Source organism: Electrophorus electricus, chromosome 7, assembly GCF_041902795.1.
Source record: "Electrophorus electricus isolate QZ-2024a chromosome 7, ASM4190279v1, whole genome shotgun sequence".
Taxonomy (NCBI): domain Eukaryota; kingdom Metazoa; phylum Chordata; class Actinopteri; order Gymnotiformes; family Gymnotidae; genus Electrophorus; species Electrophorus electricus.
This window is the reverse complement of record NC_137503.1, coordinates 15,144,585-15,288,763: the sequence shown is the minus strand read 5'-3', so window position 1 is coordinate 15,288,763 and position 144,179 is coordinate 15,144,585. Positions and strand designations below refer to the sequence as shown.

The window sequence follows — 144,179 nt, the reverse complement described above, 5'->3', positions numbered from 1 at the left end:
GCTGCATCACAGTTTTCTTTTAAGTATTAATGGTAATGGTATACTAGTGAGTACATTTAAAACAGTGTGTTCAGCATTCAAGTATTTTACCCAACCCTACGGTTCACTAGAGTCCTGCTGTGGTTTAATCTTTACATGGCCAACCAGGACTCAAGGTAGCATTTGTCACCTCACTCCATACTGGTAGTTCATTAGAGTCTTCTAGCACAATTTTGGAGCAGTAAAGTGAAAGAAGTCCCATTCACTGGAATGCTTTATCCCACTTCTCAGGGATAAATTTGAACTTCAGGAACATATGAGGAGGGCAGTTCAATGTCCGCTTCCATCTGAGACTTCTCACTGGGTTTGTGAGAGGGTGTCTATTGGGATGACAGTTAAGATGAACCTGTGCCTGGATCAGTTCACAACCCTGCCCATCCAGCATATCTGACTATTCTTTCTAATCTCCATATGAAGATTAACAGAGAAAATGTCACTGCAACCTTTACTGTAAAGGTTTTACTTTTGCAAACAAGTACAGAAGCAATGTACACACAAAAAGCCTCTAGTGCTGAATTGACCTGCACAGGCTATAAGTAAACATAAATAAACACTGTGCACAAGTACTGTGTGAAACATTAAATGTTCATTTTATTTTTGGCCATTTTCTTAATTAGAGGGTTTTCTTAATGGTTGTATTAATGCAATACATTCTGCAGTGCCGAAAATAAACAGGATATAAATGTATAATCTTTATGTATATTTTGCAGCAGCTGTAGATATGCTTTTAGCTAAAATGAGTTTGTAAATATCGCTGCCATAACTGTCTAACATCAGCACTTCTTAAAATATCTTTTTTTTTAAATACACATCACAATTTAATTATTTATTTATTAGATGCTATGCAACCTTGTTTTAAGGGTGTATATTCTAAAAATGTGCCTTTTTTTGTAGTGTGAATAAGGAAAATATAGCTTTTAGAAAACATTGATGTAAGGTTGTCATGTGACCGCCACAAAAATGGCATAACCTATTGTCAGGCTGTTTATAGCTGTTTACCTGCTCAACATTGAAATCTGTCAAGACAAAGAAACAGTCTGTTATTTTCCTCATGATTCCTCCACATGTTAGCTGCTACGTTTCATGTAACTTCACCATGTAAACAAAGCACCATGGCAGAATGACACAGGAGCCACAGGTCTGACATTCACGCATTCTCACCATTCACTTTTTCCACTGTTGTTTGTTTTATTATAGACCAGAAATTTCTGGAAAACATAAAATGACTTAAAATGCTAGTGTAGCCAAAGCACAAAAACTACTGCAAATCTATTTTACCATAATGAAAAGTTTAAGCTGGGTTTCTCTGCAGAGATATTTAGACTCTTTCTATTGAAAGTGGAAAATCATCTGTGAATTTTCTGTGTTTATGTTATTTTCTATTATGTGTCTATGAAATGACAACAAAGCATGGACTTTGTGAATTTGTGAAACTAGAATGAGAATGTTATTACTTTTAGTGATGCTGCATTACTTTCCAGGAGTTTAGACCTCACTTCATTGCTAAACAAGTGGAACATGCCATCCTCTTCATTGCTACTATTCTTCTATGAGCATGATAGCATAAATGTCTTTAGCAACTATGGATTCTTTATCTGAATGTTGTCATATTTATTCAGTTTATTTCCATTAGATTCTGGAATCTTTAACCTGTTCCTGCTTTGTAATTACACAACCCATCGAGGCAAAATATTACTCAAATTCCTTCTCGCAAAGCCTGCTTTCTTGGTAATGAATCCTCGTAGAATGCTAATACATGCCCAAAAAGTAAACATTCTATTTATTTATTTAGCTTTTTGCCCAAAATACTAGAGACTTGGCTCTGTTTCCAGCTCAGTGGAGTCTATTAAACAGAAGAGCCAAAGTGGATTAGGCACCAGAGTAGTTTGCTGAAAAAGGTTTTGACTGTTGAATTTTTTTAGTGTTAGTTTCAGTATTAATGAAAAGCTTTCCTTGATTTTGTGAACATCTTGAATCTTGGACCACCATGGTAATGTTCAGGGTGCATCCAGCAAAAGCACATCTCGTCCTGTTATATGCCAATGACTGATAAAATGTTAACACACATGTAATTGCCCATACATACAACTTTGAAATTAGAGATGCATTTCGGTATGCAACTGATAGCGTAACAGAAGCAGGTATGCCTTTCCGTACTGCAAATCCCCAACTGTAAAGCTGCAAGCTACATTCATAATATATGAATTAAATACCAGTGTTTGTCAGTGATGTTGATGCTAATTGAGCAATATCGTCTGGGAATTATATAGGGCCATTCTCTCTCATATGTGGTCATGTTCCCAGGCATAATTAAACTGGTGGAACTGTGAAATGAAAAGTAGGAGAGGTGCTTTAAGAGCTTGAATGAACAAGAATGGTACAGACACAGAGCCAAAGAGTGTGACATATGTTAATATGTTCTTTGGCTACACTGTAATGCTGCCTTACACACATTCATAAGATCTGTGATGAATTATACGTGTGCATTTGCAACAAACCAAAGGAACAAATCATTTAGCATTCGACTGGTGGCTGCTGAGTTACAGCAGAATAGTCAACTGCAGAATTTCAAGCACACAGCAAAAAAAAAGAGGCAGGGTTTTATGGGAATGATCCTTAAAGGTTGAGTTCAGAATGCCATCCAGGCATAAAGACACGTTTATTAGGCTCAGATACAGGACATCTTCAAAATGCAAAAGTCTTAAAATCCTCCCTGACATGGCATAAAGGCAGAACCTGTTTTTATGATTAGGAAAAGATCATTGTGCATGCAAAATCCTTACACTGTGAGTATTAATAAAAAACAGATTCCCCATTGCGCAAATGATGGGTATACTGTCCACCCTGTTTGTGGTTTTATTAGTGTTTCCATTTTACCAGCGATGTTGTATTTGTATGGATGTGTCCTAGGCCACAGTTTAGAGGCTCATACAGATCTGCTTTTCTCAGTCTACCCAGGACCTCAGGAGAAGAACTAAGACCTAACCTAAACCAGGTTTGGAAAGAAGAATGGCAGCATTTAATTTTTATCTAAAATATAATACCTGATTGTTTTGTTTATTACAATTACAGAAATTATATAATCATATATTGCAATTTCACTACAAATTACAGGTAAAATGCAGCATCTGCTTTTAATAAGGTCTCTCTGTCAAAATTCCTAAACAATATCTGTCAACATGTTTCGAGAAGCCAGTGCACCCGGTGAACTTCTTAAGTGGCACTGTTGCCCTGGATGCAGGGCGACACTGCGGGACTGAGTAGTGACCATAATCCAAGCGCGACTTTTCAGTACAGCCTAATTAATCTACTCCAGGCTTCTGCGTATGCTGATGCTGTTAACGAGGAAAGCGCACGGCCGTTCGCATTCACTTCACACGACACCCCCGCCTCACCCTCACCCATTCTGCATGGCTCGCAGGAGCGTTACTTTGGCAAGTAGTGAGAGCATAATTGCAGAAAATCTAGGTGGCTACACATGGCAAGGTCTTCAAGAAAATGTGTCTTTTATAGCAGAAGACAGCTACACTCTGCGTAAAGGGAAGCAGGTAACATGACATGACGTCACAGTGGACAGGGTCCAACTCACCTTTTAATGTCTTGAAGTCTCATCTCATTGTGTATTTGGTGGGAATAAAATAATTGAGTGCTAATTACAGTGCCAGATTTAGTGTCAGAATCATCTTTGTGAGAATGTCATGGTCTGAAATGTTCTTCTTTATCTCAGTGTCGTCCAGAAGGATCGTACATGCAGTGCAAAATCCCCTGCCCTCTTACTCTGTTCATTTGTGTCCAACTGGACGTGTTAATTTAACGCTGAAGGTTTCACTGTGCTGTATGATGTGGACAAGCTACCACTTATGACCAAGCAAAGGTCTGGTCTGTAAATGTAGAGGCTAGTTTAAAGCATAGGAATAATTTTCAGTTTTGCCGGTGGGAACACGCAGACAAAAGCTCTTCATCTCATGCACTGTAAGCAACACTGGGCCACGTGCTTGTGGACATGGAACCTGGAAATATAAATTAAGCGAAGTTTGACATTTGGCAGTCCTTTTTTCTCGTTACCGGCAGCGATGGCTGACCAACCACCATTTTCTCATTGTGATAAAAGCATGAATGTTCTAGAACAGAGCGGCAACAAGCAGGGGCAAATTACAAAGCCCCCTGGACAAAAGCGTCTTTGGAGAGCACCCCATACACACACACACACACACACACACACACACACACACACACACACACACACACACACACACACACACACACACGCAAGGACACCCTATGCACAGAGCCGAAAAGCAGCCCCAAACAAGGCTAATATCCTGATCACACCCTGTCCACAATATCCTTTTGGAATATCAACAACAGTATTCTACGAAGATAGAAAAAAAAATTGTGATGCAATAATTTCATCATTAAACATCTCGATTTAATGTACTATTTACTATATATCTGCCCTGTCTAGACATTTTTCTAATATTTAACATCAAGGCAGAATAAGAACAAAATAAACTATATTTTTTCTGCTTTACAGAGGCTTTACAAAGGCTCCACAATTGCTGAGCCATATACAGTATAGAGGTAAACTGAGCATGAGAAGATGGTGAATTTGTGAAAATCTGTATTCAGAACACAGGACTGGAGGATCCCAAGATATGTGCTCCTTAGTAACTGCCACTATTTAATATGCCTATAAGTATGTTTTCATGGTATAAAATAACATGTTTATTACAAGTACAACTATTCAAGACAGTCAGCCATAATAGCCTATATAAAGATACTATTAGATATTTATTTGAATCTTGCCTTCAATAGGTCATGTCCCAAAAGCTCTACATATGTACATTGAAAAAAGCCTACAGAGGCATAAACTGCACATAAATAATTTCAATCATTTGAATGGTCTCTTGAAAAAGAATCTACTAACATAAATCAATAAAGCAATCACTGCATACCTGCTGATGTACCTTTGATGCATGAGAGCTCAACTTTAAGTCCCTAATCTATGAATACAACCCCCTTATTTTCTAATCTAACACATAGATTAGAAGATATCAGTTTTATTAGATCCATGTTGAGAAGTGCCACCCTGGGGTTCTGAGGACAAGAGCCCACCTTGTTCTGGCAATGACACAGTTTATTTATTTATTTTTTATTGCAGTGGAGAAATCAAGTAAAATGTGATATTTAAAATGTGATATAAATGAAATATTCATATGAAACTTCATTGTGTCCTACACCCCTGCCTTCTCAAGTGGAATAAAAATGGTGCTTGACTTGCAATTGTTTCACTGACTGTGCTGAAAAAAAAGTGAATACATAATTGGACAACATCAGGTGTTGGCAGACAGATTAAACAGAGACTAACACTGATCTCCAGTGTCGCGAACATCCTAAGGTCAAACTAGAGGAGACCTCAGAGCACACATCAGGAGAAAGTGTGAGGACACCACTGTGGGAGCAAATGTGAGCATGACCAATTCCGACTGTAAAGTCTTAATCAGTATTGTTTTTTTATTTTTACATTTTTAAATTTATTTTATTATTAAATGAATACATTTTTTTAATTTTTACTTATTCATTTAATATGTATTTATGCCTATTTGTTTAATAGAGGGCCTAAAAGCTGTGTATGATCTGACACTGTTGTTTATACTTGAGGAATAATTCTGTGACTATGACAGTCCAGACCATTTTGAAATCGGGTCTTTAGTGTATAAGAGCATACAGATTATATTAAATGTGGATTATATGGCTCTCACATCTCAATCAACACCCAGACAGAAACATGCACGCACACAAATACATACACACTCACACCAACCACAGGCCCTCATTCACTCAGCACTTCACCTGAGTACTGATCACACACACCTGTTGCGAATCTCACCAGGGCTTCAAGCTTTCCCCCACAGTTCTTTGCAGTCAGATTAAAGCTATGCCTGCCTCCATCCTCGTCTAGCTGCTTACCTCAGCTGTGGCTGTTCACATTTAGCTCTTTGGACTCCTTTTTCTTTCCTTTTTCTGCTTTTATTTTTCTTGTTGTTTTGGATTATAAATAAATCCAAAGTGGCTCAGTTGCTTGCATCTCGCTCTGCTGCCTCACACGATGTCGCAATGGCTGTAATAAACAATTTGTGCGTCTCACGGTGCAGACTGATTTCTTTGTCATTCTTTTTGCTCTCTCTCACAGATTATAGGACTTAGCAGGAGGGAGATACGATGGCAGAAGGTCCCAGGTGTTGCAGCTGTAGCAGCGGGTGGATTTGTTTTGCTGAGGAAAATCCTTTAGGAGACTTCTCACATCAGACCCAACAGGGACCCTAATGTGTGCCAGGAAAACATTCCCCACACAGCACTTCTACCACCAGCATGGTGCAGAGGGAACCTGGAGTTATCTGACCACAAACACTCCAGGCAACTCTTTATCACTCAGCCACTCACTCACTCCCCAAGCGGGTCTGTTGACCAACCACTGTTCTTCACTCTTGACACAAACGCTTACAAATGCACACATGAACAGCGCTCTGTTCAGCTGTAAGCTTCCTCTAGTCCAGAGCAGCATCACACACTCAAGCACCCAGGTGGCCTTTGCCATCTCCCTAGCAACAATAAAACCATGGACAGCAGTGTATATGAGTGTTGTGGGTAAATGAAGTTGCTGCCGTTAGCCAGCTCGCTAACAGTTAGCTAACGTAGCTGGCATTAAATTCTTCTAGGCAGGTAATTAACCTTTAGGTACAGATATGGTTTATAGTTTAAGGCTTAATATGTAAATAATAAATAGCTTTAAAAGGACTGTTGAGGAAATAGCTATGAAATCATGCTGTGAGCAAACAATATGAATGTGCTGGAGTTTAAAAAAGGATGAGTTAGTGGGACCTAGCTTAAATGAAGTGCTTTCCCCTATGTTTAGCTCATTTTAAGTATTTGGCAGGCACTCCTATCCAGAGCAACTAGCATATTTATCAGTATGACAGTATGTGTGCTTCCTGAGATCTGAAGAACACACAAGCACCCAGGTGGCCTGCAGCATCCATCTATGAACAACGAAGCCTGCAATCAGCAGTGAGCAAGATGTTGTAGGTACATCAACATTGAAATCAACAGTACTGAGCAGCAAATTTTCTGTGAAATCCATCGACTAATATCAGTTGGTTAGAGGTTGGCAAACGCATAGGCACTTGTTGTACTTAAAAGTCAGCTAACTGATTGTACCAGAGTCTTATAACCTGAGAAAAACTAACAATTGGAGGTCAGACCTTGGGTTGCCCTCCCCTAACCAATGAAAACTAAGAAAGTAAACTAAAACAACTAAGTGAAAGAAAAAAGGGGGAAAAAATGATGGCAGTCTACCATAAGAACACAAACACATCCACAACGATGTAAAATAAAAGCCCAAAGGCAAACCAGACAGTTTCTCCCTTGAGACAGTAACAAGGAGAGAGCCAGAGCAGGAGCATGGGGAAGATATTCTACTCCAGTGGATGCAGAAACAACTCGCTCACCCTAGACCCACTGGAGCAGCTGAGACTCTGATCTTAACTGGCCTTTTTTGATCTGAACTGGCTACATACACTAAATATAGTCAGTATTGTTAGCATGAGCTGTTTTGTAAGCTGGGCCGCCCAAGGAGATGGGTTCCCTCTTGAGATTTGGCCCTCCCAAGGTTTCTTCCTTAATCCGCCAAGGGAGTTTTTGCTTGGCACTGTCGCCACCAGCTTGTTCTTTAGGGATCTGGATCCAAACATTTGTAAAGCTGCTTTGTGACAACACATGTTGTAAAAAAGAAATGCTATATAAATAAATTTGTCTTTGACTTTGAATATGCCACAGTGGGTTAAGAGAGATCAACACTCTCATAACGGGTTCCTCCAGGTGTAGCCTGTGTTAACAGTAATCACACTGGTACTGACTAAAGTGTGGCTTGTGTGGCTTTGTGAACCCCTCAACCCCACAGTCTTACACTGTCTCAGCGATTGCTGCGACATTGGGATAAAAGTGCAAAAACTAAGGAATCTAAGATCCAGTCTACAGCAGGTTTTACACAGTCCTGTCGGCGGTAAAAACGTATGTGCCTGTTTGTTTGTTTTTTGTTTTTTGCAATGTAGAAATATTAGGGCACAGCAGTAGTAATGAATAATGCACAGCAGTAGTAATGAGATGATGAATGTCTACTAGTTAGTTTAACTGGTCATAACTGGCCAACAGCAATGGCGTTTACCTCTACCTGTACTGTCTCATCTTAATTGGTGGCTTGATTTTGCCTAAAATGAATCTGTGCTTGTGTGAACCTTGTATTGTGTATAGCATTTTTTCATCTTTTAGGGCTAAATTACATGTAAATTTACACCTGCATACTCAGTCTGTGTAGATGAATAAATCTATTCAGTTGTGAATTGGAGATAATCCTAGATAAATGTGCTCAGATTAAAGGAATTACCAGTGTTTCTACTGCTACTGATCCACTATGAGGTGTGAAAAAAAATTACATAAACATGAGAATGTAAAGAGCATGAAAAAGAGTCAAATTTAAGATCTGTTTGGGGATTTCAAATGCTCAGTGCCTTGTGCATGTGTGTGTGCATACATACTGTATGTGTGCACAGTATATATACATATAGTCTATAGCTGCACAAAACAGACTCATAGATTTAACAGTTGATTGTAAATTGCAAACTATCACTGGTGGTGCTGCTCTTGCACTCTGACTGAGAGTACTGGAGTCCCATGCAATTGTGTAGAGAACAAGACATTTTGCGTCTGAGTACATAGAATTGACTGAAAGAGATTGGTGGAGTATTGGCACAGATGCAGATTAGGAATTCCTAATGATTTGATCACTCAGTGCACGTATGTTTTTCTCAGTAGAGAACTGAGCTTGGAACCTCCAAGATCATGGGTTCAATTCCCAGCAAGCACATGTACTGTCATACTGATATATATGCAAGTTGCTCTAGATAAAAGTGTCTGCCAAATGAGCTGATGAAACTCTTACTTGGGGGGGAAAGCACTTCATTTAATCTAGGTCCCACCTTAGCCTTTTATATCCTCAAGCACATTCGTGTTGTTTGCTTACAGTATGATTTAGTAGCTTTTTCCCCATGAGTCCTTTACAATTTTTTTAAATTTACAAATTATGCCTTAAACTTCCAACCATATCTGTACCTAAAGGTTAATTTACTGTCTAGCCGGCTAAGGCTAATAACATTATCAAACACTGCACAAAATATTCTTCTGGAATATCAACAACAGTATTCTAAAAGTATGATACAAATGATACAAAACTTTTATGATGCAATAACTCAATATCCCAATTAAATGCACATCTTACTACATGTCCACCCTGTCCAGACAATGCACTATGATTCAGTATTGAAGCAGAGGCAAAAAGAATACAAAATATATATTTCAGCCCACATCGAGGTTTCTTTCTCACCTTATTGATATAGTGGTTTGTATATAGTCCAGGGATCTTATTCTAACACCAGCAATGGTTCTTCCACAGTCTTTGGGCTTTGGGCCCTGCTTTGGGCCCTGTGTCCAGGCTCCTGGGCCTGACCTCAATGGACTGGTCAGTAATCCATCCCTAGAAACAATTCATGCATGATTCATGATTAAAGCACCATTAAAGCAGGAATATAAGGGCCAGACTGTATGGACATGCAGAGTGTATGGACAAGCCAAGTAGGTTGAAACTAACAGTGAAAACAGGAGCATCAACAATAAAATGTGTGGATTATACTTGTAAGAATTAAGAGTTAAGTATATGTGACACTGCAGAACATAAAATACCTGAAGCGTTTGTAAAACTTTTGGTTTAAACCATATGTATGTTATGGCAAAAAAAATGTAAATGGCCATAAGGAGGGACAACATTTCTAAGTTTCAGGGTGGAGGGTGAAGGTTGTAAGTTGATGGGATCTTGCAAACTTAGTCACCTGCAAAAATCTAAGTGAGACCATTAACCACTCAACGCTTTTGACTTAAACAAAAGCAAAGTTATGAATGTGGTCATGTTAAAGATAGTTCTAGCTTGAAACTTAAAGGAGCAGAAAAATCAGTGGGTTTCTGTGTGAAGAAGAAATGGAAGAAAGTAGTGCAGTACCAGAGACAAGTGCTCTCTGTATGAAATGAAGTGCTGTCAGGTGGGTCAGCACCCGTACCCTCTGAGTGTTAAGATTTGGCGCTACTAGTTGAAAATGTCAAGAAGCAGCAAAATCAATGGTTTTCCATGGAGGGCATGAAGGATGAAAGCAAGGTTACATAAATAGGTGCAATCAATGTGAAATGCAGTTACACAGTACAGGCCAAAGAGTTATCAAAAGATACTCGAGGAGTATCAGAATCATTGGGTTTCTGTGTGGACTACAAGGAAATGATAGCAGGAGTGAACAAATGCTTTCAGGGTGAAATGTAGTTAGGGGCTTTTGGCCAATGGTTGAATGTTTATAAGAAGTGTCATGGCTTTATTTTAAAAATAAAAGCTGCATCAAAATCAGTTTCTATTGTAGGGTGGTAGGGTGAAAAAAAAAAGGTTTAAAGAGGAGTGGGGGAAAAAATAATAATATATATATATATAATTTTACTTCTACCACTGATAATAATAATAATAATAATAATAATAATAATAATAATAATAATAATAATAATAATAATTGTATTGCATTAATTATTATTGCATTGAATCTAAAATAATTACAAAATATAACAATAATGTAAATTCTTATGTAAATAGCGTTTATTTGAGCTCCGTTTACCCCATGCTGAGTTCACTTTCGTCCGTTAAACTGGACATAAATGAATACCAGAATTTATTAAACTCTCACAACTTTGCTATCTTACAGCAGTGGGGGAGCTAATTTCCCCACTTCCTGTCCAGTCATCCTCTCGTATTGACATCATCTCTTCACTTTAGAGACCTAAGCATCTTCATCGCTGCATCATCTTTCTTTTTTATTTCCGGAGCAGGAGCACAGTAGCAAGCTAGTGCTCTGGGGATTCGCTGCAGCTCTTTGGCTTTCGTGCCATCTCCGTGCGCTGTGTCTGGGCCTCGCTTCTCCCCGACAGGCTCGTGCCAGTGGACTCATCCTTGGTGACAGGTGTTTGATTGTGGGCTATGATGAGAGACGGTTTTCGCTCGGCAGTGGTACTGCTCCCAAAAGCTGACAATCTGAATTAGGCAGGTTCAGCCCCTGAGCCGTGAGCGGCCGCCGGACGTACACGCTCACCCGCGTGCACGCACGTACGCTCGAACGCATACTTCAGAGTCACTTCCTAAGCTCTCCAACTCCTGTCACATCTAACCGCCAGACTCACTGATGCAACGGTAGGGCCAGGGACCTTATCGCTGCGCGGTGGTGCCTCTGACGCAGACGCAGACACGCGCACACACACACACACACACACACACACACACACACTGGAGTAATAGAAGAATGTGATAAGTTCCATAGCTGGCATTGCTGCGTCCTCACGCCATTGCAAGCTGAAAGCTTATAAATATTCATCACATCATGGCCAGTTTAGGAAGGATTTACACTGAAAAATGGGAACGTGATTAGTTTAAGCAGTTTAATGATTAATTATGTCACAGAAATTGTACAGGGAAACATGATAAATTTGAGGTCTTTACTTCATTACTTAAGAGTACAATGCAAATGACAAAAACACATTCAACTGTATACGCACGCAATTACTGCATTAAATGTAAAAATATTCAATATTTACCCAAAAAATGAATCTAAACATTAAACCACGAAAGTAATAGCGTAGCATGCAACATCACCCTCCACAAGAATTCTCAAAGAGCCTTGATTTGTTCTGGAGCTCACTGGTAAGTTTTATCATTTGTGTTTTTGTTTTTTGTTTCGTGTAATCGAGTCGCAGGTAGGCAGTGTTTGGCTTCAGCCAGACAGTGTTATAGCACCACCTCCTTCTCCGAACCAGATGGCCGGGCCTCCTGTGGGAGACGTTGTTTTATCAAATACTGAACATCGTGCCGACTATTTGAAGGCGAACGTGGGCCTGCCATCTACGTCACGGCGGCAGCCAACCTGGACCTTTCAGTCACACGAGCAGTATTCACTCTGCCACCCAATTTTATTGTCAGCTTAAGTCTTACCAAAAAGATACAGTTCAAGCTTTGATGTGACATTTGATATAACTTTGATATAATCTTTCAGTCATATCGAACAGTTTTTTGTTCAGTAATTTTGGGCAAAGCAAAAATGACTAGAATACATTCACAGAATCAGCAGTTTTAGCCACTGCTTTTTTACACTCACAGGAAACTTACTTGTGCATGATCATTAGACAGAGTGTACCAGAGTCATGTACACTGTGTAAGTTGTGTAAGCCTGTTGGCCTTTTTCGAGACAGATGTTTTTGTCATGGTTTTCAACAAAGAGCTGGTGGTAGCAGAATGCTTTTTAAAATATACATTTATAAATGCATACTGTTCAAGCAGACACGTGCAAAGCTAGTTAAATCATAAACTGAATAAGCCTTTATTCAATAAGTTTTCCATTAAAAAATGGCTTAGTTATTATTACCCAGGTCAAAGTTTTGAATGTGGGTAGCCTCAAGCTTAACTGTTGAGTGTATGATCAAGGGAGATTCAACGGAAAACACTCTTTTCTTTTTCATTATTATTATTATTATTATTTGTTGACAGAGATTTATTTTCCTGTGCCTCCAGCTAACTCATTACATATAGCGCCAAGCATATTCCAATGCAATGCCTCCAGGACTTCAGCCTCATATGTATATTAGTCAATATGTACTTATACATATATACATGTGCATGTAGGTATGTTGTACACAAAACATAAGATGACTTTATGATGAGTTTATTGGCTTGCTAGTGTACTACAAGGTCCTTGGCTGTTATGAGCTAACAAGCAGTTCTCAGTCATAGGTTCCTCACACTCCTATGTGCAGATATTTGGCACCTGCCACACCTGATGGGAAGGCCATTTTTTAGGGTCCCTTTTCCAGAATACAGTTTTAATACTGTACAAATCAACTAACCTAAGAGGTTTGAGACCAGTATAAAAACCAGTATACAGTGTACAAAATATATGTACCTGTGATATTTAAATTTTGTCATATTTTGTCATCAGAAATCACGTCACTGACAGAGACTTTTTATTATTCTTGTGGACAATATGAATAGCTACCTTTAGTATTTACTTATTTTCTATAATAATCCTACTCATAAAAAGTCATTTTTATACTTTAGCACTCAAATATTCATTGAACATTAATACAGTACACAGCATAAGTAGCAGACTGTTGCCTGTCAGATTATTTTCAAATACTGAGTAGTTAATCCTAGAAGAACTTCCTTTTGAATACTGCGTGTTTTACTTTTCTTGTTTAGTTTCTTCAGAAATGCAGTCATGCCTTAATACCGCCAGTACAGCCTGACACCTCTGCAATTAAATGTATTGCTGCCAAAGCTATGAATGGCGCACAAATCTCTATCATGCCATAAGCCATATGAGTTAATATTTCCATATTTGTAGTACTGCGCCATTAATTAATATAGTAATGTCATTTGAGTAGCTTCGATTACCCTGCTATTAGTGAACAATTAGTTCCAAGAATGTTTCCAAACATTAAGCCTACAGGCAGTTGCACTCAATTAATATTTGAGATACAATATGAGAATGTCCTGCTTTTCTGTTTTGGGGAAAATTATGTAACCTCATTCTTTTTTTATTTACACTTATAAGTATGAAAGGATAGGCATTGCGTAATAATCAAACATAGTTCTTCTGAAACTTTTTAAATCATTGCAAGCGTGTGGGCAGCTAGAACGTAGCTGTACATTTGCTGCTGCTGGTTCATTATCTCGAGCAGGTGGCAGCAGCCTTGCAGGCAGAGTGGTGAAATCATCTTGCGAACAAATAGCAGCCGTCACCTGGTGTTACAGCCTGGGACTCACTTGATTATCCTGCTGTAACAGATCAAAGCCTGCGCCGTTTTAAGGCAAACCGCTGCTGCTGTCGCCGGTGTCCACGTAATCCAGCTCCCACGTGACATGCCCTGTAAAGAGCTACGGAACAGGAAGCACCAAAACCGAACATCTCACTCTTCCTCTCACGCCTCACTAAGAAGGCGATTTGGATGAATATCTGTACAAGCATCCCCGCACCTGCACACACACAGACACACACGCACACACACACACGCACGCACGCACGCACGCACGCATGCTAGTGTCAGTGAAGGGCCTGTGGCGGCTTTCAACAGAGGGTCGCACAAGACAAGGAAAGGAAAAACCTCACCAAAGCAGGCCTGATATAGAGCCTGTGTACTGCATTGCCACTGGACTTCATCAGGCTGAAGGGCTGTAGCTGAATCAGGTGAGGGGGAGGCAACACTGGCTGTCTAAGATAAAGGCAGAAAAACACCAGCCTGTGACATCCCTGAACTGCTCCCAAAGCTCAGTGAAAAATCCGACATGAAGAGAGAATACAACCCAGCAAAGGATTTAAAAAAAACAAGGAGTGAAAACAGAGAGGGGGTGATAGCGAGAGAGAGAGAAAGAGAGAGAGAGATGACCATCTGGCCAGCTAGAATGCACATCTTGTCAGATGCCACACAGTCAGATATGTCTTAATGTTATTAGGTAGGAAACAAAGGCTCCATTATTGACATGCTGCTGAGTTTATCCCCTTGCTGTGCTGATAAAGGCGAGAGCTTGTTCACCCCTTCATCACATTCAGTGGGAGTCACAGAGGCAGTGACAACCTGTTACTGAATGCCAGTGGTGGGCTCACAACATCTAGCGATGTCTCTAATTCTGTGCCATCTGTAGTTGCTCAGCACGTCTCAGTTCTTTTAAAAAAGTGATAATTAACAAAGGCAATTTAGCCAATATAAGATCATTACACAACGAAAGAATAAAAGAGAATAAGAAGCCACCTAGGAAGTGGATCACAGTAGTGAGTAAGTACCAACTGATCACATTTGATTACACATCAGTTGAATAACATACAGTGTTGCCATTGCAAACCACAGTAATAGGCTGTGATGTATATATGTATACCTTACTCTCTGACAAAAATTGCCTCAATACATCATAAGCTAAATACTGGGCTAAACTATGCCATCTCCTACAGCTTTTTCGCTTTTCAAAGTACTTCAGCACTTGCATACTTAAGAAAAGACAAATTTCCACATCGTGGACAATAAAAGCAATCAGTGAAGCAATCTAATGCCTCTATATGTCTGTCTGTCTTTCTGTCTGTCTTGTGTTTGAACTGACACATTATCTCATCTGTCAGGATTATTAAGTAAGTGCTATGTGTTTCAGCCATAAATGCCAGGGCTGGAAGACATTCTAACCTCTCCCCCTTCACTTTGCTCCCCATCTGGTGCTTAGCCTTCAAAAATTATAGACAACTTCCCAAATACAGGTTTTAATCTCATCAAGACTTCTTCTGATCTGCGTCAAGGTAACACCATTAAACACCGAAGCTGGGAGTAAGGCATTGGAGTCATTTTGTAGGCTGTTGTTGACTTTATTTTCTTAAACAGGAGTGTTGGGCAAAGAGACTGCAGCACTGGTACTCTCAGCTGATTAAGTGTCTACTGCTATTAATTCCAATCATGCACCATAACATCTGATTTCACTAATTAGGTTCCTGTCTTTGTTGAGGTGAGCTCTTTGACTAAATCGGGAGATGTTGTACAGCTTTGAAATGTGCATAGGGGTAGACATGAAACACCCTGATGATTTAAAATTTGTCTTTCTTGTTTCAAACCTCATGGAAATTGGACGGCAGTCCCCTCCACCACCAAAATGTGGAATATTATTGGTCATTGACATCATGGCCATTTGCCTACAGACTAACTTAGCAATGCCAATCTAATGCTGCATTAATGCTGACAAGCCACTTTTCAATAGCCAGTATCCTGAGTCATCAAGGTTGAGCGGGAGATCAAATCATGTCGGCTTGTTTGTTAACAATCACCTCAAAAGTTGTTTTTGTTTTGCTTCTTGCCTGACAAGAGAAACATCAGGGAATTGGTTTGATGTTGTTGGGACTGTAATGTTGTTGAAGGCCAGTGAAGCAAAAGAACTGTCAGGATCTTCACTGTGTTTGGGAGTTGTATGTCAATCCTAGCCGACAAGGAGAAGTTTAAAAATAAAATAAAAAACCTTTTAAGTGGGTGTATAGTATACTCTTTTCTTGTCAAAGCATATTTCTGTGGATGTTTAAATGAAATCCTGGGGACATCCGGTGTCCCAAAATGGTGTTTGGATTTTCATCTCAATTCTGCTTCTGGGTTCCCACCTGAGGCACCTGACAATTGCACCAACCAATCAGTGCATTAGCACAGTGCATGTAGCACCTCTTTACCTGCTTGGTCAGCACAAATATATTTAGTAGGCCTGCTCTGAATTCCAAAATGTGTCAAGCAGAGCACTCTGCTAACAAAACGTCTGAACCAGGATTTTGTGCGAGGTTATTAAATATTTATGAATGTCTATGTCTACAAAATAGGGAGTAATTTGAGGATGTGTCAAGATTGTTTCAGTGTATGTTCTACAACGTACCTGCTTGCTGAGCAAGTCAAAATAAACATGGGCAGTTTATGATGTTGCACTGACCATAACCTGCCCTTGGTCAACTTGTTTCTGATTATTGAACTGTGCCAAAGTACTGGATTGCACAAATAATTTATATAGAAACTATATAGGTTTTTGCTTCTAATATGTAAATTGTAAGAAGACATGCAAAAGGTTATAATATACATCTTTGGTATATTTAGAGTTTTCATATATATATATATATATATTGCTCACCTATTATTCTTTAGAGGAAAAAATGACAAAATGGTATTATTAGTAGTTTAATTTTCAGCCCAAATCCCCAACTGGACTTTTAAAAATATTTTTGGTTTGTAGTCACTAGGGTCAAGGTGACAAGGAAAGCAGCACCCACAGAAGGCACGAACAACGTGTTTACCGGCCTCGGGCATGCGTGTGTCTCGGCTTTGGCTCCACACAACCTCTCTCCCGCTGCACAAGCAGCTGTCACTAACCTATGCCGACATCAGTCACGTCACGCATGGCGTCGCGTGTGCCAAGGCCAACAGCTCCTGCCGAGCCAGCGAGTCCTGATGTTTCGGTTTTTAGTCGAACAACTCAAATCAACACTGTGCTCTACTTTTTTTTAAAAAGCAGGAGATGATTTGCATTCTTTTGAACAAAATGCGGCAGCAAATATCCATTCGGTTCTCAGAAATTCCCTCAAAGCTCTGCAATCCTGCAACACTATACGAGCCACAAAAAGCTGATTTCTGGGGATTGCTCGATGAGACAAGACTAAATCTTAAATTATGTATGGTATACGCATGCTCTCTATCACATCAGAGGCCTGCAAGGAGATACCCTCTCCTTTAGTTGTACATGCGATGGGGTACATCACAAACCTTTAATAATGGTTTTTTACTTTCAGTAACAAACAAGATAAATGCAAAAAACGATGATAAAAAGACTATATGTGAGCACAGTCATCTGTTTTCTCCATGGCTTCTTTGGGACAGAGGTATTCTTTCTCTTGTCTAAAGCAGAATGGAGAGCACCTGCTTGTGAGGTGGTATCAATGTACATGTTTTGTTCTGAATGGAGATGAGAAATATCTGTCTGCCTGTATCCACTGCTTCTGAGAGCTGTGTAGCATGAGCTGACACAATGGGGCTACAGCACTGTCATTCCACTCACAGATCTTTAATTAAAACAGAAATGCTGGCAGTGTCTCTCATTCTCTCTCTCTCTCTCTCTCTCTCTCTTGCTCTCTCTTTCTCCCTCTCTCTCACTCTCTCTTTCACTTAAACAAGAGAGAAGCTAATTTTTTCCTGAGAAAAAAAGATCCAAAAGAAAAGAGTTTGGCACAGTTTGACTTTCTGATTGAAGGATGTTTCTTGTAAAGTTTCTTAGGAAACAATCTTTTTTCTTAGAAGGGAAAAAAACTGTAGAGGCAATGTTTTCTTTAGAAAGGAAAAGGGTTGAAAACAATGCATGACATTATTTTGTCATTCTGTGGAAGATTCAGACCAACACAGTATTGTTGCAGGGCTGCTAAATGTACTCACAAAGAACAGGACTTATAAAGCATTGTGGCAATTTTGTGGTTTTTAGTGAGTTTTGTAAAGGCAAGGTAAATGTATTCATATACCACATTTATATTTCATACACAAAACAATTCAGCATGCCTTATAAATAAAACATAAGTATCAAAGGCAATTGATTTAAATAGAAAAGAAGAAATAAGAAAGTAGCCCAAATCTTCGAAAGATCTTACATGTTTAGCTAACATACACTCTTTTGTGTATGTTAGCTATATAGCAGCAACCAAATGAGTCGATTACTCATGCACAAATGTGTCCAGACCACTCCTGATTTAAATGTTATAAAGGACAACAGAGGAAGACAGGTCTACCAAAACTAATCTCTAGCCACTTTATTCCAACAGGACAGAAAGGAGGGGGAGATTACGACTGTCCCATGACGATTTGTCACATTTAAGCACCAAGCCACATTTTTGACCCAGGGTCAAATGCAGCTCTGGCTTGTGAGCAACTTGACCGTTGCCATGGACGTCTGAGAGATTTGGCCCCGGCCTCTTACCAGAGATTATCATTTAAATCTGATGTCCTTTTGCTCGAAAGACTGATTCAATTAAATCGTCTAATGGACAGGAAATGAGACCAAAAAGGGAGCATCCCAAGAAAAATAGCATACAGAGGAAGAGTACTTTCTCAAGTGACCTTATCTAACAGGCCCAAGTTTGCCTCTTCTTGGCTGGCTTTGTCCCAGGTCTGGTTGGAGGGTGGATTTAGGAGAAGACCCGTCCTGGTGCGGTTCAGCTCTCAGGCGTCCAGAGCAGAGACCAGGGCTGTTTGCTTTTGCCTCTGCCAAGTAGAACCGCTCCCCCAAGAACCTCCCCCAAGACCTGACCAAAGACGCGGCCCTGCCCATACGCCAAAGATGGTCAGCAGCACTCTTGCAGCACAGAGCCTTTTGGCACATGCGCACACTCATGCACACACTAACATGCATGCAGTTTCCACATTTCATGGCCAGCTTGTAACGGGATTGAGTCTGTAGATCTGGCGTTTTTTGGGCAAATTCTAGGCCCTATTGTGAGGGATTTGTTTTGTGGTCAGGCATTTCTTTTTAGAGTGTAAATCAATTAATTGTGCAATGGGGCTGCACAATTTCATCCTCCCATTTAAAACAATTTAACATGAATGTACTCTGCTGGAAATAAACATGCCCAACACATCACCAAAACATATGTTCATTACTATAATGCAAACCCCCTTCTTTTGTAGTGAGCACTTTGACAGCAGACTTGTCATAATTTAATCCATCTCCCATAAACAAAGGGATGTTTTCTGATGCGACGCACTCATCCTGATGCCGGCATCCCAAATTTCAAAAGCAGGAGAAGGGATCTCAGGGGCTGGAGCCTTTTTCTGACGCAGTGTACGCAGCTCATCACAAATGGTGAGCTCCGACTGCTTTAAGGCTGGCCCTTTGAATTCCATCAGCAAGAAGCACACATTCAAACCAAAACAGCATGAAATGCATGCAAAGCTGTTTCTTTCCTCATCTACACCCCGCCCTCGCGCCCCAGGCATCTGTGGCAAGGTGTGGCTAGTGAAATTAGACAGCAGATTATGCGCTGAATGGACAAAGAAACAGACCTCAAAGAAGCAGAATTGGGGGGGGGGTATATATATACATTTGTAAGGGTAGCAAAGTGTCAATTAGAAAATATCCATGACCAAAATCTAGCCCCTTTATATGCACAATAATCAAAGATAAAAGAGATGTGTTATTATTTTGATATGTTACAGTATTTCGGCAGAATTTTCTCGAAGAGCCCCCTCAAGACAAAAACTGGTTGTGTATTCCATGTGATAGTTGATCATTCTGCTCTGAAGTGTTGCTTAAGCAGTTTAAGAGTAATCCTGTTTTTTAATGAAACATCACATTTATCTATCTGCAGAGCTATATGAGAAACCAGGTAAAACCACACCTTGTATATCACTTATCCATCCTGCCAGCATTACAAACTATAATTGATTATGTAGCATTTAAGACAAATATTGCTATGGTTCATTTTGATGAAAAACAAGGAAAGCACCAGCAACAACAGACCTCACTGATATCTCAGTATTGTCCACTTTTGAGGATTTCTTTGCATAATGTGGGTGTTTCCTGAAGAAACAGTAGCAAAGCTGGAAACATAAACAATCTTAAATGCTTTTACTTGAAACTGATCATTAGCACTGCCATTAGCTCATGGGCGGATCCCCACCTCCATAATGATCACATGCTGCACACTTGTTCCTCATCTGCTCTCTTTAACCCCACGTTTAACTGCCTAGGGCATCAAAGCTAATCCGATGTTCCTAGTTTCCAGTAGCTGTTCAGTTATCATTTGTGTGTGTTTTGCTCCTTGGGTTTTTTGGTTGTTGTCGTTGTTGTTGTTGTTGTTGTTGTTGTTGTTAATCAAAGCCATTGGTACTCGCATCTGTATATTTCGCTTCCGCCTGCTTCATTTTGACACCTGGTGATTGGACGAGGCCGTAATTGCTGAAAGCTATTCGGTTTGATTAGTCAGTGAGCAGCTCGTTAATTCACGCCTAATTAAGGAAGTGAAATGAGAGACAGGGTTTGCTAATTAATTGAGTGTGGGTGGGGAGGTGGGGGAGGTTGTGGTGGGGTGAGGTGGGGAAAGGGGCTGTGTCTCCAATGCAGATAAAATCAATGATATCGTTGGCGTTCTGAGGAACAAATGGAGAATATTTATGTGCCCTATCATAGATCTTCCAAGATATTGGCTGTCCAGAGAAAGGGTTGACTGTTAAGGAGACAAATAATGACATTATTTGTGTGTTTCCTGCCAATTTTGGGTTGCAGCACTTTTTATCAAATTGATCTTCTGATCTCTTTAATCCTTTAGAACAATTAAGGTCCACTGTAGCCATCAAATTACAGGGAGTAACCTAAACTTGGAAGCTGCAACATTTAAGACTTTAAGACTTTTAAACAAATGATTTTTGTATATGCATGTTGGTAAGGTATGGACGCACCTTCCGTACTTGTTCGGTCAATTTGAATTACACATAATTGCTCTCTAGTGGTGGTTGCATAGAAATCCTGTTGGATAACCTGATATGTCTAATGGGTATCTTGATATGGTTCATGCACACACACAGACAAGTCATTTCACGTGTTTTGTATCTGGATGCTATGTCGTGTCTTACTATGGCAGGCATTTTCTAAATATTAGTGTTGGGCTGGATTTTCAGCTTGACTGCTTCCATTCATTCTTGTTGAAATGCAACAAGCTTTTGAGGAAGCACCAGAGCTTGTCTGAAGCCACAAAGCCCTTTTTTGGCTTATCAGGAAAATATAATGTCCTTTCTTAAACACAGTCACCCTGACGATGTTAAAAAGAATGTACTATATAAATTCATCTGGTGAAAAGTGGAGGTGACAGACCAGTACATGACCCTAAAAAACAAGCACGTTAAAGGTTTGGGCCCACTCATGTTTTTTGGCTGATGTTTCAGTACCAAAGATTGTTTTTTTTTATGGCAAAGAGGGTTCTATAAGAAGGCTCTCTCACTGCAGGGTTGGTGTCAAGAACTTGCCCTAGCAGATGTGCTTTCAGCCATCGCTGTTTCAACCTTTCCTCTCCTGCAGTCATCTCGTCTCACATACATCAGTGTTCTTTTTTTTCCTCATGAAAAATTAGTGAACAGATGTCCGGTGGAAAAAAAAAGGAAACGTGTGAGAGAGAGTGAGAGAGGTGGTTGGTGGTGGTGGTGGGGGGGGGGGGGGTTAAATAAGGAAAGGTGGGAACAAAGGCCTGAAGTGCACAGTCACACATGCCTGTTATTTTTATCCCCTCAAAAAGAGTCAAGCTAGGAGAGTCAAGGCTGGGGTGGCAAGAGAGAAGGGAGAACAGGGGATGGGAGACAGAAAAAGAGAAAGAGGGTGAGAGAATGAAAGAAAGAGGGAGAGAGCGAGTGGAAAAGAGAAAAAGAGAGAGGGCTATCAGGAGAGCGAACGTGAGCTAGAGAAAGAGGGAAAGAGAGGTCAAGAGAGAAAAAGAAAGAACATTGGGAGGGAGAGGACGACAGGCATTTTTTGCAGTTCTTTCATGTCACTGGAAACAAGTGGTGATGTGTGCTAGCCTTGCATCTCCCCCTCAGGCCTGCGGGCTTGTCCAAGTTAACGTGTTTATGGGATGTGAACTGAGAAGGCAGTAGGCCCAGAGGATGAATTCACTGACCCAGCACCAGAGCTACTCTCCCTCGTGTTACACTGCTCCCTGCTGCTCCCCGCTGCTTTGTCTGAGTGGCTGCAGCGTTAGATGGTGAGTGCAGCGTCCGCTTATCAAGCATGCAGTGCTGGTTTGTTATCAGCCTTTGTATCCTGGGTCTTGTGCTCTCCCTAATGAAATAAACAGAAACGGCACTGAAGAACTTTTTCTAGCAGATTGTGTGACTGGAGACTGACTGCGATTTGAATCACATTAATAGTTGAAATAAACTTCACAGGCCTTTAGTGCTTGCTGACGATGGTGAAACAAGCACAAGTGAATATGGCCGAATTGGACACGAAAAGGGAGTGCAGAGGAGCAGCAGTAATTCACACTCACTCTGGGACCTTCAGATGTCATCCGGCTGGCCCACAGACATGCCGCCATCTGACCTTTGTTGCCTTGTGAACTTGCCCCGCCCTACCCGCACTTTTACCAGCTCCCGTGTAGCATATGTGTTTATTTCCGCACATTTTTTGGCTGGCATTTAGATGTGAATCACTACGATATGTGGCCCTGACATTTTGGCAAAAAGGGTGGGAGTCCTCATGGCTATTCCCACACGCACACATGCACATGCCTGCATAAATCTCCTGGCCTCTCTGGTTAGAGGCGCGTGGATGAATCTACTTAGTAACAGCCTTGCCTGCTTTGCGTTTCAGGGCACACTGGCAGAAGTGTGGGGGGTGCTCCCTCTGCTACAGGCCTCTCGAGATGAGATGGCATCTGTGCACTTGTGTGCGTGTGTGTGTGTGTGTGTGTGTGTGTACTCTTGATGAGGAGCAAATCTTTCTACAGTTATAGCAAAATATAAAAAACGTGGTCTTTTTTGGGGGTGGTTGAGGGGGGGTGTTGCAGGAGTTGTGCCTTGTGCAAAAAAACATGTTTATTTCCACAAAAATTGCCCTCACTTGACAAATAAAGGAACTAAAACAGTTGCTTTTACTTAATGACCTTAAGATTAGGACTATTTAGCTACAGTAAGAAAAATGCCCAGAGATACTAATACAAGAGTATTAATACAAGAGTGCATGGGTCTGTGTTTGCGGGCGCACATGTATGTCCATGCATGGCTGTCCACGCACATCTGTGCAGGGGCGTTGCTGATGCCTGAGTAGTTGGCCCAAACCCACAAACTCACATGTTGTTTGCTTTAAGGGCCTTAGCTTTGACAAGCTGTGTCAAATCATGTCAGGTCTAATGAGGCACCAAGCAGCCTCTTACAGACTTGCAGCCCCTCCTGCAGCAGGGTTTAGCTGCCATCCCACCAGCCTCCACCACCCCCAACCAATCCTTGTCTGTGGGGGTGAATCTGCTGGCTGTCACAGTTCACAGTGGGAGGATGGATGGACACGCCAATTACTTCTAATTGATTTGATGCATCCTCAAATAGTGCATGCGGCCTGGCTGCCCCTGCACTTTTGCTCACAAGTGTGCCGTAATTGACTCCGGTCCTGTTCGCGTAGAACAGTATACTCTTTGCTTTAAACCGCGTCTGTAATCAGCAGCACCAGACCTGATCCTCTATCGAGTCTGTTATGTCATAAGCTGCAAACTGAAAGAGATCGCAGGGCATTAGCATAATAGTTTCCGATTCTGCCCATTATTATGCTTGTACGCTCGTCTTACTAACCCACCCCACTACATTTCACTCATGTGTGCACACACACACAAATACACCCACTCGCACCCCCGACACACACACACACACACACACACACATATATACACACACACACACACACGGTGATAGCTGAGCACAGAAAAAAGAGCCATGCCCTACCTCTCTAACACTTTTTGCTCCAGAAATTTGACCCCAGCCCTCTCCATGTAAACAAAGCTTGACCAGATCATGCGCTTGTTCCGGCCGAGCATCCGGCCCTGATTCCCTAGCATTTCCAGCAGCGCTACTTAAGCAGCGTCGGTCCGTCTCAAGCACGTCCGAGAGGCTCCCCGTTAACGAGGAGGAAGCCAGCTCGAGAAGCTGCCGCGCTCAATGAACGCAGTGCTCAATTGTGCTTTACTACATTACAAATGAATTTCAGACATGCGGTAAGCAGCTGTATGAGAAGCGAATGCTGGCCTTGGGGGAAATGGTTTGATCGATTGCATTAAGGTCAGAAACGAACAGCCGGTGCTCGCGGTGTTTTATGCTGTTACAGTATATGCCTCCCCCTCCCTTCCTTGTGCAGTATCAGTATTATGTCGCATCTTAGAGTATCTCGGTCAATATGTTCCACGATGTTCATCATTTTAAATTTCCTTCTATCCATATGTTCGTTGTAGCACTGAAACCAGCAACCCGAGTAGGTTAACGTTACTTCAGATGGCATGTCCTTAAAAGCATTCTCCCCGAGACTTTGTTGACGTAGCCTGCACGTCTCAGCCCATCTGGACACAGACACAGGCCCCAGGGACGCTCTGCCTCCTCTCCTCCACCCTCCCCAGCAGGGCCCAATGCTCCACTCCCTCCGGCGCCAGCCTCAGATGGCCTCGCCTCTTCTTGACTTTACGGCCCTGATGGTTGCTTTGCTTGGCCCATGGTGAGCCCCGCAAAACAAGCCTTCTCCCATAGCCCCACTCCCTCTGCTGTGTTGAGTCTTTTTTTGTTCTTGAGTTGCACTTTTTAAAAAAGTTATCCCCTTCATGTCATCTAGATGCCTGAGCTGTCGTTGCCCGGTGTTTGTTAAAGCGAACGCTGCATGTCGCGTATTCCAATCGTATATTCACCAAGGAAAAGCCGCGAACGTGCTGAAGTGGAGCGGAAGCCCTGGAGCTGTTCTGGTGTGATCAATATTGTGTTGGTCTCTTTATCCTTTATTACCTGCAGGCACTGCCTGCCTACAATCTACACATCAAACACCATCAAATGGTATTGTGGCTGCGTTAAGATAAGCTATTCATTAGTAGGACCTCCACCTTGTAATTACAATACGAGAGCGAGAGAGAGAGGAGGAGAGGAAAAAAACAGAGAGAAAATGTAGCATGCGGGAAGCTGTCTTTGGAAATGATGCTCTAGCTGCACCATCTAAGCACTGCCTCTGACAGTTCTGCGAGTGTCTTGACAGGAGCAGATTAATATGAATTGATCGAAGCCACACTACCTTTGGTGTGGGGATTCATGTTATGATGTTTATAGCTGGAGCAGGAGAAGGTGGAAAGGCTATGCATCTTCTTTCCAGACGTTCTCCTCTCACTTTACTGTCGCAGGGAAAACAAAGTTCACTTGAGTTCCATAAACCTTCTGATCGCCGGTGTTTTTCTGCAGTATGGGAGCAATAAAATATAGCTGTTTCTGTGTATATTCACAGTTAGACAGATATTCATTTTCCTATTGCTCATATCCCATTGACGTATCTTCCCATTTCTTGGTACCATGACATTTGAACGTTGGGCACGTGGGAGTGCACGAACAGTACAGAGCATTTCAGATGGTTTGGGTTTCCAGCTGAGGTCATGTGACCAAAGTTTTGCCACACAGAGGCACATTCATAAAAGAGCCAAAAGTTATAGATTTGTAGCTATCTGCAGTGAGATTAAGTCAGTGCAGAGAGTTCAGCCCAGCACCATACTGTTGATGATAGAAATTAACGACAGAAAATTATTGTTCATATAATGCAAAGCACGCCTGAAAAAACGCTGACAAGGCATATCAATCCCCTTGATGTATGATCGTACGTCTGTGTTTGTAACAGCATCTGCCATCACCCCTTTTTATGAGTTATGAATTATACCTCTGGCTCACAATCTATCCAGAACACACATAACTGTTCTGCCGCACTTGACTGTTATATTTCGGCACATGGTGGAACTCACACTGCCCCACCTAATGTTACAGAAGTGTTTCCAATTAGACTGCAAATGGCACCGAAACAGCGGTTCCTTCTGTGCTTTATGAATAGGACCACTCCCAGGCCAATAGATATTATATCTCATTACCAGCGCAGCTTTCCACCTGGGGATTACGTTCAGGCTAGACGAGCACTCAGGCAATTGGCTCCTCATACACTACCCCACCCCCCACCCCCCACCCCCCACCCCACCCCGGCCCCTTTGAGGAGTTGATTGAGTTTATTCTCCCACAACACCCACTTAATGTCAAACTCAAAAATGGTCTGACCTCAATTTTCATAAAAAAATGCCCATTTGACGTGCGAGCGCTGCTGCTTCCTTGTTAAATTGGGCCGAACACACCACTTGTCGATTACACATTCCAAATAATTATGGGAGGAGTTTGGATTACATCAGAAGTAAAAAAAAACAAAAAAAGTATCCCTAACCCTTGCTTGATTAAACCTACTGAGAAGTTGATTTAATATTACCAGAACAAATAGTCAACTGCCACAATTCCAAAAACATAATAACATACAGTTTGCATTACTATTCATTCAGTAATTGTGTACATAGTATATACTATAGGACAGAGGAGAATAAGATGTAATGATGGGGGCCGTAAATTGAGAACCAGTGCTACTGATATTATTAGCCTGGTCTTTTCTTGCTAAGGACCCCTTCTTCTGAATCAAGACCACTACAGACGTACAAGCATACAAGCATTATAATAGCATGGGCAAATAATTGTTACACTCGCCATACAAGTATCACTTCACTATTAGCACTGGGCTGGTTTAGGGTTAATGTGATATTTTTTTTTAATCAGCATTTTTATTCTTTTACATTACTTTTAATATTTAATAGTCCTTTACAGGAACTTGTTACCTGTAAATTAAATAAACATAGCTCATTTTACATGGCATTAGTGTAATTTATATCCAAAACCTTAAGTGAAAACTAAATCATTGTAGAAGTTTTAAGATTTGCAATAAATAGTATGCTAAGCAGCATTCAGAACTGCAAGTATTAATAAAATGTGCCGTATCTCTTACCGTCAGGCCTTTATTATCTAGAGTTTGATTCCTTAGGAAAATAATTCACTTCCAACATTGTTCTTAGGATTTCTTGTTCATCAGTATTGTTCAGTGACTGAGTCTATGAAGCACCCTCTACAGGAGTGGCAGATACAACAATCAGATGCAATGCTTTCCAATTTTATTTAGCCTTGCAGGCAGGTACAAGACCTTGTGGACAAGAGGCTTCATTGTATAAGACTCATACTCAAAATTTAAATATAAATTGCCAAGAGGCCACACACTATTAGCAAAAACAAAAGCATCTTTTTAATGAAGTGAAAGTGCTGCAGTGCAATGTGAAAGTCTGAGTCACAGACAACCTTCTGCAGTGCATGAACTCCATCCCAAACAAAGAGATTATGTTCTGTTCATATGTCATATGACTGCTTCCAGATAAAAGTACAGAGGAAACATTTTCTAATCAAATCAGACTATCATAAAATAAATTAGAAATATTTCTATTTTTTTCTATATTTCTATATTTCCTATACTCAATTATACATTAATTATTCATTCATTTTCTTAATTTTATATATATATATATATATATATATATATATATATATATATATATATATATATATATATATATATATATATATATATGAGAGAGAGAGAGAGAGAGATATTCCAGAGAAGCACTCTTCTTGTATAGCTGATGAAGGACCTCTGTCTAAAATGTTCTGTTTTTCTGGAAACTCTGTGAACTTCAACTGTCCATCAACAGGTATCAGAAAACCCAGGGTATGCCAAGAAAACATTCCACACCCCCAATACTCCATCTACACCAGCCTGAACTGTGGACACCGGACAGGAAGCGCTCATCAATTAATGCAGCTTGGACCAAATTCTGACACACCGCCCCCATCAGCATGGGGCAAAGGAAATCAGGATTCATCTGACTAGGCCATGTTTTTCGACTGTTCAGTGATCCAAGTTTTGCACTCTTTTTCCCACTGGAGTCTTGTCTTTCTTTTTCCTTTAGACAGCAACAGCATTCAAACTGGTCGTCTGCTGTTAGAGCCCATCTGTGTTAAGAAACGATGTTAAGACCAACGTTGTATTCGGCTGCAGTTTGCTTGACTGTGCACCGCTTGTTCATCAGAACGATTCTTGACATCCTCCTCTGACCCTTTCATCAATGAGTTGTTTATGTCCAGTGGATTCCCTTTTGCTGGATGTTTTTCCTTCATCACTCCATTCTCTGTATACTCTCAACAACATTGCATGAGAAAATCCCCAGAGGTTGACAGTTTTGAAATACTGGCCCCAGCTAGTCCAGCACTGATGATAATACCTCGTTCGCAGTCACTCAGATCGATCAGTTTTCTCATTCTAATATGGATTAATTCTTAAACTGATGGCTGGATATATGGCAGACCGCTCTCAACCCTACAGTAACACTAAGGTGTCAAGATTCCAACACCCGAACACTACTGTGCCATTTAATGTTACAGTGTTTTTATATTTGGATAGGAACTGATTGCTCAAATAAACAGCTAATACTTTATTATGTGCTGTAAGACTTTGCATAGTATTGGGCAAATTATATCATCATAATGTATAAAGTATACATTATAGCTAACAAATAATCTTGTCCCTTATTTGAACTGTATAATAATCTGCTATCTTTTTATTTTTACTCTTCCTATGACCAGTAATTATAACATTAAGAAGTTAGCACTAATAAGATAAGCACACCTTTTATACAGGCACTGTCCTTTTAGCCCCACTTAAAATGAGTTGTAACAGATTGCAAAAGTGCAATCTGTGAAAAGTAAAGAAGATTTGGGCTTTGTTGTCACATGCTTGCAAGGTAATGAAATAAGAGCATATGGTTGCTGTATCTCTCTCATCGCTTTATTTATATAAACATTTTGAATATGCAGTTACCACGGTTTGAATTTGGCATCACAGTTTTTAACTTTGTTAATGCCCTGATGTATGTATGTATGTATGTATGTGTATGTATGTGTGTGTGTGTGTGTGTGTGTGTGTGTGTGTGTGTGTGTGTGTGTGTGTGTGTGTGTGTGTGTGTGTGTGTGTGCGTATGTGTGTGTGTGCGCATGTGCGTGTGTGTGTCACTGGTTTCCCAAAGATCTCCCAAGAATGCCATAACAATCAGAGTTGGTAGTGGTTTTGTTAAACTGATTTCACTGATAGAGATTTGCACATAACACAAGGCTGCTTGGTCCAGCCTTCTTATTCTCACCTATTTAAAACAAATGCAACAGATACATGCCATGTAAATAATTAAATAATTAAATTGTCTAATATAGTCTATTGCTTCAAACAATGCTTTTTCTTTCAACTGGAAAAATCAAGTACAGAATCCTTCTTGTTCAAATTTGGCAGCACATCTGTGCATAATTATCCTATGGAGATAGACCCTGACCAGGTTTATGCAAATTTTCCTCCCAATTTTGCCCTATGAGGGTGCTGATTATGCTGTCTCATCTGCATACTAGCAGCTCACAGGACATCAGACAAGGCTGTTCAGAGACACGCCTACCCCTGCTGAGCCCCAACAGCTGCTCAGCCTAGCAGCGATGGGTGGCTCTTTTCCACTGATGCCTAGCTCTCCACAGTCTGCGAGCAAATAGTGGATTCCCTTTGATGTTCCTGTTTTTGTAGTTCCTGCTGCTGCTGTAAAAATAAATAAATTTTAAAAAATGTAAAAAAATTTTAAAGAGAGAACGATAGATAGATAGATAGATAGATAGATAGATAGATAGATAGATAGATAGATAGATAGATAGATAGATAGATAGATAGATAGATAGATAGATAGATAGATAGATAGATAGATAGATAGATAGATATTTCCTGTCAACTCCAGCAACTGTTCACCAGTGTCAGTTCACTTTTATTCATCTATCTCATAAATCATGGACTCTTACTGGACTTTTCAATTTTGTTTAAACACTTGACCCATCACAAAATATTGTCAGAAGTCATCGATTTAAAGATCGCTTTTAGGCTTGCAAAGGTCTGTCGCAAGTGAATCAGCAGCGATGCCCTGCAATGCAATGTACTTTGGTAATTTGGTAAGAACCCCCAAGAAGCACAGTTAAGCCTGAAGCTGACTTCACCAAATGAGGTTGCAACCAGTGAGTTGCAGCTCTGTGGCATCAGCTACCAGACAACAGGTAAGCTCGTCAATTTGCAATGGAAATTGACAAAACTGCCATCCGAACTTGCCGACCAAATTGAGATTGGGAAATGAGGTGCACTAAATGAGTTGATTTAGTTCATTCCAAAACACAAGCTCATCAGCAGGGCAGAATACTGAGTGCCAAATTGATTCTGCAGACACAGAACATTAAATGTTGCATATTAACATTAATGGGTCTGGTAGGTGACATTAGAGCCCGAGTACCAGTAGAGGCTGTGATAAACGGTCACATGGCTGTTTCTGCTACAGCTGCAGAACTGGCAAGGAGCCTACAGCAGTTCCATAGATTTGACGTTAACAGTTGCACCTGATTTCAAATATGCTTTCTTCTCTGTCTGAAGAAGGTGCGATATTCTTTCTTCAGATGTTCTGGTTTTCTGAAAAACTTCATGAAAATATTTACGTGCAGCACCGCATACAATGTAAAAAAGATTCTTTGGACTATTTTTGTCTTTAAGGAAAAATTAAAAAGCAAGAAATGCATTTATGTGAAATATGGGTACAAGGTTAATTTTGCACATCAGTCGAAACTGAAATCACAATCATTATGAGGCTGTGAAGCAGTTTTCTAATTTATCAGAGTGAAAGTGCTAAAATATTGCTGTGTGGAAAAGAGCAGTAGTGAGTGTGTGTGTGTGTGTGTGTGTGTGTGTGTGTGTGTGTGTGTGTGTGTGTAAATGATATCAAACTTGTGACCTTAAACAGATGTTTTGCTTTTTGTGTTCTCTGTGTGAGTGTTACAGCTGTTTTTCGTTCTAACACAAACAAAACATCAACAGCCCACGTCGAGTGCCATTTCTGTGGAGTTTTTCACATCTGAATTTTAGAAACTCTTTCACAAAGCCAAGCAACAGCATGGAAATATATATGGATAACTCACAAGGATTGATTCAGTATCTTAAATAGTTTCAAATGGCATGTCAGAGATCTTGTGACTTGTGATCTTGTGATTTGTGCCAGCAATACAAATTCCAGTGCATGGATGCTTACTCTTCGAGGCCTTGTCAATCTTGATTTACCAGTTTGTCTATGCCTACAGCACTAACACTATAAAATATCTGTAGGTCAAGCACACTACATCTGACATTATATGGAAAAGCAATTTCAATGCCACATGGGCCCTGTTTGCCAAAAGCATCACAGTATTAAGAGGATCTCAGCTGCTAGATACAGCATTCAAAGCATGCATGTTCTATGCTTCTGAGAGTCTGGGAACGAGGCTAGTATATTCATGTTTAAGACAAATCCTGTGTTAAATAATTGATGCGTGTTACTGCATTTCCCTATGCGACCAGGCGTTTGGTGTTTGCTAAAGACAGGCTGTGTGAGTTGCTGCTGTCATCTTGCCTGCATATATCGGCTATGAATATTCCTAGCGACATCACAACCTAGCTGTATCATCTACTGGGGTGAATGGGGCCATGCTAAACAAATGAGATCCCCCGCTCTAGCTTACATTATACCGAGCTTCTCAGTTCCTTCTTAATTTCCATGGGTCTATAGATGCCTATCTAAAGCAACAACTGTCTCCTGTCACTGCTGCTCTCTAATCCAAATTCATTAAAGGTAAATGTCATTTGATGTGGGTACTGCACTCCTAGCTGTGAATCCATGATACCAGTGTGAGCAGCAAGTGGACCATGATGGACCGAAACCAGACTTCTATCAGGACCTCATCACAGAGATCGCGATGCACGGGCGCAAAGTCCATGTGCCTCGACAGATGGAGCACTCTTACCTCACACGCCATCTGGAGAGGGAACACGGAAAAGGACGTAGTGTTTGAAGGCCTCTGAGGCAGGATTCTCAGGAGGAAGTGGGAAGTACGCTCACATCAGAGGCGTGGTTCGTCTCGTTGATTAGACGAAGCCCCGCCCACCAGGCCTGGGTGCCGAAGTGTGCTTGCTGACCCTGCAAGGGCATACACTTCATAACTCGTGACTCTGAGCAGGACATCGTAATGTGCGAAGTTCAACTGTGGTGCCTGAGATTGACGGATGGCCGACCCAGAATAACAGATGATGGGAGGAAATATGGCTCCACCTGCACAACGTCACACTGGGGATGCCAAGAGGTCACAGGTTGATGATGGTATGTAGAGAAGGAGTGATGGATGTTTGCTGATTTGAAAAGGGCAGTGGTAGCTCACTGGTTAGGGTAGCTGACTAGTAATCATAAGGTTGCCACTGTTGGGTCCCTGAGCATGACTCTTAACCCTCAGTTGCTCAAGTTGTAATCAGTCATAAATGTAAAAAAGTGTTAGCTAATTGCTGTAAATGTAAGTAACACTGATGCCAAGCAAAAGGAGCATGTCGGTGTGGACGTCTGTGAAAGGAGAATCATCTTTCCTTCAATGAGCCATAATCAATCAAGTTAATTAATCAAAAAACATTATGAATTAAAAAATACTTGTCCTTGCATTAGAAATATTTTTTTCGAAGTTCAAACAACAAAGCCAGCCTTACATGGATGTTTTCCTTACCACATGCAGATGTGGATTATTTAAGCATGAAGTATCCACATGTGATCGTGCATCTTTGCGTACTAATGAGGAGTGATGTAGCTAAAACTGATCGTGCCCTCACATCAGATTAGCTTTCATTCCATCTGCTACCTCTCTCTTGGGGTATTTACCCCATCTATCCCCTCTTCCACAATATGAGGAGGTTTATTCTAAATCTGGTAATTAAAATATTATAAAGTTCCACTAATCAGACCCCATCTGATTCAGTGATGATCAGAAAGTGAATTACTTCGCATCTATGCATTTTATTTCCTCATTACATTTTCTGTATCTCTTCCTCTTTTTCCCTCTCTCATTCGCTTTCTCTCGACACTTTTTAAATTAAAGCAAGCACTGAATGCATCAAGGCTGGGGGTTTAATCAAGTGGAAACCACCAAAGCCCTCCTGACTCGTCGGTAGGCAATCAGTTCGACGCTCTCAACCTATCACCAGGAGCGTGGCCTTCATCAGAGCAGCGCGCCACCCGATCCTCGGCAGAGGCTGCGAGCAGCGACACCTCTGTGACAAAAAGGACCCCTGCTGAGACTAATGCGCCGAGCGAAAGACAAACCCCCAGCTGGGATTTCAGCAAGGAAACGGAGTGGTGGGAGTGGCCAGCAAACGAGCCCCTGTCTGCACCTCCTTGACAACCACCAGGACCAGAATGACGAACAGGGTAAGGTCTCGTCCGATAATTTGGCGGTCACTGAGACATCACGATGGTCATCACCTTCAAACAAGGCAGAAACTCGTTTGGGTTTTGACGGCATCTTCAAGCCTAGAGCGGGGAAGGAGTGGCCAGAATGGAACATATGCTGCAGGCGAAGGTTGCCACTACTGCACTTGACAAGCTGGGGCGGGGAGGGGGAGAAGAATAGTCGTGGTGAGGTTGTGGTGATCGCTGCAGTAGGTAGTCATGCTGGACAAAGTCTGCCCATACTCCAAATCCCCTGTATATTGAAAGCGTGCGTGTGTGTGTGTGTGTGTGTGTGTGTGTGTGAGAGACAGAGAGAGAGAGAGAAACAAAGGGACAAAGAGATTCAATACTCACAGTGGGGAGGTCTGTCAGCTGCAAAGCCACTTACAGAGACTGTACTTCTATGAACCAGTAACACAGTCCTGGATCTGCACAGGAATTGTCTCGAGTTTGACCTTGACATCATTAAAAATGCTCTTGTGTGTAGCACATGCTGTTTTTCCATATGTTCAGATATAAAATGCGCACATGCACACATCGGGGAGGTTGGAATGGATCCGCTTAACTGAGGTATTTTCACAAGTACATATTAGTAAAAACATGTAATCGTCAGCAGCCATATTATATATATATAGCCATATGTATATAGTGACGTACACAGCATATCCAGAGAAACACGAGATTTTTGATTAAGGCCTTTCATCTGCAATTCAAGCAAAGTACTACTGGTGTTCTAGGAGAAGGAGCCAGTTTATATATGAAAAAGTACATGCTTAAATTATATATATTCATTCCATGGGGCTCTAAAGTTCTGAGAGTATAGATCAGTTCTTTTTCTTTGAGCTTCAAAATGTCTTGTTTTTCTCGAATCCTTGTGTGTGTATGTGTGTGTGTATATATATATATATATATATATATATATATATATATATATATATATATATATATATATATATATATATATATATATATAAACTGTGTATTATAGCACAAGGGTTTTAAGTATTGCCATTCTTGTATATGGAGAGAATGATAATGGAGGGACTGACCTTTCAACCAATCAGACTTTGCAAGTCTTGCAGCGATGAAGAAAAAAAAAAAAAACACATACGTTGACGTCGTTACTTAAATGTCATCGTGGCTTACGTAGCCCCAACACCTCAAGATTAAACAAACAGCAACAACGCAATGACGCAGAGTAAAACCAAATGGTTGTGACACCGAAACATTATGCGTGTGATTCATTTGACAGCATGGCTAGATATAAGTGAAGAGAGAAAGTACCATGGCAATATCGTCTGGAACTATTCGCTGATTATAGAGAAGTGACTTTACACAGCAGGTTTGTGAGCCAGCACCACAGTAGACTGGCAAGCAGTCAGAAGCAGCATTGGCTCGTGTGATCAGAGCAGCATCTTTGCCTGGGGTGTCATACTTACTTGTTACTACCGCTGACCGTGGAAATACTGCAGAGATTTGTCCTGTCAGGGGTTGGATAGCAAGATGAGAAAGAATGTTTGTTTGTCCGTCTGTTAGTTTTTGTTTGTTTTTCAGAATTGACTTACTTTGTTTATTTTGATATGTGGATTTGGAAGTGGCACAAAACATAGAGTGTTTGGTGTATGTGAACCATGAAAGTTAAATAAGAAAGGCTCATTGCTATTATTTCTATGAGATTAATAATAGTATTCTGCTAATTTCTGTACAAATGACAAAAAAATGAGTTAATATTTTATTAAGCATATGCTTCTTCATCTTTGTTAGTGCCAAGAATTATTTTTGTCCAAGTAACATAATGGGTTTTTTCTTCTTCTTCTTCTTCTTCTCTGCCCTTCGCATGGAAATACTGACATAGGTCAGCCTCAGTCAGTCCACAGAGACATACCAGATGAAGGAGCTAAGAGCTGTAGAACAAGGCTTTTGCACCATGCTGTTACCTTGGACACACTCCACCAGGTGTATGTGTTGGGGTACAAAAAGTTATGAGGACAGGATTGCACATGGCTCCCTGCACCAATTCAACCCATTTCTCCATGCCTTGCCGATAATCTTTGGACCAAACGTGAGGGAGGCATCAAGTGAAGATTCCAAACTGTATATATGTATATCTCATCTGCCAGAATGCAATTTCCTCCACTGCAATCAGATTTCTTGTGGAAAGGGGAAAAAAACCCTTGAGCCACTTCACTTCCCGAGCAATGGTCTGCCAGTCACCGATAGAGCCACGCATTAGGAAGTTTCCCATAGAGCGGTGGAGAAGGCACCTGAGTGTCAGTTCCTCACAATTCACAATGAGAGGCAGCATGATTGTATGGTTATAATGACACCATGGATCGTGAGATGATAGAGATGCCCTCAAGAAAAGGAACAGGTGCAGAAGAAGAATATTGAGACAAAGTGGCATCTCAATGGCTAAATATGAAGTCTTGCTTTTAAAACCAAAGAAATAGGAAGAATTTTACAAAGAATTGCTGGAACAGCACTCATTCTTAAGCTCTAGTACAAATGGGTTTTTTGTACTATATTCTTAAGATTTAATTTGATGGATTCAAACAGCAGTGCAAAAATCTAAAGAGAAATAACATACATTAAAATCACATTTCATCTTGGCTTCATTGAGACAAATTTGTTCAAAGGATTCTTTCCCCCTTACCTTGTCATGCACTTTAGTATTTGTTTTTAATAGCTGTTTCAGTATTTTTTTTTATTTTTCAACATTTTTGGGTATGTGGCAGGTTGCCTTGGTTAAATTCCCCTGAGAAAAGCTCACTTCTTCTCAGTAAAGGACAGGAGTTTAGGTATTTTCGCCCCACTGACTTTACCGGTCTGTGTTTTATACCTTTATAATCTGAAGAAGGTGTCAAAAGTTGCACCTTTGATTGATATATAGAGACCCCTGGACCAAACATGAGTAAGTTCTTGAAACTTCTGGCTGATAGATATTGGAAGAATCCAGTGCTGTGGATCTTAAATACCTTTCTGTGGAACAGACTGCATTTCACAATGTGTGGTTTTAGAGACATGTTTTTTTAGAGGGCAGATGAGCCTCTAGATAGAGGTGAGGAAAAACCTGACTCTTACAGGTTTCTTTACCTGACCTGTCAATAACAAGCCCCCGAGTGTAGGGATTTTATCCACAGCGGCCGGCTCGACAGCGTTGTAATGTTTCAGAAAACTTTCACACTTTTCTTCTGTCTTACTCAGAGCAGCTGAGGTATAGCAGATTTTACATCATCTTCCATAACATTTTCAAATCTGAAATCCAGCTTTAATATAGATTAATAATCTATCAGCATTGACAATGACATTTTCTATGGAGTGATTTATCTAAATTGATGTTACAAAATCCTAGCACTGAGGTTATTCTGAATAAAATAATAGTGCAAATTATGATCATATGATTTATCTTTATCAAAAATCAATTTTCTTAAGGCCCATAATGTATTGTGCCATTATGAATTGAGAGTACAGACTATTATTTATTACAGTTGAGGTATTTTTACTGGATTTTTGCTGAAATTTGCAAGAAATTAATCTGATTAGAATTCCTTCCAGAATTTCTCTTTAGCTATAAAAAGCTTTAGCACTGAGCAAAAATGGGTGTTTACAAGAATGAAAGCTTGTGGGAGCTGGTTATCGAGAATTTGTCAGTGCAATCCTAAATGGCTGCTACTGGCTTCCATTCACTGATAGCAACAATAGCATTTTTGGTTGAAGTTCTTTAAGCATCCATTAACTATCTTTGGCAAGATACCAGGACAATACCCCCATGAGTGACATGACACCAATAAACGATGGTCACAACCATTTGAAAGTCACAACCATTTGAAAGCCACGGAGTAAAATTAAAAAGCCATGCTAACATTTGAAAGCAGATTATAAAATAATCAATTGCTCAGTTTAAGTTACACATATGAATATATACACAAATATTTATGTTTAGCATACAAACATATGGATCTAAAATTATCCACAGAATGTAGCAGAAAGGTACTGCACTCCATCTATTTTTGGAAACATTAATTTCACACAGCACCATTCAGGATTAGCCTGCCATAGAGATTCCAATGCTTTAAACTCTACGTAACACGTGAACAATCTCTTCTGTATTCTGTAGCATACTGTTCAAATAGGGTCAGCTCAGACCCACGTGCGAACCTGCCCCCACCCGTCCCCCTGCTCTGGGCATGACCCGACGAGCTCCGGGCCAACCGGCAAAGCAGGTAGAAGGTTAATCCAAGCACCCTCTTTGCCGACACAGACCCAGTTCAAATATCACCTCCGCAGCCCCAGTGCTCAGTGACCCTGAAGCCAGGGCTGAAATGGAATTTCACCTCACCTGTCTTGAAGATTTTGTCTAAAAGGGCTGCATTTTGTCCCCTGCCCATAAGTGCAAGGTAATGAGCTCTGTCCTGAACAATCTGGCCCTAGCTATGAAACTTTTTCTCCATCCTCAATTTTGAAAAAGACAGCCTTATTGACTAAAGAGCCAGGCTGACATTTTTTCTTTCTCTACCTCTTCTCCTTCTTTGAAAAATTGAGAAATTTCCACTAAAATGTACTTGATTACATGCATGTCTTTTTGATTTCTTTCTCCCATTCAACCCCTCCCTCTGCCCCTTACTGAAAATGACTTTTGACAATTCAACCCTTTGCTGGACTTTAAACCAAAGAGCAAATCTTTTCAGAGGTTCACCTACAGCTATTACCCTTTCATGGGAAGAATTTAAATTAATATTTACCAGCTTGGCTGAAGAAGAAATATTTAGTTGGCTGTTTCATTTTTGCCCCATAAGGAAATAACGTAGGACAGTGTTTGTTCCAGACATTAAAGTATCCATCAAGGTTAATTTGATATGACAAACACATACTGCATTAGCTAATCCCTTCTCTGTGTACCCTACAGTGTCACAAAGACATTCAAATCTAGATAATCTGTCACATATCGTTATCTGCAATGCCACACTTGAGCCTTCGTCTAGCTTTTTAACACAAACTGCCTCCTATTTTGACCACTAGCCATAACCTGCACAGAGGAAGAAAGCTTTAGCCGCACGCCTGTGAATAAAGTACTTAAGCAGTGGCCTGTTGAACAAGCCCTTTGACTCTAAAACAACATTCATTAAGTGACAGGTCAGTGAGTGGGCTGTATATTATAGTGCTAAAAGAAGCCAAAGGGAAATCTCATCCCAAGGACTGACGCATGATCCTAATTTGACAACCCGCTCACAGTCTGTGTGAGGCAGCACGTGAACGCGATGTGAATGCGCGCTAGATTCAACACAGCGTTCTCTCGTTGCCCCCTAGTGGTTAACACAGAAGCATTATCCAACAATCGGGACGTGCAGGTCGGTTACGGTCGTGCAGGAGCAGTCGCGTATTCCGTTTTACTTTTTGAAATGCTGGTCTCAGAAGTGTTTTAGACAGGAGGCAGAACCAAATATGCTAGTCTCGGCTAATTCAGTCACTCAACCCATATTTGCATTTTCTAACCACAGTGCTATCTTAAATCATCCGGTAATGGAAGTGACAAGGTACAGCTTGTTTTACGTGTGGAGCCTGAAACGAATGAAGAATTCATCTCTATTTATCATTCGCAACCTGTTTATAACTGTTAAAGAGTGTCGGCTATTATTCAGGGGTGGCGAGTGAAGGTTCCAGAAATCGATTCTGGAATGTTCCCCTGTCATGTCGAATTTATTTAGGCTATTTATCGCTTTTTACAACGCAGTTTAAAAATGTATTGGTTCAGATCCCCAATGAGGATGCCAGTGTCGACAGTGGCAAGGAAAAACTCCCTGGACAGAATTAAGGAAGAAACCTTGGGAGGACCAAGACTCGAGGGAATCTATTATCATTGGGTATCCCAGCTAGTAACCAGTTAATGTTTTATAACATTATGTTTAGTCCAAGTTGCCACTTCAGTATAGACAAGTCCTAAGCAGTTGGAATGCTGGGATACAGACTGGGGAAAAGAGGTGATCTGTTTGTGGCATCGTCCTGAAGTGCCGACTGTGTTGAGCTATCCAGTTGAGATCGATAGAATGAAAAAAAGTTAAAAGGAGTTGAAGTAACCTCCCACCATAAGGGGGCGACATGAAGTTGCAAGTTTACATCTTGCTGCAGTGCTATTGTGGGTACTGGCCCGTGACCTTCTTTATTTTAAAGCCAATGAGATTTAGATTTATTAAAGATGAGAGGACTGCTTTCTATGTTCTGGGTTTGTTTGTTTTAATTTTGTCTCCAAATTAGACCAGTCCAAATTATCCCCAATGTTTATGCCAAAGAAGCAGAAAATAAATTTTCTGAAGCTGGCCACACAACAGAGAGTTTAAGGAGGTGCAGTCAGCTTAACCATATCCTCTACACTTCTAAACATAGCAGAAATTATTTAAAACTTTGATTACATATGCCATTTGATTTAATCATTGTGGTTTTACACACGCACACACACATACACACACAGAGTATAACAGCCACCTCATAAATCCGGCTGAGGTCAAACATTTAGATGTCCTTGCCAAGAAAAGAAAATCTGCTTAAGCATTCAATTGACCAACCCGGTGATTAAAATATTCAGTCTTTCCAATCAAGACTTTTCTACCAAACTAAACATGTCCGCCTATTTGACGCATTGACTATTGAATTACATTTATAACCAACATACACACAGCAAAGAGTCAGATGAAATCATCTCTGCTTTTTTGTACTTCTTTTTAAAAGGGAGTCAGACTCTAAATTCAGAGAGTGATTATTCTTTTTGGCTTTTAAAATGTCAGGGGTGTCACTGGATTCACTGAGTGTGTAAATACTTTCCCTCTCAGTTGTTGCCCACACATGCACATATACATACACACACACGCACACACACACACCATCCTTCGTTGCTAGCTGGGTTCAACAGGTGTTGCACTGTTGACCTGGAATCCATTATCTCCCATTACTGCTCTACCTATGTCTCTCTGTCTGTCTGTCTCTGTGTGTGTGTGTGTGTGTGTGTGTGTGTGTGTGTGTGTGTGTGTGTGTGTGTGTGTGTGCGCATGCATGCGTGAAGGTATGTGGGTGGGTACAATTTTATGTGCATGTGTGTGCTCACTCATCATGTTTAATACACTTTGTTTTTTCAATGAAAATTAAGAACAAGATCAAGTCCCTTATTTGGAATAGTGAATTCTCACAGAATAATGCAATAACCTACTTTCTCTGTAAACTCTACACACTCAGAACTTGTCCTCTTAAAGTGCTGTCACAGAAAAACCTGAACTGCATTTTCACATCTCCTAGCATAATTTGGCAGTGTAAATATTGTTTCTGTCATAATTTCCATGCCAGGGCTATTTTAGTTTTTTGGCTGCTAAAACCTCAATCCTGTGATGTCACTTGACAGCGTAGATAAGAGGAATCCTGGGTTTTTCACATTTTTTCATTTAGTGAAGCTTCAGTATTTGACTAACCATACTAGCCTCCAAAATGAAGCCCTATCTACATAAATGTAGTTGTTCTTGTTCACTTAAGACAATCATATGATGTTCCAGTAATATATCCAGGAGTACATCCAGGGTGACCCATAACTCCTGGATTTTGAAAGGCTAAATGCTTTCTCATATCCAGCAATGCATTGCCACTAAATAGCTTATACCAGCCTCAGCAAAAGTTGAAGACCCAGTGCTACCGGTGGCATAGAAATGAAAGCATTGGCAAATGAGTCAACTGGTGCTAATTAGAAGCCTGATGTTCAGTAAGCTGGAAAGAAATATGCCCTCTTTTCTCACTCACTGCCAAAATGGATGCTCCACTGAGATATATTATGCAAAGGAGTGTGTGTGTAGCAGAGCAGTGTTTCAGTAGTATGAATTCAGCATAAATTATAAAATGACAATTTTGCAATGAAGACAATTGGTTGGTTACAATTACAGTGATAATGTGCTTTATTCCAACCCTTTGTTTTCACCCATCTCATCTGGACTTTACTGACTTTGCTGGGGGGGTTTTTTACATAAGCTTTGGGACCTGCTATCCCAGCGCAGACAGATTGATCTGGATAAAGTTTAAAACACATTCATGAAGGTACCTTATTCTTAGTCTGACCTGTTAAAAAACATGTACAGCCCTGAAACTGCTTTGCCAGAACTCAGAACTGCAAGCTTTTGCTACGCGAAATACAGTGAGGATGATGAGACACACTCCAGTCCTGTGGCACCAGTGGAACATGGCTGAGCATGGGAGGGCCTACCTGCTTCAACAGAGGTACTGGGCCTATCACACTTCAGCAGAGGTGTTGGGCTTACCACACATCAGCAGAGGTGTTGGGTTCATCACACCTCATCAGTGGTGTTGGGCCTATCACGCTTCAGAAATAGTGTTGGGCCTGTCACATTTCAGCAGAGGTGTTGGGCCTATCACACATAATGCTAAAATGCACACAGTTTAAGGAAGTGGATGGCAAATGCTAACCTATGAACCTATAGCGGCAGACTTATACAGTACGTGGAAAGTGAAGCACTTTTTAAAGATCAGTCCAGTGCACCTGGCCTCTGTCAAGCGAATCCAAGCACAAAAGCCCATGTGCTGTCTCCTCTGAGTGGGCCACATTGTCAGATATCCTTTCAGTTTTGGGGTTCCTCTTGTTCCTTGGAAGGGCATGCCGGCACAATTGAGGAGACTCTAGTCGAGTACGAAAGCCCTGGAACATTTGGGCTCTAAGTGTTTATTCATGGTAATCGCAGCGTGAAGAGAAGTGGATGGGTTGGGGTGGAGGGGGGTTATCTGATGGTAGTCAGGGCCAGCTCTCCAGTTCTTTAGCAAGGCAGGCAGCTGGAGCAGGGCACAGGTTTTCTCATCTGTGGAGCTGCAGGCCTAGGTGGAGACCAACTGGTGGTGTGATTGCAGCAAACAGAATGGGGGTGTGCTGAGAGAGGAGCATTTTCACTCACTGGTTCAGTTAAGCGGGAACAAGTGCCTCCAACCTGCACAGCAAGATTATCAGGCCCCTCTCCATTTGAGACCAAGCACTCCTTACCATGGCTACCTGTCTGAGTTACCTGACAGTGGATCTCTTACTGTGGCTGCTGTCTAAAAGTAAAGAAGTTTCATGTAGTACCAAGTACTGTTGGTACCACTTGCAAATGGCATACCAAATGGAGTTGTGCATGGATACAAATAAAAACAAGCATCTGCATATGTGGACCTTGCATGGATTTCTAGATGATGCATGGCTATATGTAGGGAAAAAGTGGTAGGCATCAGCTGCAGACCTAATGGAAGATGACACTAGCTCCAAGCCCCAAGCAGACATTTTTAAAAAATGAAGGAACATTCATTCTCCATTCTCTCCTCTCAGCAATCATTTGTACACAGGGTGCCAGGGAGATCCAGCAGAGAGCGCTAGAAGGCCACATGTTTGTTGGTGGGTGTTTGGGTGTGCATCGACTACCAGTTGCTTGTTTTTTGGGGTTTTTTTTTACTCTTTCTTCTTGTTTTGACCAGTCACCATTTTAGATTAGATTACAGCCTCATTTCACTAATAAAAGTATATCATTAGCTTCAGAAAGTCATAAATGTCCTCACATTCAGTCCCCAATGTGCTATTAATATCATAAGAGATATCTGATCCTCTTATTGAAAACCATCCATGTACATAAAGGGAAATTATATGTGGATGGTATATAAATCAATTGCATTTGCTTTTGGGATTTTACAAATTGTCTGACGTCTTTCTATGTAAACAGCATGTAATGCCAAACAAATGCAATGTCTGTGGTTAACCATTTACCATGTGCTTTGTTTTATATGTTGTTCTGTAATATTCAGCATATAAGTTATATCATTATAGGCCAGGCCCTGCAGTCGTCTGGTAGTGAGTAAGACTCGAAACATATATTTATGCACTGGAAGCTTTCTCACACGTCTGCTCAGACTTGTACCCATTTCCTTCCCAGATGCAAATCTGTGCATTTAACTGCATTCTTCACCCCACAAAAAGCTATGAGATTTCAGCATTCCATGCAATCCTTCATTCCCTTCCAACCCCCACCCCCACCCCACTCAACCACCCCCCACAGCGGTATCACTTTTACTGTTTTCTTGCTTTGTATTTTACACTGGTTCCTGTAAAGTAGGTTCAGGCTGGTCTGATCTGAGACCAGTTTTGCTGTTGCCCTGACAATTGATTGAGTTGAGTTTTGGGTGGCAAGGCTGGTCCCCAACCAGCAGTGCCTTTTTTGCCAAAACAGAGTCAAAAAAGGATGGATGTCATGAAATAGCTTGATGTCCTTTAATCTGGCTATGTTTGCAGTGTTTTAATGTGTTTCTGATGTACCATATTGCTCCAAAGCCACAAAAAGTCCATGTCACTATGCACGGTCCTCGTGGTAGCTTTGCAATTATTGTACTTGCCCACTTCCTCAGAAAATGAACTAGAGCTTTTTTTCTAGCAAAGGCTATCCAAGAATAATATTGTGGTAGAACCTTCCTATCCATTAAAATCATTCATTTAGAGTGGAACAGGAGGGGAAAGAGGCAGGTTCAGACAACTTCAGTGCTACCAGTGGCAACCTATACAAATAAGAGGGCATCTTTCAACCAGATATCATTTCATTTTACAATTTGTACTTTGCTTTTATTTATTTTTTTCTGCCTGAACCTAACTGACAGGTTTTGCACATTCAATTGACTCTTAACGTTCAATTATTTGGTGCCTGGATGTCTCTTGTCTGGTTCTCTTTTTTGCTGATTTTCACATTTAGGTCTTTTGGACTGCCTGGCAGATGAAATATTAGCTGTGTAATTTTGTGGTCTGTGGACTGATGGATTGTGCTATCTGATATCTCCAGAAGAGGGAGAATTCTTCAGGTCAGTAAATGTTTATTTAGAGAAATGTCCAGGCAGAGAGTGAAAGGATAGTAACATGATGGATTTGGCACAGGACGTGTCTGTGAGGAGGATGACAAAGGGCTTGTCTTTGTTGAGCATGCTCAGTTGCTGCTTACCTTTCCCCTTTTCTGTTCATCTCAGCACCCCCTCCCTCTGTGACAAACCTTTTCATCTGATATAAGGCAGTTCCGAGTCTTGTAAAGAGTATATAGCTGCTGTCAGCCTCGCGGTCTCCATTCTCGGGCCCAACGTACAGCACACTCTTTGAACTTGGAGCGTCCGCTTACTGATTTTACGATGTCAGTATATTTGTAGCACAGCCACTAGAGACAGAGAGGCTCCTGAAAGATGTGATTTTGGTCTCTCCGTCAATACCTACACTGTAGAATCATACCAAGAGCCACTGTGCTGGAGCCGGTGCCTCCGACAAAACTGCTAGAACCATTAACTGTCACAGACAAAATTCTTCACCCGCCACTCTGGCCTCCTTAATGCTAATTCAGGGCAACTGGACCTCCCGCTCCATGTACTTCCCTAGACCGCTAAAGAAGGGCCAAAGTTCCTTTAACATTTCTTCAGCACCAGGTCAATGTTATCTTGAGGTTCTAATTAGGCTGGCTTTGCTTGCTGTGGCCCTCTGAAAAGCCCATGAATATAGCAGAACACCGAAGCTTCTTTGAGTAAGCTTCTCTTCATTCTAAAACCACTACAAAGGGTTCCTGAGACCTAGTTTGGCAGGAATGTAAAAACCTTGGCAAGTAGGCACCACACCTTCTATTATCCTGTTTACATTTGTTGAATTTGTCTGTCTGAACAGAACGCATGCTAATGATGCAGAATGCTGCAGCTACAGCCAATGGTCCATCAATCTCTGGTGTACCACTCATTTATGTCAGTGGGAGATTTGATGTAACCCTGGAGAAAGAATGCCAAAGAGTCACTTAGCTCGGCTTTACCTCAATCCTGTAATACTGAGGTCACTTTCATTAAGGTTTTTAAATTTGAAACAAACAACAGTAGTTTCTAAGTTCAAATTTCTGTAATCCTGTAGTGTATTATGATTTCTCAGACAGTGCTGTAATACCAGATAAATGCTATAATATATTTTTTGTCGACTGTTTCCATAGAACTAAATGTAAAATAGGTTAAGTTTCCATTTATAATGAAAGAGAAATTATCTGGGTCATGTGTCTGAAAACTTGAATACTCTTTTTCCTGTTTCTCAATATGTAAAAATTTGTAAAAAAATATGTAAAATACTCTAACAGGTAGGATTTGGGGAAATCAGGCTTTGAGAATTGTTTGGACTGATCAAATGAACAGAGGTAGAAGAACCTGGAGAGAAGTGGCAGAACCTGAAGAATAGTGGAAGCTGTTCTGCCTCTTCAGTCCCATCAAGGCAATCAGTGACTTTTTCTTCCATGCTCCCTCATCCTGTCCTCAAAGAAGCAGATGATGTGTGCTGGGGTTAGATTCTGGTGAGAGATGGCTCTGGTTTGCTCTTCTATAACTGCACATAATAAACCGAGCTGGCTTCTCCGTTTACCCCAGCTGAGATCCGATGTAACCCCAACAGAGTATGGAAGAACTGCTTCTGCCCATCATGAAGAGTGTCCTCTGCCTCTTCCCAAGAGTAGTGGAACAACGAATATTGTTTTTTTCACTACAACATGGTATTAGGAACCATCTGGTAGGGATTAACTGCCCCAGGTTGTTGATTATAAATGGCACTTTTCAAAATGGAGAGTGCGATCAAAAGGAACGGATGGGGCACATGTGTTTACATTTAAAACACATAGTCCACCTAGCCACAAGTCCGTCAGTCTCCGTTCTCTGCAGAGCCAGCCAGCTGTTTCTAATCAGTCAGTGTCACTCGTGGCAGCGCTGATGAAGCGTGGAGTCCGCTCGTGGTGAGGAGTTACTTTTGTTTTTCGTTTTTTTATGCTTTTGCGCTGGGAGGGGGGGTCTGAAATGAGCACTCCTTTATACCACGCCGGCTGCTCATGGGACCTAGCTGCCACCCACAGCATGCGGAGACCACGGGGACGATATGACTGTGCATGCTTTTCACTGTGGCATCGTGAGTTTTTTCTTTGTTTTGATCATTTCTTTATAGCAGTTTGAAATGCTCCATTTATCAATTACAGTGATTTAGCTCACATTCAATAGATTAATGCAATGGACCTTTCTTGTGAAACTAGGGAGCTTATTATATATAATTGACAACAGATAGAATTTATCCTTATTTTTCTTAGGTTGTAAAACTCTGAGACAATGTGGATGTTAAAAACAGCTGCAACACTATTGCACTGTCAGTTCCTAATAACTAATGTACACGTATAATTCATTTGGGTGTACAGGCAGACTTGTTTAGATTGTCTGCCTGTCCAATCTAAATCTGCCAAATTTAGTTTTGCAGTGTTGATTGATGTATATTACTAAAGACCACAACATAATTTTCAGGCAAAGACCAAATCGTTTGTGCTGAGTCAATATGTATTATAATGTAAAATTGATGTGTTGGGTGGCATTAACAGATCATTTCATTGCATTCACACATATGAACAACACACATCCTACAGATGGCCCCAGATGGCATCTCAGGATTGGTGCCAGACTGTAAAACATTCATTTTTAGCTGTCTGAACATCTTTTAGTACATGAAACTGTATACTCAGGTTTCAGCTCATCAGCTCTACTGAAATAAAATTGCATGAGCCAAGTATAGCCTTTGTCCCAGAATCATCTAGAAGAATTTGTTAAATTTGCTTGCACTATCTTTTTTTAAAACCTGTGCAACGTGAGTTGTTGTGAGCATGTTCCCATTTCCCAGCATGCACTGGTGTTTGTGTGAGCTGCGGAAGGCATAGATAAGGGTTTGATTCGTGCACAGAGGACAAGAGATCAAGCTGATGCTTCACAAAAGCCAGGCGTGATAAGAGTTTGTGATAATGTCTTCTCACATTCCTGGACCTGTTCCCAAAACTCAATCTTGATTCCTATACTCCTCTGCCATTCCAGTTTCACTTGGTTACATGGTGGTTTTGGCTTAAGAGAGAGATATCATGGGCATTTATTTGCCATATTCCCTCTAACTTCTTCTGAAATAAGTTTGAACTGTTCTGAAAAAATGTGATTAAAAGGCTGCCTGTGAGATGTTGACTCTTCATCCTTACAAAACCAGCAATGTGAGTTTGCAAGCTGTGCTGCTGCAGAATAAAGTCTAGTATATGACTACGATATGCTTTGTTTTAAATAATAAATGTAAAGAAAAATTTAAAGTTGTGTGTGTGTGTGTGTGTGTGTGTGTGTGTCTGTGTTGAGGATGTATAACACTGAAGCAGTGCCAAAGCTCTGAAACAGCGTTCCACATGAATCATTTGGACATACATGCTACTCTAAAGTTTACATCCCAGCCTTTATTCAATCTCTCTCTTTCTCTCTCTCTCTCTCCTCTCTGTCTGTTATACACAAACACATTCACTAATAAAATTCTTTCTCTCTTTTTGTTTGTGTTCCACACAGTCCTTCCAGATGTTAGTGATGATTAGACCTGAGTGTTCTGAGAAATTATTTGCAATATGGTCTTGGGGAAAGCTTTCATCAGTGAAACACGGCATTACAAATGCAATCTGCTACTGTGTTAACATTAGGGTATCATTGCCCATGGGAAAAACACATAGGGTTCACTGTCATGGAAAATTGCTTCTATAGATACAACTACAATCATTTGTTTGTCATTTGTTATCAAAACATAGATGCAATATTCTCTAAATCCAGAACTGAACCAGTCTGATGCATTGGACATGACAGCAAGACTGCTTTCATGCCTGTGATAAATTTTCACGGTTCATCAAAACCGCAGAGTCATCATGTTGGCTGAGTCAAGTTTCTGGGTTCGGTTTTCATCTGTGGAGCGAGGGAATAAAACTTCTGCATGAATGATTAAGCATGGCCAAAAAAAGAGAAGAAAGAAAAGAAATTGTCACATGGAATGTTGCAGTCTCTTGGCTTGTTTGAAATTCTAGATAGCAGTGCTCAGTGAAGTAAAACGGAGCTCCTCAACTATGTAGTGCTCGTGGCATCTGTGATGCATTCAGAATATTCCACCCTTGTGTCTGCTAAAGACACAAATAATGACAATCTGCCCACCCAGAGGCTGGACGACTGTTTATTGTTATGCCTAATGATGTAGGATGGAACAGGACAGGGCTACCTTTCAGACCCATAAAGCCAGTCTAACTGGCCCTCACAGACACCGACTACAGATTTTAGGATGAATAAAGATGGAATCAATGTGAATGGCACAAATAAAAATGGCTAAACAGTTAAGACAGAACCTGATATAACTTATATAAAATAACATAGGTCAATATTTGAACGGGATGGCCATAGCATTAGCGTTAGCCATAACATTATCATTAGCCATAGCTTTAGCCATTATTGCTCTTTAGAAAAGTTTAGATAGCATTGGAGATACATTTCAAAACCACTTTGAAACTCACTTTGAAACTCTCTACTCCTAACCAAACCATTTCAGTTTGCTATCACCCATTTAGGGGGGAAAAAATGCTCTACTTTTGTGGTAAATGATGATGACTCCCTTTTTCCTCTTTTCCTTTCTCTGACAGCTTTGATGGCCAATTATGTTTAATGCACAGTTATGGTGCAGAAATAAATCAATTTCAGGAGGGCCTAATCCTCTACTCCAACAGACTGTGAAGCCACAAGTTCTGGAGAAACAGTTGAAACGGTCCGTAATGGAACACACACGTCACACAATGAATGCCTCTGGGAACCACATATCTCCCACTTCTTAGCTTAGAAAAAAAAAATCCTTGTTGCTTAACAAAAGGAACGCATCTTTTGTGCTTTGTGCATCCATGCAATATTATGCAAGCTGCACTAAAGAGAGTGTGAAAGCAACGGCATAGAGCCATACGCCTGTGGCTGAGGTTTTTAGTTCCTTGAGGCTTCCGCATGAACCCATTGTATCCACCCATCCACATCCCCAGCTCCAGCTACGAGACTGAAGTCCTGCGGTGGAGATAGTTTACAAACTGTTAGGTCAGAGGTTTAACTCTCTTCTGCTGGCTGGTTGAGCTGGAAACCCCCTCAACCCCCCCCCCCCCCGCCAAAGCCTGTGCCTGGTATGGGCGTGAAGCACATCTGAGTGACTTTGAAGAGTCCCAGTAGCGATGTCTGTCTTATGTATGAAGTACAAGCTTAAGGATAAAGAGGTATCTGTTCTGTGTAGGAACAAGGAGATGATTTTGCAAGTCATTGTTTCAGGATTTATTTATTTAGTTATTTATTTTTTGTGCATGTACTGGGTTCAAATGGTTCTGGTCTAATGGTGTGAAACTGGGACACCTATTTAGTTGAGGGCAAATAGATGGTCAGTGACAGATCTTTACCATATGATACTCAGGTTAGGGAAAATTAGAATATATGGTATATATTGTCATCCTATGTCCCTTGCAAAGTTTTCCTCTGTCACTCAAAATATCCAATATGCCAATGGTTAAACTGTTGAAGGGCAAGAGCCTAGCATGTTTTGACCTGATCATGCTGTGCTAGATATAAGAATATGCTATTGTAATTGATTTTACAGTTCTTAACTTCTGCCAGTCATAGCCACTGGAGGTCTCGCCCCCCCCCCCCCCCTTTGTTTCATACCTTCCATCCAACCCTTTCTGCAAACTCCCTCTTCCAAAAATGTACACAGTTGATGCTTAGCTTACCTTTCTATGCGCTGTTTTCTCATGCAAAGTAATTGACAGGCAAGGAGGACCACCACTCTCTAAAGAAGCTTCCTGATTGGTTAATATAGTGACTGTGTTTAAATTTTTAGTTCAGTAACTAAATAATTTTTTTTCCTCAGGGCAACTCTTTTAGTGATAACTATCATGACCTAAAGACATCTTATCTAAGTCAGGTTTAAAGACTAATAAGTGTAAGACAAGTGTTTTTATAGCAGCTTTAAGTAAAACATTTATTAATACATTGTGAGGTCCAACTATAGAAATTGATTCTTTTTTGAGTAACAGTGTGCACTGGTCAAAATACAATGTCAGGGTAATGAGATGCATCTCTATTTTGCATAGTCAGTTGTGAATTGCTAAGCAACAAAATAAAGTTTCTGTTACTGTTGGGACATACACAAGAGGTCAATTACAAAGCCCTGATCACTCTCACTTCAGATATGGCTTCACTGATTTAAAGCCAGAGTGTTTTGAGAATGCAAAAACCAATCATGGATTGATGGCTAAAAACCAACAAACAAACCGATACCACTGCCAAATTTCAAATGCCAGTTGCAGGGCTCGGCCCTCATTGCTACGCATTTTATATCAGGCAGATATTTTGTACTCAATTCTGTGTCATCCAGTTACTCATGTTCATTGATGTTGCACTGCCAGGTTCCAGGAAGCTATTGGAAGTAATATGCTGACAAAAATCAAGGGCTAGACCAAAATGCAGACTACACCAATGTTCATGATCTACTTACACTTTAAACATATGAAGTAAACTTTTGTACATTGCTGTAAAATCTTCATCATTGTATATTCGTGTTGTTTACTGCAAGCTTGTAGATTTAAGTTTACCATTTGTATAATGGCTCTATTTACAGTGGATTATAATGACTAGGGTGCTCTATAGGTTTACAATTTGCAACTTGATAATTACCAAAATTCTAATAATAGGCCTATTATCTTTCTGAACAAAACTATTGTTTTAATATCTTGCATCCATTAACATACATTTTAGGTCATGTATATTTTAGCCATCAAGACTTTGCTGCCTCACATGAACTGTACTGGTTTTCAGTATGGCAGGGTGAAGGGCAGACTGATGGACAATAGGACACCCTTTCCAGCTACCAGTGCTCTTGTCCAATATACGTCAGGAAATTTTTGTCCAATTTTTGTCAGAAACATCTATTTGATCCATTTTGTTCTGAATTTTATTTTTTGAGTGCACACTCTCAGAGACATATATGGGTCCGGCACAGGACAGAATGAATTACAACACAGAATGCGCTGCATATCTCACATGTAGCATTGTGCCACAAATTAGTGAGCAAATTTATTCAGATTCAGTAGATAGTATATGCTTTCACCCACAGCCCAAGCTCAATGCAGTCAGCTGTATTCTTGTTGTCAAGTTTGAGAATGTACCGTCCTCAATTTTGGATCTGTATTTGCCAAAAGGTGTATTGTGAGAGTCTAACATAAGATGTTATGATTTGGAGATTAATTAAACAAGTGTGTATCTCCATAAAAAATGGCAACCTTCATAACTGGGCCTATATGGACATAAGGCTACATTATGGGTTTCTTGATTGGCACTCACAGTCTACACTCATTAAAACACAGTACACTGTGCCCCAATAGTAATCATGTGTGAATGAACCATTAACTTCAGTAATAATTACCCATGGCAGTTACAATTACAGGGAACCCGACCCACTAATTTAATCCCAAGTGAATAAGACTTTAGACTCTTCTAACTGTGTAAAGGGGACTTTTAAGACTACCTACCATGTTATTATGTATTGAAACTGAACTTCATTAGAGCTTGATGTCCAAATCAAGTTCAAATGAGTCGCCATCGCTCCTATAGTACGTTTGCTTGTAAGTAGCTTACACCAAGTAGAGGGTTCCATGTATATGTTCCTCAGAGCATTCTTCATTCAAATGAGACAAGCTTTCACCGCAGACCTACGCCCTTAATTGGGAAATAATAATCAAAGGTTACTGGCAACTGTAGTCCCAAAGCCTCAGGATAGATGCTACACACCACTTAGCTAAATGTTTGCTTACCAATGTACATGTGCAATGCATCAAACCCCAGCTGGTCCCACTTAAAAAATCTGGCAGATTGGTGATATTTTTGTATGTGTCCTCTGTTCAGTCAAATCTCTCCATGAAGCTCGTGAATGTGCTTTCCCTCTATTACATGGGATATTACAAGCCAGCAAAAGCAATTAGAAACATACTTGGTAGACCAAAAGACAAAGAAAGTTAACAGTGGGCAGAGGCTGCAGTAGAAACCACGACGTCAATAATCCTTATGCATGAAAAATAGAGGCGTTGTGAGTTAGATTGGTTAGACAGGTAGGCATCTATTGAAAAACTGACCAGCATTATATATCATGCTTTTACCATGTATAATATAAACGCCCAAAAATGACAATGAGAAATGCAAAGGAGTAACTGCAAACTGCATCTAAAATAACATCATAGCTGAATAAGTAGCAACATCGTATTGTACTAAACAAGCAATGCTTTTTTATTTGCTTTGGTTTGTTAGTCTCTCCTTCCTGCACTGTGCTTCTGGATGTTACTGGCAACTGCCATATTAGCACATGTGACATTCAGTGTTTTGATGTGACTGCAGAGTTTGCCAGCATGGTTTTAAATCTCATATCTTTTTTGTCTTTTTTCACTGCAGCAATACCTACTAATTGCTATGTGTGAGGAGTGGAGTTGGTAGGTGGGGGTTGAAGGTTGACTTAGTGTTGTTTTGAAGGGTGCGTGAGTGTTGAAATATCTTAAAATTGTACATAATTTAATTACAATTTTCTCTGAAAGCCTATATACAGAAAGCAGAGCCAATGTGTGAAAGTGCTATTACATCCTATGACTTAATTGGCACAGGTCCTAAAAAGCCAAAAACCCTTTAATCTCACAATTAGTTCTATTTAATCACTTGCATCCGCTCAACAATTTAACATCTGAGGCCAGAGCAATTTGAATCTACCACAGATGTCATGGTTCAGTTCCCATGCCATATGGTTGCATGCTTTACATTTAAGAGTGCATGGGAAAGATTTGGAATAGATTTGTAAAAGGCAAGATTAAAGACTTCCATTGCAATGGAGCTAATAATAAATTGTCATTGATGCATTTATCATTGCCTGCATATTACTAGTGAGAAAAACAAATGAGAAAAACAGACAGTGAATGGGTGTGAGTAAGCTGATGGTACAGGACTGACGCTGTGCACTGAGCCTGCATAAGAGCACATGCTCCCACATTCATGCACTTTTGCATCTCCGGCTTTCAGGCCCTGCAGCAAACGTGGACAGTTTTGCCCTGACGCAACTGTTTGGCACCAAACTAAAGCCGTGCGACAGGCCGCGACTCCAGGGGCAGGCGAGTTCTGGCCGAGCTTGGTGTCAAGGGACTGGTATTAGGCATGGAGGCCACTTGCCCGAACCCCTTGACCTCTTTCCCCCAGACTTCACATCTGCTGCCAAGAGGGATGACACGGTCTCCACTGGAACTGTGAGGGCTTCCGTGTGCAGCTCGAATTAGTGTCAGGAAGTGTACAGAGAACATTTGCAAGTGCGGTTGGGATGAGATAGAAGTCGCGTACGTACTGCTGAAGTTAGGAGTGTGATGAGTTGACTAGGGTAAAGAGCAGCAACCTAAGTTACTTTCAGTCATCTCTGGGTAGCCCAAAGGCTGGAGTCAAGACTTCTGTCTGCAAACACGTCTAGAGAGGGACTTGATCCCAGTCAGCAATGAGGCGCCCGTGACCTTCTGCACGCACAGTCTAAAAAGCATCACACCACGGCAGTGCAAGAGCTTATACACCGTATGAGTCAAGCTTCTATGAAAAAGGCCCAAAGGTTCCAATTAATTTTGCTGACCATTAACACATATTATTCACCTCAGCTTTTCTTTGTGATGGGCGACAAATGAAGAATGGAAAAAGAGGTTCATACGCCTTGCACACAAAAGCGAGAGAGAGACTCACCCGGGGTGGGACAAGAGCATTGGGAGATCTCCTCATGCCTCTGGTATGTTGTTTGTTTTTGCGCTTGGGCCGAGCGTTCAGCCGAGGGCTGCTATCTCCATTCCCATCTGTGGGAACAAAGAAGAAGACTCGCCTTGCAAGTCGAGGAAGCCCAGGCTGGGGATGGAGGCCAGGTTTTTTCCCCCGGAGGCATCTCGCCCCACCACAGGATTCTAGTCGGGCGTCCCGAGCCACAAGGCAGCTAAATACGTGGAACGAAGTGCGCTGTCTCGCATCGAAGTGGCCGTGATCCTGTTCTGGGCCACAATATCAGTGGGAGGCAGTTGTAGGAAAGACATGTTAAGTTGGATCTGGGACCATAAGTGCAGATGAGTAAAATGTGGTTGCTTATTTTGCTATTGGTCAGTGGGGAGAAGAAATTTGAACTGCTGGTAGAACGCTGTTCACATGATACATGTCAAAGTAACAAAAAAGAGACAATTGTCAGACACACAGATGTGACTTTATTATCATATGCATAAGAATTAAACAATGAACTTGATGTATATTTTTATATATATGATATTGCTGTTGCATTAATACTGTGCTGAGTATGATCCACCACCCAAATATCAGGACAGCAGACCTTATAAAATGCAATTTAAAAATAGGTGTACTAATAAAGATAAACATAGCTTTTGATAAAAGCACAGTGCTGATAATTCCACAGCTGTGCAAGAGGAAACAACAGTAGATCTAATGTAAGAAGACCAGAAGTTAATCTTTGGGTGTCTTTTGTCCAAATCTCACAAGCAAACAGAGTCAGCAAATGTGGTGTTTCATCTTCCATTTATGATTTTGTTTATACTCCCCGCATTCTGGCTAAGTATTCCCCACTAGGGAGGACAACAATGACCACAACTTCAGCTCATTATTTTTATAATGAATAATTAAGAGAGACTTGTTTCCCATTAGCTCTTCATGTTACTCCCACAGACTGTTGCCTTGTTTCCATGTAGATTAAGTTACATCACAGTGAACTTCCACCTCCGTGCCACAGCCGAATGCGAAACCCCGCTACTCGCTACTTTTTCAAATTTCAGAATGTGCAGACTCCTAACTGAGGACATATTTTCTTGTACATCTCATCCCACCACAAGGACAAAAACCAGGGATAACAAAGGTAAATTTTGTGCAGCTTCAGTTGAGCTGAAATCATACCCTGACAGCAGTCTAGCTCTCAGTGTGTGGAGAACTGGTTCAACTCGACCACAGTCTCTCGTACCTGCACTCCCTGTTCTGACTGAGTCAGATTTTCCTCCAGTACAGGAATGTTCTTGACACCTCCATTTCTAGCTAGTGATGGTCTGTCATGATAACACTCTTCCACCACTTTCCTTTTTCCCTTTGTCTTCTGGATCAAGAGCAGCTTCCAACCCAAATGTTTAATTCACAGCCTTTGGGTCTTAAAATTACTTGAGGGCTCAATTCAGGTGAGCATAAACACTTTGACACTCAACATAAAAGTTCTGTATCTTGCTCAAAAAAAGTGTATACCACAAAAGAAAGAGCTGTTCGTCTTTTATCGCTGATTCTGTCCTTTAGTCATGAAGACTGGTGTGGAGTTGAATCGAACTGGTGGTATCCTCTATAAACTGCTATCCACTATAACACAGATTTAAGAAAGGAATTTTCCTGGAGTTTACAGATTACAGTTCCAAGGTGCAGCATGTCTAGGTGAATCAAGATTACTTACCACTGAACTCTGTGATGCTGCTCACTTTCTGATTTCTAAAGAATCTAAGTGAAAGGTTGACATGGTCCTATTTGTCATGGCATCTGTTTCAGAGATTATGTTGCTGCTTCAGAGCTGCTCAACTGGATTGACTATTACCCTGATTTTTCCTATTATACATTATACATTTTTATACATTCTATGTGTCCTGTACATGTATTAAAATCACCTGGGTTACATTACCTCCTAAGGCCGTGTGTTCCACTTACCATATATACATGGAAACTAAGCAACAGGAAGTAATTTGCAAAAAAGTGATGTCCTCTTATGAGGAGAGTGGCTTAATTTTTATATTCTGTATGACAACATGGAGTCTCATGGGGTTAAATTATTCAAATGGAATTCTACATAAGGAACTGGCTCTTATCAAGGCCTTTTTCACTGCTTTTAGGGAAACACACTTCTAACTGATTTAATGGCACATTAGCATGGGATTGTTCTTCAGAGTGTCTCGACCAACATGCAGCACACACACCGCCAGTGCTCCAGCACACAAACCCCCAAACTCCACCCTTCATCTCCCCCAACATCCTTGCTTTCATCAGCACAGCATGTCACTGACACTCCTCTCCTTATCCCTCTCTCCACACAGAGTGATGCGGTATATCTGTGGTTCCAGCCTTACTGTCACCCTCTTATAGGTGTCAGCTGTAGCCTAAGACTGGCCTACAATTCCCACGTCACTGCTCTCTCGGGGGCAAGCATTGTGGAATGGGTAGAGATTATGGTCTGTAAGGTCCAGGAAGGGAAAAGGAATGGGGTGTGGTTTCATACTACCTAATGAAGGAGTGAAAAGAAAGAGGATCCCTATACTTGTGGGATTCATTTATCTCAGACATATTTGGTTGAAACGTTCATGGTGATCTGTGATTCACAAAGCATTTCGAGCTCAACTACCAAACTTTAATCTAAAGCAGATATGGAATGGGCCTTCACAGTTAAACTGCTTTTATCTGTTCTGTGGGGCTGTAATGCGTCACTTTCTCCAACATGGACATCTTTGACTCTTTTCATTCCACTTTTCTGTTTTGAGTCTTTCAGGGTGTCCGCCTTGTAAAAGGAGTCATCTGGTTCTAATATTCCACACTTGTCCTTTGGAAACCTCTGTAGCTAATGCATTATGCCTTAGACCACTTGCCAAAATGCTAAGAGCTTAACTCGAGATCCGCCGCAGAGCCTGTACCATGGACTCTGTGGAGGCAGTGCAAGGGGTTTTCAGGTTGCCTCACTGAGCTCAGTATTTCCCACAGGCTTGAGTCATGTGGAATCCACAGTGTCTGTATAAATCATAACCATGCTCCACAAAAAATCACTAACGCCTTTCCATATTCTTCTTGTTTTGCTCACCGAGTCCCAGCGTCTTGTAACCGCACTCAGATTTGGCTCAACGCTTGGCGTTCTGCTGAGCATGCAGTGCAGATTTAGGCCCCGTCTTTGATTTGAGTCCGCTCCCAACAGCCCGTTCCACTTGGAGGGTTTTTCGCATGGGCCAGCGTGGGCATCCACAGTGCGTGCGGCCTTGCAAATGGGTCAGATTGTGCTTTCTGATTAATTGCATGTAAAGTGGAGATTAGCCCTCTATCAGCAGATGCACCGAGAAACATCCCTACTGGCAGCTCGGCTACCTGCACTAGCCCATCAGTTCTCTCGCCACGTAAAGCCCTAAACAAGAGATACGGGAGCAGCTCTCATGACAGTGCATCTAAAGCAAGCCTGACATAGTTCTGCGTCTTGGATAAATAACCAAAGTATGAGCAAATAGCGGTTTCAGTCACATGAGAACAGTGTAAAGCTATGCAGAAAATATGTACAAAATATAAATAGATGTAGTAAGTAATACCCTTACTGTAACTTACATACATATCTACTATAATGTATTTTTTACTATAATGTAATGCCTCATGAAAGTGTATTTTATAACTGTTTCTCAGTTAATATGTTCACACTCATTTTACAATATGGTCATATTCATTTGGACAAAACCAAAGCGCAGCTCACAAGCTCCTTAAAAGGCACACATGCTCACCAAAAGTGCCTTTCAAGGTTCCACATTTTGGCCTGTGCAAATGTTCGAAAGTGAAGGTAGAGCAGTCTTGTGTGACAGAAGCCTGGGTGCTTGTTTTGTTCACACCATCTGTCATCAGCATCTTCCAGGAGACAAGTGCGGCCTTGCCTCCGCCTGACTCCAGCCCTTCCCCCATCCCCAGTTCAGACGAAAGAGGCCACAAGGTCATGGAGAGCTCCGCATGGGCATGTTCTGCCTCCATACCAGAGCGGGGCACACTCCACTAATGTGCACCACTCCAGGCCTTCTGCGCAGACGCACCAAACAGCAGCCGGTGGTGGGGGAACTCCCTTCAGCTCGAGATGGAAAGCCGAAAAACACTGAGCGAAGGTGATGAGGGCTTTTCAGGCTTCCATGTAGTGTCATACACTGCCTTGACTAACTGCCACAAAAGGTGACGCTTGAGAGGAATTATGGCTGAAGTAAAATAAATAAGACTTATGAAACAGACATGCTTCAGTCCTTTCGCTCCACTAAGCCATGCAAAGCCAAATGTAGCCTGCCCGTGTAAGGCCGGGTGTGTTGCGTTTTTGCCCCGCAACCTCTGTGGTGGGCGGGAAGCAGGTGAACTAGTAGTCATCTGTGCAAGGTGCCACCTCGCCCTCATGCTCTCAGCATATCGTAACTAAAAAAGGGGGTGATGACAGCTTTATGGCCGCGCTCCAAAGCCTGCTGTTGTTCTGTATGCCCTCATGGGACGAGGCGGGAACCGTCAATCCATCTGCATGCCTCTACCCTTATCTGTGGAACAAAGAGGCCGACGATCAGAGCCATTTGTGCGCCAGCCACACGGGATATGCAGGCATGGGAAAGCTTGTCTGGAGAGGCTTGCTGCTCGAAATCTGCAAGCTTTTTTCCCATCTCTCTCTTTTTGTCTTGAGGTTCATGCGAGCATAGGTTCTGTGACTCAGTCACTTCTGTGACCGCAGATGTATGCATTGTGTTCTGAAGAAAAGAAGGACTGTAATTTAGCCTTAAACACTCAGAGGTCTGAAGGCGGCAGCAGGAATGATGCAATATGTGGAATGCAAAATGAGAACTATGATAATTGGCAATTATATTATCATCTGCAAAGTTCATGCACAAACATTTTCAAAAAACAAATTGCTGCAAAATATAATCCCATAATTATTGTTTCAAGTACCTGCACGAAGCAGGCTATGCTTAAAGGAAAGTAAACATATGTGCACTTGTTTAGATCTCTTTTTATTTACAGTCCATATGTACTGCATATGTTTATCAGTTTAGCATTTTTTGATGAGAGGCCACCCAGCCACTCAGAATGTCTGTTTATTACTTGTTTTGACCACACAAAAACTTGGGCCGTAATACTGCGCTCTTCACTCTGTCTTCACAAATTTCAAGGCCAATAACGCAGTAATGAGTGGTCTCTCTGACCAAAAATTGACTTAAATTGCTGAGAAGTTTATCTAAGGAGGGAAACGGGACAGTTGGCATCTGAACTAAACTGAAAGACGTTTAGGCAAAGAGTGATGGTGTGTGGTAATTCATGTGAGGTTTTCTGTAGACTGGAGCCTGGGTTAAATCAGATCGCCGATAAGACACGGCGATAAGTCTGTCTTAATGCTGAACCTTGAGTAAAGCGGTCCCGTTTTGCAACCGTCTGGTGCGCCATTGTCCGTTTCATACATGTCTGGAAAAGTCATTTCACGCAACGTTCCCAACGTTTATGTGTTCAGCGGAAAATAAAAACAACACACCTTTGGGGTATTCAAACAATAGTTATTTCTGTAATTTTGTTTTGAAAGTATCAAAGCTTTTAATAACGCCATGTTTAACTGATGTATCAAAGCAGTGAACTGCACTTAACGCAAGCTTGTAACTGCAACACAAATGCAATAAGTAAAAGGAATACACGTGTTAGTACATATTTGGAGAAGAGCTGGCAATGATCTTTCACTGATCCAAAAATATCGGATAAACAAAGATTTGAAAAGATTAGCGTGGATTATGCAACTGTGTGCAGGTAGTGTCTGCAACTTCAGACCAGTATAAGAAGAAAGAGAAACATGTTGTCCTTTAGTGGATAGCAATGATAAATCACCACTTAGTGGAGCGACAGATTAATTACTCTCCTCCCCTACTAATCAAACACTCGGCATTTGGCTTTTCTTGAATCTCTCATTCAACCCACTAGAGGGACCACTTCCTTGTAGTATTTATAAATTCACCAAGGTTGAAATGTTTGTATTATTTGGGGCCAGTATGAGTGGCGAAGATGAGAAGAGCAGGCCTGTGTGCGTGCGGTGTTGTTCGTGAAAGCCCGGCGTTGGCTGACTCCGGATGCTTCCTCTGTGCCGGGCCCGTGACACTAATACAGCGCCTGCGTCCGCTTTCGAAGTAATGATCGCATTACTAAGAGCTTCTGTCCTGGCGGCTATCGAATTACAGCGCAGCTCCTGTTTGGCGTCCCTTTTTCTGAAGCCCAGATTTCTTGGGGTACAAAACAGTGAGAGGAAGAAAAGTGACAGTGAACCCACGTTGCTTTGTGATTGATTGCGTGCATGTTTTATTTTTTCTCTTCTTTTTTCCCTCCGAAGTTTCTGATGAGTCAGCAATCCATGTGTATTGAATTGCTAAAGCATAGCATCACGTTATTTGATTTCCCAGAAAGCTGACGACCAAAGTAGTGCGTTTTCCATCTGTAGCGAGGGAAAACATTTCTATCACAGGCACCGTTTACAAAGGGTAGGAAAGCAGCCAAGTTAGGTCATTCTTGTCCTGCTGAACAGGAGAGCCACTGGCCCACGAGTCGGCCTGCTGTCATTTACAATTCAAATGCTTTTATGACTTCATTACTTCATGCTAACGGAAAACAATCTTATTTAAATGAGGTGTTTTTACAAAGTAGCTTTCCACCACACACGGGAAGAGCTAGTTGGTTATCGATCTAATGAAAGACTGAAAGACACGTCTGATTATCCACAGTGAGCCATCACTAGTCGAGAAGAGAACATCAGATCGTGTGAAGATTCAGAGATCATAAGCGATAAAGCTCTTTTAAGCTTTATGGTTTAAAAAGGCAAAGAGATGCTTATTTTCCCTTGTTACAGCCTATCCATGCAATTAAATTACATCTTGGGCTCCTAAACCGTTGACCAAACTAATAATCTTGCACAGATTTTTTTAAAGACAAAAGTAGGCTAAATAAATGTAACGGGCAAGTGAAAATCTTTTCAATCAACTAAATTGAGCTTTCTGACGCACCACTTTTACAATCGTTACGGTACTAAATTCTTCAAGGAACCCCCCCCCCCCCTAGGAAGTCTCAGGCAATTAGTTTCGTGGTAAGAAGAGCTTGTAGTCAGTTGGTCTGAGTTCTTCAAATGACAAACTTCGTAGACCGGTTGGCCCTACGCTGATCTGTAGGACTTTGAGGCGCTTTTTCGGATATTTCTTTTTAACCATGGGATTTGAGTTGGATCGTTTTAAAGGGGCAGTGGACCCAGATTTCAAATGCAATTTGTGTAATAAAGTTTTGGAAGACCCGCTCACTACCCCGTGCGGGCACGTCTTTTGCGCTGGTTGCGTGCTGCCTTGGGTCGTGCAGCAAAGTAGTTGCCCAGTCAAATGCCAACGGATCTCAACGAAGGAGCTCAACCACGTTCTGCCTCTGAAAAACCTGATTCTGAAGTTGGACATTAAGTGCGACAATCATTCACGGGGCTGTGAAAAAATCGTTAAGTTGCAACATCTGGCCGAGCACGCGGAGATGTGCGATTATTCCCCTGCCAAATGTAGGAATAAGGGATGCAGTGAGGTGCTTAACCTGAAGGACATGGATTCTCATATGCGTGAATCGTGTGATTATAGACCGGTCGGCATGTGCGAGGAAGGATGCGGATTGATGCTCACCCACAAAGATCACAAATTAGACATCCATTGCTGTTTGAAATCCCTCAAAACCCACAACAGTGCATTGCAGGGGAAAGTGGTAAGCCTGGACAAAGAGTTTAAAAAGCAAGCGCTAAGATCAAGTAAAAGAGAAAAATCACTTCTTGCTCAGCTGTCCGCCGTTCATAACGAGTTGCAAATGACAGCCCTGAAATATCAGAAGAAGTTTACCGAGTATAGCGCTCGGATTGACTCGCTGACCAAGACCCTCGCGCCTCCTTGCAAGGTAAAACAAAAAACGGTGGTGAAAGTTGCTGGATGCGATTTACGTTGAGCAAGGCTAACAACTAGTGCTCTTAGATTTCGATATATCTTTTATTTCAATCACGGGTGAACTTTCCGTAGTTGTATCATTCAGCAGATTTGGTGCTCAGTTTAGACATGTTCCTGTTTGGTTAAAAGTTTTACCAACCCTCACAAGCTTCTGTTTAGAAAGTGGCTTTAAAAAAAAATGGTGTACAAAAGTTGATCCGTGGACATTGCGTTGAAACTCCTATGATCTACTTTTATTCACATGCCTTTCAACTTTACAGAAATAGAGGAAGTTTCCTAAATGGACACGGGATTTTTCTCTGTGTCTCTGCCCCCTGTCCAGCCTTGAGACATTTCTGTCAGCTGCAGTTGTAGCCACCTGGCAGTCTGGGGAGGGGCAAATGATGATTTAAAATGCAGTGTACACGCCACAAGACCCCAAGCAGCGAATTGCCTATATGAGGTTCTCTGTTGCGCTTTGGTTTATGGAGTTTCTGCGTGGGTGCATTAAAACGTCGGTAGTGGTGATTTAGTTTGTGTCAAAAAATTGATTTTTGGTGGTTTAACAGAGTACTTAAGACTTTAAATGTGTTTTTATTACGTAATAGTTTTCTGTTCTCTTGGGCTAAAATATTTTTTGGCAAGGGTCACTATATCTTCGGTCCATTTTGTTGAATGCAGATCTGAAATCAAATATATTTTGATATAGAAATATAGAGATACTGAATGGTTTTAACTAGGTTATTTTTTATTTTTAAATACCAACTTCCATTACAATTTTTGGCATTACAAAATGTAAAAAGTTTATCTACCAGTGTGTTATTCTTAACTGCATGTTGCCTACATTTTTGAATCGCTCTCCAAAATCCACTTCAAAAACAGTGGCACGAACATCAAACCAGAGTCAGCAGAGCAACAGTCAGAGCCTCTGAATTTCGGGGCTGATTAAAGAAGATTTGCGCATGATGCAGTCTTCTGTTGGGTCAGATTGCTGTGCCGTATTCTCCTCCTCAGGCTGCTGTTTGAGCAAGAAGAGCGTCCGCTTGTGCAAACAGTGACTGCTAACCTTTCTTGACTGCTCCCTGCCCAGAGCCAAATCTTCAGGCTTCGCTTCTGGCGTGAGGTTGAATATGTGAAAGGGTCTGCGAGAGAGCAAGGTGTCCGGTCTAGTCAAGGGAGCACGGCCTCTCTCTGTTCTGAGCACTCCTGTCAGTCAGGAGAAGTCCAGGAGGCACTGAGTCCTGAGGGTGTGTGGCTGGACAACAGCGTGCGATGATTGCAGTCTGTCATCCACGGAGAGCGAACCCGTCCAGTTAACATGGGCTGTTGACCCAGCTGCTCTGATGGATGTCTTGACACCACCCCTGTCGGGTTTTTTGAAGTAGTTGGGACAAGATGAGGGTGGACATATGTATGCTGGAGAACTAAGTGTCGGGCGATATTGAGACGGACATATGCCTTTGCTTATGAGAAAGATATGTTGTTTTCTTTTTGTCCTTTTAACAAATGAAATCTATCATCAGAAATGTAAAAAAAAAAAACCACTCCCAGAACCACACATGTATGATGCAGCCCATTCTTATTTTAGTGCTCTCAAAACGTCCTGTGGAATTATGGGAAATATGCATTCCACAATGAGAGACCTGTGCTACTTACAGCCAAGATGGTTGCTGGCCATGTACATACCATTAATATCTGTATTATATTTAGGTTCTGTATCCTATGGGGCACAAAACTGACAGCTGATTCAGAGGCTGTACAGAACTATGTCACTGCACATTGCATGGTTTGAGGTTTAGAGCATACAAACTAGTGCATCTGTCCACTTTGGCAGCCTGTACTTTTTTAATTCAATATAAATGAGATCAACTAATGTACAGTGCATTGTATATGTGTCTGTGTTGCTGGAATGCACACTGACCTCACAAAAACGATTTAAAATATACATATATTAAGCTGTGTTTTTAAAAAAAAATGTAATAAAAGAAAATTGGGCAATCTCTTTGTTTCTGATGAGTATTTGTGTCTGTATTCTGTTTAGGGTGGGGAGAGCAAAAGTGTCTCAGTTTTGCTCCACAGGGAGTCTGGGTCTTTGGGCTTTAATATCATTGGAGGAAGACCATGCATGGTAAGTCACAAGCTGTTCCGCCACTCTGTTGTGACATGTAGCTTACCTGAGGAGAATGTTATACATACCTTTAATGTTCCTTAGTTGTAAAACTCCAACCACAGAATTGGGGTAAGAAGATCATTGTCTAATGTTATTTAAGAACCTCCACCTCCAGAGAATGCAGTGTTCCCAGAGTTGGTTAGGAATGGCTTTTAACGGTATTTGAACAGCCCAACGGCCGATGTTTGCTGGTATTGCAGCCTGTTTTGAAGTGGTAGCTGTGCTATCCATATCAGCAAGAGGTTACCGGACGCTTTGAGTTTGTGTGAGGTCTGTCCGAAATAGCAGTGTACTTTGCTGCTCTTACCTGGACCAGTGCAGTGAAAGTTTATCTGTAGAAAGACAGAAGTTTCCCAAACTTATGCACAACACGTCTGACCTAGATTATGTCTGCTTTTGGCCTGAGAAGCTGTCTGATATTTGGCCAGGAGGAGATACTTCTGAGATTTAAGGCATTGTAGCTTTGTCAGCTATCCAGTTTTCTCGCATGCTCCAGGGTGAGACAGTACATCCACGACAGCACATAAGCACATTGCATGTGCCACTGTTGGTTCAGACACAACTGATTCTGTCTGGCTTAAGCTTTTAGAGTTCTCATTCCTGACTACTCATTCCACTGCAGTTAAAGGCACTGCGTCTTAGTCATGGGTTAACGGCCCGTTCGCACATGTTGACCTTTCACATGTCGGCCAAGGGTAGGCACATGTCAAGTGGGAACAGTGTCCTCAAGTAAACAAACATTTTGTTGTTGTTGTTGATGCAATGAGTAGGTGATTGAAGAAGAGAGGAAGTGGGCCAGTAATTAGTTGCAGTGTTCGCAGCTTGACTTCCTGCGGTTTCTCAAGTTTTCCATTAAAAATTACTGTGCTGTGTCACTCGGCTTGGCATGCAGCAGTTTACTGTTTTGATGTGGTTTTTTCAAACGTTCAACCCCCTCCTGCCCTCTGGCCTCCCCCCACCCCAACCCAGGCTATCAGTTTATGGCCCTGTGATGGACACTGATTAGCTCCCTTTGCTCTTCCCATCCCTTTTCCTGACTGAGAACTCTGACGCTACTTCAGGCCTGGGAAGTCTTTCAAGTGACAGACTGTCTTGGCAAAAGTAGCTTAGCCAAGCACAACATAGAGCACTTTATGTGCACCTGCAACCACTTGCATGTAATTTAGGGGGTGAGGAGCCCAGCCGTGAGTAACGGGTTTTAACTAGAATAGGCTGATTGCTGCCATGATAGTTATCTCTGTTAAACTCCAGGCTACATCTGACCTAATGTCATGGGGTCTGTAGTTCCTGAGCACAGCAAGGACAAAAAAGCAAGTCTGTTGCACTCAAATATGTCCTGTTATGAGTTTGTGTGCAGTACAGCAGGTTTCAGAGTGCCAGAGAACATATTGTAGATTATTAAAAATGTTTGTATGATAGAAAAGTGTTTATATTAAACATTCAAATTCTCAATAAAACGCAGACTGCCTTCTAACTTTACTAATTAATTTCTGTGGCGCCTAATCTAATGCCTGTTTTGATATGTTTATAATTAACTTGCAATTTTACAAAAAACTGGACCACCCATTTTACATCAAAAGGGGATAAATTCTGGCGAAATAAACTGGTCATTTACTGGACTTTGGAGTGGTATTCACAGAAGTCAGTTTGGCTTTAAAGGTCTTTTGTCACAGGAACGTATGTCTATTTTAGAGCTAGCCACTTTACGAAAAAAGCTATTTATTAGCCTGCTGATTACAGTAAAGTTTTTTTTCTTGACAGAACATTTGGGAAAACTGCTAGAGTTAAGCAAAATAACTCAAAATGAAAAGTTTTTTGCCCTATAGCAAATTGGATTAATTCAATATAATAAATACAAATAAATTTAAAATAGTTACAATAAGCTGTTGAATTTTCAGGACAATGAAGATGGGACCTCAAATGAAGGAATCTTCATATCAAAGATTGTGGACAATGGACCAGCAGATAAAGAAGGGGGACTTCAGATTCATGACAGGATAATAGAGGTATGTGTGGTAGCAACAATTAACTCTTTTTAAAAAAAGTTCTCAAAAAAGAGACCAACATAATCAATCATAAAAGGCTTTTTGCCCATCAAAGGAAAATAAAGATACTATAAAGTACTACTTTATAAAGATAGATAAAGATACTACTTATGTAGTTATACTTTAGCCATGAACCATATATATTGGACAATTACTTAACAACAATGACTAAACAGTAAATGGTAACTTAATAATAACTTTATTACTTAATAATAAAAATATGTCTTCATTAAAGGAGGGAGCCTGATTTGGGGGCCTGATGAAGCTGAAGTTGCTTCATAGTAGTAGAATGGATGAGAGACACAGTCAATGATTCACCCCCAAATGTAAATGGGGAGGGAATATTATGGAAGGCCATAACTATTCTTTGATTTAGCTGTGTAATTGAGTAGACTGAGTACTTTACTGACTGAGTACTTTTCTGACTAAGTACTTTAATGACTAACTAGTTTACTTACTGAGTACTTTACTGACTTTAAAGAATTCTTCCCATCAAGCTGTTGCTCTCTTACTTCAGTAAATAATTAGACTGTATCAAACGCCATGACTCTCTGGGGTTAATAATTTTGGGTGCACAAAGTATTTAACAATGGATGCCCTGAATTCAGACACACCTTGTTATAAATGTGCCACACACTAGGCATAGAATAGCACATGGCTTTATATGTTTAGGTAAGTTTCTGTATTTATTTATGTTTTTACTATATACACTCATGGCAATGTTCTAAGAGAATATACCACTGTGATTTTTTTTTTTATGGTGAAGATGTGCTGATGTTTCAGCTTAGCAGGAAAACTTTTGGCTCAGATATGCTCAAAGCCATCATGATGACAGCCTGAGCCACCGAACACAATGACAGTCCAGCCGGCACCTGGCGACTTAAACCTGTGAAAAATGCCATCCTCCCTGTATGCAGGAGACCCAGGGTTGGATCCAATTTTGGGTGGATGTGTTTTAGCATGAGTTATAGGCATGGGTGCCTGCATGAAATGTTACGCACTGGAGCTGAGCCTTGCTAGGGGGTTATATGGCTACTTGTTTGTGCTAACAGCAAAAAAAAAAAAAAATGATATAGCCATATTCTTTATTTTTTGTCATTTTTGCTTTTTCAGATAGATGCTACATTGATATTGTTGTCAGTTGTGGTTATCTTTGGGGGGGAAAGTCCAAATTTTTTTTATGCTCATAAAAGAACATGTTTTGTTTTCCTAAACATGCCATGCAAGAGCATGTCAGTAGACCTATATATTTTGGGCATTTCTCAGTAGACCTATATCTCATTTGGCATAGTTACTAGGTTTATGAAGGAAAGTTCAGAATGTGTAGTGCTCTAGTTCTGGCTGCTGTGTATTGAGTGTCCCACAAAAGCCAAAGTAAGACCTTCTTTAAATAATCAGCATACCCTGCCCACAGTGCACTAATGTGGCTGTGTAATGTTGCTGCGTTCAGGACCTTTTATATGCACAAAAGACCCACTTAAAAAAAAAAAAAAAAAAATCTATGCAATGGCTTCTCTGCCATTTTAAAGAGGTATAATTATGTCCTTTGTTGGCTGAGTTTCAGCCTTAAGGTTGTTTTTTGTACTGAATTTGGGAAGTGTGTGAATCTTAACACTATGAAACTGTGGGTGGTACCATACACAATCTCTAATTTTTGTAATTAAAAAATGGACTTTCTCCAGAAATGGGGGGTGGGGGGATTGCACTGTTTTACGGAATTTAAAGGCAAATGGCTAGATCCACGGTTTTTGTTGTTTTTTTCTCTTTCTTCTGTTGTATATAGCTAAACCAAAAGCCAGCGGTCCGCTCCTGATTCCCTTGCAGGGCTCAGGAGGCCCAGCTTGCGTTTGCATATTTAAAATGTGGGCCAGTCCGGCTCTCTGGGTCCTGCCACTCTCCTGTTTCGCCCCCTTTCCTCACTTCGGCTCCTCTTTTCTCCTGCATGTTGGGATCAGGCTGGCCACTTTGGGAAGGCTGTGCGTCTGTCAAAATTTGGGCTATTTTGTGTGTCTGAACTGAGAGACTGAGCAAGGTGAAGCCAGAGAAGTTCTGTGTATTAGAGTTGTTACCTGGAGTTTTTTTTTTTTTCACTAGTCTACAGCTGTGACACTGAAACGTCTGCAACAGAAACATTGTCAATACTGATGGTCTTCTCTGAGTGCTAGACAAGTCCAATTAATCTGACATCTCTCTCTTTAGTGTGTTCTTTTGACCTAACTGTGACCGTAGAAGTTAAATGTTCAAGTTGTTTAGTTAGCTGTCTTGCATGACATCAAGATCTGCAATGTTAGCATCACTTCATTTCAAGTATTACAGCAGTCTGTTTATCAAGAGACTGTGATTTATATCCTAAAGAATAGTGGATTGTTCTGAGATGCAACATTTGTTGGCAGGATCTTATGGTAGTCACACGTTGATAGACTACGAATCATCACACTGATGAAAGTGGCGTGATGCCACTGGTGGCGAATCTGATACTTGCACATAGGGAATCAGCATTGCTGGTGTGGACCACATTTTCAGAAGCAAATCCTAAAAGAAAAGTGGCCCAAAGCAGTTTTATCAGACAAAACGAATAGTAATTGCCTACATCCATTTACCAAATAAACATCTTCAGGCTGTGTGCTTTTGTGTATAGCCCAGTCTTGGTTATATTGCCATACTCGGAGAAGCTCCGATTTCACTGGTATATTTGGTTGTAATAATGTAAAGTTATATCATAATGTGGCATGGGCCATATTGCTCCACCTTTCAGTAAGTTTAGCGTACCTTGTGCACATGTTCTTGACGGTGGTAGAGGTAGAAAGGGGCTTTCCTGAACACAAATCACCATCCGTGCATCATTCCTAAATGACTTGCCCCAAGGACCATCTGATCCTTAAAACCAAGCTCAAATGAAATACAGCTGCCTTCCCTCATATTCCAGAGAAAACCCAAGTCCATAATTGCTAACATCTATTCGTGAGAAATCAAGAATATATCCAAAAATGTTCTGATGCCAAACCCTCGTGCTGGTGTCAGCCGCAAAAAGGTTACATGTACGTATATAACATATGCATAAAGATCCAAAATCTCTCTGCAAGATCCAAGAAGAAAGAGTTGTGTAATGGCAGATGTCCGTGCTTAGTTACTCTGACCCAGGCTCCAGTGAATCTGTGCATGAATAGCTCCTTGTTTGGTGGAGACGTTTTCTCCTAAAAACCCCTCTGGTGCTATGTTTACTTTCACTTGCTCTGCACAAGCTGAAAATCTTCACACTGAGTGAGTAGTCATGTTTGCTTGCAAAGATTTGATAACCATGTTTTACTGGACTTAACCCAAGGTTTTGCACCTAGAACAACATCTGCTTCAGACCATGTGACATGGTTGCATTCATTTTGGTAAAATTACACCTGTACAAATTATAATGAATTTTTGGTATTTTTTTAATGCAATCTTTAAAGGGTATCCAGCCACATTTTTTTTTCTTCTTTCTACTCGCCTTGATTGAGAAGCACAGGGAAGCAGTGATCTGCCCCATAGCGACTAGAACAAGAACATGCTTACTTCCTGGTAATGACTTGGAAGCATGCCAAAGTACATCATTTAAGGATCTTTTTGATCTAAAAATGGTTTCTACTGGTCATTTCATTTCAAAACCAAGACACAAGAGACCTTTAGGATTCAGAATGCTTTTCGCTGTCATTGTATATGAGATTTCTAAGCAAAATATAGTTGTATGCAGTTAGGCACCATATTCTAATGGTTATTGCTTATTACCGACATGCATGTTCATAAACAATTAGTCAAATATCCACTAATCTGTGCATGTAAGTGAAAATAATTTTGCTTTGAGTTGCAGAGGGGATGGACGATTAAGAGAAGGCAGTATAGGCTGCGGTTGTAAATTTCACCTTGTAAAGGCTGCGAACACTCGTGGGTCGGAGGTTGAACAACAACCCACGTTTTAAAAAGCACCAGCACAGGCCATGAGTGCAAAACCTGGGAGTGAAGTGCTGACTCCAGGGAACATTTTTGGTTATACTAGCATTGCTCATCTTTTCAAATGAAAAACAGGCTTGCAAGTTTCTGTTGTATTATTTGCTAGCCAGTGAGCATATCCTATCTGAGAAGAACGTGCTGGCAAATGCCTTGACCTTTGTAGCAATGCTTTCTAGCAGTACCTGTAGTTCTGTATCCTGATGGAGTTGCCAAGATACTAGATTACCTACTGAGAGGCACTTAACACCCTACACCTTCTCCAATTACTTTAGTTGGGCTGGTGCTAAAATGCTGCTTAGCATGGTTGCTACTTAATAGATTGTGTTAGAAGAGTCAAGATGAAGGGGCCCACTGCTAGCATGCAGATGAGACTTTATGTTCTTATGTAGTGAGGGTGTCAACATTCCTTTCTGCTTCTGCTTAAAAGGAGCTAGTAGTTTAATCAGTCCTAATAAAAGAGCAAGGAAGCAGAAATATTTCAATTGTGTATATTTGTGGTTTTAAAGTGTTAAAGCTTTGATTTTTGCTGGTCATGTGTCATATTATCTCAAGTTGAATTCAGTCAAGGTGAATGCATGTCTTAATGCACTTTAGATTTTGGTTTTTGAAGAGGTGTTTTTGAGATCTGAAACTCTGACCCAAGTTAACCATTTAGCAAGGGGCCTCTGAAATGCCTTTAAAGTGGCCAAGCTATTCAGGAGCCTTTTTGTTTTCTTCTGAGAAAAAGTGCAGAAGTGAATCCTATGAATTCTCCTGCTAGTGACGAAGGGATGTTTGAAGCCTTCATTCGAATGTTGCTCTTCATTAGCACACATAAACACCCTGTCTGCCATCAACCTACTAAATGTTTATGATCAACTTAAATATTTTTGGATCAGGGTCACCATTCTTTATTTCCCCAGGGACACAGAGTCAGGTCAGACCAGCATGGGGTTGAAACTCCCTCACATCCCTTGTCCTCTTACCAGTGCCACTAAGTTGTCAGAGGACATGGCATCTTTAGCTTGGCATGTGTCACAAGGTCCCCTGTATTTATTTCTGACCAAAGGCGGTAGCTATTTCATGGAGGGGTTGGGGGATCACATGGTGTTTGGTATCTGATGGCAAGAAGCAGGCCTTTGTGAAGGACTTTATTGGATTTGGGCTCCTGCGCTGGTGTGTGTCTTGCCTTGCTGAAGCACACAAGCGGTCCAAAGGTGGGGCCAGCTTGCCTGCAAGAGTGCTCTATAGGGGTCTGTCACTATCAGCTGAAAGGTGCATTCCAGCTTGGCCGGTCTTGGCTAACTCAAGACATTAAATCCAACGGAAGTCTTAAAGGGACCATAATTAGCATCGGGTGCAGGCTGCTGTGGAAGTGGTGCATGCTGGGATTGAGCAAGACAGCTTTGTGTTATGGGCTAGAGAGTAGCTATGCATGGAAAAAGTAGAGCTTTGTTTTCTTAACCATCAAGGGCAAAGTGAGAGGAGACAGAGAACAAGCGAGCCAAAGAGTTGTTGTAATCGCAGAACATGAAGTTTGTTCCTCGCTGTTGGCAAACTTGATCCGTTCATTGTCAGTGCTCTTTAAAACCATCTTTGTCTTGTGAAATATTGAATCTCCTCCTTCCATCTCAAAGCAGAGGCTCCTAATGCTGTTATAATGGAGTCATTCAGTCTGGCTTCAGCCTACTGTAAATGTGCCCTGAAAAGCAGTTAATAAGAGACCATGCCTTTACCTTTTCTATATTTACCTCAGAGTGCTCATTCATGGCAAACCAAAATGTCTAGAGACCTAAAATAGCCATGTCAGATTAAAACTAATTGTCTTGCTAATCAATCAAGTGGACTGGCATAAATATAATGGTAACAATAGACTCAGGTTGCCCAACCAGCTGCTCTTTCAGTCGGAGTCTTTTGAACAGCACCACCCACCCACCCACCCCCAATGTATGCTACCCACCCCACCATCTTCCTAATTAACTACCCTCAATTAAATGCTAATAGGCTGATTAACAGGGGCCGTAATAGCACATTGCTTCCTTCTGGTTTCCCTCAAGTAATCCAGACCAGACCCTCCGGTCTGTTAATCAAGTGCCCTGCTTTGAGCGTCCACAACTTTTAGGTATGCTGGCTAAGCTCAAACTGTTATGACCCAGCTCACACAAGTATGGTGCATGGTAAAAAAAATAAAATAAAAAAATAATGCCACAGTTTTGTCTGGGATTGCTTCATTTCTAATTATTATTTGTAGTTCAAAACTGAACCGTGGATATACTCTGACTGGTCAAATGCTTAGGGGGTTATTTGCCCCGTTGTTGGATCTTCCAAATCAGCATGTAATGCTGGTTGATGTTTACCATAAGTATCATGTTTTGATTTTTGAAACAGTTCATGCTATGCTTGTGCCTGGACTTTTGAACAGACTTCAAAGGCCTAGTCAAGCTCTGGATCAGTTTCGCACTGTGATGGCAGAAGCTTGCTAACAGCAACATATCAAAACCATGACTATTGACATGCACAGAGTGCTTACTATGTTCCTTTACTGTAAGCACATCCTGTCCTAGAGCAACTGTGGCACAACAACTCTTGGTTTGGTCTTTAGCAGTAGCAAGATGGTCAGCTATTTTCTCCAAATATGGTAATAAAAGAACCAAGTCATTTATGACGCTGTTCATTTTTACGGTGCATGAAGATAGTCTTCCTGTTTTAAAAGCCTGCCTCCCAGTGCTATTTTTTTCTTCCCCCAAGTTGAAGCAGAGTTACTGCAGACCTTGTAAATGTTCTTATTGAAATGACTATACTGTAATTTAAGCAAAGTTTGCGCTGTATTTCAGCGACCCTTTCACGATCTAACATTAAAGTGTGTCTGCCTGGGAGGGGCAGCCCTGCAGTCACGTTTCCTATCATAAATCACTGACGTACAAGCCCGTGCTTTTCTCTTTCCTCCAACAAATGGAAAATTGTAAAGGGTAAAGCTCTAATGTGTCGGCAATCATGGAATCGCTCCACAACGGTGCTGCGTTTTCCATTACAGGACAATACCACAGAGGATCTGCGCTCCTATTATGTGAAGTGAAAGTAGAGGATACAATTAAAACCAAATAGCTAGTACACCTTTAATAATTGTTTTACAGCATGCTTTGGGCAGCACCCATTAGCTCTAGGATCCTTCAGTACAGTTTATCTAATGGGGCCCATGTGTTTTCATCCAGTACATCTAGATGGGGGCTGAGTGGGATGGCTTCCACATATTCAGTTAGTGCCCATTGGAAGTACCACAAAGGACACATGGTCAGAGTTTGATGATTCGTGGGGTTTTTTTTTGTTGTTGCTTTTTTTTGTCAGGCAGGCTTCGACTATCAGACTGCTTTTCTATAACGCGATGCCTCCTAATCCTAGCAACACAGGACTGCTTCAGAGATTCCTTTGCTCCAGTCTCCCCGCCAGCTTCTCTCTTCCAACGGCTGTTGGAACGAGCAGGCTTTCACAGTCCAAACAAAGCGCAACCAGCCACCGCTGGGCGCCCTTCTCATGCAAATGTGTGCAAATAGAAAACTTCACTGCCAGGCAGACTCTTTGACAGGCGCCCAGCCCTCCGCACCCAGCCCGTCACCCCCAGAGAGAGATGTAGTCTCTTTCACTTTTACCTTCTACTTTTGATGTGAGACTTCCTACTCCTTTCAAGTCTGAGGCAGACAAATTTGCTAGCCTGGTTACAGCAAGTAAAAAGCAGTAGGCTGGGACCAGCAATCCTGGATGCATCTTGTATTCACATCAGGGAACTATTGAGTCAACCAGTTATAACATACAGAGGCAGTAATAAGTGACAACAGTGCCACCCTAAAAATATCAGCCAAAAAAAAAAAAGCTTGAATGATGAACGGAGTCCAGTTTTCCAAATAAGGACACTTACACAGACTTTTAATCAGCAGAGGAAAATATCTACCAGCTAGGATCTCAAAGCTTAAGAGCTAAGGTTAGAGTCAAATGTGACAGACGTGACAAACTTGATAGACATGTAAAGAGTTTTCAAGATCCAGTGATCCAGTGAATGGTAACATTCAGGGTTTTATTTTATTTTGCATTTTTGTTTTTTAAATTTTTTTGTTGTTTCCTTTTGTTTTGGTCCACCAGATAACATTTTTGAGCTTGCATATGATTGATTTGTGCCATTGATGGTTGAGGGTCCATGCTGAAGCTGAGCTGCAGGACAATGTGTCATTTTTGATTAATATTAAATTAATATTAAAAACCAGAACTCTGCACTGCAGGTGAGCTCTTCAACATGTTGAACTGCATTCCTGTTTAAATAAAATTTCAACCAAATAATTTCATTTTTATCCATTCATTTTTCATTTGGTGTCGTGCTAATCCATTACGTTGGAATATATAATGCAGTATAAAAAACGGTTGTGTTTGCCTTGGCATTGCTTGTGAAGGACTCCAAACCGATGGAAAATCCTAAATAACCTGTGAAAAACACTGGCTACATAGTCTAGCTGTGCAGAGAGCAGAGCGAGAGAGAGGGGAGCTTTGTCCAAGGTCCTAGTGCTTTGAGTCCATACCTGCCTGGATTCACACTGGGACAGTAGACAGGCGCCCATCACAGAACCCGACCTCATGCGAAGATGGTGAGGATCGGGAGAGTCAACTTAAGCCGTGGAGGGGGTCAAAGATGAAACGGACTGAGCCAGAGAGGATGGTCATTTAGCCCGGCAGGGTGTTTTTTAGTTGCTGAGTTTGGGGGGGACCAACGTAGGGGGGGTAGAGCAGGGGCAGGTTTAGCACAAGCCCTGTTCGACAAGGTAGGTGATGTTAAATAAACCAAGCCACATCTGCAGGGAGGAATCAGGTTTCTGACTGTACTGGCAACCTGACAACCGTTCCTTTGTGGACTAGCAGAGACTCTCCTCACTCTGCACAGCTATTCCTTCCGCCCCCCCTCTCTCTCTCTCCCTCCTCTCTCTCTCTCTCACACATGGCATTTGATTTGCAAGGGGTAACTTTCAATGCATCATTTAGATATATGCCAGAGATCTTTTCATCCTTGTTTTTCTATGATGCCATCAACTAACTTTATGCTGTCTGGGCAAGTTGTTATCTTGGACATGGTTATGAAGAGGTGGGGGTGGGGATTATAGAAGGAGTGAAAACAAATTGGTAGCAAAAGAATTCAGCTTAAGAAATGCCCACCTGATGTTTAGACTCAGATAAAGTGGTTTTAATCTGTGAGGAGAGCACATGTCATCAGCCTAAATGGCTGTGAAATCCTTTTTTTATGAACTGGAGAGAGGAGAGGACTGCCTAACGCACGTGCCAGAGCCTATATTTCAGGCTTTTGTCCCGTGACCTAAGTTGCATAATAGATTTAATAGATTCGTGTTTTTGTGTTTAATAATTGTTCTGTGAGTGTGTTTATTCCCAGAAGTTTGAGAGAAAGAGTGAGTGAGAGAGAGAGAGAGAGAACTTATAAAGGCTGAATTTAACTGTCCCCTGCTCTATTGCTATATCAGGGTAACAGCTGCTGTTTTGTATGTCAAGGCATACTAGCTGCCTTAACTCAGTTTCCAGACAGGGCTGGTCTTGCACAAGGCTCCTGTTTTCTGCTTTATTACAGTACCCTTAAAACAATCTTGCTGCATTCTTAGTTCTCAAGTTATTATAATTATGTACTCAACAAACAAAAATAATAATATCCATTATTATTATTAATATTATTATATAACAGTAATAGTTCTTTTGTATATTGATAGGTCCAGGAGATCCATTTTAAGCCAAGGTCAGGTAAAGCTGCAGCAGCCTCCTACCAGCCAGCATGCTGCTGAATTTCAAACTCTGGACCGAATTCCGGGAGTTTCAAAGAAATGCGAAGCAGCTCCCTCCAGCTGGTGAACATCTAGGTGTGGTTTGCACATGGGGTTGGGGTCAAGACTGTACAGAGCAGTTGAACAAGTTTATACTGTTGTCCTGGATCTTGTTTTCCACAAGTTTATAATAGATTTAAGCTTTGAAAAGCATATAAAAGATTTAAGCATTGAAACTGGATCGAGTGTCCTGTAGTGTAAACAACTTCATGTAGGCCCAATTTTATGCTAGCATAACAGTATAGCATAGTTTAGCATGCTATACTGCCATTTTGAATATACATATTTTGAATAAATGTAGCTGGAACGTTATATCAGAGTCTTGGGATAGGCTTGAAGTTGATGATGTGCTAATGACATTAGTAGATGTCATGGCAAAGAACTAGCAAGCAGGTATGGATGGCTGTTTTCTTGTCCTGCCTGATTTCAGTTAAATTTCCTGTTTGATTTTTAAAGCAACTGGAGTCCACTCTTGCAATAATATTTTCCAACATTATCACCCATGTTAGGCTCCAGAAATGAGGACCACATGTTTGGTTACATTTTTAACATAAAGGGGTGTGCGTGTGTGTGTGCGTGTGTGTGTGCGTGCGTGCGTGTGTGCGTGCGTGCGTGCGTGTGTGTGTGCGTGCGTGCGTGCGTACCCTGCCTTTCCCCAAGGTTCCGGAGGCAGATGTGCCAGATATGCTTGTCTGTTTGGACGTCTTTAGCGACTCAGCTTGGTTGGTCTTAACGGAGACAGAGGGGTGTCCATCTCTGTGCTGTTGGTCCTTCGACTTTTTTTTGCGAGAGAGTCTAAAGAGCTCCAAGCTCCACACGCTCTTACCTGAGAGGAAACTGTCCTGCATAACGTACTGTTGTATGTCTGTTTATTAGATTTAGTTCACTGATGACAGGTGTGCTGTGTGTGTGGTAGTTTAGCAGTTTCATTGCTGCTTAGTTCTTTGTCAGTTCGTTCTCTGATTCTGAGCACTAAGCTGTTCTTTTGTTTTCGCGGTATTCTGCAGACTCCGGTGGCACTGCGAACGGTCCCACTTACTACATATTCCACTTAAGAAGCCTGTGCCCATTAAGATCTCACGAGCCCCCAACTTGGTGTAGTCTCCTACACTGGCGCTTCCTGTCATTCCCCGTTGGCCCCAAGCATCTAAATATTTCCGAAAGAACCTGGAGATCCTCCAGGCGCTCGTTGATATGTCCAAAGCATGTGAAGAACACTCACCGTCCCAGCCGCTGCTCGCCTTGGCTGGCTGGAGAACAGCATGCGCAGATCACGGTGAGCTGGTCAATATTTATGTAAGCGCACATAGCAGGAGGGGAGGCCCGGCTGGCTGATCAAACGAGTCTTTCATGTAAGCCCTCGTGGAGACTCGGCGCGCAGAAAGCTTTAAACGCGGCTGAGGGTAATCAGGGCGAGGTGGGGTGAGGCCAGGCGAGGCGGGGCAGCTAGCAGTGCACAGGGCACAGGGTTAGTGAGCTGGCAGGCAGCATGGAAGGCTGTTCCTGAATCTGATTCTGAAAATCCTGTAGACGCTGATGTCTAATTTGTACTTGTGGAAAAGAGAGAACACCTTGTGTATGGACGCTTTTGTGCATGATTGAATGAAACTACTAATACAATAAAAATAAAATTTCTCCTGAGTTTAATAGATCTAGATCACTTATCACAATGTGGTTTACCAGGCTTTTTGTTTGGTCCCAGATTAGACTTTTAATTGTGGGCTTTACACATTTTACAGTATGAAATAGGATGAAATCTCCCAATCTGGTCTTCTGGAGGGCTGTGGTATAATGCCTCTCACCAACATACCACATACCACTTCGTACCACTTCATGTCCACGTTAAGCTGGGAACTTTTATATTTTCATAACCATCTCCTCAAAGCCATAACTTCTAGCATTCTTCAGCTCTGCGGCTCCCACCACCTCCTACATCCTCCTACATTGTGGAGTGTTTGCACCGAAACGTATAATCCATGCGGCCATATATTTTCACGGAACGGCAGGGGAAGACGGCTGAAGCTACTCTCCCCCTACGTCAGGCATACTTTAGTGACCTGAGAATGAGGCAGAACCATGTGCCTGCAGTCACTGGAAACCTTTATTCTCTTTGCGGTCTTGCTAGCTCGTTCATCACACTGTAAATGAGATAGAAACCAGCACGTAGCTGGGGTCGGCGGGCACGTCATCGAGGAGCAGGGCAGGCATGGCCGGTCTCCCAGGATTTGCGCCGGAGCTAATTCTTGCATAGCCACCGGGCAGCAGGCTAGCGGCGATTGTGCGCTGTGAATTGGATGACATGATTCATGAGCCGCAGGGATCCAGCCTCCTGACACTCCAGCCTCTCTGCGGACTCCCCTCACAGTCGACCGGGCTAGGGCCTGAGCCTGTTCATTACAGCGCGCTCTCTCTCTCTCTCTCTCTCTCTCTCTCTCTCTCTCTCTCTCACATGACCAGAGGCTTCCCAACTGAAGTCAGAAACTATCCTTATTCCTTTCTTGACCATCCCTCTCACCCTCTGTCTGGCCCCTGAACGGTGTACCTAAGATTACTGAGCTGTGACTCCTGAAGGAAAAAATGCAACATTGTGGTTGGTTTCATACTTCATTTTGGCCTGAAGTGTCCAAAAGCCAAAGGAGTGGCTCAAGCTAAACAATAACTCTAAAGCTGGAAAAACTGACAGCAGAACCCTTGTTGCACATAGAAGAAGAAATGGTCCCTTTTGTTTAAAGCCCACGTCCAAAATAACCCATTGCAAAATGCAGTTTAAATGTGATGATCTGAGATTACTTGTCAAGTGCAGTGGCATTGGTTTTGATGCATGGAATACACTACAATCGAGTTAGCATGGCAAATACCTGCACATTGGCTTGTCAACGCATCGACCGGTTTTGAAGCAGTAATTAAAACTGTCCCACGTGGCATTTGCTCAGCGAAGCCGTGCTGGGACCGTGGATTGCTTCATTGTGTCGCTGCCCAGGATTGCGATAACCAAGCTGCTGTCCCTGTAACCAGCATTCGGCTAGCAGTGCAAGTGTGAATGACTCACGCTTGCATGCGCTCGTTTGTTATGTGATGTCTTTTGCGCATGGCTGGACAGTTGCACCCAAAAAGAGATGATGGTGACGCTGGCCTCGCACCCCGTCCCCCCACCATTCTGAGCCAGATATTCCCACAATGACAAGCAAATGTGCAAGTTTACATTTGCAGTTGTTAAGTGAACACACAGGTTTGGGACGATGCTACATGTCAGTTGTGCAGTTGCCAGTTGAGAACAAGATTGCTCAGATTAGCTCAGAGAGGCTGCCTGTCTTTGCAGTTCCTGTAAAAACCAGTTTACATTTGACTTTCACAGACGACTGGTTATCCTCCCCCATAGCTACAAACATACACACAGACACAGTGAGGTCACGCTGATATTACAAGTCATGTCTTAACCATATACAACACTATAATGTAATGAAATCACTTTCACTATTGCGTTGCTTTCTCTCTCACACAAACAGTATACACCGTCACGATTTTCTGACTCTCCTCTCTCCCCAGACATCTCTCTCTCTCTCTCTCTCTCTCACACACACACACACACACACACACACACACACGCACGGACATATGCGCATGTATGCACTCAACCTTCCTTCCCCCTGCCCTCTGCCTCAGCAGCACACACACCTCACTGAGCACTCCGGTGAGGAGCACCGCAGGCCTGAGACCATGCGGTTCACTTAACCACGTCTCTTTGTTCACACCGCTTTTCATATCCTGCTAAGACATGCCTCCTTTTTGCTCTCATTGCTAATTGATTAACAAGGACTTCTTGAAGTGTCAGCTTTGCCAAGTCCTGACAGCATGAGGACACAGAGGGAGAGAAAAAGGCAGGGAAGGAGGGAGGAAAAGGGGGCTGTTTTATCCAGACCTTCCGGAGGGAGAAACTATCCAAGATAGTCATGTCTGTGCGTGCATCTGGGGAGCTCATTAATAAAAGTTGTTTGTAACAGATTGGACACAGATGGACAAACACTCTCATGTGAAATCACACGCACACATGTGCACACACTCTCTTAGTCAGAGGCTGATCTGTGCCTCGCTTTGAGGCACTGAGTTGTTTCTAATAAGGCAGCCTCAGCTTGGACAATGTTTCTTATGGTTTAGTGAGTACATTAGGTTTTGGTGTGTGTGTGTCGGGGGGGGGGGGGGTGTCATTTTGGTATGGGAATGTACATTTGGAAGCCATTAGAAAGAATACTTAACAGGGCTCGAGTGAGTACATAAGCACTCAGCTTGGAGTGGATGTGGTTGCAAGACTGTGAATACAACATTGGGGGCCTTGTGTCTTAGCTCGAGACTCTCTCTATGCTTCTGACACTTTCTCTCTGCCGCTGACCTACTTTCTCAGAGAACTTTATATTTTAAGTAATTGTGTTATATGTGCTTCGCTTAGACACCCAGATGATCACTGAAGTGATGTTTTAAAAAATCTCCTATTTTAGCCTTCCACTATAACCATATTTCCTGACTGGTCCAGTTCCATCATGTTTCCATGTACAACTAATTAAAGAGCTGTGCAGTTTAAAAATGAGGACATTCAAATGTAAATTGTAACTGGGCTCAAGCAGGAGTGGTCGATTTGTTTAAACTTTTTGTGTACAGTAACCTGGCCAGGTTCCTAACGGGAATGAAAATGTTTCTGATGTGAGGAAGCCATAATGCGAGAAAGACAAAGAGAGGCAGTATGAGCTTTAAAGAGAGGAGGTAGGTGTCACATTGGTGTTTGTAGAGGAGGTAGGTGCCACATTGGTGTTTGTAGAGGAGGTAGGTGCCACATTGGTGTTTGTTTTGCCCACATCACTGGCAAGGAAATGGAATTGTAGAATTGTCTCGTTTTTGCTTACGCACATGCATTGCCCATAAGATGCTTTATCCTGTGTAATCAGATAAATGGGTAAACAAAGTACAAATTACTGTGTTGAATGGAGAACTTAAAAAAAACACCTTTGTATACACATTTCTGAAATGACAATACCACCTGTAAATACATCATAAAAATGTGAAAATCCCATGACGAAACAAGAGTCTGTCAGCATCACCCTGTTGGAATGTAAGCCAGGATGCAGGAGCTGAGGATATTTGAGTCACAGTGTTGCCCTCCACCCAAGGCCAGACAGATCATCAGTCCCAGGCCAGATGTCCCCATATATAGCATGCATTGTGTTTTGGCCTGCTGCATTCTTTATCTTATTTAGACTTCTACGCTTTCCCCAAGTGGATCTGAGTATTGCCCTTGCCGACCAACCTCCCAGTGCCCTGCTTATCTAAGCATATCGGGTTCAGTTCTGAACCGACGCACGCCTGAAGCCAAGGTCAGTCCCATTCACTGTGTGTGGGGTCCAGTGTTACTTCACTGACGGGCACTAGCCAGCAGCACAATGGACCACCAACAGCAAGAAGACACGCCTGCATACTGCCAGCTAGCTGGCGATGGTGTCACCATGTGGTGGAGTGCATGGGACTGCTTTATCTAATTAGTGTTGGACAAATTGCAGTAGGCTTTAAATATGTTTTTGTTGGAATATAGTGAGAATTTCAGCTGAGAATATGGTTGGAATATGGTTTAAATAGATTTTTTGTAGCAGGTTTTCTGACACAGAGAGAGTTCAGCCATTGACTAAAAGGATTTTCAAAGAAGGATCCTTATTGGCAGTTTGTCCAATACTTAATAGGGCATAATTTGAGTCCAGAAACTGTTTTCTTAAAGCTCTATTGCTTAGATGAAACTAAATGAAACACAAACATAAATCAAAGTATAGCTCGGTAATTGCAGAGTAGGGAACGAGCATATGGCAATGTGTGCTTTGCATAAGATATATGGCCTAAATTATCATTCATTTTATAATCATCATATATACTGGTCTGCACAAAATTGAGTTGCTGCTGTGCTCTCGTGCTGTCCTGGCCCTGGAACATCTGTCTCTATACCAACACTACTATACACAGCTGGGCTTCTCATATGACACATGCTGTTATTGCAAGGTGCTGCCCGTGGAAAGCTCCGTTACTGTGATATCCGAGAACATCGTTTGATGTCTTTGGCCTTAAAACTAATACATTTAGGGGACTGAGTAGCGAGTTGTTTGTCCCACCCTGCAATGTCCATGCCAGCAAGTTTTTATATTAGAAAGCAGGCTGTGATGTTAAAAGGTATGTCCTCCCATATTGTCATAAATCTCAGGTTTGGACACATGGAGTGGACACATAAGCCATTTCCTGGTGTTTGGTACAAATTCTGAAGTCAGTCATCTTAATTGTAGTTTTGTTGAATGTGCCTTACACTGAGTTGCTGTTGGCTCTTTTGGATTAGAATTGGTGGGGGATTGCTTTCCTGGAGTACAAATGACAAAATACCATTGATTGTAAATGGATGAGGTCGAACCACAGACAGTGAAGCAGACATTCCCAGACGAACCAACCCATCAAGCAGACCGAAACTGAGCTTCGTTGGAAGTGGAAGGTTACGGAGCTGAGCTAACCCTGAAGACCTCGTTATGTTCGCCTGGAGCAAAGGGCCCCCTCGCACCTCTTCAGCTGTCTGTAGTGACAGTCCAGACACACAGGCCCTTGTGCCAGACTCGTGTTGATTCACAGATAGCCCTTCTGTCCGAAGCCCTAGTAAAAGGTCATTCTTTGCATTCTTCCCTTAGAGCCTTTCATTCTTTGAGGATGACCTTCACACTATCTGTCTATCAGCATGGCTCTGAGAGCCTGCACAGGAGTCGGGGTAGGCAGAAGGGAAGGGGGCACAGGCTGACCCAAGGGACTTCCTCATGTCCGGGTAGACAGATTTGAGAGTGAGAGAGGCTTAATTTTCGACTAGGAAATGGTGTCCAGCCAGTCTGTCTTTTAGATATCTTTGAGTTATAGATGTCTTTTACCATGGAGCAGCACATACTGAAAAACTCTATCTTTGTAAATGCTGTGCTGGAAAGGTACATTACCATGGTGCTGTTTTTTTGGGACATTTCACGCTTTGCAACTCAGTCCCGGTCCCTGTGGACTGGGCTGGTGTTTTCCAAGTTCTTTTCAAAGAGGAAGTGGTTTAAGAGGAAGAGGAGGCAGAGAGGGGCTGGGTCCACTTCAGAGCCATGCGTAGCCCCAGTGGGAGACAGCGGCTCTGTTTTATGTTCCGCCACTAAAGTGGGTTCCCATGATCCCTGCTGCTCATGCACACACACTCACAAAATAGCTGGACGGGAAATGGAGAACTCTGTAATACCTTTAGTCGGTCAAGACTGAGGCATCCATTTAAATCTCACTTTTCTTATAGGCCTTCATTGTCTAAACAAATCAAGCAAGCTTTAAGAGTTGTATGTCATGCTCATGTCCAGAGGTAGGAAAACTTGCAATTGAGAATGACTTAATGTGACATTATCACATTTAAGCCTGGGGATGAGGGGCGGGACGGGGGCAGGACGAGGGCGGGACAGGGGCGGGATGGGGGCATGTCCATGCTTTCATGTTTCTGTCTCTCTCATTTGCTATCTCTCATGTGAAACTAAGATCATCTATTTTCAGTAGGCTTAATAATTAAGGCTGAAAAACAGTGGGAACGGTATCTCTCAGTTTATCTATCTTTCTTTCTTACTTTCTTTTTTAATTTATTTGTCAAGAAGTGCTTTTTTATGTTTTAAAATGGACCTTCTTTGGTTTTTACCCTTCTCAGTTTGTTAATATTGTCTCCCATTGTGTGGTCCAGCATCTAGTTTTTGGATCTGGATGAATATTATTACTTAGGTTGGACCCTGGTGTTTCCTGGGTTTTCCCCATATACACTGTTGTGATCCATTTGCAAACCAGGGGCAGATTTTTCATTCCTGCACCACAGCCTAAGGTGTTTCTGTAGGAATCATAAATCCTGATCTGCTAACATGCCACAGCTAATTGGGGGCGACACGTCCCCTCGTACACAGCCACAGCTGAGGTCCAGAGATGTCATGCCCACACTAATCAACATCAACTGTGTGCAAATTGCCAACACATGCTGCGCGGTCAGTGCAGGAGGTGGGACTCAGGGACCTGGCGGCAAGACTCGGGACTTTGCAGGGAGTGATGTATCTCTCCAGCACCCTGGAACTGGAAAAGTCCTATTTCAGGGTGGGCCAGAGCACATGGCCAGAAATAAAGCATTTTTCTTGTGTACAGTCTGAGTTCTGACTCATGCCTCGTAAAGAATATATGCTGTGCTTCTTCGGGGTTGGAGACAGCTGGTTGCCTTTATGGAGCACACACCTGCCAGATAGTCATATTGTTGCCCAATTGTTTTGTTTTTTCTTTTCCTTCAGTTATTGTCATTTGGGTGACCTCATATGGTGAACTTCCATGCAGAATTCATTTATCAAAGTCTGAGAAAATTAGTTTTAAGATGAGATCAGCAATGGTCTCTCATACAGCATATTTCATTTCTTTGTTTTAGAAATTCATAATCTTTGTGTAACAGGATATTACTGTATCTTGGCTTAGCCTGACTGTGATCAGTTAAATGGTGCCATTATTGCCTGTGATCATACCGGAGCTCTGCCAGCCTCAGACAGCCGCTAGAGATGTGGCTAGAGATCACTACAGCCCTTTTCTTGTTTGTAAATCTTGATGCATAAGTGTGCTTGCGAGACTTCTGACCACCTGGACATGAAGAAGAAAGCATTTAATCATCCAGACACACTTCTGTTCTCCCAGTTATCTATTCATGGTTATACTTTACATTCACATAAAAAATAATAATAATAATAACCATCCTTTGAACCATCTTTGGACCCCATAAGTCTACCTTGCCCTGTTTTGTGGGGGCAAATTAACATTTAGCAGTTGCTCATTCGCATGCACAGATGACTCTTTCTAATTACATTAGCAGCAGACAGACCTGTTCCATCTGTCACCGGGTTCCACAGCTTGATACGGAAACACTATACACACATGAAATAGACGCACACCCTTTTTCTTTAAAAAAAACAAAAAACTTTTTCAGGCTGTAGAAGCAGGATTTGTGCGTCCGCTGACTCTGCTTCTCCTGCCGTGTGCGGTCTCTGGGCCGTGTGGCTCACTGACCTTCCTCTGCCGAGTCTGGCTCAGGTTGAGCTTGCCACCGCCGTGCTGGATGCAGTCATGCCTAACAGGAGCAGATGAGCATACAGCTGGCCCCCAGCGACAGTGCCAAACATCATTTATTTGGGATTCGACTGGCGCTTCAGTCCGAGTGGCGTCCTCATTTCAAAGTGCCGTTAAGGATAGCATCATGGACTCAGTTCATATGGACTCATGCCACAGATGTAAACCATCCTTTAACTCCTTTAAATAACATTTTATGTGTTGGTGGAATAAAACGATTCACGGCCAAAAGATGTATGATGTATTATACATGAACTCTTTAAACAATTTGGAGTCCGTTTTTCTTCCACTGTTGACCTAGATTCTTGGACACTTATGGTTCATCTACTTTAGCAGCACGAATAACTACAGTCACTGTTTGGAAGCTCAGCTGGATATAAGCTGCATGGTGACTAATATCCTGTGCTCCTAGTGTTTCCAGTTGCCATTACTCTTTTCTCTATAGTAATAAAGAATAATAAAAGTCTTTTTGTTTCTTTGTTTGTTTTGGCTTAGTAAAACATAGATCATCCCTCTTTTACAGCAAGTTAGACTTAATAAAAAAGACATTACATTTTTAGATAGTTATTTTTGGGTAGAAGCTCTGTTCTTCATACAAGCTTTCTTGTAATGCATATAGTGTTTACCATTATCATGTTCTCGAGATGTTTGAATAGTGGAACACTCAGAAACGGCCTTCTGGTGACACTTGAACCGGCATTACAGAGTTGAATCGCAGGTCACTGCCCATCAGATTCCATCTTTTACCACTGAAAGCCAATGGCCTCCTGCCCTTCTGCTTTCTTCTTCTACCCACACACCACCATTGTGCCTGCTGTAATTAGTAAACTGAGAAACAACTTGTTTGGTGTTGGGCTGCACGTGCACAGCCAATCCCCTTTGTCTGTTATTCTCTTCAAATTGCAGTAAAACAACCAGATGAGAGCTCTGGCCTTCTGGATGACCAACTGCATTTTGCAAAATCCATTTCTTGAACACATTATTCTCAAAGAACAAAATAAACCGAACTAGATGGGAAAGGCTGATTTATATGTAACTACTTTTTTTTTTTTTTTTTTTTTTTTTTTCCCAAAACTTCAATATCCTGTTTGTAATTGGGCAAGATTTATCTTGATTTCATAATGTCCGCAAGTAGATTCTTGGGCTGGCTTCCCATGGGCATTTCCAGCTCCAGTGCTGTAGTTGTGTAGCTCTCAGTCTGACCCACAATCTTTTTTTAAAGTATTTTGAGTGATGCTTCCATGTACATGTTATGACATTGTTACTCTAGCTTTGGTTTGCAGTGCCTTTCAATTTCATCATCATTAGCATATCAAGGGTCTGAGATGTGGAATTTATCAGAACGTAATTTGTTGTGAAAAATAAGCTGGCACACAAATCTCCTGACTTTGAAGCCCCAGCAGTAATCAGCTTCACTGGGAAACCAACAGCTCTGAAGAGGGCATGGTGGCATGCTGGCATGCGATGTCATTTTATCCATGTGCATGTCTCTCCCTGTAGATTTAGGCTGAAAACCGCCAGCGATACTGCAGTCTTTTGGCATGCTTGAAACTCAGGAACATCTGAGAAGCTTGCTGACTGCTCATTAACAGATTTTACTATTAGTCAGCCTCTGTTATTGGCATGCCACCTGCATTACTGGTCCCCAAAGACGCTAGCGAACCTTGCGATTCAGTTCAAAGCAACCCAATCAGAGACTCAATAGCAGTCTTATATTTAGCCATTCCAAAGCTCCTTCCTGCCCTAAATCTGCTAATACTGTATCAGAATGCAGCTTGGAAGGCCCCTGCGCGCGTGCTCACACACACACACACACACACACACACACAGAGCTGCAGCTGTTTTTTGTGAGCTGAGGAAAGGGGAATCTTCTGGAGGGAACTTGACAAAAGTTCCATCTGATGAGAAGAGCAGAGAGAGGGAATGTCTGTGTGCACGTGACTGTGCATGCGCACGTGAGTGTCCTAACTCTCTGGCTTTTTTTATGTGAATAGCATACCCCTAGATTGGAGAGAGGTTTTTTTCCCCTTCACTTGGGGTCCCATGTTTGTTTATAGCATGTGATCTTCACCAGTGGCACACTGCTGCAAGCCCCAAGTGCACTATTTGGAACATGGGGTTTTAATTAAGGCCTGCTCCATATGGAGGCTCTTTTAAATGCCCACATTCATGCTAGCCCAGAGCCTAGCGAAGCCAGCCTCTTCTCAGAAACCCCAAACAGAGGTGCTCTTGTATGGTGCTGTCAGCTTTCACGGTTTGGGGGGGGGGGGGGGGGGTGAGAGAGTGAAATGCCTCACACGGACTGCTAAGTATGTCTCCTGTATGAGGGCTTGATGCCAGTAGAGTACTGTGTGGCAAAGGCAGATTGCCACTGACCTCCATTTGAGAGGTCCAGCACGCACATGGGTGCGGCGAGGTGAAGCGGCTTTACGGCTTTCGGAAGCAGATGACAACGCGGCGATGGGCTACCCAGCCCACTTCCGGCGCCATCACTCTGAATCGCCGCGCACATGTCCCACATTATAGAGACTCCTCGGCGCTATTCAGGTGGACTCCATGAACATGACCTGCAGCGTTCCCCCCTCCGCTTCCGCGCACACGGTCACCAGAGTGGTTGCTGCTTGGTGACATTTGCTGTCGGGAGGTGATATTCCGCCCGATGGATCATTCCAGAACACCTGAAGCATCCGCGAGACAGTGGAGGGTGGAGCAGAAGGGACAGGAGGTGGGGAGGAGGCGCAACACAGCTGTATTGGCAGCTGCACCTCAGGCCCCACCCTTTACATCCTTGATTGGTCACATCTGGCATTGATACCCCTGTTTAGGCCACAAATAGAGGGGCAGGACCTTGTTTTACTGTGCCATTTTTCCAGGCAGCAACCTCCAGCCAATATGCGAGCTTTAACATGCGAGAACCTCCCTCGTGTAGAGCAGATACCCTTCAGTGTCCTTTGATAAGTCTCAACCCTTTGGGCTCTTATTCAACTGCGATGGTTATCTGATCTGGATGGAGATAGTGGCCCCATTTTTTCCCCTTACTAGTGCGGTTAGCCTGAACTAGTGTGACCTTCTGATGACACAGTGGTCCCAGCTCCGATTGGCCTTCACTCACTGGCAGGGTGACACAGGCCCAAGTGCGAAACATGATACCTGCCAGACAATGTTCTTGGCCAGCATCCTGGTCCCACCATAGAGCAAACGGGGCTGAGAATGGACAGAGCTGAGCTAGTGGACCGTGGTGCTGACCCGGGTCTGGTAACCGAGAAGGGGGGAAAAAAAGAAAGGTGGGCTTTGAAAATGTTTTAGAGAGAGAGAGAGAGAGAGAGAGAGAGAGAGAGAGAGAGAGAGAGAGAATGAGAGGCAGGGAGAGAAGAAGGGGAGAGAGAGAGAGAGAAGAGAGAAGGCTTTGGTGAATTCCATGTCTGTGGATCCCCCACTCCTCCCCCAGAGGAACAGTGTTTCCTGTCTTGTTTCTCCACTTGAAATCAGATTCCAGACCGTAGTCAGGCCTTGTTTAGCTTGGCGTGCGCCATGCACAGACACTTGCAGAAAACTTTAAGAACTCCCACAGGCTTCTTCCCCCCTTACTTTTGCCCTCTTCTGTTCCATCTCTCTCTCTCTCTCTCTCTCTCTCTCTCTCTCTCTCGCTTGGTCTCCTTGGTCTCCACTTTCCTTTTTCTCATCTGTTTAAGTGAAAAACAGTATCCAAGACCTGATCCCCTGGGCTGCTGGCGTACAGACTGACAGTACACAAATGACATGGGGGACTGATAAAGATATGTGAAGTGTTGAGGTGAGAACTGTTAAGTTGGTTCCAGGACACCCTAGGTAGACACATTTTCCATCCCTTTTAACATTAATCAGATACCCAGTCACATAGCTCAATAAATGAACATTTTAAATATATTATTTGATCAATAATGAATGAAAATTTTGCTTTGTAGCATTACATTTTTATATGACTGCTTACAATTTGTATGTCTTATAGTTTTTTATGGTAACATATTGAATGTGTTTAGTAATCTTAGTTCTGTACTAATCTCATAAAGAGAAATATTAGGAACCTCACCTATTTTCAAGATGTTTTCACTTCTTGCAATAGAAATGTTTCTGTGTAAAAACAGCTCTGGTTGAATTGCAGATATAAATAACTTCATAAATATATTAAATTACAAATATAAGAACTGAAGCCAAGCAGACGTGATTTTACAGCCAGTGCTGTTGTCTGCCAGGCGTAAGTTTTGGTCAGCCAGGTTGTGTTCAGTGTTGACATATCCAGAATCACGCTCTTACACATTATCCTCTGGAGTGGCAAAATGACTATCTTTGTATTTGGAAAGGCAGTTTAAAAAGGGCTCTGTCTAGTGGCCAGTCAGTGACTTGGGAGGGAGACAGAGAGAGTGAGTGTGTGTGTGTGTGTGTGTGTATGTGAGTGAGTGAGTGAGTGTGTGTGTGAGTGAGTGAGTGTGTGTGTGGTGTGTGTGTGTGTGTGTGTGTGTGTGTGTGTGTGTGTGTGTGTGTGTGTGTGTGTGTGTGTGTGTGTGTGTATTTCTCAAGGGGAGGTGGTAGCTTTGGAACTAACAGACTGAGCTCATCAAGAAAGTTAAACAGTCCCATATTTAAAAGACAAAGAAGAGCTTGACCACTGGGCTGCATTTACTTATTAATCACTTATTACTGTATCAAAGAGCCTTACACCCTCTTAAAGAATCCGCCTTTCACTGCACCACAGTCATTTAATCAGACTCCCCAGTCTACAATTTGGATTGGAGTTTTGATTCTGTTGGCCTTTGACTGACTCTTTAGACCCCCACCCACACACCCACTTACTTACCTACAGCAATGCTTAAATGAACTCCATATGACTACCCAGGCTTCACATAAACCAATCGAAAAATGATCCCACTGCCTTGTGCTTGGTTTGCCATTTGCCATTGTTGTCCGGGCCCTGGGCTTGGTGTAGGGGGAGGAAGGGCGCGGGGCTGGTCACTGGGTCTAACATTGCATCACAGCATCTGCTGAGCCCCCTGCTTGAGTTATCACACAAGTACAGCTGTTTATAAATAGAGCAGGGCTTGTAAAATGCACCTCAGCCAACCCACCACTATGGCAGACTTGGATAGCAGTCGGATGACCTATTGCAGAGAGAGAGAGAGAGAGAGATATCAATCTTTGGGCATGTTTTTGGACGGCATGACTTAAGTGGCTCTCATTTTGCAATTGCTAGCGCTTACTAATTATTACAGACCGGTTGTTATTTTAAAAATTGCGGTCGCTGGCACGTATTGTTTCAAGCTGGTGCCATTTTTGTTTCGCTGAAGGGAGGATTAGTACATGCCATGAACACACATGCAGCGTCACCACGGCACTGAAAGTCTCTGTCCTTGTGTTCAGTACCAATTAAAAGCTCTCCTTTGTGGCCATAGAGAAGCAGCTGCAATGACTCCACCCAGCCTGTTAAGGCTAGGCTAGAACCAGGGCGTCTGTTACACTTCTGTACAAACGGCGTAGGTTAGATAAGCTAAAATCGCGTCCAAATGTGTATGCGTTAAGCGGCCTCACTACACCACTCGGATTTATCTGGACTGTATAATAAGCAGCAATTACAGCAAAGATAGTACAACACTGACAGCAGTCCAGTGCCCTGGGAAAAGGATAATAGCTACTAGCCAAACATTTTGGTCTGTGAACTTTGATAGGGGGCAGAAGCCTTCTCTGGTTTATTTTTCTAACTTCAGGCTACTCTGAGTAGCGGTACACAAGAGATGTTTGGGGGCAATGAGAAATAGCTTTTGATATCACGCTGATGAAATGTGTTTGATGTGCAATGTGCTGTTTAGGATTCTGCTTCCGAACACGCTGAGTACACAATTTTAAAAATTGCTCTATTCGCCCAGTCGCCGAGGCCGCTAGATTACATGTCGGGTTTCCTTGGCGTCGGTGACTCATTCACTTTGGAGGCCGGACCGCTTTATGTTTAAACCTGGGTGGGTTAGTCCGAGAGTTGCGCTCTTGGCCCGGTAGCATGTTTTGCGGCGAAAAGGCTAAGGAATGATAATGCTGTTCTTGATGGTTGGGTGCCGTGCTCGGCCCCGAGATAGCGGTGATCGGGGCTAAATTTAACCCTGTGGACAGAGGCGGGCACGCCACTGACTCGTGTCTCAATTTCGCTCACTGCTCACCCGTATGGCTGTAGGATGAGACGGAGCGCCGGATTTTCCGGCTCGTCTGTCGTCGGCGTCTGCGTTTCTTGGACGGGGCGTTTTGCTGCAGACCCAGCGGGAAGGAGAGGCGGAGGAAATAAAAGAAAGCTGAACCGTAAACAGGCCGACCACAAATACTTACACTGCTAACGGTGAATGGCAGGTAGTATCCACCGATTAGCATGGTGGCGTTTGCGTAGTACAGTGTAGTGGCTTTTAATAGAAGCGAAACACCTCATGGAACTGGATTGTAACTGACTCATTCACTCACACATGTATGGTTAGCAAGCAGTAGATTCACCACAAGGTGGCGATACTACGGAAAAAATACAAAAGGGGTCCTATAGCACAGTGGTGCTTCCCATCAATTTTTACGTTATTGGTTAAGAAGAAAAAGTTGTTTTGGTCAGTGTTTCTTTAAGAGATGCAGAGAGGGAGATAGATGGGTTAGAAAACTAGAGCTCTGGGTAGTTTCATCTTTGCCCAGTTGCTCTGATGAAAAAAACAATTACATACATGCATACACTCACCCTTTTCTGAGTGCCATAGCTCAGCCGCCCAGACAGATCTGAGCATTCTAGGCTGAAGGACGCGGAGACACACTGCCTAGCATGTCCTGTTTTTGAGGCAGGAGGGAATAACACAATTTTCAAACACCACTGCCATGTTTGAGTGTGTGGAATATGAGAGCAAGCAAAGGTGTGTGTGTGTGTGTGTGTGTGTGTGTGTGTGTGTGTGTGTGTGTGTATGAAAGCCTCTTACATTAAACACATCCAGTCAGCACACCAAATAAGGTGAAGGCCTTTTTGCTCACCCAGCCTGTTGCAATTCCACCTTGCCAGTATTAAGGGCCTGCCTCCATATCTAGTACACAGCCTATCATTCTAACATTCTTCCTCACACAGCACATTTTCTTGCATATGATGACTGACCAGTTGGCATGAGGGATTATTCAGGAAATATATTGACATTAAATAAGATTTTTTAAGGCAGATCATTCTGTTTCCTGTATTTTGTTCCTAAAACATATCCATTTGATATGTTTTTTATAAAACATGGTTTGGGTATGGATGCCTCAAAATAACAGTGAAAAGCAATGTTTTTTTGAACACCAGTGACAAATGACTGTTCTGCATTAAGTAAATATCACTAGTGCAATATTATGTCTAAGCCTTAAATGTCACATAGAACTGTGTCCTGTATACTAATGCTCATGCGCTCTCTCTGTCTCTCTCTCTCTCTCTCTCTCTCTCCATCCTCTTGTTTTTCGCAGGTAAGATTCGAATTTCCTCATCCGCACAATGTGTGATCGCCTGTGTAAGTAGCTTTAAGAATTGTGTCAACTGCAACTCATCCAAGTGCATCTAATATCCTCTGGATAATATTTTGACAAGCTGTGAGAAACCTGCTTCTGTAAAAGCACGCGCGTGTGCGTGCATGTGGATTGGAACACTCGCACACGGCCTTAGTGTAATCCCACTGTCAGTCAAACAAAGCTCTTGACTGTAGGTGTGAGTCAACTTTATCTGCTCTCTCTGGATCTGCCTACCCACACCCCACCACGACACCCCTCACTCCACCTCGGCTGCCACCAGCTCAGCAGTAATGAGCACAAACCGTTTCGTTTGCATAATCCCTAGCTAAAGAGCAGCTTCCCAGGAGTGCTTGTAATTACTGTCAGAGCGATAGTGCCGAGGTAGCGCATCAGGGGAATACTCGGCGTCTGCTGAGAGTGTCGGATTGCGAGCAGGTAGGAGTGAGGGAGCACCTTCGTGCTCTGAACGGAGGGGATGGTGTCTGGGCAGGAGGGCCTTATGGCAGCTCAGGCCAGACCGAGAGGCGTTTCGCACTGAAAGTCCCTTGGCCACTGGGGTCACGAGGGCTTTTGTGGAAAGCACTTAACCTCAGCAAGGGAACCCTTCTCCATGGCTCGTGCATTTGCTGAACCACAGCCCCCCCCCCCGCACACACACACACTCTTACCTAATTGTCCCCGGACAGTACCTAGGAAGACATGCTTAATTCGGAATGAAAGGAAGACATAAGAGACCGGCAGAGAGGGAGAGCGGGGCAAAGCAAAAACACAGAGCCTCTCTCTGGAGGAGCCTCTTGCTCTGTGTCCTTTAGGGCAGTGTTCACATGGGCTGTTCTTTTAAGATTGCTGTGTGTCCTCATGGCAGTGTTCAATGTGGGTTGCTGAGAATAGGCCAGCTGCACCAGAGAGCGAAAGACTTCTCCGCCAGAATTAGAAGTGCCATTCTCATGTTTATTGAGGACATGACGCATCAACCCATGGGTCCAGTGACATCGCAGGTAGATGTGCATTCAGCTTTGCTTGGCGTCCAAACCTACAAGCACCTCGCCCAAATCATGTAAAAAAGTCTTGCGACCGCCAACACTGGAAGTGACGCCACCACTCAAACCCACCTAACAGCTTGACTCTGTAGGAAGTTCCTACATCAGCAAAGGCTATTACCACAAATCAGCAGTCAGGTTTTTTTTTCCTTTGCAAAAAAGCAAAATATACCCTTGTGCTGTTTCGAAACATTTGCAGACCAATTTGTTTAACTCGACACATAGAGATTCACCAACGTTATCCTGGATAACTGCATTTATGAGACTTCACCCGCCCTAGTTGTGTTTACGGGAGTCTTGCCATCCTGTGGTGGCAGGAATTCTGGGTAAAATGGGCGGGGGGGGAGGCGATGGGTGAATGGCTGATGCAGGAAAAGAAGTGCCAGCAGAGCGCTCTGGATGCAATTTAACACACGGGCACGTCCGGGCATGTTGGTTTGTGAGCCAGTGGAAGATGGGTAAAGCCATAGCGGGCGTGCACATCAGCCCAAGCTTGCTCTTCATGGCCATTCGGTTTCCTGGATATGGCGTCTAGGCTTAGGAAAAAGAGAAGTAGGTCTGTCGAGTGGTGTGGGTTTATTAAGGTGGGAACACGGCTGTGCAAAGTATTAGAATGGGAAGACTGAATTTTTAAGTTTGAGCTGAACGGTGAGTCAGTGGGGGGAAAGGGGTGTGTTTGTTTGTGTGTGTGTGTGTGTGTGTGTGTGTTTGTTTGTGTTTGTGCAGTAGTGAGAAAGAGGTGGGTAATATGCCAAGTGATGCAGATAGTAGATAATTAACTCCCTCTAGCCAATGCCATCTGCTGCCCTGATGGGCTACACTTTAGCCAAAACTATTCTCTCTCTCCCACTTGCTCCCTCTCCCTCTCTTTCTCCCTCCCTCTCTCCCCTACTTTTCTCTCTGTTTCTTCCACTCCCAGTGATTTTTGTTCCATATTTTCACAAGAAAGATTGGTGCAGTCCAAGGGTCATGTCATCCAAGTGTATATCTCTCAAACCAGCAATATTTTTTACCCTTTTACGTGTAACTGGCCCTTCCTGCATTCGCAGTCGTTTTCACCTCTGACTGACAGCACACTTACGTCTGCTGGTTAGCGGGTCATGTTTTTTTCACCAGACTCTGCACAGACTAGCACTTTTGATTTCCATGAACCGGCCTCCCAAAACCTCTGACCGGTTCTATTTCTGGTACAAAGACAGCAATCTTACTGCAGAGTGGAGTATATGAACCAGAGACTGAACCAAACCAGAGGGAAGAAGGGTAACCCCCCAAAAAAGTGCCGATGGAATAGAACAAGCCAGCTGCGACTGTTGATGTCTTTGGCTGTGCTGTGATGTGTATTTCTCCATGCTGTACGCCGTGGGGAGTCACTTCATGGGGGCCGATCTCTGGGGGGTTGGGAGTCTGACACACGGGCAGGGTGTTTCCCATGGGAGTGGAGGGGCTGGGGTAGAAGGATAGAAAGGAGATTTAAGAAGTGGATAACTGCTAGTTCTGAGTCACATACCGGCAGATGTAGCCCTGTGCGTCAGCCGTGATGGTTGTTTCCATTGGGCTTTTTTTTTTTAATGTTTTTAAATTCACCAAAAAAAAAAAAAAGTTCATTAGACATGGACATCTGTTGTGGAACAGTTGGGGTGCGATAAGTGGAGACAGGAGAAATGTCAAAACGTCCAACTCAGAAAGGCACAAAAAAAGAGAAAAACGTTGGAGAGCAGAGGAGACAGCTGAGTGGTTCAGCAGTTCTGCCCAGACGGATGTGTTAGCCACGCTCTCAGAGCCCAGCTGCTGCCTCAGAGGTGGAGTGCCCAGTCACAGGGGCCAGCACTCTGGGCCAGTAGGTTGATGGGACACCGGCGAGGTCGCATTTCAGATGGAGTGGCTGCCGTTATGAGGTGGATCCCGAGTGGACTCACTGCCGCTTCGACATTCCGGCCCTCAGCCTGTAGCACAGCCGTGAAATAGAGCCCACATGTCTCCATAGTGATGTATACACAAGCCGTGCCGCTCTGACTTACTGCCTTCATTTATCTCTTTTTTCTTTGTTATTTTTACCTGCACTCTCTCTGCCTTTTCCACTCTCTCTCTCTCTCTCTCTCTCTCTCTCTCTCTCTCTCTCTCTCTGTGTCTCTCTCTCTATCTATCTATCACTTTCCTTGACCTTATAAAATGACCTGGATCTCATCCAAGTGAGGCTTTCATGAGGTAACAGACACCTTCTTGTTCCCCAGACTCTGCAGAACCAAGCCCCTAACACCACCACCACCACCTGCTGCCCCAGCAAACTGATGCCAGGACTCAGCTATGACTTTTATTCCATTACTGCAGAAAGGGAATGTTGGGAATGGGGACAGGAGGGCTGGAGGGACGAGGTGAGACTTCAGGGGGTGAGACTGTGGCTGCCGCCCCCAGAGACCTCCTGCTTGGTGGAGGGGGCCGAGGGCGTCTTTTATTCCTCCCCTCTGAGCCGTCTTCAAAGGCCACGCAGGGCCCCGGCGCACACACCTTCTTTGATTAGCCGGGAGATTAGCGCTAATCTGACGTTCACCCCACGCCCATCCCCCCCCCCCCCCCTTATCCCTCCACACTCCTGGCTTGAGGGAGGCTCTAATCTGCAGGTAAACAGGGATTAATCCATCTTTTTTAATTACATGCAGAGAGACCCAGGGGTATGTAGTCAAATTACAATAGCACTTACATAATGCATTCATTGGTAAATTTAAATAAAAAGATCTCTCTTTGCCCTGTCCCTTATTTGCAAAAGAAATATTAAGTTAACAGCATTATGATATTTCCTTAAGGTATGACAAGGTAGGGTATTTCTGTTTAATTATGGTATGATCCTCAAGCAGCAGACATGTTTTATGCCTCATGTAACATTACATTCTTTCCTATTAACCTCATCACCACCACAGAACAGTTGCAACTTTGAACCGCTGTATTACTGAACCGACACATAAAAACAAAATCCTGATCAGTGGTGCATTGATCATTATTATCTTACAGTAAGCGATGATAAAACGTTGCTGACGGTAAATCTATATGGCGGTTAACTTGACTCTAATGAGCCCACGCTAACCTCTCCACATCGGTTTTTAATCCGTTAGCAACAATAGCATTTTTTATGGCTCAAAGCAATGGTGTAAGCTGTGACAGGCTGAGCTGTGGGGCTCGGTTCCCCCTGCTCATCACGCTCTCATGCTTTCATGGTTAACGAGCCAAATCGGGCCAGCAACAAGCCCACAGGTGCCTCCGGTCACAGGGAGTCAGCGGACTTTTAAATTCAGTAGCTGTCTCCTGGCAAGGTAAGCACTCACTGACAAGTGCATATTTGCTTTGGAAGCAGACATTTGCCCCTTTCCTGAAGTGTTCGCTTTGAGTTCTTCAAGCCTGTGTTTACCAAAATAGATGTTCACACAAAGAGCCGTAATTTTAGACATTTCCAGTGGCAGTGGGCGATTATGTCTACCTTAACTCCTTTTTTTCTAAAGCATGTATTTTCTTACAGTAAATTGCGGCCCATTATGGCGTTAGGCTTTCATTCCTCTGCTTGGGTACCTTCTTTTGAGGATGGGACTGTGGAAGCAGGGTGAGAAGTATAGCATTTTAACTTGAAGCTTGTTTCACGAGTGTCGTATATCATTAACCGCCATCGCCATGTGAAAAGGTTAACATCAGAGGCGTCACTGGTGGGGAAGCTGTTATCCTGAGTTAAAGTGTAACCTCAAGTCCAAAGCCAGGCCATACAGCTAGCCACGCTGGATATGCCATCGCCAGCCTGGAAGCGTATGGAAGCTTCGGAATACACCGTAAGTCGAGCATGCTGGTTTTCCAGCAGTGTTGAGGCAACTCAGGCAGACAGGCAAGGTCACTCGATCAAGGTCTCAGCAAAGCTTCTGTGCTCCCGTAGCTCACCTGGTAGAGCAGCTAGACCCAGATGCTGGCAACACAGAGGTTGTGGGTTTGATATATATCTTGTATCTTATTTTGTGAAAATGTAAACGCAAAGATTGTCCATTCAGCACTGACACTTGACACGAAAGTCTTGTCACGTATCTGCACTTCATCCACAGAGCTTGCAGTGTGACCCCTCCATGCAAAGCTTTGGGCCTGGGCCTTCTCCAGAGGTTAGGGGTCAAAGGGCAGACAGCCCCAGTTGTGAGCATGGCCAACTGTAGCAGTACCTGGAAGCCCATCCCATGTAGGACCACTTACTTTGGACCACCAGCCTGGTGCCAAGCCTCATGGCATGTGGGTCAGTACCGCCGGTCCTGGTGCCATGCTCAGCGTAAGGCCAACTAGCATGTACGTCCTTCCGCTTTCATCGGAGATGGCCACTTGTGAGGGCATGTAGTCAGGGCAGACACACACACACACACAGTGTGTGGACACGGTCAAGCTCGTAGACGCATATACACATACGCGCACAAACACACACACACCCTCACCTCATATTCCCAGTCAGACGTGTCTGTGGCATACTGCAGAGAGGAAAAATGTTTATGTAAACTGGAATGTGTAGAAGTGGAGGCATCCAGCTTCTGAGCACATTCGCACACTGACACACACACACACACACACACACACACACAATATGAATCCCACTACAGTGTATGTGATGTAGTGCTATGTTTGATGGAGTGCCTCTGATCTGGAGCTTAATGGAGACATGAGTGAAAGTGTATTGACCTCTTTAAACCAAACACAGCAGATGATGTGCTTTTAACCTTCAGTGCTTTAATGCTTCTTTTTCTGTTTCGCTCTCTCCCTGTTGTGTTTAATCACTGAACTTACTTACTTGCCACATTTGGGTAACTTGGATTGAAAGTTGAGCATTATTTGTTTATGTTTTCCCACCCGTGAACTGTATAATCTGTGGTGGCGTTAAGACCAGTAAAACGCATGAACCCATGTCTGCTTGTGGGAATCCAACCCTGGAGTCATCTGACCTCAAAAGCCTTGTGCATTGGTATGATCCATTTGCGCTTTCATTTTGGCTGTGTCAATACCGCAGGTTGAAAAAGTTATTTAGTTTTATTTTAAACAGAGTCGATTTCCACACATTGTGGGGTCATCGTAAAATAGTTGCATAGTCGCTGAAAAATGTTTTTAGCCGGTACAGAAGCCGGGAAGCATTATAACAGGTCAATGCACCAGTGTGCCTTGTTTTATAAGAGGGTGAGAGAATTTCAGCTCTTTCGCCGCCCCGCTCAAATTCTGTCCAGAAACCATTTGGATTCAACTGGTGAAGGATTGGGGGGGAGGCAGAGTAAAAGGAACAGAGGAGAGGAGCACCCCCCAGTGGACCAACCAGTCCTAGAAAACCAGCTCCGGCAGCTCCTGAAACGGTGTTGACCGTTTTTTAACTCCTTTGTTATTTTAAATGGTTACATCGTGCTTCTTTAGCCTCTGCGTTGAGGATGTTTTTGTGAAAGTGCAGTCTGTCTGTCTAAAGCTGAATCTTGCAGGTCGGAACGTGTCAGTTAAACACCAGGTTTGCCACCCGAGATAAGTGATTAAAGCTGTGTGTAGGCTATGTTTTATGCTATGTTTCAAAACACAAAACCTTTTTGTGACTTTCTTTTGTCTGTTCCAAACAGCAGTTATAGTTAAAAATAAAAATCTAAAACGCTTATCAAATTATCAGTAAAATTGTATTTTTCTACAGCTTTTCATAGTAGTCATTTTCTCAAAGCGGATTTACAGGAGGCAGGCCTGGATGTGTAACGAGCATGCCAGAGGCAGTGGTGGTAAAGAGGAACTCCCTGAAATCCTTGAAGAAACACCCTTGGGACGCCAGACTCAAAAAGGGAACATATGACTGGACAGTACTGGGTACACAAAAGAATACTAACAAAAACAGCAATTTAGTGATAAGTCAAGTGGCTAGGTAGTCCATGTTCGAGTAAGGCAAGCCCAGGATCAGGTATGGCGGCTCTAGGAGATCCTGGTTCAAGTTAGGCAGGTGAAAAGGTGGTATACATTGACGCAAGAGGAAGCTTATTTTCTATTGTCCATCATCTATTGTCTCCTTCAGATCTTCATACATTTCTCACCTCAGCTGGTGTGTGTGTGTGTGTGTGTGTGTGTGTGTGTGTGTGTCAGTATGTGCGTTTGTGTGTCTGTGCATGCGTGTGTGTATCTGCTACTGCAAGTGCTGTGGACTGACTACGAAAGTTCTTATACAGATTTTAAGATGAAAGTATTATTCATTCTTTTACAATCTTTTGTTCTAATCAAATTCATATTGTGCCTGTTGCATCCCTACGACCTGAATGGTGTAGTTTACACTTTGCCTTTTCCCTTTAACCAAGCCTTAGCCAAGCCAAGTACTTGGTCTGTTTAGCTCAAAGAAACGAGTCATGGAGGATTCAGTGGTTTTTCCACCACAAGGTGTGCATTCCTTCACTTCAGTGCCAAGCTCTTGGACTGTGAAAAGCTGGTAAGAAAAGGCCAAAGAATGATTGGTGTGCAAGACACGTGTAGAGATGGAAGTGTTTCTTTCTTCTGCATAGATTTGGCCCATTTGAACAGGTGCATGGTTCCCTCAGGCATCTATACATGTTGCATGTGAGAACAGTCTGCACTCAAACCTGCTACTGTTGGAATAGCTTGGAAGCAATGCAGCAAACCTGCTGTAGTTTTTCTGCATCAAAAGACTTTAATTTGAAAGGACTCTCTTTTCCAAAAATGGTTAAATGGGCAGTTAGTAGCAATGGGAGAATTTTTAGTAAAGTCCTACTTAAAGAGATGTATTGGTAAAGTTACATGCCTCTGTCTGGTTAGCTAGAGATTTTGGCTCCAAACCTTCTCCTGTGCAGTGTGTGAGGTCAGCTGTTTCAGTTTTAAGGAAAATGTGTGTTATAGGCAGGAGCCTACTTGGACCCAAGTAGGACAACCTGCCCCCACACACACACCACAGGTACACACTCCCTCCCACTCCCACCAAACGAGTCAGCCTGTTATTAATGTTTTTTTTCTGGGGGAGATGGGGAGAGAGAGAGAGGTGATCAGGGACAGAAAGAAATGGAAGACTTTAGAGCAAAGGGAATTTGGGGGTGGGTTTGTTTCTCCCCTGGACACACGCTGAGTCACACAAGGTTTGGAGTATGCAGAGCCTACACACATAGTTAGTACCTGTATGTGCAGATGGACTCAAAAATGTGTGTGATAAAGAGAGAGAGAGAGGGAGGAGAAAGGAAGTGAGAGGAAGAGTGTGGGAGAGGGGAGAGGAAATGTACACTGAGCAGACAGATCTCGGGGAAAGAAGCGACAAAAAGGCATCAGAGAAGGAACAGGAGCAGGGAGGCAACAGCTGAGGGTAGGTGGGTGTGTGGGTTTGTGTGTGCAGAGAGGAGTACAAGGGAGATTTATGGGGTGCTGTAGAATGTAGCAAGTAAACAGTAGACCTACTCTCTCTCACTTTCATTCTCTGTTGCTCTCTCTCTCTTTTCTGGGATTAGGCCACTGTTTCACAGATTCTCAATTTGACCCAAAATCTTACAGGTTGTCACCTCTGCATCTCCGCACCACCTAATAACACCTTCCCCCAAACACACACAGCAAACACAATTGAAGTATTTGTGAGTATTTCCTAACCGAAACAAAAAGGTGATGCTAAGGTGACGCATACCTTGTTTGCAAAAAGTGATATTCAGTCAAAACATTCAGTTAAATAAATATATTCAAAATGATTTTAAAATTCATTATTTTGCTTTACAATAAAAAAATACAAAATTATTATATTGGAGAGAATATGCATAATATCTGGGTGACGGAACTTAAAATAGCATTAACACTGACATGGTTGTGGGCGTTAAGTTTGTCAAGCACGACAGTATTTGGTTTTCACACATTCCATTGTGACTGCTGGTTTGAGGTCGGCCTGCCACTGAACAAACTGGCAACGGTAGTCATGTGACCAAAAACCACTGCTAAACGACCAGAGGAGGGCTAACCTGAACTGTACATCGGGAATCGCTAATAAAGTGGAGTTTGTTACAAAGCGGTTGGTGTACCTAAAGTGCTGTTTGTGTGTGTCTGTTTGTGTGTGTGTGTGTGTGTGTGTGTGTGTGTGTGTGTGTGTGTGTGTGTGTGTGTGTGTGTGTGTGTGGATCTCGCGATCAAAGTTAAAGTGCCGCACCGCTTTCTGGCTGTAGGGGGAGATATAACCTAAGAGATTCATTATAGCCTACAAGCGCCAACAGCAGCGCTTATACTCAAATGTATACTCAAACAAAAAGACAGGACTTTTTTCTCTCGATATGCCCACTGCTGTATCACATGACGACTATGCTGTTTCTATGTATTTTTGCAGCAGTTTTTATTAATTACAGTTCAAATGCATTTAAATACAGTTATGTTTTATTAAGTGTACAATGTTTAACTTATAAGCAAGGAAATTGAAACTGGAACATCAGCGAAACAGTTCTAAGATGCTATCATGTGGACCACTGAAGAATTACATGAGGAATGTTGACAGGAACCATGTTTTGAAGTACATGGTCACCAGTACAAGCCATGGCGGGCTCTTGAAATTTGTGACACAGTGTAGTGGTAATACGTAAGTGCACAGTTCCTCCAAGCTTCTGATCTCTAGGTGGTTGCCAATAGCTTGAATGTACCTTACCTCATTCCCTGTTCTATCTGCCTAGTCTTCACCCCCAGCCATAATCTCATTACAGGCAGCTAACAAAATCACCACTTCAGCTGAGAACACACACTCTCCCTCTCTCTCTGAAGGAGTCATTTAGGCTGTCTTGTATAATGCAGTGGAGACTAAAGATCATTCTGCAGAAATCTATTTGTTGTATTATGGTTATGGACCTTGTTTGCAGTTCAGTGGATTGAGTAGGTAATTTCCTACCAGTGTAATGCTTGTTTGCGTTTCTGTGCTGTATTTTAATTGACTACAAATAATAATAATCGACTACAAAAGACTACAAGAAATACAAGTTGTACCGAAAGTGAAAACCATGTCCAGTTCATCAAAAATTGTAATAAACATGAAAGATGGAGCTAAATAAAAATGTTTGTAGTGAAGGAAAGGGGCATAAGTGTGTGTGTGTGTGTGTGTGTGTGTGTGTGTGTGTGTGTGTGTGTGTGAGGTGTGTTCATCTCTAATTTCACAGTTTCACACCTTACCAGCCAAGCCATCACAGCAGTTTGGGTTTCTGTAAGTTCAGGCGTGCTGAATGTGACAACTGCCATGTTCCACCAAGGAAAGAAGGGATACAGCTTTTTGTGTAGTATTTTTTAAATTGTATTAATATCTGGGTCATCGTATAAAAAGCTGCATTTAGAGATGCACACAGAAGGGGGGGAAATCTATATAAAGGACGTTTGAATAATTTTATGTAATGGATAGATTACTAACAGTTACATGATTAAAACAAGGTGGCAGTACTATATAAAAACATTTATGTGCATTAATTGTTCATGACATTAGGGAAGAAAGTTGTTTGTAGTCTCAGTTTTAACCCTCATAAGACTGAAGCTCCTCCCTAAGGGGTGGGCACTTATTTTTGTCCACCTGCTTGCCAGTTCTTCTCGTAAGCAAGTCATGCAGATACACTTTAACCAGCGCTGTCATTTTTGTGCCTGATGCTGCGCTGTGCCTGATGAACCGGTCCTCATCTCTCCATTCCAGATTAACAGCCTTATACTTTCAGGGGAAATGCAGTCCTTCCACCGGCAGCGCTTGAGCACTTTTAAGTAATGGGATGCCATAGCAACAGACATTAACAGCACACGTTTCCTTGGCAACTGCCCTGGTTCCAACTTAAAGTAAGATGCTGATTCTGGCGGATGGCGGTCGCATTTTCCTTGTTTGTTCATGTGTTCAAACTATAGAGGGCCGAGGTCTGAGCCCTGGGGCACTCCACCACTGCCATGATGGATTTGAGCCTTTCTTTCCTTGCTTTAACATTTATTTCCTTGCCATTTTCAGTGAGCTTTTATCTGACTCATGGTCCTCGTGGTCACCATGGCCTGCTTGTATTTCTGTGTGTGAGTGTGTGTGTGTGTGTGTGTTGCGAAAACTCCACCCACCTGTTTGCCTCATTATGGGCTGGTGTGTGGTGAAGTGTGACAGAGTATCAAAACACAAGGAGTTTGGAGTAATGTACATCCATCACATCCTGTGGCCCTAGCTCTGAGCACTATACACACTATATACACACACACACACACACACACACACACAGAGAGAGAGAGACAAAACATAGTTTTCTTCCCTCTTCAAGAGGAAGACGACTGCATTTTCTACTTATAATCCGCACAAAATAAACTGTACCTGCTATGGTTGAGCTGAAACACAGCTCCTGGTATTTTGCCTCTGTGCTCCATCACTTTGAATTTTAAATTAAATAATGACTGTATAGCCAGGCCTGGTCCGAGGGTGTAATGTGTGCAGGATTTGCAACTAAACATGGAGGTACTAAACATGGAGGTTTTATTTAAGACTGTGTTCAGTTGTTTGACTACTTTTGGTCTCCCCAGAAGGGGAGAGTTACAAAAGTTGTGTAACTTTGATATGGTTCAGTCAATTAAATGTAAATACCATCACATTTAACGTTGTACTGTGTACATGAAATTCATACATTATTCAATTTCAGATGCAGTGTTGCAAAAACCGCTGTCCAAATACTTAACTGTGCTGATCCTAACAACATATGACAAGCAATACAATCCACTATCCAAATTGGCCATTGCTGTAATGGCCCAAAGTCAAGCATCGCCACCTCTTGTTTGCGACTGTGGCGCTATTGTCAAGTCAAGTCAAATTTATTTATATAGCTCCTTTTTTTGTAACAGATGTTGTCACAAAGCCGCTTTACAAATGTCAGAGTCCAAGCCCCCAGTGAGCAAGCCAAGAGTGACCGTGACAAGGAAAAACACCCTAGAGCATGAGGAAGAAACCTTGAGAGGAACCAGAACTCAAAGGGAGGGCCTGTCCTCCTCTGGTCAACAACAGAGACCACAATAGTAACAATGTCGTGTGCCCTCTCCTGCTTTGCTCGACTGATCGTGGGATAGATGACACTCGAAACCATGCACTCGTATTGACAGTTGTTCTCCCCTTCTTATTCCCTGTGGCCTGACATATTCTTCTGCTGAGGGCTAGCTTCACAGTCATATTCTCTTCACCACTACTGTGCTGCAAATCCATATCACCAAGTTCTGTATGGGTACAAGAGCAGATAACAGCCCTCGTAAGCCAGGTCAGAAACTGACAGCGGTCATTTGTCCGGAAGGTGTGAAGTTGTTGCGTTTTGGTTAGGTTGGTTTTGCAGTGTTGTGACAGTTTAAAATTTAAAATATGCAAAATAAAATTTCCTGTGTAATACAGAAATGAAAAGTCCATGCTGTAAAGTACTCCAAGAAAATACTGTAGTTCTCAACTTTGTTTTGTATGGGAACTGTGTGTAATTGTTTTGTCATTTATTAGCTGCCTGCACGTTTTAATAGGGTTTAAACAGCTGCCAGTTTAGTTAAAAAGTGCATAAAGTGGCTTTGGTTATAGTGTAGTGGAGAAGAGGTAAGACCATCTGCAAAGTGTCTCTTTCTGAGGGTCGTTTTTCAGGTTGCATGTCCTGCTGGGTGGAGGCCATGGTTGAAGGCCCTTTCACCCCAGCTCATCTCTCTTACACACACACACACACCTCCAAAGGGTGCACAACGTCCCCTTTGAGTGACAGGTACAAAGTAAGTGCTCACTGCTCTGGGGTCCAGGAGCCAGTGGCACAACGGCCACTGTCACTCACCCGTCGCCATGACAATGGGAGGGGTCGCCCCTCCCCTGGCCCTTTTGTGTCCTTTTTGAATTGGCGCACAGGTTGCCTTTGTGTGTGCTGGCGATCGTAATTGAAAACATGTCACGAGGAGAGAGTGAGAAGAAGAAAGGATGCGCTCCAGTGGCTATGACTCCATTAGAGGAGGCGAAACCCAAAGAGAAAGGGAGTGATTAATATATCAGTATACAGAGGAGTTCAGCTGAGAGCAGGAGGAAAGATTTGCCTGTGGGGGTTTGTCATAAATTGAAGTGAATTTTTTTAAGGAGGTCATTGATGCTTTGAGGTGTTGTGCCAAGGTCGCTGCAGTTTGCTGCAGATGTTCATCTTTCTCCTTCTTCTCACTCCCCGCCTCTGTCTCATTTTGTTCTCCCCTCTTTTTCCGCCCGTCTTCATTAGAAGTCGCTCTCTCACACAATGACAGGCAGAGTCATATTGCTTTTAAAAGCAGCGAAGAGTATGTTTTGATCTGCGTCTTACCGCAGAGGTCGAGCACCCACTCACACCTCTCCACATCCTCACCGACCTGAGATGCCTTCTCGACCTCCAGTGACCTCACTGCTGTGTTCCTGCACTGTGTTTTCCGATTTTGTCCAAACTTAGACGTCACGTCAGAGCTGAACTACTAAGGCACATTTTAAAGCCGGGTTTGCACCCATGCCTTTCTCAAACTGCCTTCACAACTCTTCACAACTCAACCTGAAGCGTGGACACGCTACACAGACGCACTCAAGGTGCTGCCAACGGATGGGTCGACCCTGAAGTTTTTTGTATGTGACACACAGCTGTTCCAGTTTGTTTTGGCTAAAGAGCCGTCTCCTTCAGGCCCCCCCCCCCCCTTCCCCTCGTCCTACCTCATCTCTTTGTCCAGCCAGAGAAGGATAGCTGAAGGCCTTCCCCTTCAGAGTTAATGGACCCCGTGATGTCTTCCTTAACTGAGCACCAGCCATTGTACTCAATAATGGTAGCAGGAGTGCTTCAGTACTAATGAAGTTTGAATTGGATGAAAATTATAGGGCCCAGGGTCTTTTAAAAAAAAGCACATATAATACACCCAGACTCCCTCCATTCTCCATCTGGTAAGAGGGGTTATGCCAGAGAGAAAAGGATGAAATTATCATCAAACAAACAGAAGGCTTTCCAAAGCTGTGTTGGGGGAAACAGCTACTGGGGAATTATGGTGGTGTTAATAACCCAGGGTGTAAGGGAATATGGTGGGAATGGCTAATGGGAAAACTATTTTCCCCTCTATTTTCACCAAAAAGGCTCTGATGTCTTTTTTAAGGCTCCCAAAAGGCATTGTATTGACAGGCCGTTTGTCGCGGGTTGAGAGGCTTCATAAAAGAAATTGCCTTGTCTGATTTTCCCACATGGTACATTTTGCACATCTCTGAGGCTGTTTAATTGAATTTTATTAATTTATCTATTCATCCATGTATTTGGGTTTTTGGTTTGTTTGGGGTTTTTTTTTCTATAGGATACTTTTTTTTTTTTCCCTTTGGTTATTCCTCCAGTTCTGTCAGCCATTTTCGAGGTTAGCATATCCAATCATTAGCACACTGACTAAGTGCTAGCATGAGTGACAAATTTAACAGCTCAAGAGTGCAAACTGTTACACATGCATTTTTCCATATATGTTGAAAGGATTAGAGGCAGATGCTTAAAAGCTAATCTTTTGTGGATCACCAGGCAAGATGTCTAGTGGGAATTGGAGATATAAATAATTAGTTGTGCTAGTTGACTATCAGATTAATTTAATGCACTAATGATTTGTCTCGTCTTGAACATGTATGTGAAGAAAGGACGTGAGAGAATGAGGGCGATACAGAAAGTGTTACAGCATAAACTGGGCAGATTTTTTATACTGAGGGACCACTGATGGTAATTAACAGTATAGCAGTGTCAAAATCTGTGAAAATCATGTGAGTTCTCAAAATGTATGCTGTGTACAGAAAATGTCATTACTGATATGATTAATAAAATTAAATATGACTGGAACCTGGAAATCAGTGGAGAACTGAAACCAGCACATGGCCTAGGTGGAGATTAACCCTGTAAGAGACATGGCATCGTTTATGTGTTTATTTTTTGGGGGGGTGGATCTGTGTTATTTCGACATACCCATTTTTTATCTTTTTATTCCAGTAGATAAATAATCACAGCAGCTATCTAAGGATTGTAGTAAGAGTGATCTAACAAGTCTGCACAGATCTCTGATCTGTGTTCCGTGTCAGGCACCGCCTTGCTATGGACTAAAAGGCCTTAATATTCCATTTATCCAGCTCATCTTTGTTCAGATAATGACAAGATTCAAGCTTAACCTTGACACCTTGTTTGACAGCAGCAGATAAATATTAACAGCATAGTGTTGGGAAAATTACACAGAGTAGGCTACATGTTTTGAAGCATCTGAAGCTGTTGTAGGGAGTATTTTTAAAAAAAGGTATTTTAAGGGTGTTAGCAAACTGTAAACCTAAGTGTGGAATGCATTTCATGTGTTACACAAACTCAAATACACATTGGTTCTTCCATGGCAATAGAAGCTTAGAGCAGTGTCAAGCTTTCACAACCATGCAGGCATTCCGTACTCCACAGAACTGGCTGTTCTTCGCTCCTTCGTCAAGTCTATACTGCCTCTTCCTCCTGAGAAACACCATGCAGCGTTCTTCTTTCCTTGTCAGCACACCAAACCACATTTCCCCATCTTCCGAAGGCTGACGGATGAAATATGAACACGCTTAATATCCAACCTAATAGCTGCGCTGACAAGCCACCAGAGTTAGCTGCTTAGAGAACCGTCATGGCCTTTGGATAATGAACTGTAAAATAGTATTTTATTACGCCTCATTGTGGCTGTCTACAGTGAGGGGAAAGGGGAGGGGTTCATTGTGGCAAAGGTTAGGGCTGAGTTTTAAAGCCCTTATTATAGGTACCCGTGCTGCTCTGACCGGCCAGAACGCTTGAGCATTCATTGGAAGCTGGACAAAGACTGAAGACGTATTAGGAATGCCCATCAAACGAGGGAGAATATGTTTACCTCACCTCAGGTCCCACCTTTCTCATCACCTCAGCCAGTTAATTTACGTTTAAATCCGTTCTAGGCTTCCCAATGGAGCATAGTCCTTGCTGACAGCGTCTCATTGACAGTTCTTCATTTTTCATGAGATTACAAACCTGTTAAACCTGTTCACAGGGATTTTGGGAGGGGATTGGGACACTGAAAGATCCAAAATATTGGCTGCATCCACAAGCCTGGTGCTGTCAGTGATTTATGGCGGTGGGGGGGGGGGGGGGGGGGGGGGTTGTGAACAGACCTCAGATATTGGCCAGCTTTCTTCACGACAGCTGGCACAGTGAGGCATTCACTTTCAGTCCTCTGCAGGGTATCTGTTCGAACCACAACACTGATAACTGGGGAGGTGTGAGTTTCACATCTGAGGCAACATGGGTTTGTCTGTCGGCGTGTCCGGTTTCCTCCGGAAACGCAGCTTCAACGATGTTTTGTGCCCTTCCCACATGTCGGAGATCCCACATATGTGAAAGCCTGGACATCCTGGCCTTTGAATAGTAGGTCCAGTGAAAATCTAGAATCCCATTCACACACACACACTTGTAGCATTGGCTTTGTTCTTTCTTTTTATGTTGTGCTGTTATGGCATGGCCTCTGGTGTTAGCTCTGTGTCTCTTCTGTCTCTTCTGTTGTGGTCTGGATTTTGAATCCAACAATGTGACCATATCTAGACATGTACAAAAGTTGGCAAGTGTCTTACACAAGTGTCCAAAACTGCACACTTTTATTTTCTCCCTCTCGCTTGTCTTTTAACTCTTTGGGTGCCATGTTTCCTGGAGCTGTTCTTCATGCTGGTGCTAATGCTGTCAAATCCTGGCTAAAGTAAAGGGAAACAGACACTGAACCTCACAAGTAGAGACCTAGGTCTGTACTTTTCACAAAGAGGTAAATACACACTGCCATCCTGTCAGTGTATGTTCTGGTCTGGCCCACACATTACTGTATAAACACATCTCTGCTCTATGCTGCCTGATCCCTCTCTGCTGTGGCCACATTGTAACCTCCACCTCCAGGTTAATGATCTAGTGTTTCTGCTCACTCGCTCTCTCTCTCTCACTCTGTCTCTTTTGCCGTGGCTTCCGACAGAGAGACAGATAGCATGGCATTTCCTCTGGCGTATGGCTGAAATGTTGAGGGCATGGCCCTATTAATGGGAGACTGAACCCTGATCCTTTCAGCAGTGTGTTAAAGAGAGCAAGCCCAGACATTCTGCCCTCCAGGAGCTGGGTTATAGAGCACTTAAGTTTATAGTGGCAGCTAAGGACACTTGGATATAGGTGAACCTCTAGCACTCTCTCAAGAGATTTCATAAAAACAATAGCAGGAATTCTGTGATGACAATAAATGATGCTGATGTTGATGACAGTAAATGACATCATTGTTCTGTACTTAAAGTTTCCAGTTAATATTTGCAACAGATTGAGTTGATCTTTCTGTGACATTCCATTTGTTGAATCAGTTAATCTCTGTGCATCATATTCAAGCAGCGAGAAACAGAGTGTGTGTGTGTGTGTGTGTGTGTGTGTGTGTGCGAGCGCGCATGGGTGTGTGCGTGTGTATTTGAGAGTGAGCATCTGGCTGGGACTCGCTGATCTCTCTGTAGTGACGGTTAAAATAACAGCAGACACAACTAGTGAAGCAGGTCTAGAGGGGTGCCTGCACGGCTTAAGGAAGTCTGGGCTATGAATATGGATGATGCATTGGAGCAGGTGTCCAGATCAGGAAGGGGCAAACCACTGCCTCCACGCACCTAATTAAAGCAGAGATAAAGCAGCTTCCCCAACCATCCTGCCTTATGAGGTCTTTAAACCACCCGTCCCTGTCTCCCCCCCTACTGAGATGCCATCCCATCCTTACCTTTGTCACCAGCTCATCATGCATTATTTGGTCCACTGGGAGACCTCCTGCCACTAATGAACCGCTTTTGCCATTGGTTGGGTTTGCAGCATGCAGGGATTGCTGGTGTTTGATTGCTGCTTATCCCCGAAAAGGCCATGTGCCCTAGCCACGCTGGTTGCCGGGAACTCGCTGGCATTATAAATGCAGTAATGGCCCTTTGACAGGTGGCTTCATCTGTTGTGGCGTCTCAATGTCCTGGTACACACAGATGTGGTGCTGATTTAACGAGACGTTTGCTCTGGGCTTAGCAGGCATGCAGCTTAACTGGCTGCAAGCAGCACTGTGGATGCACTGTATGTGTGCGAGCCTAAGTGGATGAGACCGTGTCAGCGCTGGTCACTCTGTAATCTCCTTGCTAGCCGTGAGATGAGCTGAAAGTCTTTAAATCTCTCTGATCATCATAGCCTCAGGGAGGCCATAGGCTAATCCTGTCTCTCTCTCTCTCTCTATCTCTCTCACACTCACACTCACACACACACACACACACACACACACAGGCACATAGGCACACGCAACTTCCAGCAACACCCACCAAGACCAAAAAATTGCCCGTGGTACCAAAATCTAAAGAGAAAGTAGGACATAGACTTTCAAATCCTCACCATCCCCCTACATCCAAGCGGCGGACGTTCTTTTCTTTGGTTCCACCATGCTGCGACATCCTCATTTTGATCTCAGCGGTGAAGGAACGGCATGCGCGTTGAAAAGGTCCTGTGTGAGAAAAGCGACGACTTAGAGATGATAAAAGGCAGAGTGTAGGCACAATCCCGTCTAAGGGATAGCGCCACAGCACACTGGCCATTCTACATACCCCCATCACTCCGCACACAGGAAACCACAGAGATCTGGATAGCTAAACCTGATGCACATAATTTGGAAACATCTGGTCTGAGGAAATCCCAGTTGTGGCACCAGAAGCGGCAAACGCGGCCCATGGCCCCACCCCGACCTGTGTAACGGAGACAGGTATGAGAATGACACAGACCCAGGCTGGCTTCCTCTGTGGCTGGCTGGCCATTCAGGGCGGAGGCCATATAAGCTCTGCGTCTGAAATAATATTTCCTCAGGCGATAACCTCGCATATCCAGCAGGGCAAAGAATTCACACCCTGACTGATATCTTTGGCACTGTCCGTGCTACGTGTGAAAATAAAATGGCACGTATGGAATGCCGAGCGCAGGTCAAGAGTGGTTCGTTGTTTTTTTGGGGGTTTTTTTGTTTTGTTTTTTTTATTTCTCTTTTGCTGTGATTTGTTTGAAATGCTCAAGAAACATCAAGCCCAGAGTAGATTGATCCATTGATACAGATGTAGGTGGTGGTCATATTGAAGATGTTGTGTTGTGTGTGCGTGCGTGCGTGCGTGCGTGCGTGCGTGTGTGTGTGTGTGTGTGTGTTCCATCCCTTGCCCAGTAATTAAGGCTGTCCGGCTCAGCGCCGCGGCTTCCAAATTGGACTTTATATTTGGTTGGCTGAGTGGCACTGTGGTGGGCAGCCAGGAGGCTGTGGTGGGAAGCCCTTTCGTCAAGCAAGCGTGATGCCGCAAATCATGGATGCCCAGCGTTGTACGTGCGTAGGGGCGGCCGAGAATGCCGCATCGTTTTAGCTCGCCCGTTTGGCAAGACCCTTGTGCGGCACGGTAATGAGACACTGAGAGAACTTTGGTCTGTCAATTTGCTCGCGTGGCTGTGAGCCAAGTCATTAGTGGGAGTAAGCCCTTACTGGGAGCCACTGGCAGGGGTGTTGGCCCCAGGAATTGTCCTGCCTCTCTTCTGCTAGAGGTCACACCAGTGAGGGCTGGACATGAAGTCAGGGTCTGACTCCTTTGTTTTACCTCACGGGCCAATTTGCCTTTCTTTGTTCAAGTCTGTGTACGTTTGATGAGTTTGATTATTTCTCAACACAAAACACAATTTGGTTGCCTGTTATGTGGATTTCTGTCTATTGTGTGCTTTTATAATGCTGTGAATGACTAGCCTGAAACTATTCAGGTTTTTATAATTATTTGACCTCATCAGACTGAGTCATAATTGTTTGCAGAGGCTCAACAATGGCAGCATTTTGTGGATGCATGTTGGGAGGCGAGCTTATTAATTAATTTTTATCAGCACAAAGCACTTAGGCTCTTTACTCATCACAGCAATGTGGGACCTCCCCCTTATACATATTCAATAAGCTCATTCTTAATATGCATGAGTGGGTGCTTATAAGACGAATTGTGTTACTGGTATAGGAAGGTTGTTCAGTCTGAGGATTGAGGGAGAGAGGAGAGAGATTGTGAAAAGGCAGAGAGAGAGAGAGAGAGAGAGAGAGAGGGAGGGAGGGGAGAAAGGACCACACTTGCACGCTTCAATGTGTTCCCACACACAGAATTTCACAGGATGTGTTGGAGTCTACGGAACATGCTTAAGTCTTCTCAGATAAATCCGTTTCTTCAAGAGTGAGGGAGAGAGAGAGTGAGAGAGGAAGAGAGAGGAAAGTAAGAAGGGTGAGAGCATACAGAGTTCCCACTCTCTTCCTGAAGGAACGCTGGATGGTCTGATCTCTCCAACATGGGATGCAGCCTCTGTACTTTACAGAAGCCAGCAGAGCAATACAAACTCCTGTATGAAGTGTGTCAGGTAACCAACTCATGGCATTCTTGCTTTGGATTTTTCCACCTGCAGTGTTCCAGCACAGTTCTCGTATTGTTTAAGGAAAGTCAGAGAATAGTGGAAAGCTTGCAGGTTTGGGAATTCAGGCTGTATGGTTCCAGTCAGTCGCTTGTGTGGTTATAGCAAACCTTTGGTATGAATGCTGGGTTCTTAAAAAAAATCTCTAATGGAAATGTCAAAATGTGGAAATCTGAAGGGAGCATCTGAAGTCTTTGAAATAGACATTTGTTTGTAGCTGCTTGTGCTGGATGGAGTGTGGTGGTGTGCTAAAGCTGTGGGAATGCCTAGGTACTTCTAGGTACTGTTAACATTACATGAGACTGTGAAGTCCTGCTACACCTCTGATGTGCATATATATGTGGTGAGGCAGATCAAAGTCCAAGATGGGAGAAGGACTGAGTTTAAGAACTCTGGGTACTGTAAAGGGTCAGAGGCACAGTAAAAAAAATGTGTGTGTGTGCACGCAAGAGCTTTTAACATAGTAACAGGCTCCATCAGTTCACAATGCAACCTCTGTTTGACTCCTGCCTATATTTACAGTTAACATCTAAACCTTATTTAGCAAATTTCTTTACTAAACATATAAACACTTTTTTTATTGTTTACTTTGGTAGATGTAAAGTTCTTCCTATTGTTTAGTATTTTTATCGTGTCTATTAGACTAATACTGTCATACTGTGGGTATTTATATATTTTGTTTTCTCCTTTAGATCTCAGAATAAGATCTCTCATTTTTCTCATGTTACATTTCGTTTATCTATTTTCACTGTACCTCAGTCACACTAATAATGTTGTCCATCTCTTCACTGCTTCATCTTAAGGTCTCTAGCGGTAAAGAAGAGATTAGAGGTTTCAGGGAGAACATAGACATTCAAGAGCAACTAAGATAGACTGGGATTATCCTTGATGTCCCCAAGAATCATGTCTTAAAGAATTTGACTTTTTTTCTGTTGGTTGTGGGGCTTTTATTTTGTTTTTCAGGCAAGGCTTTTTGCACAAGTTTCTTCTGTGAGGGACTGGTAGTACCCTGTGCTCTATACAATCATGTGCAATGCTGCTTTTTAGCTCCCTGCTGAGATTTGACGGTGCTAACCAGTGAGGGGTTGTGTTTATGAGCCAGCAGGGGGCTGTGTAGAGCACATTTACTTTTTCAATGACACTCATGTGCACAAACGTGCTCAGTAACACACTTGCACACACTCTCATACACACTCATACACGCACACACCTGCGGGTAATCCCCGCTCCATACTGAGCCTGCCTCCTCTGCCAGTCTGTTCCTGCAGAGTAGTTACAACTGTCTGAATTCCCACTGTATCCTCTGGTACGTCTGTCTGAATCCCAAGCACACTGGCTGGATTGAGCTTAAATTCTTGAACGCTGCCCAACACAGCCCAGATTCAGCTCTGCAGTTTGGGTCTTTCTTTGCCTGTCGTGAAAAATACCAGCAGCATTGTGGGGGGCATGTGTGCGTGCATGTGGCTGCACGTGCGTGCACGCGTGCGTATGTTTGTGTGTGTGTATAAGTAAAGCTAATGAGTACCCACTTTGTGTGTTTCCCTCATGTAATTGCTTCTGTAGCTCTTCCTCTACATTAGCTGTTGATGACAGCGCAGTTTCCCTATTGTGTCTGCAGGCGAGCTCAGCTTTGATCATACAGTCTGTGTGAGAGCGGACTAAAAGCTTTCTCTCGTGGGGGGGTGGCGTGTCCATGCGCACGTGTGTTCTGTAACAGTAAATGGTCTCTTACCAATCCAGCAGAAAGCACTGGTCCATTTCACATCACCTTTTTTTTTCAAAAAGAAAAAGTAAATGAACAAAGAAGTGGAAAACAAGAAATGTGGGGTGACCAGACAAGACCGTAGATCTTTGTCGTCCGGTCTGACTCTGTGTGGTGAGTCAGTCATGCTGCCTGTCAATTAAGTTTGATTGGGGAACTGTTAGCTAAGGGCACCATGCTGTTAGACTTATGACTCTCTCTCTTTGCCAATTACTCCAAACGGAGCTACCAGCTGACTAGGCTGAGCTTCAGCAGACAAAGGCAACGCATCCATGTATAACATCAAACTCCATTCATCACTTTGCAGATAAGCCTGCTCCTCTCTGTCTCTATCGCTCTCTCACTCTCTTTCTCTGTCTCTCTCTGTTGCATTTGTATGGTAGTCCTCATCTGGAAGGAGGGGTGTAAAAAGAGAGGTTGCTCCTTGTCTGCAACCATAATGAAGTCGTTCTGGTATGAGGCGCCAACGTTGTCATAGGCTGGCCTTGCCAACGTAAGCATGCCACTTCAATAAACTCAAATGTTTCTTCATGCCCGTGTGATTCTGAGAATGGGGCCATTCTTGGTTACCATCACAGTGGCGCTAGACCCTTCAAGATGGTTGTGTTGATTGGCCCATGTTGTGTCTTTTCCTAGAGCTGAGCTTTCTGGCATGCGTGCGGCGAGCCTCCTCTAGGGTGCGGTAGGTAGAACCCTGACAGGCGTAGCCGTCTGGGGGCGCATGTGACCGCCACCACCCCCCAGAACTCTCTGGAAATTTCTGCCCCACTTTAAAAGAAGTGTAAGGCAGACACTAGCATCTCGGTGGGCTGAGTGACGAAGCATGGCCTTCAGCAGCTATCGACGGGTGTTTGGAGGCGCAGGATGTGGAGAGAGTGGGCAGGGATGTGTGTGCGCAGGGGATGAGTGTGTGTGTGTGTGTGTGTGTGTGTGTGTGTCGGGGGGGGGGGGGGGGGGGTGTATGGGATGCATGGAGGATCAGGCTTCAGGCAAGCCTCATCCTCGGATAATACACACAGATCCTGTTCATTAGGTTGTCTGGAACCCTGCCTACCCGCTGCTTTCTCTTACTGTCTCCTCTGAGGCTCTCTGATTGAGAATTATGCCTGTCTCATCAGAGAGACACACACACACACGCACACTCAGACTACACACTTACCACACACACACATAGTGGTGTGGAGAGGGAACCAACGAATACACAGATTCCCACTCCTCATCAATGTTTCTGTCTGAGAACCAATGCAGCCAAAATATGAATGATGAATGATGCAGCCCCAGTACAGCAGTAACGTTCTTCTCTGTTTACACGTGCACATGTGCATATGTATCATCAGTCAGACCTGCATGAGCTGTCGTCTAGTGGCACCAGCGAACGAGAGGGACTTTTGAACAAATTTGCTCCACTCCAAGCCCAGAATCCACCAGCATTCCCTTGCAACAGAGCCCAACAGCTTAACCTCCCCATTGCTTTTGTGATACGCTCAGGCAAGATCACACACACGCGCTCACTCACTCACGTGCACACACAAAACATGTTTGAAAATAGCAGTTCAGTTGGCCCATTGATTCCGGTGAAGGGAGCCCATTTTAAAATGCCACTCTCAGGAAAAGCGTATTAGCACCCTGAGCCGCTGTAACCTCGGGGGCGACATTTTTCCCTCTGTCAGGATCATAAAAACCCAGAATAACCATGGAGCGAGTTCACCTTGTCATCCCTGTACACCACCCTCCCCCCAGCCCCGTCAATGGTATGCTCCACCATCTCATTCCTCCCCTCTGGCCCACTGCGAGGCAAGAACCACTCCGCTCAGGGGTGTGGAGGGTCCTAATCTCCCCCCGATGTGAGGCAGCGGCTGGGGCATGGGCCTATACTTTCCCCTTAATCAAAGCTTCTGCACTGACTGCCAGGTCCTGATAAGATCTCGGTGTGCTGAGGCGCTCCTGATGCACATGATTGCACGGTGCGAGCTTTGCAATGGGGAAGCTTTTTTAACAGCATTTGATAGAAACAAAGTCTATGACACATCTGTCTGGGATGAGAACAAGATCATTTCGGTCTGAAATGAGTGTAAATCTAATTTGATTTTACGTAAAGATAAGGCACCCATCTCCTATGAGAGAGGATAGAAATGGCAAGGAAATAGATTCAGGATATTACTTGTTTAACTATTCATTATGATATGAGCTTTTGCATGTCCGCATGCGTCATTTCCTCAGCCTGTCATTAACGCACCCTGACCTGAAGACCCCATAAACTGATTACAGAGCTGCTGACAGGCGAGAGTCCAGCAGTGGAGCCTACCACCTCTCTCATCGCCGTATGCCAAGGAGCGTCTACACAGGCTGCAGAAGACAAAGGACGGGTCAGGATGGGCGTACGGCGTTGCAGGGAGGCGGGTTGAAGCTGGGCCCCGCACGCTTGCACCCCCCCACCACTGCTCCACAGCTGTTTCACACTGAGCAGGTGGTCGGCAAGTCACTGGGGGAGAGACGGGGGCGCTCCGGGTGCTTACCGCTCTCCTGGAACCCCCCCCACCGGCCATCCCAAGCCCAGGAGACAGGCAGACACGGTGCAGACATGACAGGCGCAGCATGACAAATGACATGGACAAGGCACAGACATAACACAGCGAGGACACGGATGTGACACGTTTGGACAAACCGCAGGCATGACACGGACGAGACAGAAAGATGCTTTGGCTGAACAGAACAAATGTAATTCACAACCAGAAAATAATGCCACAGCAGATATACATCGATACAAATTGATGAGACACTTATAAGACAAATAAAAAGGGCATTATCCGAACAATGATTATGCATATTTAAAATCTACATACCAGTGCAACAAAAAGAAATTCAAACAGCTTTACTCTAAAGCAGCTCAGCTTAATTTTTTATCTTAATCTAAAAATTCATTGCGCCATTTGGAACCTTGTGACTGGATAGTTTATGCTTGATTAAGTCATTCAAGCTGATGTAATCAGAGTCGTTTTATGTATAGATATTACTGAAATCCATGAGGGTCTCAGCAAACATTAAGAATAGAATGCCGTTGTGTTTTTAAATCCCTGAAACATGGCACAGATGTGATTTTGTGTGGCGACAGACGGGCACAGGTGTGACGGGTCTCTCTTTTTTCTTTTATACAGTTGATGTGCTTGAACAGATGCTGTAGAGCCCTTTGTGTGATCTGCTGAAATAACAGAGACATCAGGCCAGATTAAGTGTACCGCCTGCCTGTGCAGTGCCTGATATTATGCTTCCTTTTGTTAGTGTCTTTGTTCTGTGCACTGAATGAGCAGGATTAGCAGGGCTGTACTGTCATGCTTTACTTCTTTCATTTCTTTAATTAATAGTCAATATTCTGACAACAAAAAGGGGGAAAAAATTGAATCGATTCTAGCCAAAGGGAAGACTAGGTCGTTTGTGGAATCCGTCATTAATGTACCCGACAGCGAATGACTAACACTAGCGTTGCCATCTCTATCAGAGGACGGTGTTTCACTCCAGGGCCTTGTTATTCAATGACAAGTGATAGGACATGATTAACAGCATGTATTGCGCACGTGTCCAGACGTTTGGGATGTGTCCCCCCGTGCCGCGCGATGAATAAAACATGCTAAGCAGCTAGCGCGACAGGCCCCTCGTTAGAGCTGTGGGCCGCACTTGAATGCAGATGATGAGGGGTCATTACTGCTGCTTAAATCGTCCTCAGCCTGAGCACTCCCTCAGCGGCTAATCGCCGCTAGCCCACTCGCTTCAGACGGCTGTCCGGCGGTGTCCGCCTCCAGGCAGGACCTAAAGTGTCCGCAGGGACAGAGGGGCCCGGACCTTTTGTTCCGGCTAATGAATGTCAGCTTTCAGGATAATGTTTTTTAAAAATTTTGATTTTTATCGGATATCCGGCGGGCGTCCATAAAAAATTGACCTTACTTTGCAGAAATCAAACTCGATGATGAACCTTTTAGCACACGGAGAAAAAAGAAAGCAAGCAAAATAGAACACAGCTTTGAGATTCTCAAAGGCATGCGTCAGTGATGAGAGCATGTCAGACGAGCCCCTCAGCGTTTCTGGCTCGCTGTGCTGTAATGGAAGCTGCACCAGTGGCAGGTGCTTTAGTGGATCACTGCTTTAGGAGTCTCAGGCATGCTGCCGTCTCACCCGAGCAACTCAACCCTGGATGTTACATCACACGGTGGCTGCTCTGGCTCCTCTGGGTCTCGTTGGAGTGTGGGAAAGTCGAGACTCCCCCCGCCGCCCCTACTCCACCCCACAAACGAACACCTGAAGCTATGCTCATTAAGCCAAAGCAGAAAAGCGATCTGAAGCTCAAAGGAAGTTGGTTGGCCTTCTGTTATCGATCTGTTATGAAAAACCGAATGTCTCACGCTTACGGGAGATCAAGTGAAAGTAGACAACGCCATCTTATAGTGAGTAGCTACGCTTGTCCTCCCCGGCATTCACTCCTGCTTTCCTGATCGAATCCCGTATTCGCTCCTGTCCTCCTGCTTAAGCCGCACTGGGACAGCATGCCGCGGGAGAAGAAAGGATGCCATGTTCTCCGGGCTGACCACAGAGCCTCCCTTTGCCGACTTTTAAGACATCATCTCCCAGCCGACCATGAAAGGAGTAAAACGGCAGCACCAGAAAGGACGTCACCGAGTTGTTTCGGGTCCGGACTGTCAAGCGTGTCGGAAAAGAAGCATTAAAGCCTAACTCTGAAGAGATGTGCCTGATAATGAGAGCATTCGTCCTGTCTCTCCAGGCTCGCTCTAGGAAGATGCCATCCAACTGAGACCTCCTTGCTTCCTCCGCTCGAGGACGGCAACCCAGTGGAATGTGTTTAGGAAGGAGCAAAAAGAGGAGCGTTCCAAAGCCGAGGAGCATTAGGACTGGTTAACGCCATCTCCCCCAGGCCTAGTTTGACAAGAGCTTATGAGAGAACAGTAGATGTTCATGTTATAGGGTCCAACAACCTTAGATGGTGCCTTGTTCAGAACATAGAAAAATGGGACCATATGCCACTGAACTTGACAGCGTTTCTTTTTTTACTCATGTATGCTGAATTTGTATGGAATATGGTATAATGGAGTGTGAAATATGTTATAATCCTTCATAAGGATATGTATATGTGCTATACATTGTTCTTTCACTACACGATTCAATAGCAGCAAACAGAACGCAGCGTGAAGAGGTGCAAAGCCCTTCTCAAGGAAAAGACCAGATTTTGATTTGGCGCTTAGTAGCTGCTTCACTGAGAACACAAGGCACCCTGTTCTATCTCATGTCATTATTCTACCCAAGGAGTGACGGCTCCAGCCTTCTGTCGTTAACAAGATCTCAACAGAATATTAACATTAACCCAGCTGCTCGACTACAGCCTCAGACAGAGCGTTGGTGTCATGACAGCATCCCAAGCCCCTACTAATTCAGCTGTCACCGCTGGAAGACACAGAATGTCACACTCTGTTCCCCTTTATCTCATTTAATTCTCTTTCCATCTTTCTGTCAACAGTGGATGGTTTATATAGGCAACCTTGCCTAAAGGTCTAGTCAACATTGTCATAAAAGTCCTGTAAGAGTTCCAGCACAGGACATCTGTGAGATTGGGCAAAGCATCAGCACATAATTCAGGACATTCCATGTCCTCTTCCAGCAGTACATCAATGAAATGTTCACCATTCCCTGGCTCAGAGTCAACAGAAGCCCACTATAACAGCAAATGTGCCACGGCTGGAGTTATGTAGAGGTGGCTATCTGTGTGTAAGCCTGCAAAGCAAAGGGTCTTGGTTCACAGTGCTGCGAGCAACCAGAGGCTGTAGCTGTGGGCTACATTAGAGGTGAAGTTCTTGAATGGGAGCGCCGCTAGCATCATAACCAGCATTCCCTAGCTGGAAGGCGGATAAAGGGTGCAGGAATGAGGATTGTGGAAGCCCCAACGGGGAAGGCGGTCGAGCAGAACAGGCCGCAGGCCCGAGGCTTGTCCCTGGGGTCAGAGCTAAGAGTGCCAGGCACTCAGGTCCTGTGGGGAGTCGAGCAGGGAGAGGGGAGCGATTGTGAGGGCTGAGGACATGCCAAGACTGAATGAATTACATAAGTCTGAAAGCTGGAGTAAAGGAGGTTAAAAATGTGGAAGAGAAAGAGTAGAAGGGCAACAGTGACTGTAGTCCTGAGAATGCTGAGTATAGAGTAGAACCACATTCAGTGCCTTGGGCTTATTGTTTTCATAAACTGCTCATATTAGGCCATTCATTTCTCCTGGCATTACTCACTGCTCAAAGTTCAATTATCCAATGCAAAGTGAGAATCTTTAAAAGCCATTCCTTTTTCCTAGGCCCAGCCTCTCTCACTTTCTCACATTTCCAAATTTTTAGTCTGGCTCATTCCGGATGATCCAATTATCCTTCTGGATGGGATTAGAGTTAATCCTTTCTTGCTTATTATCACAAAACTTCTCCAGAGTTAAAGTGTGCCACTTCCCTGTTTCTGCTGATATCTTCCAGTGCAGTGTCCTCAACAGTACATTGTCATCGTTGGACCTCTCGTCACCATGGCCTGAGAGTGAGGGCATTGTGACTAGCTGCATTAGCTTTACCAAGTCGCAGAATAAATGCTTCCACTGCGAATGTGATTGAAGCTGCTCACATCCCTCAAGGGGAGGCTTGTTTACGCGGTAGCATGCGGAAATCCTTGATATGACGGATATCGGTGGAAATGTGTGTGCTTAAGCTTATCAGAAAATTAATTCCCAAGATAGAGTATGGGGTGTGTGTGTGTGTGTGTGTATGTATGTATTTGCTTGTGAGTGCATTCTAAGAAACCCGGAACATCACCACAAATATCCGTATCAAGGTGATTTGTCCATATCAAATGCTCTTTTACTTACGTGCCCATTCATTTATTTTTCCCAGTTTCATCATCGCTTTTTGAAGAGAACATACTCTGTGTCTGTGTATGTGAGAGAGAGAGAAAGAGGGAGAGAGAGTTCCCAAGGCACAGACGCTTTCAAAGTTGTCTCTCCTCCAGGAGTCGCAAATGAATAATGCCAGGAAAGCACTCTGTTAGCATCCCGAGAAAAGAGAAAGAAGAGAGAAGGCTGGCCCAGGGTTTAAGATCCATTCAGGTTTCAAGTTTGGTTTATTTGTCACATACACAGTCGTACACAGTACAACTCGCAGTGAAATGGTTGAGAGTGCTGTCCAAACTGAGAAAAAAGCAAACAGGGGTGCATAGAAATATATATTCTATATATGTACAAAGATATATTAACAATGTATGTACAATATATGTATATTATGTTTATATACACAATGTACAATGTATATGGTTGTGTATGTATATGTACACAATGTACAGAATGTACAGATCTATTTGTAAAATGACATTTACAGTTTTTACAGTTTTTATGTTACATGGTGGAATAGAATATCTATATATATACAGTTATGTTACATGGTGGTGGTGGTCCCCAGTTTATTAGTTTCCCTGATTCAGGGCCCGAATGGCCTGTGGGAAGAAGCTCCTCTTCAGTCTCTCTGTCTTGGTCTTCAGGGAGCGAAAGCGCCTCCCTGACCTCAACAGAGAGAAGAGCCTATTGTTGGGATGGGTGGGGTCCTTCACAATCCTCCTGGCCTTGGTCTGGCACCGCTTGTAGTAGATGGTCTGCAGGTCGGGAAGTTCCGTGTGAGTGATGCGCGCTGCTGAACGCACTACCCTTTGGAGTGCTTGTCTGTCCTGCTTGGTGCTATTCCCAAACCATACTGTGATGTTCCCCGTGAGGATGCTCTTGATAGTGCAGGTGTAGAAGTTCCGCAGTACCTTGGAGGGCAGTGTGAAGTCCCTTAGGCGTCTGAGGTGGTAAAGACGCTGACGAGCCTTCTTTGCCAGGGAGTTGGTATGGAGGGACCAGGATAGGTCCTGCGAGATGTGAACACCAAGGTACCTGAAACTATCTACTCTCTCCACCATTCAGCCACAATGCTAACACAACTTCTAGCACATTAGTACCCACGCTCCTGTGAAAGCTTGCCTGCAACCTCAACACAGCAAGGTGTCTTTTTTCCCCCTTGTATTCTCTGCTGTGTAGCTGGGAGGTTTCTCTAAGATGGGAGAGCTGAAGGTACTGTAAAATTGCATCCATGTGCCAAGAGATCCTGTGTTTGTGCCACATTGTGAGATGCATGTACCATATGAATACGACTGATGTTTGGCAACTTCTGCAACACACGCGAGCGTTTGCAGGCAGTCTTGAGCTTGGCGCTCAGAGGAAACTGGACCATATGATCACCCCCCCCACCCCTTCTTCTTCCATCCCATGGGCCTTGCTTGTGATTAGCCCCAAGCCCGTACTGTGCCACCGGCCCCTGTTCATATTAATCTCCACAGGTTAATGTACTGCACCAGCCCGGTCCCCCTAGGAGAGCCCTCATATTTCACCACCGCTAAAATTACTTAGCTAAACAAGTTCACCCTCCCGGCACACCCCCACAGTTCAGCCTGCCTAACGACCCCGATTAATTATAACGAGCAGGCCCACTCTCTAATTAATGTCCCCGTTCTGTCATGGTGGACCCTAGCCCCCTAAGAGCAGTGATGAGAGAAAGATCGGCCTGTTGCAGCTGCAGAGGAGACGGCTCCAGCGTCAGGGAGCGACAGAATAGGGACAGAATAGTCCTGAGGTTGTGACCCCGAGAGCCTCGTTCCTGTTCTACCAGCATCATGACCTTGCAACTCTGCTGGGGGAGAGAAAAGTGTTCTCTGGAGCTGAGACGAGAGGAGACGAGATGAGATGAGACAAAGGGAGCCGGGGGGGGGGGGGGGGGTGTTCCTTCTTACTTGTGATGGCCAGAACCCTCAAACTGCTGTTGAAGCATAGCTGCTGGTGAGAAAAAAAGCCTGGCAAGGTGGAAACAAGCCTCCTGAGATCTCAGGAGAGAGTGACTACACCAGCTGCTCTCCAGAAGGGAGCCAAAGAGAAAAGAGAGAGAGAGAGAGAGAGAGAGAGAGAGAGACTGTTTGGCGAGCAATCCATGTAGACAATACAGCACTGCTGTGTAAAATGGTCGTTATTATTTTCAGATTGTGCTGAGAACGATCCCTGACTTCTTAACATTAGAAGAAAAGAAAATTGAAAGAAATTACTTGACGGATGCTTAAATAGCTTAACTAAGACTTTGAGCATTTGCCATGTGCATTTGTTCTGTTCACTTCAGCTTTGCTGCCTTGCCTAAGCAGTTCAGTTCTAACAAGCATTCTCAATCTTCTCTCTTTATGTGCAGGTCAATGGCAAAGACCTGTCCAAGGCAACTCATGAGCAGGCGGTGGAGACCTTCCGTACAGCCAAAGAGCCCATCATGGTTCAGGTGTTACGCAGGGTTCCCAGACCCAAACCAGCAGGTCCTGACGGGGATGCCCAGGTGGTGGACATCAGCACCCAGACAGACATCACCTTCCAGCACATCCTGGCCCTCAGCCAGCTGCCAGCCTCCACTCCGCCAGTGCCTGTGCTGAAGCAATACCTGCTACCTGAGGGGTGAGTGGCAGCTTTTCCAGCCTGTCAGAGTGATCCCACCCTCATAGCACAGGTTAAAGCATAGCTACATCACACTTCACTGACTTTCTATTAACATAACATGAAGGCACTTGCTAACCCCATTTTAATGACTCACTTTAATAAATAATCCTATTTAAAATATATCTATTTCCATGGTCACAAAAATAAATAAATAAACAAATTAATTATTTAATAAAATTTGTCAAAAGCTGGTTAAGAATTTTCAATAACAAAAATATATAAAAACTAAATACTTGTTTGTTTATGGGCATTTCCTATTTGTTGTGTAATTGTGGTGTACTCACTATTGACCCAGTTATGTTTAGGCAGCTCTTTTTGAAGCCATGGCTGTATGTTGTGGGCAACCATATTTCTAAATCATGTCTCCCCTCAAAACACCCATCCCGCCTTCCCGCGTTGCCCGTGGCGGAGACCTCTGTCGCGCTCGCACAGCACAGGCACTGTCTCTTCTACTTCACCAGCCAGCGCTGATAAAGTTCTAATTGCTTCTGCAGCTCGGGCGAAATGAAAAGGCGCCACTCTCGCTTCCCTTTGTGCTCGCGCTGATATTTGCACCTGATTAGCCACCTTTTCTCTTCCGCCACGGAACATTAACTTATTCGTTCATGCTGTGCCCTGCTGAAGTTTAATTAAGAGAGCTTTTAAAGAATTGCACTTGGGTTGGTGTGGCATTGTTCCGAAGTGAAAATTTAATCACTGCTCGGAGAAATGGGTCTCTGCTTTGTTGTCATGGAATGGAGGTGCTTCTGAATTCTTGAAATAGTAGAGATGGCTTGGGCAAAAAACGTTTGTAACCAGGTGTTGTAAAGGGAACATATTAATCATAACAAAGGTCCTCTAAAGCTTTAAGAGAAGGGGTTATTAGCCAGGTGAACTTGACCTTTCTCTATCTTTACACCTACAATACTATTTTCATAGGCACTCTCCTGGGCATGAGTACTTTGATCCGAATGACTTTCTAGAGGGCATACAGCAAGATATGGAAAGAGAGGAGCTTGAATATGAGGTAACACAGATCTACACACTCAAATGTGACCAACATATTCTTTGTTAGTTTTCCTCTGTCCCTGCCTGGTTGTCTCTCTATCGCTCTCTCTATCTTTTTTCTCATTCCCTCACTCTCATTTCACTGCATTTCTCTGAAAGATCTACTTCTACCGCCTGCTCAAAATCTGTCCGTCTCCAGTCCGGTGACATTGAAAGGGTGTCCTCCATACACGCTCCTTGTGATGCATCTGCTCTACTGACAAACCCCTGTCCACTTGAAAGACGAACTGAAGTGCTGAAAAGGCAGAAAGGAGTTTCGCTAGGGCTGTCACCTCGAGCAGACGCCGGACCGCGGTGTCATTAATTTTACCAGTGTCATTGACTAATAGGTCTCAGAGCCCATACGACCAAAGTGGATCATGGAAGGAGCATAATTAGATTGGTGGAAGGGAGAGACGGTGGATGATTGATCTGATGGCGTACATCGCTGGCCGTTAGATTATGTCGTAATGAGAGTGTGAGAAAGAGATGGGCAAAATAAGGGTCAGTGGGTGTGCAAATGTGTTATTGAAGCAGTGAAATTCAGGGGTTGGGACAGATGCTCAACATGCAGATCTTCTCTGACCCTTTGTTGGCCCCTAGGAGGGTCCAGGAGCCGCCACCACAGGGCCACAAAGACAGAGCTCAGTGAGAAGAAGAGGGCCAGAACAAAGCTCCTTCACCCACACCCAACAAAAAATAAAGGCCTGTGATTTAAAAACAAAAAATTGGGGGTGGGGGGGACTGATTAATAACCTCTAGTTTAGACGAGAGCCGATTTAGGCAGTAGACTGTTCTGGCATTATCTCCCAGGCCCCCCAAAGCCACAGTTGACCCCCCCCCCCCCCAATGGGAAAATCAGTCTGCATCCGTATCTTAAAGATTACAGGTGCTGACAACGGATGAAGGAGGGCTGGCCCTACGATAGCCGTCACCCTGAGAAACGTGCACCTTCACACGCCTCCAATGAAAAGGCCAGACAGGCTGATCAGAGGGCTTGTCTGTGCGGCAGTGTCGAGGTTTATCTCTCTGCTGCACAATGTGCATAAAGTTCCCAGACTGCACCGGTGCAGATCTCGTCACTGCAGGGGCCACATGCTGGGTAGAACCGTAGCGGGTATGTAAGTGTTGTTCCATTTTTGCAGGAGGTGGATTTGTACAGGACCAATATCCAGGACAAGCTGGGCTTGACTGTGTGCTACAGGACCGACGATGAAGATGAAACCGGGATTTACGTCAGCGAGGTAGGCACTCGAATTACATTGTGGGGCAAACAACAAATTTACATTTATGTTAATGGGGGATGGGGGCTTCTTCAAAATCTAGTGGATCTGTCATGAGGAAATTGTAGTATCTCACGCCATCTCTCTCGTTCCCTCCCTCCATTTCTCCGTCTGCCTTTCTGGTCCTCCCTCTATAACTATCCATCTCTGTGTCTATCTCTCTAGTAAATCTCCTTGATATTGTATTTGGAGACTGACGTTGGGAAAATAATGGAAGCTATTTATACAGTGCACCATTTGTTATTGCATTATTGCCCATAGCTACCAGCATCTCTTTGAATTAGAGATGGAAAATTAACTGATGAGAGATTTATTTGTGTACTGTTACAGTCTACTCTGGAAATTGTGCCATATGTTAGAGATTATGATCATTATGTTAGAGAAAATATTCAGCATGTCTTCAATGTGTTTAGCCATTGAATAAATAAATAAATTAATAACCATAGTGTTTTGACTGAATAAAAATGAGAAAATATCAAAAGGTTTTTTATAATTATCTAAATAATATTTTATACATAATTCATATTTTTATATATTAGAATAATTATATGGCATGTAGAGTGGGTAGAGCATTTAATCCATTTCATAGTGAAATGAATTTATGCTTCATAGCAAAGCCATATAATTAGAAAAAAATTATTATATGGTCAGTTGCTCATTGCTGTGCCGTGACCCATTTCACTCCTCTGACAGATTGATCCAAACAGCATTGCTGCGAGAGACGGCCGCATCAGGGAGGGGGACCGGATCATCCAGGTTTGTTCCGTGCTGGAGCAGGACTAGAGCCCTGCGTTTCACACGTCTGGCGCATCATGACTTTGGGCCCGCAGTAAAAGCTGTCTCCCTGTTCGCCATTCAGATCAATGGTATAGAGGTGCAGAATCGGGAGGAGGCGGTGGCCCTGCTCACGAGTGAGGAGAACCAGAACGTTTGCCTGCTAGTGGCTCGACCTGAGATACAGGTAACAAAGCCAGAGCCTGCCATCACAACTTCTTCATATTAAAGGCATGAAGTTCGACAGATCCCACAAATGCTTTTGAAGTCATTAGCGTGATCGCAAGCTTCAGACAGCCGCAACCCGCGACTTGTTAGGATGATGGGCTGAGATTGGCAGCTTGGGCTCCTTCTGTGCAGCTCGACGAGGGATGGCTGGATGATGACAGGAACGATTTCCTGGATGACCTGCACATGGACATGCTGGAACAGCAGCACCATCAGGCCATGCAGTTCACAGCCAGCATGCTCCAACAGGTAAAGCCATCCATCCCAGAGACGCTCGCCACAGGCTGGCAAAAGGCATCGCAGTCCATCACACAGTCCCCACGTCTGTCAGTTAGTCACCTGGGGGCTCAGTCAGTCGTACTGTTAAATGTCCTTGTCACTCATATGCTGAGCAAGTGCAACACTCTAGGCAGGACTTATGATTTTCGAATGAATTCTTTACCATCCAGTATTGCCTTTGGGTGTCAGAGAGCCCTCAAGTGGAGCAGCTGGCTGCAAAGGTTGCGTCCTGTCATTGGGACCGATCGCTGTCGGCTCCCAGCAAAACCACAGCCATCTAATTGGATGTTAAATGACGGCTTAGTTTTTCCCGTCCTATCAATTCAGAGCAATGCTAAATCAAGTGTACAGAATGTCTGTTGGGTCACGTACATAACTAGGCAATTCACACTCATCTGTCCCACAATCAAACACAAGCAGCACCTTTTAGCAGCTCAAAAGCATGCTCAAACAGGCAGATGCACAGACAGTGTAATCGTTCAGAATGCTGTTTTTCTCATTTTCCTCTCGGTTGTCTCCGGAACGTGTATCTCGGTTGGTCGTGGGCAGAAGAAGCACGAGGAGGACGGCGTTACAACGGACACGGCCACGCTACACTCGCAGCGGCACGAGAAGGACAGCGGCGTGGGCCGTACAGACGAGAGCACGCGCAACGATGAGAGCTCAGAGCAGGAGAACCTGGGCGACGACCAGACCAGCGCCTCCACCACACTGGGCAGCCGGCGCCGCTTGGCATACAGCCAGGACACGCTGGGCAGCAGCGACCTGCCTTTCAGCAGCGAGTCCTTTGTCTCCGCCGACTACGGCGACGGCGAATTTGTGGGCGATTTCCCCGCCGACGAGTGCGAGCGTTTCCGCGAGCTGCTGGAGCTCAAGTGCCAGGTGAGGAGCGAGGGCGGGGGCGGGGCCCACCAGGGCCTGAGCTGGCCCGGCCTCAGCATAGTCAGCAGGCATGGGCCAGGCGTGGTGGGCGAGGAGGGCGTAGACAAGGAGCTGGAGCTGCTGAACGAGGAGCTGCGCTGCATCGAGCTGGAGTGCCTGAGCATCGTGCGGGCACACCGCATGCAGCAGCAGCTCCGTGAGCAGTGCCGGGAGCAGCCGTGGATGCTGCACAACGGAGCTTTCAGGAACTACAACACCAGCGTGGACGCGCGCCGCCATGAGCTGGCGGACATCAGCGAGCTGCCCGAGAAGTCGGACAAGGACAGCTCCAGCGCCTACAATACAGGCGAGAGCTGCCGCAGCACGCCACTCACCCTCGAGCTCTCGCCCGACAACTCCCTGCGCCGGGCCAGCGAGGCACTGGCAGAAGGTGCCACGGGAGCCACCACGCCGGGCCTCGCCGGACGGAGCTTGAAGCCCCTGCTGTCACCTGTGCAGGAGGCCCCTGGCTCCTCACGGGGCCACCCGCCACGTGCCGACGAGCCCGACGCCGGGCCCCAGCCCGAGTCCAAGGAGCGCAAGTCTGCCCGCCTCGGCCCGCCCCACTCGCCCTACAAGCACGCCCACATCCCAGCGCACGCCCAGCACTACCAAAGCTACATGCAGCTGATCCAGCAAAAGTCGGCCGTGGAATACGCGCAGAGCCAGATGAGCCTAGCTAGCATGTGCCGGGACCCGTCCTCGCCCGCCGACCCGGCGCCCAAGATGGAGTGGAAGGTGAAGATCCGCAGCGACGGCACGCGTTACATCACCAAGCGGCCCGTGCGCGACCGGCTGCTGAAGGAACGTGCCCTGCGCATTCGCGAGGAGCGCAGCGGCGGCATGACAACAGACGACGACGCCGCCAGCGAGCTGAAGATGGGCCGCTACTGGAGCAAAGAGGAGCGCAAGCAGCACGCCGTGAGGGCTAAGGAGCAGCGGCAGCGGCGCGAGTTCATGAAGCAGAGCCGCATGGACTGCCTGCGGGAGCAGGGCGCCGCCTCCCCCACTGCTACTGCTGTCGCTGCTGATGACAAGAAGGAGCTCAACATCATCGAACTGAGCCACAAAAAGATGATGAAAAAACGCAACAAGAAAATCTTCGACAACTGGATGACCATTCAGGAGCTTCTCACGCACGGCACGCGCTCGCCAGACGGTGCGCGGGTGTACAACTCGTTGCTGTCGGTGACCACAGTGTGAGTGCACCCCTGGTGGGTGTGGCTGCTGTACATAGGACACTACCGATTGGGGTAGAGTATCCTGCCTCGTTCAATGTGGCAACCTTTGTAAATAAGGACATGGGAGTGCCTCGTCTGAAGGAACTTTTGCATTTGGCAGTTGAGAGAAGGTACGATTAGTGTCTTGGAGTTGAACTAGCAAGCGGTGTTTAGGAAAATGACCCAAATGGTTCATACACTCCTTATAGCTTTATAGTTGCGCTTGCTTTTTTTTTTTTGAGTAACATGTTAAAGGAACTGTTTCGTAATATTTAGGACTTGTGAAAGATTTCTGAACAGTGCAAAGACCACTTGCCATAAGTAAACAACCATTGTTATTTGTTCATGTTTATCAGTATTTTACTCATCATGCATACATTTTATTAAAACATACATTTTATTAAAACTTATTAAAATTAAAACAAAGTATTAAGCATCATGGTCAACACAGTACTTCAAGAAGACATTTTTACTTTTACAAAACAACTTTCTTTTGCAGAGTTCAAAGAAAGGGTGCTGCTTTCATGAAAGTTTTACTATAAACAGCTATTGTGTGTTTCAGCTGTTCAATAGGTCAAGCTAACAGTGAGTTGTGTATCTTCTGAGAGCAAGTTCTGAACTGTAAATTTGTGGTGTTAATAGGTACATTCTGTGATTTTTGGTGCTCTTTGCACTATTATTCGGATATAATAAATTAGATGTTTGCGCTTCCCCTTGTATTCCCAGACAAGAAATACAAGACCCAGTATCTTGAAGAAACATGTTTTGAAGCTTCAGTTGTTTGTTTACATAACAGCTGAGCTGACAGATCCTTTAAAATACATTCATAATTTGTATATATATCTCATGTATACAAAATGGCTTTAAAAATCAGTCATAATTTAAATTCCAATGTAGTCAAAAAGCCTTTTGTATAGGACACCACGTATTAAAGCAAAATAACACAGTTTAACAAATCCTTAGTTAGCAACACAATCTGATGTCCTGTAAAATGAGAGAAATAATAAATTATTGTTTTATATTTGATTAACTTTGCTGGCTGAGTTGCTGGTTTAAGAAATACCCATTTTTGAAATAAAGAAAAAAAAATGTCGGAGAACCTCATTTTAACCGCTGTACTGTCGGTTAGAACAACATCTTGTTCCACACCCGAATGAGTGCTTCACTCTTCAGTAAGTGACCTGGCACCGGCTGTTTCCGCACAGCTGTCCCTGTTCCTGTGTTCCTGGGTCGCCCAACAGACATGTGGCCTGGTCATCTCTTGAAATTCCTGCAGCTGCTCTGAGCTGTTCTTTACAGCTGCATGCAAAAATGTCCTCAGTGTTCCCAAGAAATGCTTGGTGGTTGGTTTTAGCCTTTTTCTATGCAATATTGCCTAAAACAGTGCAAATTCTGTACACTGTCAAGCAAGACATGAAATACATATATGCACAAACACACAATTTATATTTATATATATATATATATATATATTTATATTTTTATATTTATATATATATATATATATATATATATATATATATATATATATGTGCGTGCATTTGAATGATTAAAGGAGTGGTTATTCTAATAGGAGACACAAGATGGACATAGTCTCAAACTCTACTTTGTTGGTACAGAATTGATTGCTCTTTTACAGGGTTGATACCTTCTCACACACACACACACACACACACACAAAGAAAGCCCTTTAACAGGCGATAACACACCATGCAAGACAAACAGAGTCTCCTCTGCAATCAATTGTGAAATGGCCCTCGCTCCCAACGCAGCTGGAGATTACGTTTCATCTCGCAATCAGGTTTGTCGCCCCCCAGTTTTATTTTCATAAAAATTGAACTGAGCGGGACAGGCAACGTCCCCTCCCCCTGCTGTCAGGCTGTGAGCTCATCTCATTTGTCTCAATGCCACAGCAAAAGAATAGAAGCAAACTGGCTTTTGACCGATAAGCACGGCACCTGGGTTTCCTGGCACATGCTCAGCCCTAAACACAAAGCCAGACGCTACCGGGCTGTATGTGGCTTCCATTCCTCAGACAGGCTATATTGTTGGGAAGGTCTTTGTCTTTCACTTCAGTTGGTGTAAGTTCTGTTGTTTTAGGATTGTTATTTTCACCATACATCAGTCCTGGGACATGAGTGTGTTATACTAATAAGGTCACAATTAAACAATCTACACCATGTTCTCTAAAATGCAATCTACATCATGTTCTCTAAAAACAACAGCACAATCATGAGAAATTATTAAAATAAACTACAGCAGTCACTTATATGTGCTTAAGAACAAGTCTTTGGCAGACACATGGGATATCTAGTTCTTCCTAAAATATACAGTCTATAAATGGAATAAGACATGTGCCATTTCAAAATACCATAAATCCTAAACTTGGGTCGAGTTCCAGATTGCTGTTGATAATATCTCAGTTTCTATTTAACATGAATTTAAAAATTACAGGTTATGCTGCACATCATAAAATAACGTTCTGTTTTCTCACTAAACTAATTATGCTGAGTTGTAAATTAATCTAACTTCTTTTGCTGTACTGTGTTGAGTGGGAGGGGTGCTTAGAAACACCTGCAGGGAATTTCTTGTTTCCAATTGTCCAACTTGCATTCCCATATCAAAACAATGTAGCCTTAACTGAATTAATGACCTTGGACACCTTTATCAAGTCCTTGGAATTAACACATTAAGTTGAGGAATCAATAAAAGATAACTCTGGAGTTTGTGGGAACGGATATTTCACCATGTGAAAACCTAATGACGTCAGCCTCGTGTGGAAGTTAAATGGTATTAAATGCCGAACTGAAACACCAATGACAGAAGCACTACAGCTATCTCTGTAGTCTGTTAATGTTCTTGACATTAGCCTTAAGGAGCCATCACACGATTATCATTTTTATACTTTGATCATTAATTCTTTGGATTATTATATCCTGATTATACTGGTGGTCTGGGTATATGAGGATTCCCATCACCATAAATATCTTGTATAATAATGTCATGCTTTTAATAAGATTATAAATCTCAACTCCTGATGCTCAATCCAAACTCTGTCCAGGATTTGTATCACATTCAACTGATTCAACAAATTTAGCTAATTGGTCACTACGACATCACACTGACTCCTAGGTAGAGCCGAGATAGGGATGCCTGTAGAAATTACCCCTCGAGAAGCCAGGACTGAGGAGCTCTGATCTTAGGACACTTTCAGATTTTTTAAGAGTAACAGTAAATTCTGTGATCTGAGCTGTTGCAAAATTTGGATACATTAAGGTGGCGTTATGCAATATATTTTAATTTACAGTGTAGAATAACAGTGAGATAAGAGACATCTGTTAGTTTCAAACCATGATCGGAAGAACAGCACATTTACTGGCTCGCAAACAAGGATTCTTGAACATAAATAATAAATAAAAATCTGTACAAATTAATCAGGTTTTCATGCTGAAATTTGAGTATGAAATTGTATATGCACCTATTTCATTATGGCTGTCAGGATGTCTGGATATTTTGTGCGTGTATATGTAAATGCATATAAGTGTTTGCATAAACCATAGCAGTAATTGCATATGCATTACAAATGTTTATCAAAAGCATTCAGCAAACACCTTCCTATTGGACCAAAACCAGGCCAAACATAACTGAAAGCAGCCAATAAAGCTTGGCACAACTTACACAGGGTACAGGACTCCAGGACAGTCAGTCAGCTGACCTCCGAAAGTAGTGCCAGGATGGGGGACTAAAAAAGTAGTGCCAGGATGGGGGATTACATCTTACAGTTTACTATTAAAAAGTATGGCAGCCTACAGCTAGAATAGGTGTGCCTAATTAAGTTTGAAGAATGAATTTCTCAGTCTATGTTACACTGCCGAATGACAGTCGCATATACATGGTTTTGAAAACGAAGCCGAATTGTAAGGTTGGTCGGTACACTGAAACATTGACATTTCATGCCAAGCCGTGCACTGGAGAATACTGCTGGAATTCTGCTGAGCCATACCCCATCCAAAACCAGTCCCTTTTATAAGTGCAAAGGGCAAACAGTAGACTCTCTGGGAAAACAGAAAAAAAAAAAAAAAAGCTCAAACTGATTCATGAGCATAGCATATTGAATGTTGAATGTGCCGCCTGTGTTTCCACATCGGTCATTGATGCAGAAAAAGGTGGCACAAAGCAATGGAGATTTATGGAGAGAGGAGTAACGGTGAGAACTTCCCTTTGATTAAATGTTATAAAAGGCAACCTCTAACATAATTCGAAGGCTATAACAAGCAGAATGTGCTCAATTCAATTTAATAGTCAGCTTACTAGCTGTCCATCATTTCTTATCCATGAATTCTTAGCATTGGCATTTCAATATACTGTGCGATAGTGACTTCTGCGTTTCTCTGCGCTGGAACAGTTCAGTCATCTTACAGTGTAGGATCATATAACCAATGGCTCATGTTCATTCTGATTTACTAAGTGAGGACCTTTAAGTATTTGATTAAAATGCTCAATACATGGACAGCCCTGTCTTTGAAGATTAGGTGCTCCATTATGCCAAAGGAAGGGGGAGAAACCTTTCAAATTTTCACTGCTTTTAAAACATTTGTATATCTCTAGTGCTGGAAATAGCTGGCAGGAGGCTGACAGGCAGGAGGCTGGGATACTGAAAGTTTGATTTAATGTAGGGAGCACACATCAGTCCAGCGCAATCCAATCCATGCCTAAAATGACAATTTTGACATGCAGATTTTCTAACTGCTCAATTGTTAATATTTTATCTCTGTTGGGACACTGTCTAGTTAGTCAGGAGACACAGAGGTGAGTACACCAGTCGGTATCTGTTTTGAATACAGAGAACATGAAACTAAGTGTTTGCACAGATTAGTCTTGTAAACTATAAACCTTTGGAGACATTTTGCACTGGCACTTCTGATATGATCAGTAATGGGTGAGCTCTGGAAAAATCCTCATTTATGCAGTACATTAATGCACTGGCCCATACAATAGATGGTAAAATGTTAATATTTTCTGTCTCTGTTTCCCTCCCACAATAATCATCCAAAGTTAAAGATTTTGACTGTGGTTCCTGTTGGTTTGCTTCGATTAAAGAAGATTAAGGAATGCCTCCTCATGACCTTCCCTGTTGGGCTGTTTAACTGTAATCAGTATCAAATAATCATTGCTCAACATTGTGCAGTTAACAAAGGATGTCCCTGATGATTTGTTTCGACAGAGCTTATACAAATTCCATACAAAACAATAGCAGCAGCATGTACCATTGATTTTTGGTGCATTTCCAGAAAGAATTGATCTGACCAGGCCTGTACTGGCCTTACATTGGATTTTTTTGTTTGTTTGTTCTGTTTTTATTTATAAGTGTCTCAACTTCCTCCAGGTGCCTTTCTGTTCTCTGCAGAAGGTCAGGAGAAGATACTGTAACCTCCGTCAAACTCCAGCTTCAAACATGGTCTGTTTAGATTACAAGAGCCATCCATATAATAATCAATGTAGTAGTCGATATAACACTGCAATGTTATATAAGTGTTAAGTAAGTTTGAATGATGGAATACAATCACTATGCTTTAACTTCACCTTCTCTAGCAATTAGCTAATAACTTCATCTCATTAGCAGTTAGCTAACTGGTTTCCTAATACAGCATAGTAAACTTTTGTGTATGGTCACGGTAATGTTTAATGTGGAGATGCCTGACTCTGGTCCTGGAGGGCAACAATCCAGCAGAGTTCATTGGTTTCCCTGCTCTAAGAGGGCTTCCAAGGATATTAACCAACTGGTAACTGGAATCAAGTGTGTCTGAGCAGGGACAACACTAAACAGTGCTGGACTGTTGTTCCTCCAAGATTGGAATATGTAATTGTGTTTTCCATCAGTGTTGTCATGTTCTCATCTTTTGTTTGCTAAGCAAATTCTCTTGTGTTGTAACTCTCAGGACTGCCATCTCCATTTGCCATGAAATTGGTTTAATATTACTACAACAGGAAAAGGTCTTTGGATAGATCTATCAACCCAGAATGGAATAAGGTGAAAATATCTTCACGGAGGAGTCAGTAAATTGGACTCATTATGTGGAACATTTGGGGGTGGTTTAGCCGGGTTTGAAAAAGGCTTCTGCAGCCTTGTGCCACTTGGAAGGCAGATCTCCTGCAGAGATGGGCTCTGGAGTGCTGGGTTTTGTGCTTTTGGACATGGAAAGTTTGTATATGGCAAGGCAAACAGTGTTTGAGGGAACAAATTGTTGAGAAAAATAAGAAGTGTTTAAGAATAGATGAAATGGAGTGTGGACACAAGCAAACAGCCATTCAGCCTTAAGTTAAATATTTAGAATATGTTTAGAATATAAAGTGAAAGTTACTTCACTCATTTTCCCTCAAATAGAGGGAGCATTTTAATTTTATTTGCGGTATGATGCCTTGTTTAGCTTGCTAGCAATATCCTATATATTCTATTGGGGATCCCAGTTGTCTTCTCATTTGTTTAGCTGGCACTGGTTTTATGATAAATCTGTCAAACTAACATCCCACCATAATTTCCAGTCATTACCAAGCATAAGTCTGAGAAACTGAATGGCACTTCAGTTCTCTGCAGATGTGTTATGTGGCTTGAAACAGCCCGAAGCCAGCTAGATGTGGACCAACACTAGTGGCTAATGTTGAATTTTAATTCAAAATCATTTCAGCCATTACAATATGAAATCTCAAAGCATCAAAAGTTTACAAATTAGTATGACTAGAGGTGGCAGTAATTCCTTAATATGGAGGACTCCTCGTGAGACCATATTGATGCAAGTTGCTGCTCTTCTGTGGGTAAGGGGGGGAGAGCTAGTGTGATTGAGTGAGCAAATGGGAAAGACTTGCCATGTATTAAAACACTATGTGATTTGAACATAACAAAGTACAAGATGAGATTGAGTGGCCATGTCAAAAGTGAAATGACACAAGTACTTTCAACATAACCAATCCTTTCATTTCATTTGTTAATGCAAAGGTCAGAGGAAATGTCATTTTGTTTGATAGTGCCGCATAAATCAACATGCCTAACACAACAGTACCTGATTACCCTGTGCCTGATAGCTAGTGTCTGAGTACTCTAATGAATGGATAGTCCCATCACTACTCAAAGCAGTCCAACTTAAACGCACTATGCTGTAAGATGAAAAGTGAGCTTCTAAATATGTTGTGCTGTCACCTCATTGACTGTTGCTTATGGTCTCTAACCAACTGAGCTATATTTGTCTGAACAAATGTGTCTCCCTTGTGTTGGAACTGGGGTTAAGCTAACTTTGGTGTTACAGTCCTAATCATTGCACACTCCTATCCAAAAGTCATATTTCCATAGGAAACCAAACATAAGATGAAGCTTGCTGGCCAAAATGTTTCTTGTAAAATGTTCTGACATTAAACAAAAACAGTTTTTTTTACTCAAACAGAACTTGTAATCAGTTGAATAATCTTTCAGTCACACACTAAACAAAGAAAAAAAATAAAATTTCAGATATCAACTTATTCAGCTTTCATTTTTCAATATATACATTTTCTATGTTCATGACTGGTTCTTTAAATTTAGGAGCAAAGGGAAGTAAGCGTATCACTTTTTTTCTCTTAAATTTTACAAGATATAACCTTTTTGAAATTTTCACTTTGGCTATGTTCACGTGACTCAAATCTGATTTTTTTTTTTTTCAGGGCTGTGTGGACATACAAATCCGATCTTTTCAAATCGGATTTGTCTCTTTCGTATGTGGTCCTAGAACGGATTCATAGCCATGCGATTTGAATGAGAACGGGTAGAGTGGACTTCATGTGCTTTTTTTTGCCTATTCGCTGTCGTCTCCAAAACGATGAAGGAAAGCAACAGCAATGGTAACAGTAGCTACGGTAATAGCTAACGCTAGACGACTGGCTTTTTATGCCTTCTCGAGTGGATCAGAGCAAAATTTGATGCAATACCTAAGCCACCAGCACGTCCATGTTTCCGGTTTTAACATCATGAGTCACTTCACAAATATGTCCCTTTTTGTTGTTGTTGACCGTTTGCTTGTCAATGTGCGCATGCTTGCCGTTCCCATTACAGACATACAGGCCATTAACGTAAACCGTCAAGCTAGGCAAATTCGATCAGAACTAAAATCGGAATTGTACAATGTAATGTGAAATGTTTGGTGCAATTAAAAAAAAATGTATCTTTCCTCTAAATATTGTTTTTTGAGTCGGTTTCTGTTTTCATTTGTTCTCTCTGGTTTATAACACATCTCTTGTTTATGTGGCCATTACTTTACCTTGGAGCAGATCTCCTTTGTTGGTTGCCTATTTAATGCCTAAAATTAAATATTAATAATGTATAGATATTCCCCACTTGCTGTCTGAGCAGTGTTTTTCCTTCAACCTCAGGTTGAATGGGGAGCCTGTGAGTCCTGCGTAGTATCGTAGCTGTTCCCTGTACTCCACTCTTTTGGACCGAGATGTTGTTCCTGGTATCTGTTGGAGCCATTCTCTGAGTTTGGCCGTTACAGCCCCTAGTGCTCCGATTATCACAGGAATCACATTTGCCTTCACACCCCCCACGCACACTGCTTTTCATCAAGGGACATGCCTCCTTGCTTGATTTATCCATCACTGGCAGTCTTCGGAACAGACTGATGGATGGCCAGCATTCATTGCCTCCAAGTGCTACATCTGTTCATGGGGTTGGTGATCATATACCATCCATAGCCAAGTGGAGAATTCCTCGGCTGGTTTTGGAATGGCAGATAAAGCAGCGAGGAACTGCACCATCATTAATGCATTATCTATGTCATCTGTCAGTGATGTCACTTTATAAGGTCATTACTCCCGTGGATTGGAGCTCAGTAGAGCTGCTTCATGCCAAACTGGCTACTCTCAGTGATGGTGACCACAGTGATTGTATTTCCCCGTTCGCAATTATTGCAGTCTAAGTTTCACGCAGTCTTATTGCATGTTTGCCACAACCCTATCTACAATGACAATCTCCTGTTTAGCAGTGAACACTGTTACCTCTGCCAGCAGTACAAGGCAGCCTGTGGAGACTTAAATATGTTCTTACTTTGTGTAAATGTATATTTTGAGCAACATTTCATCATGCCATTAATGAAACATCAGCCTTAATGTGGCTAGACAAAAGTAAACCATTACATAATGCCTTTCATGGGTTTCATGGGTTGTTCATCTCCTGCTCATCTTCAACATTCTTCATCTGTGCTGGTTTCTCACAGATGGTGAAGATATTTATATTTATGTGCGTTGACACTGACGCTAATCATTTTCATTATGTTTTATGCAGTTATCCAGTGGAGTTGAGCAATGTTCGGTGAGATCTATGCTAACTGTTGTGAAAAAGTGTGTGAAAAATAATCCTAGTGAAAGCCAAAAGAATGTGTGAACACATTTGCAAGAGAAGAGTTCTGTTGTGTGAAGAAGGTGACAATTGGGAATAAATGGACCATCATTAAATGCATTTTACCAACTGAGAAAAATAACATTCTCTGGTTTCATTGTCTGTTGTGGCATAAATAGAATTTGTATTCTGTATTGAATTTTACAACAAATCCTATTTAGTGAAATATGAGAGAACATGTACATTTCTGACCAATCTAGTAAGTCTGATTTTGTGAAAGCACAGAGGTAAACAGCAAATAGCACATTCCGTAAATGGTGCACCAACATAAATTTACCCCTTTTTGCTGTTTGACCCATGAACTTTGCATGGACTTGTTATTAGCAAAGGTTAGCAAAGGTCTGCTGTCACCCGTTGTTTATGACTTTGCATTGAAGTAACTAGCAGCAGGACATCCAGACTCAGCATTCTTACTCGCCCAGTCCTGAACTCTAAATGGATGGAGTAGATTATCTATCCACAGCAGGACTGCTATCCATTCCATCTGAACTAGTGGTACTCTAATTATCTAAGTCAAATATAATGACTAATATGTGCATATGTTGCATGTATGTGTCACCTTTACCATCATTTTAGTGCTATCTATCTATTCCTCTTTTTGCAACAATACTCTTTACAGTTCCACAAAATGGATCTGCCTTATAAGGTAAGATGAATGGCAGTCAAAAACTTATGTGCAGTGTAAATACTGCCTCAAGAAGGCACTTTCAGTTCAGCTTCTGTGCAAACCACTGCCATTGAGTTGAGGGGCCCAGATTTCTCTGGCACCTGTCCCCAGGCTTGTGTGTACTGTTCACCTCCATTATATTTATCCTGGGGCCATTCATTCTTCGCTCCAAAAACTCATGTTCTTTTTTTCTAGAACTCAAGTACTTTTCCTAAGCTTTTGAAGGGGAATGGTTGAATTGTGGGTTTATTTCTTATCTTCTTTGAATATCTGAATTGGGTCTGAAAATCATGTGGTTTTTTGGGCCCATGGGCAATTGTCAGGTGAGAGTTCTCATGCTCTAAGAGATCTACTGGCCATCCTTGCAGTGCCAAGGGCAACCACTCAGTGTCAAATGCCAAGGTTGTCTTCCTAAACTTGAAAAACGTATAACATGACCATAGTGGGCAACATAAATTTCAGGCAAACATTCAGGAAATTTGGTATTCAAGGGGAGAAAAAGTGGACCATACACAGACAAAGAAAATTCTACTGCCTCACCGATAGACACTGAATGGTCTTTGAGCAGTGTAACAATGCTTGGCCTAACATTTCTGTTGAATTTATTGCCACCATGTCTTTGGATGGTGTCAAAGAGTAGGAGATGTACAGCTTTTCTTTGAGTACACTGGTAAAAACTGGATTCAAATGGTAATCTCAGAGTTCACACACAGGGTGTTAAGCAGGGCAATGGAACCTTTTTCCAAATTCATTGTCCTCAGTCATTTCACACAACAAGCTACTGCAGTCAAGGAACAAATGGGTATTTGGTCCACATGTATGTATAAAACAACGAAAATTCAATGTTGGTTGCAAGTATGATGAGGAAATTCCTATGTAAAGAAGTACACATCTTTGGCAAAAGAGTATAGCTGTTCACAGATTCACCAAGTGATCAAATGAAAAGTTAAATTAGAAATTCAACAACCCCAATTCTGTTCCTCTAGAAGCCAGATCTAATTGGCTTTCCTCTGATGACAAGGAACAAAATCTTGTCATTAGCTGATCCTTAAAATTAAGTTTGCAATAGAATTAAGTGCACTAGAGGGAGATTTACATTCTGATCAGAAGACTGCATGTATAACACCATTCAAGTTACACAACTGCACGTTAAATTACATGTCTTGTTTTTATCGCACAGATCTTCGATCAGCAAAATTAAATTCAATAAAATTGTCAAAATACATTTTTTTGGGGTATTTTTTATATAAGATGCTTTTTTGTCACTGTACAATGCCAACTCTGTCAGCGTGCCATATGTTTTTCATGTGCTTGTCCATGAGTGACAGTATGTCCAGGTTTTCTACATCTCACTAGTCAGTTCACTGAGCATCAGACATCCAAACAGTCCTCTTGGGAAATGATGCAATGCTGAGAGGCAAAGTCCAGAGCTGAAATGCATTTAAAGACAAGATCAACAAGCTAACCCTAGTCCTAAATTTAGGAGCACTGTCAGAATCAATCTATACACTGCACCTGGAGGTCACTGAATTGGCTTTTACCTGTCAAAGCCGTGACTATACTGCATTCACTGTTATGACGGAGATGACATTTCAAAGAGCTATAATGGTAGAATATGTATCATGTTACATCATATTACAAGATTCTAACAATGGATACATGGAGCTAAATGTTCCTGCACCCTCAGCAATAAACAAGGCTGACCTGTTACCAGTGCTGACATTCAAGGCAAATCAAATCAATGTGCTTCAGCTGCATTCATTTTGGCAGTTCAAACACCACTCCTGGGAGCAGTTTGTGTCTTCTGTCTTTTATCATTTCTTATTTTTCAAAGTTTGTAATTAACAAAGGAAATTTTGTTTATTTTGTTTGCGAAAAAAAAAACCTGAATCTAAAAATATTTCAAGAATCATAAAACTAAGTTGTATGTTAGTTGGCCAGAAAATCTCCAACTAACAACTAATATTCCAACTAACAATATCATGCACAGACACACACAAACACACACACAGACACACACACACTCACTTCCTCTGCTACCTTTGTCAGGGAGAAATTGCTCAAAATTAGCCCTTTATTAGTCTCCCATTCACACTTTTTTTACGGCCTGTAGCAAACAGCATCATGCTTGTCACAAAATGGCAGCTAAAAGCTTTGTCAGTAAAGTAGGCCTCCAGTCCTATTAGCCAGAGAGGGTGGAGGAACATCTATAAAGACAGCAACCAAGGCCGAGCCTCCACAGGAGTCAATCAAAGCACTTCATTAGACTGGAACACTCCAGTGCAAACCGCAGACTCAGTTGGAGAAATCAAGGCTGTCAGTATGAGAATTACTTCAAATTAGAACCACTTACTTTCTACACTACAGCTTACTAAGTAAATTTCTTAATAGGGACAATGTTCAATGTACTTGTATGCTTTTTTTCCCCCTCAAAACCTTATCTTCTTTTCAGCTCCATTTTTTTCAACTCCTTGTCAGTGGTTGTATTATTTGATTTAACATACATTAGTTGGAAAAATGGAAACAATTAATTAGGATGACATTAATAATGAGAAAGACCACCTTCAGACAAAACTCTGATCCTCCCTACAATGCTGCCATACATTCTTGACTGTGTAGAGGGATATTAGACCATTTAAGAAGAAACGACCAGTTTTTATAGGGGCTGACAAAAATGGAAATTACCTTGGTTTGTACACTTATCTAATGCCCCATATTCCACTTGAAACTTTCCAACATGATTACAATACATCTATTATTCCATAAAATGTTTTTATCATAGAAAAAAAGAAAAGAGAAAAAGAAGCACATGCAGAATGCTGGCAACCAGTCAGTAAGCCCTCCAGACTGCCTCTCAGTGATATGAGCTCATGCATATTCCATAACTGTATTTACACGTAGATCAGTCGCTAAGCATTAGATATTAATTACATTCCTCGGTGCCTGTGAAGAGGTGCTGCTTTGGACATGCATATGCATAGCCATTTTTGTGTGCGTAAATTTGCATTAGCCATTGTGGTCTGCACTGGGATCAGCCTGGAGTAAAGCTGGAGCTCATCTTAGCTGGTGGAGAGTCTGAGGCCGGCCATCTGGGTCTGTTTTGTTGTATTTAGCGCTGGTTGCGTTAATAAGAGGAGTGATGGCTCTTTTATTGGGGGTTGCAGTGTGCAGCTACCTTTCTGCCATGTGACAATTAGCATCCAACTCAAAAACTATTAAAGCACTTTTTTTGGATTCAATGCTGTTCAGGCTTACTGTGGGCCACTTGCAGCTGCGGGCACGCTACAAAGAACGCAGAATGGCTGAAAGAAGGTGAGCGGCGAGGGGGAAAGGAGAACTCTGCAAACCTTAGGACGGAGTGTTGCTTAGGGTTTGGTGCAAATCCCCATTTCCAAATGACGCCGCGGAGACTGGAGCCAAGGAAAACGGTCTTGGCAGACTATGCTCAATATGTTCTGTCACCTGTTTATGCTGAAAAAACAGATGGCGGAACACAG

The 144,179-nt window shown here is 42.9% G+C and overlaps 1 protein-coding gene across 8 annotated transcripts; it reads left to right on the top strand.

Annotated features, from left to right (window-relative positions):
* Positions 1 to 61,487: 61,487 nt before the first annotated feature.
* Positions 61,488 to 131,620, top strand: pdzrn3b (PDZ domain containing RING finger 3b). Of its 8 annotated transcripts, XM_081718381.1 has the most exons (11): positions 61,488 to 62,309; positions 64,377 to 64,463; positions 66,404 to 66,511; positions 96,323 to 96,709; positions 124,568 to 124,821; positions 125,782 to 125,869; positions 127,035 to 127,133; positions 127,866 to 127,928; positions 128,032 to 128,133; positions 128,307 to 128,423; positions 129,003 to 131,620. In XM_081718381.1, the coding sequence occupies exons 1-11, from the start codon at positions 61,596 to 61,598 to the stop codon at positions 130,575 to 130,577; spliced, it is 3,594 nt and encodes a 1,197-aa protein (XP_081574507.1). In that variant the 5' UTR covers positions 61,488 to 61,595; the 3' UTR covers positions 130,578 to 131,620. The 8 variants fall into 8 exon arrangements, with proteins under 8 accessions (XP_081574507.1, XP_026855417.2, XP_081574508.1 ...); XM_026999616.3 differs by lacking the exon at positions 96,323 to 96,709; XM_081718382.1 differs by lacking the exons at positions 66,404 to 66,511; positions 96,323 to 96,709.
* Positions 131,621 to 144,179: the final 12,559 nt, after the last annotated feature.

What these genes read in the sequence shown, in the direction of transcription:
- pdzrn3b (XM_081718381.1), top strand. Translation starts at nt 61,596, where the DNA reads ATGGGATTTGAGTTGGATCGTTTTAAAGGGGCAGTGGACCCAGATTTC. An exon ending in TTGGAGGAAGACCATGCATG is followed by an intron (nt 64,464 to 66,403) that starts GTAAGTCACAAG and finishes TTGAATTTTCAG; the next exon opens with GACAATGAAGATGGGACCTC. An exon ending in TTCATGACAGGATAATAGAG is followed by an intron (nt 66,512 to 96,322) that starts GTATGTGTGGTA and finishes CTTGTTCCCCAG; the next exon opens with ACTCTGCAGAACCAAGCCCC.